The 144,179-nt window shown below is 37.4% G+C and overlaps 1 pseudogene; it reads left to right on the top strand.

Annotated features, from left to right (window-relative positions):
* The first annotated feature begins 24,595 nt into the window (after positions 1 to 24,595).
* Positions 24,596 to 141,435, top strand: LOC139716951 (low-density lipoprotein receptor-related protein 2-like; annotated as a pseudogene).
* Positions 141,436 to 144,179: the final 2,744 nt, after the last annotated feature.

The following is a 144,179-nucleotide window of genomic DNA, read 5'->3' as shown; positions in this document are numbered from 1 at the left end:
TGTTGTCTAGTCTTGTCCTATGTTGTTCACGTCTATGATAGTAAGTGTATTTATCTGTGAATCTAATCCTCAGAGGGCTTCCAGACTTCTTCCTCTTTTTTCTCTCCTTTTGTATTTATGATGCTTCAATTAATCTTTCCATTGATGTTATTATTCCAGAGGGGCCCACTTCTACAAGCTCTGTCTTTTTAGTGGGTCTCTCCATTTTTCACACTTTAAGCAAAGTTATACACCTGTCATGTACTTTATTTCGATCACTTCTGGGGTTTTTTCTTACTACAATGTATAATTACTATAAGGTCCTCCTCAATTGTTCTACATTCTTTTCGATACATAATATTCTGTTTACCTTATTCTCTGTTGTCAAAAGAAGTCTAACTTATGTGTTTTGTCGAAAAATGAAATAAACTTTGAATTGAAATGAATTGAAAACTATATCTTTTTAAATACCAAATAAAAATAAACATTAGATGTTCTTAAAAGGTTTTCTGGACGTTCTAGACAGATATAAAAGGTTCTTTAAATGTTCTGGAACGGGTCATAAGACTTTTTAGGACGTTCTTAAAACGTTTTTTGAACGTTGTAGACGGTTTATCAAAGGTTTTCTGGACGTCCACAGAACGTTTTGCATATTCTTAAAAGGTTTTACTGACGTCCATAACGTCCAAAGGTTTTCAGCAGGTCCTTAAAAATTCCAAAAGCTTTTTTATTGTTTTTTAAACGCTTCAAAAACGTTTTTTATAAGGTCCATTTGAAACGTTTTAAATACGTCAAAAACTTTTAACAAAAAGACGTTCTGAAGACGTTTTGACAACACATCCAAATAACGCACTTGGAACGTTTCAAGAACTTTCAGAAAACGTCCAAATATTAGCTGGGTTCCCTTCCGGTTATAATAGCATTTCAGACAATTCTGAGCTTTCAAAAATTTGTCCTGAGTTGATCGAATGAAGAATGTGTTTTTTCATGCATCAGCTAGAATTGAATCTTTTAAAACTATAGGGTAACTCTGGGATGTTCAACCCATGAGACTTCATTCATTTAGACTAAATTCCGTTGTTACCTGTATAATTACTATATTCCTACTGAAGCACAAAAAGACATATACACATCCTTGTTTTATGGCATGGCATGAATGGGGTACAGTTTTTTTTTTTTCTGCCAGAAATCCACCTTTTTATCATGTAACCGGCTTGATGCATTTCCTTTGGCTTGTCACAGATACAAACACTGCATCCAGTACACATTGTACTTCCAAACCATGCATCCAGAAATTACTAGATTCATGGTAAACTTTAATACTGGATGCATGGTTGGTTAGGTAGCCAATCTATTACTGAATTTACAAATGCTTGCTTAGCGTGCGAACTGTTGCTACAATTTTATAGGGCCTAGTACATGTCTATCATCATGGGGCAACATGCATGTTATTCCTCTCTAATACTTACCATGGGACCCTTCTTCCTGGAGCATCAAACTTCATATTCTTCCTGACAACCAGAATGACAGTTGCATCCTTCGCACTTCACGCTCTTTCGTCTGCATCTGCAGCAAAACTTCTGGAGTGTGTACAAAACAGCAGGGAACGACAGCAGGAACAGCAGGCCAAACAAGTATGTCGATATCATCCATCCAATTGGTTCTTGATAACCTTCAGGAGAAAGTCCCGAAATATGGAAAAATCATCCATTACTACGCAGCTAAAATCAAAAAGTCATCTAAAAATTGCATTTAACAGGGAGCAGTCATTCTTTTTTTTTTTGCAAACCGGCACAATTTTCTGCCAATTCTATATACCTCGAAGATACTACGTGTATGTAGTATACACATTCTGTACATATATGTAATGTATATATATTATCTATTCATTTATTTATACATATCACATAAATATATGGACAGAAAAAAAAGTTATTGATAACAAGTGAGATCAATCTATAAACTTACCCCTGTTGTCAGTGGCAACCATTGTAACTCAATTTGACAATCTCAATATGTTATATATTTCATTGCAAATTAGTGAAAACTGTAGCAAAGCTTTGCCATGCATTCCAATTAATCACGTTAATTGTACTATATTTGTATGTTAGATACTAGTGCAAGGAATTGGATGTTTAAACCGAAGAAAAAGTAGTCAAACTTAACAAATTTTTACAAAGAAAAATGATATTTCTTTCTTTTCTTAAATGTACCTGTTTCAGTTCTGTTCAAGAGTGTACCTTTATCATATCTTGTGTGCATGACATAGATCAAGAGAATACATTCAATTTCAAATTAAGTATGATACAAAATGCAGAGTAATACATGCCTTTGACTACCAGGTGGGACGATTCATGAAATGCCTCCATTGCAAATGTACAGTTTCTCTCAGTCGGAGCGCCAGTACCGTCGATATAGACTACACACCAGGTGTTGAATGTGCCATCACTGTTGATGCTTTGGCCTATGTATTCATCTTGTTCACCCCATGTTGGATATCTTTCTGGATAGACATTTTCTATCCTGCAGGTGAAATGTGCATGGGTTCCAACAAGGATCATCTGTTCGCATTGCTTTCTATCACTTTGACAGCCATCGATGCGAGGAGATGTGGAAGGTAATGCTGTTTCCCGGTGGCAGTGAGGGAGAGGGAAGAAAAAAAGGAATGTAACTGAAGCACTTCTACCTGACTGACCTGGAATTTTGCTCTCACGACCCAAAACTCTAAACAGAATCATTGTCTGGCAATGTATACACTACGTGAGATATCAGGAATCATTTCCAAGATATGGCAGTAAAAGGTGAAATTTTACCAATTTTACTGACCTTTGGCCTAATAGCCAAAAATTCCCCCTAGAGAAACCTGGTCATACATATAATAGATACTTAGTTTCATGGAAACACCTTCAAGCAGTGCACAGACAAGGGAAAAATAGTACAATGCTGATAGTATTTGATCTTAACTGTGAGGACGTGTGTCCCATGCTTGACAAGCACTGCTTACTCTACCCATGATACAAATAGGCTAATTACGTTTCAAAAGGTTCTTAAGTTACGCCCTCCATAAAATCAATTACAAATGGATGGATTGCCAGGTGGACAACTCCAAAACACGATGCCTCTGACAACACTTTGATGTGGAGGCACATAAGAAAGGACTCTTATGCTAATCTGCAGATCACCTTTTTTCCATAAGTATATCTAAATGCAATACTGTATTTGACAGTAAAATCAGTAATACAAAAAAAATTTTAAAAAAAAATCATGCTGATCTTACCAAAGGCCTGGAGGGAGACAGTATATAAGACACCTGCTGTCTCCCGAGTCGGAGGTTGGTAGCATTCATAGATGCCTTCATCATGTATCGATACGTTCTCGATGGTCAGTGAGAAGTCAGAGCTGATTGTGAAACCAGGAGCTGTGATACCACGTCTACTGGAGGCAATTGGCATGCCATGCGATGAGCCATGTGAATATTTCTTCCAATGCAGGTTGGTATGATTCCTGAGTCCACCTGACGAGGGACATGAAATAGTAACATTCTCCCCAACTTGGCCCTTAAGGTTGTCCTTTGTCGACACTGCAAGAACAACAAATACATGGAAATCATTCACTTCATTATGGCACAGTTGAAAGTTTGCATTTTCCTAAGTTCATTAGAATTCAAATCTAAATAATGGTAATGGTTTATTTAAAAATTCATTTGCGGCCATGAAGATGACTGAATTGCAGAATTTTGTACAATATCATATTTCATTTTATAATAACATACATAATCATACAATCAGTCTACGATTAAAATATAAAACTACACAATTATTTTCAATTTCAATTTTTCAATTTATTTTCGTATTTCTCGATGGAAAATACATGGTATATAACAAAATATAATACAGAATGTCCAGCTTGGATATATACATGAAGAAATAGGAATACAAAAGTAATACATAACGGTCGATGTGTCATTTTCAATCAAAGTAAAAAATGCGAAGAGAAATACGATGGAACCTACTAAAAAGCAAAGCTTGTTGAGTGTAGGTCCCTACAAAAGCCTCGTAAGGGAAACAGGATGAGGAGCAAGGGTACAATTAAGACCAAAAGTAAGGATAAACAAAAGAGAATGACTATTACTCGGGGCTCAGAAGATTCTTCTCACATGCACTTATGTGTGTGATAAAATGAGAACAAGTAACCACATGCTGCACACTATAGCAGTTGCTCTAATAGCAATTTAGACATGGGAGTGATAATGACGTGAATACTTAAGTACTATTAGGGTTTAAACATTCCGGCTTCCATAGACACGGGGAAAGATTTGAAAAATGGAGAACATGAATCATGTAAACATATGTAAACATATATAAAAAAAAAACACACCTGATGACCAAAATAGCAAAATTAATCAAATACACTTATACATACACATCGAGAAAGCTGCGAGAAAAATTATACATAATCTTCACGTCACCATCACATAAACATACACAAACTTATAAACTAAAATACATCAAAAATACACAAATCATTATACTTCTCCAACAACTTTCAAATTTTGTTTATGCATGTACTGAAAAAAAAATAAGGCGGGCAGTGATAACATAAGAGATATCAAACACTTGTGTATGTAGACGGAGAGAGAGAAACACAGAAGGGGTAGGAAGGAGATAGCAAGAGAGATAGAAAGAGACAGAAGAGAATACTTGGAATGAGATGTGCAAAGATTTATAGAATAATAAATCTATTTTTTCATCTTATATTTCTATTAAAATCATCATTTCAATCCATACAATCTTTTAACATTACTATCTTTTTAACAATATCATATATCATTAATGATCAAAATTATACAAAAACTGAAATACCTTATACAAAAAGGGGGGCTACCCACGAATATGCAATAAGCATACAAACATAACAACATTCATTTACATTTCACATTTCAGTTATTCTCATATCAATTAAGATTATTTTCTAATAATGATCTGAATACATAAACTCAATCAATATCACACAATAATCTCAATTTAACTCATTATCATTATTATAAAAAAATGTGTGTTATAAAGATTGCACCATCTTAAAAAACATATATAGTTATCAATATAAATCATACAATGAATACAAATATCAATCTTATGAATGCAGATGGGAAATACACACAAAATATATGGATCAGAAAAAAGAAACATTCCAAAAACTATTATTGCACAACAGGAATATTGCAGAAGTGTAACTTGCTAAATTCCAATCACATTATTATTATTATTATTATTATTATTATGACCACTGATGGACGAGGAGGGCGCCTCATGAAACCGTATCAAACAGACATGTTGCTTGGTATACTCTTGATGTAGAGGTATGAATATTGCAAATGAATCTCTAATGATAACCAATAAACTCTGAACAACCCTGAGAACCATATTTGGATGGTGATTTAGAAAACGTTGCGCTATTTCGCGTAAAAGTAGTTTGAAGAGAGGGAGAGAGAGAAAGAGACAGGAAGAAAGAAGCGAGGGCAAGAGAGAGGATGAGAGATAGGGGAGAGCGAGTATAGAAGCCCATTGACATAATGCCTCATAGATAATGCAACCGAACAATAAAGTATAAATTATGTAACCTACAACCAATCTGCAACTTAATTTTTGCAACATACCATACAAATAATAAAACATTATCAACCTGATTAAAAAGAATTCAACAAATCAATGAGATACGGTACTGAACTGTTGCGGAATCAATTCTTAATTGTTCTGTGACATTTGATTTGCGTAAATGTCTAATGTTCTTACATAGGGGTATGAGGCAGGGAATTTTATCATTTGAAACAATTTTCTCAAATCTCAAATGATAACCAATGAACTCTGAACACCACTGGGAACCATATTTGGATGGTGATTACAAAGCATTGCACTATGTCACATAAAAGTAGTTTGACGAGGGGAGAGAGAGAGAGAGGAAGAGAGATGGGAAGAGAGAAGCGAGAACGAGAGGGAGAGGAGAGAGCGAGATAGGCATAAAGGTCTATAGAGATAATGCCTCATAGATAGTGCAACCGAACAATAAAATATTAATTATGTAACATACAACCAATGTGCAATTTAATTTTACAATATGCCATACAAATTATATAATCATCAGCCTGATTAAAGTAAAGTCAACAAATCAATGAAATACGGTACTGAACTGCAGCGAAATCGCTTAGTTTTGCATCTTAATTGTTCTCTGAAATTTGAAATAAATGCAACTTAGACTCTAGTCGTCAACTGGTCGCCACCTAGTCTTCAAGCCAAAGAGATGCTCACTAAATCCAATAACCTTCATATTAACTTTTAAATTCAGATTTTGCTGTCTACTGATGATAGATGACTGGTCAGATGCTGATCCAACCTATTATTGCACAAGATCTTATTTATAAATTCACGAGGCAGCCGAGGAGAAGAGGTCCATTCAGGTAATGGTCCTATCAGTTAAGAAAATTTTCCTGTCAGTGCACTTTGCTTTTTAACTCCTGTCAAAAACTGTAAATTATCCACTATTCATCTTTAAACTCTCATCTGGGTAGCTTAGTGTCCAAATCATGCCTACAAATTTATTTCATTTCTCCGTTTTAGTTTTCTTACTTTCTTATTTTTTTTTGGCGCGAAGTCATGTGTATAAAGGGACTGAGGTTTGAGCAATGCATTATACAATTTTACAATCATTTATCATATTATTTGTATTATTTCCTGAAGTATGCCTTAGTTTTATTCTTTTTTGGCGTTCCAATTGCATGGCCCTAAGAAGGGCCGTTTGTGTGAGATTCAGCTACGCTGAGCCAGGGCCAACGCATTACCGACACCACGACGGGGACGTCTCTCACTTGGTGTCATGCTGGCTCTATGAAGAGCCGTTGTGGTAATGGTTGGCCCTGAAAAGGGCCTTTGGGGTGTGAAACTCAATTTTCCCGAAGAAATCCATAAGCATCACACTATGTTTGCTTTGGTGCCTAGTCTCGCTGTTCTGGTTATCTGCTCAGACTCGCTCAAGTTGTCCACTCTCCTTGATACAGTAGGCCTATCTCAATAGCAACGGTCACATTGGCATACCTTGGCAAGTTTCAGTTCCGTAAGTACAGTGTGACCACAAACTTCCCGAAAACTTCTCGCGAGACTCCATGCAAAACTCTGTACTTGCAGCAACTTTGCCAGTAGACAGAAAGATCGGAGGAGTCTTTTATTTTTATTGACGTTATCACTCTCCTCCGTAGGAGAGGATCCGTGAAGCCAGACGCAGTCTCCGCGGAACATATCCCCGACTTGACCGAAAGATCAGTCTGTATCTGGCCGTCGGGGAATGTTCCGCGGAGACTGCGTCTGGCTTCAAGGATCCCCTCCGTCTACGGAGGAGAGCGATAACGTGAAAAATATAAAAGACTCCTCCGGACAGACGGATCTTTCTGTCTAATCCCCGACGACCAATTTTTTCGGTCAACTTTACCAGACACATTTCGAGCTCCTTTCGACAGACATCCAATCCACTACTAGGTGTCAATCACTGGGGGAGCCATGAAATACCTTTCACTTCAGTATGGGTAGGCATATATACACACACAAACGCACACATATATAGCAAAGGCAAAACTAAATACTATTTTGCCTCGTGAGGGCAAAAGAGAGAACAACTACAGAAATAACAGACTGTACTGGTATAAGATTATCTGTTCAAGCTGGATGAAGGACATTCTCAATCTCAGTCTGGTGAACATTACTCGTGTGACACCTAAAATTGCAAGTACTGATATCAAGAAATTCTAAACCCACATACGCATAAAAAGCTTTTACATTGTACACCAATGTTTATTATACCCAGGAATTCCATGTATGATTGATGACAGTTTCAGAACAGAAGGATTATGGGAATATGGAATATAAGGTTTTCATACAGCAAAACAGAATAGCATCACAGCTAGTAAAAAAACAAAACGAGAGCTAACCCTTCGAACACTAAGCTGATAGCGTAAACTGTCATTATTAAAATAAAGAGACAAAAGACAGGGCAATCAAGAGGTCTTACCAAAAGCATAGAGATGTATTTTGTGCAAAACCCCTGCTGTCTCTTGAGTCGGAGGTTGGCAGCATTCGTAGACTTCATGAAACGGTCGTACTTTTTCAACTACCAGGGAGAAATCAGATCTGACTGTGTAACCCGCAGGTGTGTCGTTACGGGGAAAGTCGGCTATCAGTTTGCCTTGTGGAAAGTCCTCTGAATATCTTTTCCAGTAGGCGGCACCATGGACTTCACTTCCCACTGGACAAGATAATGTTGCACTCTCCCCAATATGTCCCCTTACATCCTCAGTAGTTACAACTGTGAGAAGAAGAAGAAGAAGAAGAGAGAGAGGGGGGGGGGGGGAGTACAGCGTTTGTAAGAAGTTTTCTTTTCAAACCTGTTAAATATCATGACTACCCATTAATTGTTTTATTTTAGTGCCATAAAATTGGGCTCAGAATATGGGAGATGATTTCATTTGCAGAGAATCCAAGTATGGAGAAAGAGAAGCTCCCCATCCCATTTCTTTCTTCTTCTTCTTCTTCTTCTTCTTCTTTATTTTCTTCTTCTTCTTCTTCTTCTTGGCTTAATTAGTAGGATAATTGCCTTTGACTCACGTGTGAAAGCAACCGACCAATAAAAAGTTTCATCAATAAACAATCACAACATAGACATGTTTATGATCTTTCTTCCATTTTATTGACAATGCCTGGGTGTAGTAATGCTGAGTACAATGTTTAACAGCAAGTTCCCTTTTGTTGTGCTTCACATGGCTCAATATACATGTACTTGCAATTCTGGTATCAAACTGTAAAGAGTTATTCAATTACAGACTCGAAAGCGTCCTTCATTACTGCAGGCGACTTGAGCGTTGTAGCATAGGTCGTTGATCAACCTCGTTACCAATTGAGATTTCAACTTGGAATTCATGAGTTAATCCCTATAAAGTGAGTTCAATATTTACCGGTTGTTGTGAGGACAGTCTGGTGGGCGATGTACGTGACACCTGACTCTGAAGTGATGTTGCACTGGTATCGTCCCACATCTCCAACGAAGAAGCTTCTTATGGTCAGAGTCAGATTATGCTCCGTTGACAAAATGTGAGTCTGCTTGGCCCAGGAGATGGAGTATTTAAAGCCGTTAACATTCAGGGATGGATGACTGCACTGAACATGGACATCATCTCCAAGCTGCACTTCTCTTGTATCTTGAGCTGTACAGAAAATAAAGACCTTAAGGTTTATCATACATTAATTTTGTAAACACACACAAATGCATGCAAGTTATTACTGAACCCATGATGATAACACTGACTGAACGTCATGTGATATTGAGTCTAAACTATGAAGAACATCATTGGTATTTTCCATCCCCTACCCCATGTCTTTTTTTTTTGGGGGGGGGGGTTGGGAGGTGGGGGTAGGGTGAGGTGGTTCAATTAAAAATATCTGGAGACAGCTACTGCCTCTGTGAAAATTACTTTGGTTTAAATTTAATATGTTTACATGCACATGCTATGGCACAACTCAACATTAATCATACTGTACGCTGATAGTTCTTGTGGTACATTACAATTTAGGGACATTTGTATCATACTGTAAAACACCATATTTTCGCGGCATGAAATTTTCGCGAACTAGAGCCAACAGCCTTTTTCGTGTTCAATGCGTAAAGTCAACATTTAATGCGTAAAGTGTAGACAAGAACTTTCACATGCATTTTAATGTCGTGAATCTTGGCTTCGTGAAATTCGTGAAATCAAAATGCATGTGAACATTTCTCGTTTTACAGTATGTACTGTAGTAATGACCACTGACTGCAATGAGATTTTCTCGTGGATTTGATCATCTTTTATGAAATCAGTACTGCTAACGACTTCTAGGCTGCATTTCTCATGTGAAAGAGGCGGGGAGAGAGAGAGAGGCAATGCTAAATTCTCCTGAAATCCACTGAAATATGTTTAGTTTTCCTTCTTTTTCTTCTCTCTTGCAAACATAATTGTACTTTTTAAAGCCTGGCAAAAACATATTTAAAAGAGAACATACACATCCTATCAAACTTTAACAATAACACCTTTGACAGCTCAATTCTTACATAATAAGATCAACATGATGAACCTAACTTGACTGAATTTTTTCAATGATCCACTTATCATCTTTCTTCCTCAAAATAGGTGAACACAATTGTTAATTTCATCAACCACTTCAATATTTCTTGTGATGCTTTTTATATTTTGTAAGTCTCTTTTTTAGTTATTTTACTTTAGTTATTCCGTACTCATATAAACCTTGTACACGTGTGTTCCAAGGTACCTTTGGGCATCAGGAAACAGTTAACATCACTGACAATAGCCTTACACATGTAAAATTTGTATTGTATATTTATCAAGCTGAGCATTGTTTTCACGAATTTCGCGAATTGGATCGTAACAACATGCGAAAATGCCCCCATGCACTAGGGTATTTATGACAGCACCGATGTCAATTTGTGAAAACAACATCTCTTGGAAAATGGCGGTGACCCCCACATTCGCGAAAATCATGTATTTGTTTCTCATGTATGACAAAAAAAAACCCAGCTTATGCAGTGAAACGTTCCCATATCCCATTAGCGGGATTACATACAATGTACAAATGTTAATCAGTTACCGTACAGGAAGCATGTAATCTTGCTTGAGTTACATATTATTGCAAAGCTGGGAAACTCCCCTCTAAACTTTAGCTACAATGCACACATAGCTGGTTTGGTAGCACAGTGTCGGAAAGAAAGAATATAAGAAGAATGAATGATATTAATGATAAATAGCAGCGCATGCTAATCAAGAATAAAGATGGCACTGGTAATCACACTTCAATCTTACCATAAGTATTCAGGGCAACATCATTTTCAGTTGATGCAACCATTATGTCCTTGTGTGACACGTGACATTGATATCTGCCTGTGTCCCCGAAGGACACATTTCTGATTAACAAGTCCAGGTTAGAAGATATGTTGTATCGTGGGGATATAGCGCTTATTCTTCCCTGTCCATTCAATTCTGCAAGGTGTTCTGTTTTTCCATTAATTCTCCTCCACTGCAACAAATCCACATCCTCGGGTCCGTGGATGAATGGACAGGGCAGCGTGACATCCTCTCCAACAGGGGCCTGAACCACATCTATTGCAGAACATCCTGCAGAAAGTAAATTGGAAATGTTAGCCAATATTTGGTATAACATGATGCAAAATGAACACACCATGAGATGTTCCAAGCATCCAACATTAGTTGGTGGTTGTAGTAGTAGAAACCACTGAATGAAATAATTTTATCATCATCACCCACCTGGGACACTATGTCCTAGACGTCTCTCACACTTTGCAATCTACAGGTGGTAGTCGTGGTACCCACACCATGCCAGCACATATTCCACTGGTTCATAAACCAATACTTTTCCTAACAAACTCACATAAACATACCATGCACAATGTACGCTGACCATCTTCCAAGTTCCAAGTAGAACTACAGAGTACAACATTTGTAGAGAAACAACATATCCTAACACAATCAACGAATTATGTAACTGTATGCAACAATTCAAAACAACGCGGAGACACTTATTCTCTCAACTATCTTGATGCGTGCACTGTTAAGCTTCTTAGCTACAATATGTGTACATTTTGCCTCATCTGTACATGTACATGTATACATCTTCTCCTTATTCCATTGTTCCTCTATAACGATCATTGAACTGTCATGAAGCACTTCCTGTTCTCTGTCCTCCATAGAAAACACATGTCCATCATTCTCCTCATCTGCTGTCTTCAAATCATACTACAAATCCAGTACGATGGGTTCGAGACACACACTGTGCATACATAATTATGGTGTGTAAAAGGTTTCAGCATCTGCCCTGTGTATATTTTACTAATGTATAATTGTGACACTGTACAGAGTCAGAAATGGCAAGCTTGATATATCACGAACACTAAGCTGGAGTTCCTAATTTTAGGGGCTTAGAAGTAAGATATCTAAACATATTTTCATATAAAATCCACCACCATCTTCTTTCATGGTATGCATGTCAAGTTCTCTCCTCCAAGTTCTCTCCTCCGACAGGTACAAAATATTGGCAGAAATTACAATTACAACATACCAGAGCAAGTATACATTTACATATGTACATTGTACATATGTGTAACTTCTTTTTTAATTCTGCCAAACCTGACATACAGCGTACTTGGGAATGAACGGTGGGCAAATCGTAGTGTTACCAATGCCATAGTGTTACACATTGATTTATTTGATGTATGAGATGGTGGCAAAATCGCAAAGGCGGACATGGGGGTGTAGTCATACGACTGTACATGTAGCTGCAAGAAAGACCCTGTTACAATGTAGCTACCCAACTTTCTAAGTTTGATGCTGATTGCAAATTATTATAGGTTAAGCTGAAGTTTTCCGGCCATAGAGAAACAATGTATGTGTACCTCCAGACTTTTTACAACTCGGATCCCATTATAAAGACCCCCATGGCTTTCCCTGGCTTTATGCTTAAAATGAACAGATTACCTCAGTTTCATACAAGATTCCTGCTGCTGATTTTAATTTGCAAGCCTATATTAGACATTCATTGAAAAACAATTCAGTCAATCCTCATTCTACTTAAGTTTATCATATAAATTTACAAGGTATTGTTGACAAATTTACAAGTACATTTACTACGTACATGTACAGTGCACATGTGTATGCACTCTAAGTATACATTATACATGTACTCCAAAATGGTTATCCCAATGCTACAAAGTACAAAGTACATGCGTCGTTCGTAATGCGTCGTTCGTAATATGGTAAAAGGCTACGGCTAGGCATGTGTGTGTATACCGGCGTTCATTTGTGTTTACGGCTACTTGGTACAGTAACATTGTATACACTACAAAAGCAGATACACCCGGGTAGACGATATACAAATTTATTTCAGGATTTCGAGTATTTCTTTTTATATATTTAATAATTACAACCTCACAACGGACAGTGGAAATACCATGCAATATGATAGTTAGTGATTCCCTGATTTGAGATATAGAAGTGTACAGTGTATTTCTTTCATTTTTTATTTATCATATGAACCACTGTGAATTGAGTCAAGTTTCACTGCAAAGATTCTGGAATGTTTTCCTATATGTAGGCGTAGTGGTATTTTAAAATTCTTCCTAACTTTCATCCTAACCTTCTTCCCAGTTTTCCTGTAATTAGGAAGAAAGTTTGATAAATATATGCCATTAATCAATGAGGATCAATTCTTTAAAATATGCAGATTTCTGACTAAGAAAAATACTATTTAGAATGCATTTGCACTGTAGGACAGAATCTACATGCAGGAATATTCTCAGGAAAGCTCAACCCTGTCTGTTTTTGAAACAAAGTAAGATACAAAACATCATGGCAGCTCTTCTTCTTGCACACACTTTGAAACATAATGTTGTTAACAACAGGACAGACTTAGCATGAAGAAATTGAAAGGAATTATTGCTTCTACTCAGAGACATGGTATAAATGCTCTGTACCTGATTAATATCTAACATGTACAGTGCACTCATTATTTCACAGATTGATGTTCATGTAATTTACTTTTTCCAAAATTACCAAAGAAACATATTGTAGCGCAGTATGCCAAATGAATAGATATGAATGACATGTATAAGTTCAATGGTACTGTTTCTTATTAATTTTAACTTTAGCTTCCCTTTTGTGAGTACGATAGTACTGTATTATATTTTTCCGTCTCCATTTTATATATGGGCAAGTCCAAGATAGTGTGAGCGTTACGTATCGATGGGACATTTCAGAGGCTTATGGCTTGAAAAAAAAAATCAAAAGAATGTATTGAACTTCCTCATGGTGATTAATATCTAGAAGAATAATAATCATGTGAAAAATGACCAAAAAAAAAATGACATTGACAATTATATCCAAGAAGAGAAAACATGCACCATTATGAATGGGACCAGGGGAAAAATATTTTGAGTATTTTTTTTTAACCTGAAAACTCTGAAAGTATTTCATTTTACAACTTGTAATTCAGTGTGATAAAAGACACAATGCTGAAGATTATCAGAGGTACAGTGAATGTCATAAAGTAAAAATTCAATTACAGGTTTTAATTAAAGACAGATATGACGTTTGACGTATGGCACAAATATGTATGGGACATTTCGTCCTTTATTGTTTTGTGTGTAGAGAACCATGTTTATGGGTATTTTTTCGAATTATTAATTTGAAATCAGTTACAGCGATTGAAATACTGATCCAGATTACCAAGAAAACAATTATCCCAAAACATTTACCATCATAATTATGATAATACTTTTCTTATATCCAACTTGAGTACGCATGCCCTTGATTTTTGAAGAGAATGGACACTATTAAAACATTGGATTAAGTGTTTACTTACATTGATGACAGGCAGTTTTTCATTCAGTTGCAACAAAAAAATAACTTGACACAAGAAACATTCATTTTAATAAATATGTAACGTACAGTTCCTGCTTTATGGAATCTCAATATAATCTATATAGGGGATATATAGGTATGATGTCTTTCTAACAATCAGGAGGTAATTTATTGTGAGCCAATGATTTTTATCATGGTTACTACCAAAATGCTGAATATCAAACGTGTATAATTACTAAACATAAGTACAGGAAAAATTGTTTTAATTTTTGGTGCAGCTTTTGCTGAATGAGAAGAGTACAACGTATCAACAGTTCATGACATCATGTATATACACTACATTTATAAAGGAAATTCCACATACAATGTATTTTCCCTGTTAAGTTAGTGAAAGATATTTTTCATTTTTGCCAAACTCAACCATGTAAAACAGAAATATTGAAAAAATATATTCTTGCAATTTGTTGAAGCCCAAAATCATTAAGGCATAAAAAAGTAGCTAGAAAACACATTTTTACAGTGTTTTTTTTTCCTGTAGCAGCACGACCTAACAAAAAAAAATATTCAAAAAATACATTCTTAACATACAGTATTCGATGTTCCAAAACTCTAAAGTGTATGAAAAAAGATTCTAAAAACATATTTTTAAGGTTTTTTCTGATATTTTAAGTCTACTTTAAACTATAAAATATCGTAAAAACATACTTTTTGGTGATTTTTTTAAATATTTTTAAAACATTTTGTGATATTTTTAGATTTTTTTTTGTTTTTGCCAAACTCAACCATGTAATACAGAAATATTATTTTTTTTTCTTGCAGTTTGTTGAAGCCAAAAATCATTAGGGCATAAAAAGTAACTAGAAAACATATTTTTACAGTCCTTTTTTTTCCTGTAGCAGCACGACGTGACAAAAAAAAATATTCAAAAAATATATTCTTAACATACAGTATTCGATGTTCCAAAACTGTAAAGTGTATGCAAAAAAAAAAATCTAAAAACATATTTTTAAGGTTTTTTCTGATATTTTCAGTATATTTTTAACTACAAAAATATCGTAAAAACATACTTTTTGGTGATTTTTTAGATATCTTAAAAACATTTTGTGATTTTTTCTTTTCAGTCGAGCAGGTCATCCTCTTCGGAGGCATCGGACTATAAAGCATTGCTCGATTATGGAAATTTTTATCGATATAAACATGATAAATAAATGTTGTTCAGGAAAGTGCATGATGATTGCCTCGGCTCGGACTAACCTTTTAATTGCAGAAGCATCACTCCCATCAGGAGAAAAATGGTCACGCTCGTATGTTTCTTGTACTCCATTTATTATGTTATCCGGGATCCGTCGGAATAGGCACACTTGGTATTTAGTTTCTGTCCGTAAATAAAGGGCAGGTAGAACGAGAATTTTAATCGTAGCTATTATACTTGTGTTTCACTGTTTGTAATAGTAGATTTGATACACTCTATATGCCTACTAATAGTAGGCCTACTATACTGTCTACAGTTTATACCCACTAGACTTCGAGCTCCCGCACGCGGGCCACCGGAAGTGATTCCAAGGAGGTTAGTGTAAATACGATGTTAATTACGATTGTGATCTTTGATACTAGTGAGAAAATAGTGCATTATCTTATATTCTTTGTTTACTATATACAATAGTACACACTGTAGTACGTTTATCTGTCAAAAATGTCGCGCTGCTGGACTTTGGGGTCCCTGCGTAGGATGGTAATGATCTCCAAGCCGGCCATTGTATCATGGGGAGAGAGAGAGAGAGAGAGAGAGAGAGAAAGGTTTTGAAGGACAAGTTCACCTTCATAGACTTGTGGATTGAGTATTTGCAACAATATTGAGAGAGCACATCAGCAAGTTTGAGAAAAAAACGTACAATCTGTTTAACATTTATGAATTTTTGAAGATTCTGCTTAGTCACTGCTGGATGAGAAGACTACTACAGCTAATTGTGAGGTCACAGTTTGATGCTATTAATGGTGCAACGATGTAAAGAAAACATGAAGAATATTGTTCAAAATTTTTCAACTTTCTCGCATAACAAAAGAACATTTGACTCCCCTCGTTCAGGTTAAGGGAATAAATTTACCCTTTTAGCAGAACATATCAGTGAAAGTTTGGGGAAAATTGGCAAATCCATTCAAAAATTATGAGTTTTTAAAGTACTATAGTATTTGCAAAGTCAACAGGCTGGATGACTACAGTTTATGATGTCACATAATGCGCACAACGATATAAGAAATACAGAGAAATTCACAAAATTTTATTATTTGAAAATAAAGTGCACATTTCCTTGACTTGTCGCTGACGTCGAGCTGCATTCACTCAATCCACGTGTATATGAAAGTTGACCTTTCCTTTGGTGGTGACAGGCCTCTATTTCAGAGGAATAGCCTATTGTTGAAATCCTGAGTATTTCTTCAAAGTCTTTTGCAATCAATATATACCTAATGAAAAGGTAATAAACAAGCAATGTGGGTCTATTATAGTAAATGAACATTGTGCAGTTATGAGGATGGGGGTATATTGGAATTATAGGCCTACCTATAGAACAAGAGGCAAAGAGCACTCCATGCCAAGATTCCCTAAATGTAAAATACCACATGGTATGCATTCTATTTCTTTACAGGAGCGAAGTTTTGGAAATCATTTGCCGCAAAACATTCGAGATGCATGAATAGGGAGAACCATTCTTGACTAGCATGTGTGCTAACTTTGGGTTCTCCTTTAAACAATTTCTACTTTGTTTTGAACTATCAAGGTAAATATACGCATCCAATATTTATTGTGACTATATACATGCATGTATTTTTACCTGCACATTAATTTCTGCTTATTGTTTTCATACCAATACTCACACGCATGTAAACATGCAAATGGGTAGTCATATTATCATGTCAGATCAAACTCAAACTATACTTCGGTATCTGAAATTCCAAAATGTTATATCTTCGCTTAAGTAATTAAAGTATGACATAATATAATATACTTTATTTAACTGTATGCATACTTTACTTTTTTCTTCCACTTGTACCCGTGAACGTCGCGGGGAGACATATTGTCTATTTGCTGCATATAATATACGATAAGAATTTTAAAAAGTTTTTGATTGAAAAGAAATATTGTGATTCCAAAATTTGATTCAACATTTTTTTTTCAACTGGCGTGAGCCTTTCACCGATTAAATTTCGTTGCAGAATCATTCAAAAGACTTATGGATATTGTTGCCTGGCAATTTTCTTAAATTTATCAGAGGCATTCGACACTAGACCACACTTATGCTTTTTGATATGTAACCTTGATCATTGTGACGTGCAATGCATTGGACGGCATTGTCATGGTTTAAAGGGATTAGTATAGTATTGGCTGAGGTGCGGATTCAGCTTTTAAACTTTTTCTTATGCGAGGAACCACTTATGAAATGCTAAAAGCATGCAATTCTACGCGGAATTCAAAATTCATGTGATAAAAAACAGTTTTCAAATGGCCGAGATTTCCATAAACAAAGTAATAGAAAGTAATCCTAGTAAAAGGTAGGTCCCCCACCTTTTATAAGGATCGCCAAATTTGGATATCTCATTCATTTCAAAAGCAATTTTCATCATAAACTTTGAATTCTTCCTTGATTTACATGGTCTTTCACGTTTCATAGTATTGGGGTTTCTCATTATCTAAAAAAAGCATCATCAAAAAACAATTCAAACCTGAAGCCCCATCTCAACCAAAATTGTATCATCCCATTAAAACTTATTTGATCACAATAGGTGGTCGGTGGTGTCAAACAGCAATCTGCATGGATACTTTCAGTACGTGCCTCAAGGGTCAGTCCTTGGTTCTTCGTGATCTTTATAATGCATTCCTTCTGATGATATCAGTTTATTGCTTTCTCTCTCTCATTAAAAAAGAAATAATAATAACGGTTGTAAATGCCGCAAAAGCATGCATGGTTTTGTAATAAGCTATTATTTAACATTCAAAGACTGAATGTATCATATTTTTTATCTAGAGTTGATATCATTCGGAATGATACTGATTGCTACATTAGCTACTGCAATGGGGCAAACAACGCAAGACCTACTAATGTACCAGTAATAGTGAGCATGTTCATTCCTGAGATTTATCGTTGATGAGCAACTGTCTTAAAAACTCTATATATAAGACCTGTTTGCAGTACACGTTTCTCGAAGCGTATAGGTGTCATAATACACTAAGATTACAGGAGAGGATTTTAAGAACTTTCGAACAATCATTGCTTTTCATCATCTGAATTGCTGTAATGTATAGCACACGGGACTATCATTCAATGAATTGAAGGCATACTTACACAAAAAGACGATAAGGCTTATTGCTGATTCAGCCAACGAAGCCATTATTCAGTTGTTGCAGCTAAAGTCACTTAACACTTCATGAATGTTGTATGATTGAACTACAGTATTGCCCTCAATTTTGCCAATTGAAAGACTTATTTGCCCTGAACTCACAGATTCAAAATTGTAAGATGTGTAATCAAAAAACCAAAACTCTTTTATATGTCCCCATTTTTTCATTTTCATATTTTTTAGCAAATCGACTTCGAGAGATATATAAGCCGCCTTGTCAACATTCATACTGTTTTGGTAGTCAGCCGACATGGCGAGATGTCGCCATGTAGCTATTTTGGGAAGTTGACTAGGCGAGATATGAATAAATTGTTAACCTACAGTTTTCAAGAAGTCAACTAGGCGAGATAGTATATGTCACCATGTCGACATACACTTTTCAGGAAGTCGACTTGGCAAGTTAATGTATATTGCTGTGATATACGCTATTTAGAAAGTCGACGAGGTGAAATCTCCAGCTGAAAAGAAAAACAAAATTACATGAAAGGTTTCATTATTATTTTGGAGTATCTTTTTTTTTCTTTGCAAAACAACAAAACGTGAGAGACAATTTCGTGCTTCCCTCTGATTAACATTGTTAATTTTCATGTTTGCCTATTTTCCATAGATAGTAATTTTCATTTTTCCGATTCTTAATCGATGTAACATATGTATATATTCACCTTTTCTGCTTTTACAAAATGTTGCTCAGGCGGTGTAAGCTGAACAGTATATCATAAAAGCCTTCCATATTCTGACTTTTTTCCATCTCATACACAAAATATTTCATTGTAAAATGTCGTCAGGGCGATGATGTAACTGCGTAACATGCAAGGGCTTTTGAAATGTAAATAAATTTGTTAATGTGGAAAAAAAAAGAAACTTGTTGGTGTGAGAGTCAATATTTGGCAAGACTATCAGTTGTCTCGTTTCCTGAATTTCCACAATGGGAAGAAACCCGCCGTTATAACAAATAGATTACTCTCTTTGGTACACATCGTGTGATTTTACGTTAAAGGATTTCAAAGATAAAGATAAAAGATAAACGATTGAGAAGAGTCTCAATGTTCTATTGCCTTTAAGGCTGATAAAGTATCGGTAAATATATGAGGACTGGCGATTCAATGTGGTTTATCTATTTTTTTAATTACGTGTACTATCATTCCAAGACCGTTAAAATTGATTTCTATGAGTTCCGATCTACATGAGGACAGGAAGGATACAGAAAGCCTTTGTACCACTTTAATATGAATTCTGACATATGAAAGGCGGAAGAAGATATGTTTTCTCGTTGTGAAGAACCATCTGAACAAACCAACAAAGAATGAATTCTCTTTCTCATTATCGATATACCCTGAGTCATTTTCCGAAGTTGGTGATAAAGAGTGACGTCTTTTTTATTTGCTATGCTGTCCTATAGATATGGCAAGAAATATGATTTGGGCACAGTCAGATGCCAATATGGGATAGGACTACAACTGTCAAACTTTTAAATGCTCTCATCTGAGATAGTGAATCTCATAGCAACTGGTTGTCTATCAGGTTTCCAGTGGCATATCTCATATTGCCAGAATGGTAGCCATAGTGATTTAATGTGAAATTCAAAATAATTGGTGAGATATGTTTTCGTATTATACGAAACATAGGTCCAGGGGCATATCCCCGTACACACTTTATCTGAGGTGCTTAAATTGAGGTAGATATGGCAGCTTTAGTTATTATCTTCAAATATTCTGAAATGATTGTAATCTATCTTTCAAATATTCGGGGGCTGAATCATAAAATTATACATCCATACTCCAAAATAGATCGAAAAAGTACTTTTCAAAATATAAAAATGTTGCTGTGTCGGCTCCACAATCAGTGCCCATGAACCCCCCCCCCCCCCCCAAAAAAAAAGGGGGATATGAAATATTCTTACTTTTTTCCCTTTCTTAATAATCCAAAACTTCTTTTTTTTTTCAGATTTTACTTATTATGAAACCACGTAGCAAGATATTTACCCCCTTTTTAACTATACTAAGGGCTCATCTAAAAGGTTAATCACCTGTTGAGTGCTAAAAGCTGGACAACAACGCATTTTTTTTTTTAAAGTAGATAAAGACATGCCCAGAGCGTGATACCATTCAGACATAGATCAAATTGTCTCTAATGGCAAACCGATGTTAATACATCATCAGAGTAGCAGGGCACGCTACCTCATCACTCAGATCACTCAACATAAGAATGAGCAATGTTGGGGTATTAACGCTATCTCGCGGTAGACCACGGCCTGATATAATTAATATGCAGGTATATCAAAGTATATGATCTGATTACTAAGAAATTTCTGTATCCATGTAATAATGCTACCACGGAAAGCCATCTAAACGTCTGAATGCTCTATATGCAGTGCCTGATATGTTTTTTTTTTCCAATTGGAAAACACACACACGGACACGCACACACGCACAAGCACACACTCTCGTACACACACAGTGGACCAGCATAAACATTCAACACAGCGAGTACCAATGACATAGAGGGCGCTGCAACACGCTACCGTTTAGAGTCCCTTTAACCTGCATGAAGGGACTATTGTTTATTGTAGGGCTCACACCTGTAAATACAATGGTATATCCCTGACCGCATCACAAAATCGTAACAAAGATACTAAAACAAATGAACAAAAAATAATCAAAAATCAGAAATGCAGTTTGGCAAAAACTGAATAGCTGTAAAAAGATTTAAAAAAAGTAAAAAGAACTTGCAGTCTGTCTTTGCGTACTCTTAGACAGAGTGTGAGTAGAAGAACCCCCGACCCCTCCCCCCCCCCCCTTAGAAATTTGATGGATGAAAGGAATACCTTTTTCTTTTTCTTTTTCTTTTTCAAGTTACCGTAGATTAAACACGTCATTTCTCCCAGCTATCAACGAATTTTTTGGAATTTGGAATTTTAGCACACGTCTCTATGGGGAATTATATAACCGTGTGAGCCCGTCGGAGCGTCTCTTTGGGACTTACACTTCCTTTCTGACGAAAATAGACTACAGTGCACTGCTCTTCTGCCGTTGTACGGAGTGATTGGATATCGCATGACAGTTATTTTTACGTTGAACTCTTTTCCCGGGAAAAATGACATAGATCGCGCTTCTAATAGAAGCGCGATTGACCAACGTGTGGGTATGTTGACGAATGATAACCAACTGGAAAGTCAGCACTGGTGCAAAATGTGTGACCGGATCTATTCATGTTACATTATATAAGTGGTAAAAAAACACACACACAAACACACCCAAAACACCTTCGCATGAAATTCTTGCGGGTCAGCAGGGCCTGTTCTTGTTATTTTCTTGTATGTGCAATGACGTGACAATATTGTACGGCATTGCAAGTAAATGTTTTTATGGGATGAATAAGAGAAGTCAACGACCTTGAATGAATAGAGTTAGGCAGACGACACCTACCCTAAATTAAGCACGTATCAGGTTTACTAATTTGATGCACCCATGGTGAAATTGACACTTGCAAGGTCAATTATTGTTTGACATGAGGGTCAGCATCGCCCCTGATTGAAGAATCACAAGCTTCTCATACCATCAGAGCAGAATTTAGCAAATCACGATGGTACGAAAGGAAGTTTCAAATAACCTGACGAGGATCCAGAAAGATTTACACTGCCGGCAAAAAAGAAAAGAAGAAAAAAAAAAAGGAGGTATATCTTAATCCTCCAAACGTCAAAATGCTATGATATTTTACTGTCATTTATTCATACCACTTTGTATCCACCCATTAGAGGCTGTTCAAGTTACAAGATCATTTTTTATTGACATTAGGATTGCAATCAAGAGTCACCTTAACGAAAAAGAGAAGCAAATAACCTTTTTGATACCTCACACGCTTGATAGCCCCCTCCAAAAATATTATTCATTTTGTTTCGTTTTCTTTTGTTTAATCTGAAGTACGTCAACACTGATTCAGTTGCCCGCATCTATGATAATGCCCGTTGCATCACACCCGTGAAATCTAGTGCTTCATCTTCTGTTACAGTGTTTATGATGCGGGTATAATTATATTGCTGCTTTCCGGTATATCACTTTTCAGTCACGTGTTAAAAAAAGATAGAGCTGTTAGATTCTCTTTATATTAGGCGACGCGTGTAACCTCGTTTTTATTTTGTCAAGACACCTTTTTGATTGGGACATAGTGCTTGCATGCTTTTTTGGAAATAGTTACCGCCACAGCGATTCTCCTCAATATCTTATGTAAGTATGACATGTTTGCTTGTGTGTTTGTTTGTTTGTTTGTTTGTTTGTTTGTTTGTTTGTTTGTTGGTGTTGTTGCTTTACGGCTTTGCCTTGTCCAAATATTCACTGGTCGGTTTCATAGAATCGAGGGTTGTGTTTTGTTGTGTTTGATTTTTTTTTTTCTGGAGATGATGCGTTTGCATGCATTACTATCCGAAAGCTAACATCTTTGATGCCTGGACAGACAGGGTTGTTCATGTCTCAAATATTAAAGGCATTTTTTAAACACAGGGTTCGCCACACATTCTAATAAACGAAAATGGGGGAAAAACTTGCTTTTTTTTTGGCAAAGCTCAAAAAACTCCCTTTCCCACCCACAGAGAAAAAAACAAACTGATGAGATCATTTCCAAGATAATTTTTTTTTCTTCTCAATCAACTTAATTTTTTTTATCATATAATTCCTTAATTCTCCCATATATCAGTTCTTGCAACCATGGCATATGGGCAAATTGTAGCTCTTCCAAAATGAATTTAATCTTTAAATTAGAAAAGAAAGTTATATACTCTTCTCGCATTTTAGCTGGATCACATTTCTTAGCTCATACTGGTTCTTTATTTCACGAGCTTAAAACAATAAAGATTTCTGATTTGAATATCATTCAAATATAGGTGTCATCATGTTAAAGTGTACTCGTGATCAACTGTCATCATCCTGTCACATGTTTAGGTTTAACACTTCTGTCCATTCGTACCCTACTTGAATATGTAGACATTTCCCTCTTTCGAATCCCAATCAATTATTGGTGACTCACAAAGTAATCTATCCGACATTCGGGGCCGGACATTATGGAATATTCTTCTGGACAGTATATAAAGTCTTGTTCAACTGTTTATTCGTTAAAAGCTACACTGAAGCGGTATATGATACAATAAATATGCTCCCCACTCATTAAATTAAGATAACTGAATTTGTAAGCTAACGATTGTTATTTTTTCAATCTGTATTTTCTCTTTATTCAACTGTACTAAGGGGGGGGGGAGGTTCATAAAGCTGTTCTTAGGCTAAACACAGCTTTAAAAATGACTGGTGATCAGATTGTGTGCTGAATTATCGAAATTCTGATAAGTATAGCATATCAGAACATGTTCCAGTTGTTCTTCAAATCGTTCGTAACTTTGAGAACAGCTTTATGAAACACCCCTGATAGTCCTTCCATGAAGTCCCATCCATCTCATGCTTGAAGGAAATCAAAACCCGAAGAGAAATGTGGATTGAGTGTATGAAAGCAGCAATATTAGAAGAAAACATCAGTGAAAGTTTCAGAAAATCGGACAATCGATGCAAAAGTTATTATTATTATTTTTTTTTTTAGGTTTTGGTGTTGGAACCGCGTGATGAGGAGACTTGAGTTTATGGCATCATTTCCTGTACATGGCGTTCTTATCATTATTTGACAGGTATCTCGACGTATCAGTGTGATGACGTCTGGGCGTGTATGACCATGGGTGCACAAAAATATTTGGCATCGATTCTGTTGATGCTTTTAGTCCAAATGAAGAACGGTAAGTGACGTGTTAATCATACTATAGTAGCGGCATATAAGATTTATTGCCATGACTATAATCGAAAGGTTATAATCTCTTTGCTGTTACATGTGAATTGGTCACTGACGTTTGTGTACTCGATGCTACCAACGACACATAGAATATCATTATTATTCTATATCACGTTTGAATTTTCGTTAGGCGACATCAGACAAAGATTACAAATATCCAGTACATGATAGTATAAAATAGGAGAGAACGATGATAAAGATCTTAATATACCATGATGCAAACATAAATAATACAATTTCTGTATCCAGTGGATGATGATGGTGGTCCCTAGACCGTGTATATATCTATTTTGAGTATAATATCAGTGCACTGTATTTTCTTTCAGCCTTGACAGAGCCGGATAGACTGTTCATAGTAGATCGCAGCAACGAAGAAATTTACACTACTACACTGAGCCAGCCCGGAGTTCGATTTACCGAGCTTGCCTTCTCGCCAGTCCCCATTCGCGGTATTGGCGACCCGGGCGTTATGACCTTTGACTCTGTAGATGAAATTGTGGTGTGGAACCAAATCGGGAAAACGCGCCTGTTCGCTGCTGGGGTCAGTGGGTCCCCAGCACGGTATATAATGACTCGCAACATATGTAAGTATAGTTGCATATCTTTATCTCTTTTGGATCAACGAATAAATCAGACACACACGAACACACACACACACACACATAGAATAAGATAGCTGATATATGTGTGTGTTTGTGTGTGTGAACTTGAACTTATTCTATTTCATTTTTAAAAATAACACAACATTTTGTACATAACGAATAATGAAGACAGACATGCAATACATAAACATAATGATAACTATAAACGAAACATGGAAACTTCAAAGGACCAGGGTTCTTGTCACAGGGTAGTTCCCGACAGAAAGAATTAGGCGAAGCGATATTGTTTTACATCAACAACATGAAACAGATGAAAAAATTACAGAAACAGACACAAAAGAATACATTTTGATGATGCAATTTGGTAAGACGGATTAATCATAAATTATTTTCCCTTACGGAGAAAACCGCTTTAAAAATGAGCGTGTATTCCACAATGAGAAATGTGATCATCTAGCAGAATTGATATCTTTAAAGGTTCTTCGCAAAGATAGTAGTAAACGTATTTATGATATATATTCAAAACATTCACTTTTAGGAATGATTAAGGCATTAAGGGCACTTTTAATGATAATTTGTGTATAGTGTCGACATGATATATATATATATATATATATATATATATATATATATATGTATATACGTATGTTATAGAGAGAGAGAGAGAGAGAGCGAAAAAGTGTGTGTGTGTGCGTGTGTGTGTGTGTGTGTGTGCGTGTGTGCGTGTGTGTGTGTTTGTGTGTAATGCATGTATTATCTTTAATAAAAGCTGGGAGCAGGACTAGATATGTATTCAATTGCTCGTCCCGAATGCAGAAAATAAGGGTATAAATTTCACCAGGAGAAATGTTTTGATCTCTTTCACAAACTTTTAAGCAAAAACCATTATATAACTGACAATTGGATGATTAAGACTGGCAATCAAGCTGTTCCCTATTGAATCTGTGAATTTGCAATTTAATATATATAGACAAAGAAAGGGAAAACTGACCAGAAACAAAATATAAATAGTGAAAACACTGAGCAAAGAACATTTTTCCCATTTTCTTTGCTCAAAGTTTTCACTCTGTTAATGTATACATTATACACATTATATGTATCGATATATATCATTGTATTTCATGTCATTTCTTTATTTGTCCAAGTTATATATATATATATACACACACACACACACACACACACACACACACATATATATATATATATATATATATATATATATATAAATTTGGTTTTGTCACAAATCCACTATGGAAACTTCAAAACAGCATAATACATTGAATTAAGGATTTACATTTTTGAATTGCATTACATAATATAACATCAAATAGATATTTGTTAATGAAAAGTTCAATCGAAACACACGCTATCATTGTTATATAGTGATCTTTGAGTAAAATCATACAAACGCCATACACACATAATTTGAATGTGCAAGACTTAGTTCTAGAGGGCCTGAAAATATGCATGTAAGGTCATCTGTGAAAACGTAGGGTTTTTAATAGCCCCTGTTGCCTATTTCAATAAAAGTTTGGCATTCATGGGATAATGTGTGCATGATGGGTATAGTATGATTCAAACCCCTTAACTTGGCAACCAGTCTCCCTAAAATGTAACAATATCATATTGAATTTCCTGGCATTTATTCTGTTGGATATGGAACACACATTCAATTCAATTCAATTCAATTCAATTCAATTCAATTTATTCATTTCATAATATTTAACATGTATTAAATTCCTTGTAAAAATGAATAAATTTCATAAAGTACATGTACTGCATTTTTTCTTTGTCAGGACATATTCTAATGACTTTCTCCAATGGTGCATCTTTGCATGGCGCATACAGAGTTGAATAACACAACCTGGTCCTCATATGTGTGTATATATATATATATACATATATGTATATCATATCGTTTTCATCGCAGCTTATGTTGCTTTGTTCTGCTGTGGGTTTTTTTTTCTGCAGAAAAAGAAGATTAAAATTGCATGCATGTCAAAGAAGTATAGACACATAAGCATAGAAATGTATGTTTCTGTACGTAACATCATAAACATGAGAGTATTTTGTTTGTTGTTTTATTATGTGTTTGTATATATATATATATATATATATATATATATATATATATACAAACACATAATATATGTATATATATATACATATATATATATATATATATATTAATATTCACAATTGTAAATATGTATTTAGATATGTGTGTGTGTGTGTATGTGTAAAAGTGTGCGCTTGTCTTACGTTTTACTTGATTTATCGTTTTTGCTCCAACATATCTCAGCGCCTTCTACAATGACGACAGATCTGTACGCCCGAAAGATCTATTGGATAGGTGTGTCGGCTTTGAGAGTAAATACTATGAACTTTGACGGATCGACAAGGACTAGGAAGTGGACGGTGAAAAGCATTTCTTATGGACTCCACGTGAATGGCTCCACAGGGTAAGTGACAAAATGACGCAATAATGAAAGCATAATAACAGTAAACTAATGATAAGCAACGTAAATGTGAAATAAATCATCGAGAACTAATGGCCTCCACTTTGATGGATATAGTGGGTTCTTTGCTTTTTTTTTTAAAAAGAAGAAGAAGAAGAATGAAACCCCAAGACAGTGCGCACTCATGCCAACAAACAGGGTTAATAAAAATGAAATTTAGTCATAAAGAAGTAAAAATTCAGGTCCCACAATTATGATTTTTAAAGCCTATGGTCCAAAATTCTCTTACAACTGACACTATAACAACGAATACTTTCGTTATATATTATAGGGAAGTCATTACAAACTGTAGTAATCTTCTTATCCACCAATGGCTACACCAATACTTTAAAATCAGTTTTACTTCTTTTTTTTCACGGATTGTCCAATTTTCCACATGCAAACTTCGCCTGTCTTCTACTACGATAGTGATGCATTCGCTCAGCTCTTTAATGATGTAGGGGGACAATATTACCTGAATAAAAATATATGGAACATGCCTCTCTTGATAGTCATTTGATTTCTCAAAAGAATCTAAAATTAAAAAAAAAAATGAATAGTTTACACGTCGATAGTGGAATAGCCTGCATGTTTAGGCAGAGTTATTACACATTGAAAAGAACAACATGTTTATGAGAGTAACAAAACAATTCTTTTTCGAAGAATCATACGTCATTATCATTGTATATTATTAAAAATGCGCTATCAGCCACCGAAAATACGTCTTAATCCAACTATAAAGAACACATGAAGTCAACCACTTCGATCTGCTAGTGAATATACATTTCATTTCTATAACGGCTGACGTTTGTGTTTGTGTCGACATAGTCATTAGTTGTTCATTTGTTTTCTCTTGATCTGTGTCTTTGGGTCTTGTTCTTGTTCTTAACGGACAGGTATGCGTGGTGGTCCGAAACTAACCGAATAATGAGGGGAATGCTGGAAGGTCAACGGAAGGAAGTCATTGTGGGAAATTCTGTCACGAATGTCACTACACTTTACTACGACAGAACAGGTGTGTACAAAATATAAAATCGGCATTACTAGTTTCGTCATTTTCCGGCAATATGATATACACACAGGTTTACTCATTACCATATTAGCACCCGATATATTTGTATAGTCTGTGCGAATTGCACTTTCAAATTCATCGTGACATCCCCCCCCCCCCACAAAAAGATCACCAACAAAACAACAACAACAACAACAACAACAACAACAACAACAACAACAACACTAACACAAACAAATGACGAGATAGTTCTTTCCACTTGTGAATGATCAATGGACTTTTAAGTTTAACCTTATTGGTTTTTAAGTCCATATTATGTATATGTTGATATACTCGCAGTTTTCGTACTCCATGCTTGTTCAATATTTTTCCTAATTTTTACAGTGAAAAGAATAGTGAGTTAGCATAGAGCACGTACACGTACTGGGATGCAATTAAATTTAAAAAAAAGTAAGATAAACGTCCAATAGCAACACCAATAAATTACAGAGGTAAATGTTGCCAAATTGGTTTGATTATTCATGTTAGCACTTCATGTTCAGTTTACATATATTTTAGATGGTTTTTATTCACCTATACATTTTACACCTCCCCTCACCCTTCCCGACTATTGGCTATAAAGGGTAGACTTTGTAGTGTATCTGACGGGGTTACAGTTCGTTATTCCGAAGTCTTCTTTTTATGCGAACGTGTTCATCTACCTGAAAATGACAAAAAGGGGTGTTTTTTCTGAAGATTCGTGAATCCGAAAGCAACATACGGTTCACAGTTTCAAGGGATCGTCAGTGTGCAACGTGATGACATATTCGGAATAGTGTACCTTCGTTACTACAGACCTTATTTCACTGAAAAAACTTTGATATAGAATATTACCTGAGAATGCGTTTCCCATCTTATTACAACAGATGATCGCTTATACTGGGTGAACTTGGGACCAGTCGGGGACAGCCTTGCGCCCCTCCTAGAGACGTGTTTATCAGACGGCACTGACCGGCGTGTCGTCCTTGACGACATGTCTGAATTCATGGTTAGACCGTCAAGCATTGTGGTACATGAGGGCGTCCTTTACTTCTTAGACCCGAGTCTCGGTGGATTGGGCGCGGTGAGCCTGACCGACAAGACTGATTACGCCCTCGTAACGGAGCTCAAGGGTGCCGGAGATACGACGTACCCACTCAGCAACGACATCAATGACTTGAAATTGTTTTCAACAGCTCCAGGTGTGTGTGTGTGTGTGTATGTATGTGTGTATCTGGGTATGAGTTCTTATCGCAACTTCGAAGTATAGGTTCACTATATTATATAGCCGATGATTACTGTGAAGTCGTATATATTTTCTTGCCCTCATGAACAAATATGACATGATTAATATAGCTACGGCTACGCTTTTATATCCTTTGCTGCATGTAGGATATAGCAATGTTGTTATACAGTATTGCAGTATTTACTTTAATTTTGTATTCAAATCAAGTTGCCAGTCACTATTCAAAAGCGGAGACTGTTCAGGCAACCAGTTACTGCATGCAACAGTTTAAATTAATGGAGTTTTTGCTATTGGAGTTGTGGATTTATGAAAAATCGAAAACATGTTAAAGCTATATCGTGACTGTGTTTCTTTTTAGTGGCATATTGCAGTTCGTCTCCCTGCCCCGCCGACTCAATCTGCATTGATGAAAAATACAATTACACCTGTCAGAAAAATGGTAAGATATGTACTACATATGATATTAACGAGTGAACGTCACGAGACCGACTCCCACAAGTCATACAGTCCACGAGTCACACAACTCACGAGTCTTACAGCCCACGAGTCATACAGCTCACGAGTCATACTTCCCATGAACAAGTCCCACGAGACCGACACTAGTTGATCTGTCGAACTCGAGCATGGGCTGTTTTTACCTAGTGTCGAAATCACGGGCTTTTGTCGAACTCGGATCTTGGGCTGTATTACTCATGGACCTGTTTTCAATTTTGAACTCGTGGGCTGTATTTTTTAGGAGTCGGTCTTGTGGGATGACCCCATATTAACTAATAGGCGATACTAAACTGTGTGTAACCAGAAGTGCCACAAGTGAAAAAACAAACAAACAAAAGGAACAAACTTGAAAAGCAATCGATAATTAAAATCAATAATCAAAAAAAAAATAATACCAACCCTGATCATATTGAATAGAAACACATAAGATGTGGATAAATATTGGTAGCATTTTTATAAAAATACGTTGTGACGTCTTCATGATAGCCACTCACGTGTAAACTACATGTATTCTGACCTAAGATTCAATAGTGGTTATTATGCAGCATAGCTAGGGGAATACCCATGTGACGTCATCAAGGAAAGATTTATGCAATGATCGTATGATATATAGGTGCACATTAGAACGTCGTCAACAATGTTGCTTGCGATGGTAAAAGAAAAGAATATAGTCAGTAATTATCTTGCTTTTATCATATTTTTTTTATTTGTTGTGTGTGATTATCTGTACTATTTCAGCAATAATGGCTGTTTTTTTCTAAAGGTTATGATCTCAATCTCATTTAACGATGCATTTGAGAAAAAGATAAATATCTATTCAGTTCAGTTCAAATTTATTTCATATTTCCATTTTCTCAATGATGAGATTACAAAATTATTGACAACAAAACAAGAATACAAAATATATACAATCATGTCTTTTGATTGTAGAAGAAAAAGAAAAAGAAAATATACTTGACACAAATGTACATGGTCATATCGTGTGAAAATGTCACTAGTAAGTATAAGAAATATGATGGGGCCTACATAAAAGCTTTAAAGCTTGTAAAACTGTAGGTTCCCGAGTTCATAGGCATGTAATTTTACACGGAGAACGGATATGTTTGTCTTGACCAACTAAAATTACTCTAGTACAAAAAATCGATGAGTAATAAACTAATGAACCACATAGATATCGCACAAACCAGACTGCATACAAATCTCGCAGTGTTTGAATAACAAAAATGCTATATTATTAAAAGATGTATCGGTACCATGAAATAACTTGAATAACTTGGTGCTGCGGACAAGGACAAAAGACTGGGAGCATAAAAAGGTTGCTAAAAGCTTGGTAGTGTGTATCCACTAAGTAATAACTGTTTTAATTTGCGTTTGAAGGTGAATAAAGATAAGGAAGAAGTGATATCTAGAGGGAGATCATTCCAATATCTGGGTCCAGTGAATATAATTTTCTTCTTTGCAAAAATAGTGCGAGTACGGGGAAGGTGATAAGCGTCACTCTGGCGAGTGGGATAACAGTGGATAGAGCGATTCCTTTTGAACATGTGGATAAAAACAGATGGTAATTTATAAATAAAAAAAATCTAAATATATTTGATCATTTTTGGCATATCTCTTTCTCCAGTCTATTCCTGGGGACTGAATATCGTTCCAAGAAGAATATAATTATATTACCCGCCGTCTTCACGTCTTGAACATTAACCTAGTTAATGAGAAATATGAGAGCAGCAATTCTATTGACCAAGTGCTTCGAGTACGACCTACGGAGTAACAAAAACAAAAACACCAATAGGGTTTTACATACACTTTTTCCCTGGCACAGACAGGGTTAACACGGATTCCAGAGTTGAATGGAGATATACTGAGCGCACAAAAACCCAAACAAACAAATAAATATATCAAAAAAAAAATCGTATTACATTTTGAATAATTGTGTCATGTTGCTGATTTTGAGTCATTGTGAATTAATGATGGTACGGTTAAACTGTCTATTCTTGTTCTTACTCTGCAAGATATTGAAGGTACGACAGCTATCATGCCCAGTCCAACTACGCAAACTACAACCGAGAATCCAGGATGTCATCCAGCAAAGAGAGGTTGTCTTACGACAGGTACAATCAATCGCAAATGCAACAAAGACGGAGAGAATTATAATACTAATCTTAACCATCACACTTAAAGTATATGCATTAATGTCAGTATAGATAAACAATTACCGGTAATGTATTTGCGGATGATGTAATTACAATATATTTTGTTAACAATGTGATACTCCCTTGAAACTCTGTTCAAGTAATGTGGTTCAATATTTTAACTGATACAATGGCATGGGGCTTTTGCTGTAGACCTATTTATTCATTCATTCATCCATTCCTTCATTCATTCCTTCATTCATTCATGTTTTATTTTCATTTCCGAACAATAATACAAACGTCAAAATGATGGTATATTCTTGTAACATAATGTATATGTCACATGATCAGTAGAAATACATCCTGTTTCATTAAGGACTTGTTTCATCTATTGATTGCTTTGACATTTCATTATTAAAAAAAATTTCCGCACTTTTCATGTCAAATGAGGGATAAGCAAGAACAAATCTGTACTGGTACAAACACTACTTTCTTCATTCATTTCTTAATATCTTAAAAATCAATATAAAATTACGTTTCACTATGTGAACCTTCATACAGGGTGATAAATAAACAGCTTTATATTAGAGCAATTACTGAACTCTATGCTTCTCTTCAAACATAGTTCTGCTATTCGAAAGTACGTTTCTTTGATCATTTCTTTTCTATTTTTTTTTTAAGTTACCAGTTCTGGACAAAGTACGCCAATTCAGCTCACTACAACTGAGTACCCATGTGATACAGAGGACGGAGGCTGCAACAGCGTAAACGGCTCTCCTGTTTTTGTATCTAAAGGCGAACCTGACCTGAGTAAGCATGGTACATTTATTACAATTTGTGTGATTGTATCACTAGATTTTTTTTCTTTCGTTACTACTTTTCGACGTAATATCAATTTTATAGTATGACATCTTAATCTAAAGTACCTCTGAGGAAAGTAATGTCCCACATTCAGATTATGAATTGTATTGTTATCAATATTATCATTATTGTTATTATTATTATTGTTATTATTATCATTATTATTACAAATAATTGTATAGTGTTATTATCATTATTATTATTATTATTATTATTTATTAGTAGTATTATCATTATTGTTATTGTTGTCAGTACTAGTAGTTAGTAGTGTGGTTATTAATAGTAATTGTAGTAGTAGTATTGGTAGTAATATGGGCTTAAACGATCGGGCTGCAGTTTTTCAAACTGATGTAATGCATTTGACTTTCAGTCACTGGTAGTTAACGATGTGTGTCTTACTTCTCAGTTTTATTGATATCATATGTTTTTTTCCTACTGTAAAACATTAAAGGTATGAGAAGAAACAGAATGTCCATTTCAACTGTGCAAAGTGCAACCAACAATCCATGTGATCCGGCAAGAGACGGCTGTATTACGCCAGGTGCGATCTATTGGATAGCAAAGAACGACTATACACATCTTTAACATGACACTTAGAATGAATTACACGTATCCATGATTTATGTATGAATATGTACACACAAACGCACAGACAGACAGACAGACAGACGCACACACACACACATACACACTCATACTCATGCAATGTACGGATGCAATGATACTACATTGTGTAAGTGCATTATACAGTATAGGAACAATTAAAATTGATGTTAATTGAACAACAACAACAACAACAACAACAACATCGATAGGAACAAATAATTGATAGTGGTAGTACTAATTTATTTATTATCGCTGACTTCATCAATTTCTTTTTAAAATGTATAAATGGATTATATGATCGCAACGAGAAAATTAAGAGAGATTGATATTGCATAAACCTCATTGATAAGACAGTTAATCATTTTTTTAAAATAAATCCTAACTTTTGATATTCGCAATTGGTAACATTGCTGGAGTGTATTTTTGTGTGTGTGTGTGTGAATGGCTATTCTCTTTTTTTTTTCTTTATGACATTATGAGTTCGGGATCAAAACCGCTAGTTCAGCTCACAGCAAGTAAAACCGAGTACCCATGTGATGCAGGGAATGGGGTATGCCATAGTGTTAAAATCTCTCCTAATTTTGCGTCTAACGGAGGACCCGAACCTAGTAAAAACGACACATCTACATGCTGCACACGTATTATCACAGAAGAATTGTTAAAGTACTTTTCTACTTAATATTGTTTTTCACAGTATCGCATCTTAATTCAAAGGAAGGTATAAGGAAATTATCATTTTCAAATTACTACGTTCATGCTTGCATGCAAAATGTGAATGCATAATGACTATCTATATGTATATAAATGTACCATACATTTATTATGTATATGATTAATAATTATTATTCTATAGGAATTGTGTAATGGATTTGTCTTCAGTCATTGGAAAATAATGACGATGTGACTAAAATATTCAGTTTTATAGTGATATCATTACTTGATTGTTTTTTTTTTCTGCTGTTAAACATTACAGGTACGAAAGCTAGTATGAGGCCAAGTTCAACTACTCAAACTGCGACCGAGTACCCGTGTGATCCGGCAAGAGACGGTTGTATTACGACAGGTACGATGAATAGGGAATAATGATTATTATAATGTAGATCTAAATCATTACAGCGTATGTGCAAACGTATTTCATCGATAGTATACTCGGGTATTGTGATTTATTATTTTGAGTGCTGCGAGCTCATAAAGATTTGTTAAAGCCCTTTTTATTTTGATTGCTTTAACAGTGTATCCTTCCAACTTTTTCTTCAGCCTTTGAAAAATTTATAACAGAAGTTCAGATTCATTCCATATTGCTGACTTCATCAATTTCTTTGACAAACATATATATATGGATTATAATTATATCGCAATGAGAAAATGGAGAGAGATTTGTTGCATTATACACCTCTGAGAAAAAACAGGGAATTAATTTTCATGAATCTTAATTGTTAAAATCCATAAATGGCAACGCTACATTAATGGCGATGTTGTTGTTTTTTTCTTTAAGACGTCACAACGTCGGGATCAACTCTGCCAATTCAGCTTCCAACAAGTAGAACCGAGTACCCATGTGATACTGGAAATGGGGGCTGCAATACTGTAAACGACTCTCCTACTGTAATGACCAACGGAGGACCTCAAGTGACCTCGAATCCTACAACATCTCAAAATGGTAACAGTAGACAACCATAACATTTTTTTTTACTACTTTTCTACTTGTATATAAATTTCTTTATATTTCAGCATTGAATTTAAACTGATCATTATGCTGGTTATGTATGTATTCATTGTATGTATACATAATTATGCGTATTTGACATACACAAGCGAAAACGCCTAATGTTATGCATGAATTCTGTGTAAAAGTCGGGCATACACGTCGGCCTATAATGTACTTCACTAACATGAAAGTGAAAAGACAGAAACAATATGATGTGTGTACATGCGTGTGAGAGAGTATATAAATATATGAAGACCTGAATATAAGAACGACCCGAGTCCAATTTTTGGCCAAATTCAGTTGTGATATTGTAGCTTATGCATGGACTCATCTTGTGTATAAATGATAAATAATAATTACCCCCGGAAGTGCTGGAAATGAATGAGTGAAATCTTCTATGAATGTAAGAATGAAGGACGTGGGTCATTTTAACATTCATATGATAGCGCCCTCTCTCATCCTTCTCTCATCTCATATAGCAGAATATCATGTATATGATTCAAAGAACGACCCAAGTCCATCACACAAAATGGCCTCTCCACAATTAATGTAAATGTTAATTGTCATAATAATATATGTTCTAATTTGTATATACAATGTTGCCTTCCCATCCCAGTTAAATAGAATATTATTGGGCAAGTAAAAAAGAGATGAAGTTTTTTTAAGTTTACTCGAAATGGTCTTGCATGGACTTGGGTCGTTCTTATACCTAATAATAATAATAAAGGACATTTATATTGCGCAGCTACTATAATGATATACTCTACTGCGCATTACAAAATGACATGCATACAGGAAATTCAAAGAGAAAATACATATATTCAGATACTCATAATATAAATAAATAAATATATATATATATATATATATATATATACATATATATATATATATAATATATATATATATATATATATATATATATATGTGTGTGTGTGTGTGTGTGTATTCGTGTATGTGTAAATAAAAAATATCAATTTTAACTATACATAAATGGTCTCCACACATAGACAAGGCATTGAACGACACTGCTTTATTGGTTTATTATATTCCTCTGGCAAATGTCTGTTATTCTTCCAAACTTTTCATGTTTAATACCAGCTTCGCCAATGGCACCAGCACAAAATGCACCACAGTCGCCATGTGAGCCTCAGAACGTAGTCTGCACAACTATTGACGGTTCTATCAACTGTACGTGCGGCAAGCAGTCTGGATTTAACGGTACAACGTTTGAAGGTATGTTAAACCAATAACAAATATGTTTTGAAGATGTTCAGTCTGAAAAAGAAGCACCCATTAGATGGGGTTCATTTTGATCAAAATCATATTTTTATAAGGGACGTTAATCATATTACGTTGCCTATAACATCAAAAAATCGTAACAGTAGACATCTATAACTTTTTAAAACTTTTTTTCCTACTTGTATATAGATATCTTTTTTTACAGCAATGAATTTGAATTCATTAATAGAACAAGAAAAGAACGAAACTCCGATTATCATTTTGATTACTTGTATACGTACGTATACTGAATTCTACAAACTAGGACTCAACGAGGAAATGCCTATCTAAGGTATGTATGAATTCTGTGTCAAAAAAAATGTACAAACCTGTCATACACGTCCCTCTATGTATTTTCTTTTCCATCAAATGAAAGTGAAAAGTCAGTATGATGTGTGTGGATGTGTGTAGATGTGTGTGTCTGTAAATTTGAACGATATGTAAAAGGTGTCCTTACTTTGACAAGGCATCGAACGACACTGCGGCTTTAAAAGGTATACTCGTCTCTGAGAAACTGTTTGTTATTCTTCCAAACTTTTCAGGTTTTATACCAGCTATGCCAATGGCGCCAGCACAAAATGCACCACAGTCACCATGTGACCCACAGAACGTGGGCTGCACTACGATTGATGGTTCTATCAACTGTACGTGTGGCATGCAGTCTTCATCTAACGGCACGCTTTTTGAAGGTATGTTAATCTAACCTATAGAAATTGAAACAAACGCAAACAGAAAAACTGACCAGAAATGAATATCATTTATTAGTGGAAAATTGAGCAAAGAAAATGGGATTCCATCGGGACTCGAACCCGAGACCTCCGGATTGCTAGCCACAGTCTACCGACTGAGCTATAGAAAGCCTTTTAGTTCAGTGTTCGTCCCAGACCCCTTAAATTTTCAATGCTCGAATGGTCAGAAGCTATAGCAGTGTGTTTGTGTGTGATACACACGCACACACTTAACTTGAACCTGGCATAAACCCGAAGGATAATATAGCGTCTGACCATTCGAGCATTGAGAATTTGGGGTTTCTGGGACGAACACTGAACTAGGGCTACTGTAAAGGCCGTGTCACATCAGCCTTGCGTGCGACTTGCAAAGAACAATTCTGACTACCCGGAGGTCCCCGTAGATATCCGCACATGACAGTACCTAGCATGTATCTCAAAAGTAGTCGCCCGGAGGTGCGCACGCATATTTTTTTTTACCCGCAACCGTGTTTAGGCCCTGTCACACCTTTCCGGGCAAGCTACTCGGGCTTGTTACGTGTAGGGATTTTCTAGCTTACCGGACATTCCTGAGGGCGGAAAAGGATTTGTGCGAGTCAGCGCATGTGTCTTACTTGCTGAACGCGTTATACTTGCGAGTATACTGTGTGACCTTTGTACCAGTCGCGTGGGGGCTGACAACTTAGTGAAGGAATTCCTCTAATGGAATGGCTGAAATCTCACAGAATTTCATTATCTTGGCTGCATACGGGACTGCGAAGTACCTGTGTGGGAATTGCCTTGGAAGTACTGCCGCTAAGGGTCTCCTACTGGCGTTCTGCGTGGACCTCTACGGGCATTCCCGCGACTCATCCGGAACAAGTTTTGGTCATGCTCAAAACTTGGCTGCGGTTAAGTCGGACTTGCGTGAGCACCTCCGCGCAACTACGCGCCAGATACAGTCAGGTGCGGACCAACTGCGGAGAGCTCCTTGGAGTAAATTTGTTTCCCCGCAAGTCAAGCCGCAGAAGTTCCCCCGTACGGTATGACAAGGCATGAATGAAAATTGCAAACATTCTTGTTCGCCCGCTGAAAATCTTCTACGTGCTGGAAACTACCTCCTCGCCACAAGCCCGCGTTATGGTGTGACACGGCCTTTACAATGGTGTCTTACAATGAAAATGTCACACTAGGGGACATAATCTACCCCCCCCCCATTTTTACTGTAAACACAATCAGGTGAATAGAGGCCTGATCTAACTGATTTTGATATTTGTCGAACCCACCGGAGAAGTGGGGAGACTAAGGGATCGCCTGCGGCGTCTGTCCGTCCGTCGTCCGTCCGTCCGTCCGTCGTCTGTCCGTAACGCTACAAAAACTTGAATAACTCTCTACTGATGATTTCAATTTCAATCAAACTTTGAGGGAAGAGTGGTTAAACAAAGTTACACATTTTACTTAACATGAAGGGCACCTCAAGGTCATAGGTCACAGGCAGAGGTCAATGAACTTTAGGGCCCAATGTTAAGTTTTTAGGGCGCGTTTCGTTTATGGCTCGTAACTTTTGATGTATCTGTCTGTTTGTGACCAAACTTTGATAGTAGATGTCCCTTGGGAAGTCGAAGGTTACCACGAGGTCAAAGGTCACAGGCAGAGGTCAACGAACTTTTAGGGCCCAATGTTATGTTTTTATGGCGCATTTTGATTACGGCTCATAACTTTTGATCCCTTTGTCCGTTTGTGACCAAACTTGGATGATAGATGTCCCTTGGGGAGATGAAAGTGATCTAAAGGTCAAAGGTCACAGACAGGGGTCAACGAACTTTTATGGCCAAATGATAAGTTTTTAGGGCGCATTTCGATTGTGGCTCATAACTTTTGATCCCTTTGTCCGTTTGTGACCAAACTTGGATGGTAGATGCCCCTTGGGGAGGTGAAGGTCATCACAAGGTCAAAGGTCACAGAATGGGGTCAACAAGCTTTTAGGGCCCAATGTTAATATTTTTATGGCACGTTTCGATTGTGGCTCATAACTTTTGATCCCTTTGTCCGTTTGTGACCAAACTTGGACGGTAGATGTCCCTTGGGGAATTAAAGGTCATCGCAAGGTCAAAAGTCACAGAAAGGGGTCAACAAATTTTTAGGGCCCATTGTTAAGTTTTTATGGCGCGTTTCGATTATGGCTCATAACTTTTGATCCCTTTGTCCGTTTGTGACCAAACTTGGATGGTAAATGTCCCTTGGGGAATTGAAGGTCACCAGAAGGTCAAAGGTCATAGGCGGGTCAATGAACTTCTGGGAGTTAGAAAAATATTAATTTCTTGTACGCAAATGGGCGAGACACAATTTGGCACTTGCCTTGTTGATATTCATAATCAGTTAAGTCGATGGAATGAAAGTTACTGTTATCATTAATAAAATATTGATATGTGCTTTAAAATCAGTACACAAACCCATGTGATACTTGGAATGGGGATTGCAATAGTTTCTAATATAGGAGACCTTATAGATGACCTCGATTGCTACAATATCTAAAACTGACAGTTACTGTAGAAAACTATATTATCCATTTACACGTACGTATAACATTAACTGTAAAATTTGACACATATTGATACTCGTCTCTGGCAAATGTCTGCTATTCTTGCAAACTTTTCAGGTTTATTACCAGCTATGCCAATGGCGCCCGCAGAAAATGCACCACAGTCACCATGTGACCCACAGAACGTAGTCTGCACTACGATTGACGGTTCTATCAACTGTACGTGCGGCAATCAGTCTTCATCTAACGGCACGACAACTGAAGGTATGTAAAACCAGGGAGGTCTCACCTCCCTGGTAAAACCTATAGAAAATAATAGTGATCTATTTAAAGTTTGTTTTTTGTTTTCTTTTTGAAAAACTGCATTCAATCATACAAAATTTAGATCGGAATGGCAAGTTGATGAGTTTCAAATCATTTAAGGGGGAAATAATATCAACTGATATTTGAGTCATTATCTGTCGAACGTATAGTTTACATTTCTTTGTTCTGAATTGTAATTTGATGATTTTTTATGTTTGTAACGGTGATATGTATCGTACTTGGAAGTCGTGTAATATGAGAAATAAATTCATATTCATATTCATATAGTCCACAATGCGTGTGTTCGTGTTTGTGTAATTTGATGTACTATTGGGAACTCTAAAACGCTGTCTCTGTAAAACTTCTTCTTCTCTCTTTCCCCCTCTATTTCTTCTAACTATTTGTAGACAGTTTTGAAACTCCGCAGTTTTTGCTTCGGCCTTTTCCATTCGGTGGATTCTTCGCGATATTTTTCGGCATATTTATCGCCATTCCCTTGTTGACTGTGTGCGCGCGAGTGATCAAACGCTGTATAGCACCGAATGAGGAGGTGATCATAATAAAGGTAACAAAACACACCAACAATCACGTTTAAGCAGATAAACCATTAAGTATTTAAAGAATGTGCATTTCTTGCATTAAGAAAAATGAAAGAATAAAAAAGCGTACAACTGCAGGTTAGATATCGGTACGCTTAATTCTTGAAGCTTGGAAATGCGACTAATGGTATTTTTACACTAATAGTCTGTTGTATAGTTTTCAGGCTTTGAACCAAAGTACATCACCACACTGTATCAGTGTTCTTTAGGACCAACCCCCCCCCCCCCCATTGGGTCTTATTGGGCTAGATAAATTATGAAGAGCTTGCTTCCAAAAGGCGGTAAATCCATTGATAAGCTCTTCATGAAATAATCCCAAGTGCTGTATAAAAGTTTTCGAAGGCAGAAAATAACAAACGTACCAAGTTCCAGCAATCTTTCTGCCCTATCTTGTCGACACTGATGAAGTGATTGAAGATGTCATTTTACTATTGTTATTTTTACGATTACAATCATGCGACTTTGGAATAGCTCCATTGGTTGCCTGACGAAAAACTACATGCTTTTAAGATTCCTGTGGTTTTGTTTCAGTGTTTACATTGCTCTGCTGAAAACTATAACATCGGCCTGATAACCAATACATTCTTTCTCGACTTCTCTTATACGTTCCCAGAACTCCTTGTTATTCCTTAAGTGCACACAAAGTGGGGGACTTAATCACTTTCATTACAAATTGACTATTATTGTGTGACCCAAAGTCTAACATAATTTATAAGCCCATTCGTCGACGATATTGTAGAGACCAACCAAGTCTAAGTTCCATTTAACTTCCATTTAAAACTTTACTCGCAGACAGTGCACTTCTTTAAATTAACTACTTTATTCGATAGATGTATAAAACATAAAATATTCTATCATAAAGTGAAATTCGTGCGTGTTGACGTAAAACAAAATGGAATCAAATGGGGTATTCGAAAACTAGAGCCAATACCGGTGTAAGGATACATTGTATCAGTATATAATGTGTGAGCTTTTCTTTATTCTATTATATGAGCTCGATTTCTTTTTAATGGCAGGGGGGGGGGGTAAGCTTTCAATTCCATATTAACGTTATAAAAAATCTTGTGAATCTCTGATTTCTTTGCTCGCTGGTTTCCTTCAATCAGAACTGTACCACGATGTGTATACACTTATCCACTCACGTTGCGTTTAGTGACTGTTTACTGAAAAAAAAAATACACAAGAAAGAACAGCCAATATTATAGACCTAAAATGACAATATGTTTTAATTTGCTGAATCCTACACCACCTTGTTACATTATGCAGGGTAGTATAAAATCATTAATTCGAAGTGCTTTGAACTAAGGAAACAAAACTCAATAATAAGGTATATAATCATTATGTACGATTAATGTAGATGATTGTGTTCTGCTTTCTGTCCCTCTGTTCGATATCACAGACGCCTCCTCCGCAGCCAATGTACAAGTTGGTACAGATATTATGATCCCAGTCGATTGATGATGGCAAACGTTTCTCCGTGCTCCACAGACTCGATGTGCCTGTGTCCTCATGCTTTGTATACAGAGGATTGATAAGTGAGATCCAGGAGGCTGACACAAAGTAATCATCGATGTTCTTCTTAACACATCCCATACGGAAACCTGGCTGCCTGTGTATTAACTCTATGGGGATTTCAGAATTCGGCATGAAACGGGTTAATAATGTGCACACATTAACGTTAACGGTAGGGCCTACAGTTCGTTATTCCGAAGGTTTGTTATTCCGAGGATTCGTTAATCTGAAAATTTAGCTACATTCGTTATTCCGAAAGCTCGTTAGTCCGAAAACGGGATAAAAAGGTTTCATGATTTCAAAGGTTTGTTGATACCATTTTTTTTTTTCATTTTTGCATTGACAAACTTCAAACTTCATTTCTGGATTATCGAACCAACGGAATAAAGAACCTTGTTTCATTTTCGAATTAACAGACATCTTTAAATATGCAAGATTTGTGTGTTATGGAATAACGAACCTTATTTAATTCATGGATTAACGCACCTCTGGAATAACGGATATCTCCTTAAACAGCTTGCGCATGCAGGTGGATGGGAGTGTAAGGAAATGGATGACTATATTTAGAGGTCGTGAGACAATGCCACTGATTTGATGCTCCCAAAAGTGCCTATGTGTGGATGATGAGTGTAATCATGTCACATACTCGCCTATGGCCTCATCAGTGTTGACTTCAGCAAGACCAAGAGTGGGCTAGTGAATTACATCAACAAAAGCATTATATTGATGTGTGTGTGTGTGTGTGTGTGTGTGTGTGTGTGTATGTTTCGTTGTTTGTGTATGTTTTATCATTCAGCAAGTCACACATATGCACTTGTGAGCTCAAGCCCTTTCTCTAAATTCCTTCGATTTAGATGAGGGATAAATCCAAAATTAGATTGAAAATTGGATTGAAAATCTCAATCTGATAGATTTAGAAGTCAAGCTATAGTTTTTAAGTCTGATTTGGATTTGTCCTCAACCACGATCTCATAGACTGATTTCAAATCTAATGGCTTGCCAACTATAACGGCAATACATGTAATAAACTATGTGAAAACGGAAATTAAGAATGAACTATTATAGTGTCTGACATAGTGACAACGGATTCTTTTTTTTTTTCTCGTTCTCTCGTTTCCCATTGAGGCAATGATAACATTGCTGCTCATGTCCTTCCGTTCCCTCGGTTTTCTATTACAGTAAATGAGTTCGTCTGATCAAGACAATTCCAGACCAGATAAAAGTTAGTCTAAACAGATGAAAGTTATAAACACAACACTGCAAAATTTGAACAAATCGGATAAAAATTCGGCAAGTTATGAAATCGTGATGTTTCGCTACTTTTTCAAATCAGTTTTGGAGCAGCATGTTGATTTGAATATTCAAATGTGTGAGATAATGATGTCATGCCGTCACCAAACAACTCCCATTGGTCGTGAACCACCCCCCCCCCAAAAAAAAGAGAGAGAGAGAGAGAGAGAGAGAGAGAGAGAGAAAATGACAAAAATAGTTTAATTCCCAATAAAAGTAACACGATGTCATTCCTGGCTTAATAAAACAATGATCAATCAGATGTATTATTATAGGGCTTTAGAATGGGGCATGATAATATTGAGTTTCAAGAAGGGAAAGAAGAAGACGAAGAATAGGAAGTATTCAAGAAGAAGAAGAATGACGATAACAACATCAACAACAACAAAATGGAACTTTATGATCTTAGTTTTCACTGATGTATTCATGAAATTGGACTCTTTTTTATAGGACAATTTTCATATAGCTCAAAATCCGTGAAAGTACTTAGTCTTATTAAGAGCATATCGACAAAAGAGGTATTCCCGTATAGGTATAAATGTGTTTTCTGATCATGTTACTTTCTCTCAATATTTTTTTTTTTTATTACAACAACAATAACAATTTATATATATGTTTATACATTATTTCTTATCATGTATATATTTTTTTAAGTTTCGTCACTTTTTCTGTTCTTTTATCATGACAAAATGTTTTGGGTTCTTAAATGACATTTTACCATCAAACAAATGCTGAGGATGGAAAGGTAATGTACAAGAAGAGGAAGAGATAGTGAAATCTTATTTTTGTATTACAAAAAATTGTCATAAGATACTGAATACATTAGTTTTGTCTTGACCGCCTTTAATATATGAACGATATAATCAAAGGGGCCTGTATATAATATACTAAGCATAGGTTATCTTACGTATACAACGAGTGTATGTACTATACCATACAACATACGATGTAATAACATTGTGAATATCGACATATATTTCATTTACTAGTTAGGTGATACGCTATCAGCGTATCACCTATTGTGATTGTCAACATTTCTCTTTTTTAGGTGATACGCTTTTAGCGTATCACCTATTGTGTTTGTCAAAATCTTTCTTTCTTTCTTTTTATTCTTCTTTCTTTCTGGCACATTTTGTGTCGTGAATATCTCAACATTGACATGACGGAATAACATGACATTTTCAGTCAACATGTCTCATGACAATATCTAGCCACAATAAGGTTTTCATGACAGTAACATATCTATGACGTCATCTAGGCGCCATTTTGTGATTTTCGGACCATGTTACATGATCGATCATAACTTCATAACTAAAGGTCATTTCTGTATCATTTTCGTTGGACATAAAGGTCAGGTCACGCTCTATCTTACTTTTTAATACTAATTACCTAGGACATAAGTTTTTAAATGCTTAAAACGACTTCCCAATGGGAAATCTCGAAGTTGTAGACAATTTTAAGCGTTCCGCGCGTTCGCGTCCGTCCGCGCATTTCCGCGCGCAGTGCGCGTAAGCAACATGAAAATGCACATTTTTTGACAGATTTGGATTCCTGATACATTAAGTAACAATATCCATTGATTTCCGATCAATTTCGACCTATAACAAAGGAATGCGCTGGCGTCAAAGTTGAAATTTCGTGTGCGCGTCTATGTGGAAATATAGCGAAAAACATGTCTTTGTTTATTTCGCCATAGCTCTTTAAAACGTCAGGTGACCCTATGTTTTTATTGCATATTACAAAAGCATATGAATTGAAAATAACGTTTCAAGTATCAATATTTCCCTAAATAAATTATGACGTCATCATATCATCATCTGAAATCAAAAAAGTGGAATTAATTTTTTGAGGTACTGTTTCTGAGATTCATTTGCTCGTATTTCTGTTGTTTAAGCTCAATATTATCCCAAATTCAGATATGTTGTACTTTGAACATTTGCCTTTTAAGTCCAAGTCATGGTTTTGAAATTTGATGACGTCATCATACCTTAAATTGTGATTAAAAGTAAAGATGCAAAATCGGACAAGTTTACGTGTTATGTCTATGGGAGGTGATTTTTTTTAAAACCATGCATTGACTTGACAACGTTGAAGCACCTTTATCTCAGCTGATTTTGCTTCATTTCCTTTGAAACTTAAGTATGTTGTAGCTGAGACAATAAGCTTCAGTAATCATGCATTTTATTTTTTGAAATCTCATCATCAGGTTGACAATTTTGCAGTTTAAAACTGAAAATGAGAATGGAATGTGGACAAAACGATTCCCGATTCATCTTTCACATATATAAGTTTACGTTCCCCATATTTTCTCGCCGAGACGTATGGCCGAGTGGTTAAAGGCGACGTCTCAGAGACGTGAGGTTGCAGGTTCGAACCCCACAAGATCACGAAACAAAATATTTAGCTATTTTACTTTTTTTCTTCAATTTTGTATTACATATTCGTCCATGTAGAAATCACGTTCGTATATAAACGCACCTATACACACACACAGACACACAGACACACACCATATCCCTCTTTTTTGTGTTGGAGACCACATTGCTTCGACTGCTGCAAAATTTTGCAGGCTGACTTTGTCAAACCGATCATAGTATGTAATGACGACGACGGAGGTGTTTTACTTTGAACAATTGTCTTTCAAGACCATGTCATTGTTTTGTACTTTGATGACGTCATCACACTGAAAATTGTGATTAAAGGCAAAGTATAAAAACCAGCCGATTATAGGCTTTATGTCTACGGCGCGTATTTTTCCCAAGTTACCAGAAATGGTATAGCGACATCAGTCGTTACAAGCCCGCATTTCCGTCTAGCAATGCAATACATGTTCACGCGGCCACGATTGTTGAGTGGGCATTGACTTTTTCCCCATGTAATATCTGTACATTTCATTTTTGCCTTACCATTTCCGGGGATGTCCCGTGGCCGAGTGGTTAGAGAAACGGTTTTGCATGCACGCTCAATATAACTTCAAGGTGCCTATACCACATTCTTTTCTTTGTCGATCACAGATGACCGACACCTGATGACCCCAAGCGTATCACCTAACTCGTCAGCGTGACGAGTTTCATATCTTTTTTAGGTGATCCGAGAATCCTCTCGGATCACCTTCTGTATCTGTACTGATTCTTTGTTCTTCTTCTTCTTCTTCTTCTTCTTTATTTCTCCGCAAAAGTTGTGTAGAGATAAGCTCAGAAAGTGCATTGCCTATGAATGTCAAACTTATACCATATGTGTATCATGTCCCAAAGACGACATGTCAAGTAAAATCGTAGTGATCAGTCGACCGTGACGTCACTATGACGTCATTATATGAAAACACATTTTCAATCATATCTCATTAATGGAGTGGAATTTCTCAATGAAATTTACGTCACATAAATTTCAATTCAAGGGAATTCTACCCATATTTTCAGAATTCCTCGCATCGTAAAGACGTGCGCGTACGCGCGCGTTGAAATATTTGTATGCTCCAATCAAGCTCAAATTTTTTTTGCATACGTTTCAGACCATTTGGAGCATTTTTTGAAAAATTGAAAAAATTGGACGGACGCGTACGCGCGCGCACATATACGCACGTACAGCTCATATGCAACAGAAATTTCCCGATTTTTTACATTTATCGGATGTCTGAAAAGTCAAGGAATATTTCTAGCAAGTTTCAAGTCAATCCGACTCAATATGACGTCATACGGGACTGTCAAAGTTGAAATTCCGCGCGCGCGTCAATGGCGATATACAGTACAACAATGCCCCAAAACCGCCAATTTTAAATCCGATTTTACTCGTCAGGATGGACGGTGACCCCCCATTTTCTTTACATATTCTGAAAGCTGATGAGTTGTACATGTCAGTTTATGGGTTGGCGATACTGAAAAAGTCATTCAAAGATATCAAATTTCTTAATAAAGTTAAAAAAGTAAATTTTCAAAATGACGTCATCAAATTTCAAGTTCATTCAAGCATATCTCACTTTTTCTTTAATTGATTTACGTCCAAATTTCAATATGTTGTAGCTTATTAAATGGTCTTTCAGATATATAATAACAACAATTTGATTGGATGACGGCATCACCTCGTAAAAATGGATTTAAAGTAATCTTGTCAAATTTGACCAGTTTACGTGTTATCTCTATGGGAGTGCAGTTTTTCTGGAAATGAAAACTGACATGACTATCTTTATCGAGCACTAGCTCACTTATGCTTCGGTGAATTTCTCCCATATTTTAGTATGTTATAGCTGAGACTTTGGGCTATCGTTAATGTGCCCTTCGTTTTTTCATACGGAGTCGGCATCATGCCCAAAAACTTGGTTGAAATTAAAGCTTATCTTCCATGTATTTTCATATTCCTTTCTTTCTGCAACTTTCTTTGCAATAACTCAAGAAAAACAAGCTCTATCAGCCCAATATTTTGCACATGTTTAGTTTATGTCACGTACATTATTTCATAAAATAACAACTACTTGATCGGGCACCTTCTTGGGTATGTAAATTAGGGTCAAAGGTCAAAAATGTTTCATCCTGTATCTTGGTTAATACATGTCTTATCTTTCCCATATTTTGCATACGTAAAGACCATGTTACAAGAATCATTTCACAAAATAACCACTTTTTGCTCAGACGCCATCTTGTCTGTGCAAAGTAGGGTCAAAGGTCATATGTACTTCTTTCTTTATCTTTATTATGACGTGTTATCTCTATGGGAGGGAATTTTTCTAGATGTGAAAATTGACATGATTGTCTTTATCGACGACTAGCTCAATTACCCTTCGGTGAATTTCTTCCAGATGTTAGTATGTTGTAGCCAATGTAATACTCTTTAAGTTTTGTTAATCAAAGTTTTAATCGGATGATGTCTTCACCACGTGAAAATGGATATAATGTAACCTTGTCAAATTTAACCAGTTTACGTGTTATCTCTATGGGAGGGAATTTTTCTGGAAATGAAAATTGACATGACTTTCTTTATCGAGCACTACCTCACTTACTCTTCTGTAAATTTCTCCCAGATTTTAATATGATGTAGCTGAGACTTTGGGCTATCATCAGTGATTCTTCATTTTTTCATACGATGCCGAGATCACGTAAAAACTTGGTTGACATCAAACTTATATTCGATGTATTGAGATATTTCTTTCTCTCTGCAACTTTCTTTGCAATAACTCAAGAAAAACAGCCCCTATCATCCCCATATTTGGCACATGTTTAGTTTATGTCACGTACATTATTTCATAAAATAACAACTACTTGATCAGACACCATCTTGGGTATGTAAATTAGGGTCAAAGGTCATAAATGTTTTAACCTGTATCTTGGTGAATACATGTCCTATCTTTCCCATATTTTACACACGCAAAGGCCATGTTACAAGAATCATTTCACAAAATAACCACTTTTTGGTCAGATGCCATCTTGGCTGTGCAAAGTTGGGTCAATGGTCAAATATACTTCATTCTGTATCTTCTTTATAGTGTATACCGAATTTGGTAACAGAGATAGCAGACCTAACTCTCTTTTCTAAATGAGAATCCAAATATCACACGTCCAATGTCTCTAAACACAGATGAAACCTATATGGTCATGCCTATTGCGATCAGGACTCGAATCATTGATTAAAAAAAATCGGATCACCTAATTTGTCAGTCTTGACAAATTCCAAGTCTAGTTATTCTTCTTTCTTTCTGCCACATTTTGTGTCGTCAATATCTCAACAATGACATTACGGAATAACATGACATTTTCAGTCAACATGTCTCATAACAATATCTAGCCACAATAAGGTTTTCATGACAGTAACCTATCTATGACGTCATCTAGGCGCCATTTTGTGATTTTCGGACCTTGTCACATGAACGATCATAACTTCATAACTAGATATCATTTCTGTATCATTTTCGGTGGACATAAAGTTCAGGTCACGCTCTATCTTACATTTTAACGCTAGTTACCCAGGTCATCATTACGCGCGCGTTTGCGCGCGTCAAAATTTTAAAAGGCTCAAAACGACTTCCCAATGGGAAATCTCGAAGTTTCAGACAATTTTAAGCGTTTCAAACATTTTCTCGCGTGCGCGTCCGTCCGCGCAATTTCGCGCGCAGAGGGAGTAACTAACATGAAAATGCAATTTTTTGACCGATTTGGATTTCTGATACTTTGAGTAACAATATTCATTGATTTCCGATCGATTTTGACCTATAACAAAGGAATGCACTGGCGTCAAAGTTGAAATTCCGCGCGCGCGTCTTTCTGCAAATATAGTGAAAAAACATGTCTTTGTTTATTTCGCCATAGCTCTTTAAATCGTCCATTGACCCTATATTTCTCTTGCATATTACAAAAGCATATGAATTGGAAATAACGTTTCAAGTACCGATATTGCCAGGAAAACTCATGACGTCATCATATCATCTGAAATCAAAAAAGTGGAATTAATTTTTTTGAGGTACTGTTTCTGACATTCATTTGCTCGTATCTCTATTGTTTAAGCTTAATATTACCCCAAATTCAGATATGTTTTGCTTTGAACATTTGCCTTTCAAGTCCATGTCATGGTTTTAAAATTTGATGACGTCATCATACTTTAAATTGTGATTAAAAGTAAAGACACAAAATCGGACAAGTTTACGTGTTATGTCTATGGGAGGTGATTTTTTTAAAAACCATGCATTGACTTGACAACGTTTAAGCACCTTTATCTCAGCTGATTTTGCTCCATTTCCTCTGAAACTTAAGTATGTTGTAGCTCAGACAATAAGCTGCAGTCATCATGTATTTTATATTTTCAAATCTCCTCATTAGGTCGACAATTTTGTAGTTAAAAACTGAAAGTGAGAATTCAATCTGTACGGAACAATTCCAGATTGTTCTTTGCAACTGGATATTGGTCGAATCCACGCGGCCACTTGTGGGAAGTTGAATAGCGCCATCACAAGTCAACGCTATAACGACAGTGTTATTATACATTTAAGTTTCTCATTCGATCTTCAGGACAGCCGTATGGCGTAATCGCTTAGCGCGCTGGGTGTTCATAACGCCATACCGGAAGGAGAGAAGTTCGACTCCCGCAGGACTTTTCCCGTTCTTTCTTTTTCTTTTTTTTTTCGGCAGTTCAGCTTTACTCCGATGTCATTTATCATATTATTTTATCAATTGTACGTAACCCGTGAACACGGCTGCTCTATTTCCCTTGTTTTGTATTGGAGTTTGGAGAATGGGTTTGCTTCATTAATTTTGTCACACTTAATGTTGTAAATTGCCCCTTGTTACAGTGTCCCGCTTGCCACCTTTCGTTTGCTCTTTCCTTTTCTCTTCATTGGTTATTGTTATACTGTAACAGGATAGGTAGGAACATGTACGTTTAAATAACTTGCAGGAATGGGAGCTGAATTGATTAACTCTAGTCCAGGTGTATGGCGTCTCGCTCATCTCTTTGAAATTCCAGATTGTTATTGTTTGACCTAATAACAGAGTTGTAGACAGGTTTTATGTTACTATAGAGGTATCTTGTGCCATATGAGTGGAAGGCATCACTGTTTAGTGGTAGTAATGAACTTTTTCATGTTGTATATGGTATAAAGATATAAATTTCACATCCAATCTTCGGGACAGCCGTGTGGATTTATAGTCACTTGGCGCGCTGCATGGTCATTACACACCACCTTAGGACGAGATGTTTGAGACCCGCAGGACGCTATTATTTTGTTTCTCTCTCTTTCTTTGTTTTTCTTTTGGCAGTTCAGCTTCATTCCGATGTCATTACCCCACGACACACAGTCACTCAAGTTCCCCCTTTTTTTTGTCGGAGGCTGGAGGTTGGATTTGCTTCATTTATCATACGTAATGTTGTAAATTGCCCTTGGTATACAGTGCCCCGCTTGCCACCTTTCGTTTTCTCTTTCCTTTTCTCTACGTTTGTTCCTGTTACACTGCACAAGACAGGTCGGAAAATAATTTACATAACACAACCGGAGCAGGAATGGCAACTGAATAAATTAACTCTAGGCCAGGTGTATGGCGTCTCGCTCGTCTCTTTCAAATTCAAGTTGTTATTGTTTGACCCAATAACGGAATTGTAGACAGGTTTTATGTTGCTATAGAGGTATCTTGTGCCACATGAGTAGAAGGCATCACTGTTTAGTAGTAGTAATGAACTTTTCATGTCCCTCCTTGTCAATTATAGTGTGTTCAAAGGGGTTGTGTGTCTATCTGCCAAAGAAAAGGAAAACCTTATTTTCGTCATGGCTATTTCTCTATACGTAACCGTAGGTGATGAGTATTGTTGGTATCTGAGCAGTGAATAGCACAGCATCAGGCTAAAATCCCCCTTAGTTATACGCGCTAAGCGTTCAATTTGATATATCTTTATTTATGTAGTCAATCACTGCTAATGGAGTTACAGAATTATGTTATGACACCTTTCACCGAAAGTTTGTAAAGCAAAGTTTATAGACAAGGCAAGCAATTGTACATGAATAATACCAATGATTTCAGAGGGAAATTATGGTATACCTAAATGTAAGGGTATCATTGCTTTGGAATTGCTGAGACAATATCTTGGCACGAGGGCTTCCACCTCTAATAACTGATCCCTTTGAAGATGTGTCGGTCACGGGTGATCGTCATGATTCGTCTTTCACGTAGAAGCTTCCGTTCCACACTCTTAGTTCGAGAAGACTTACCATCATACTTCAAATTGTGATTGAAGGTAAAGACTCAAAATCAGACAAATTGACGTGTTATGTCTATGGGAGGTGATTTTTTTTTAAACCATGCATTGACTTGACAACGTTTAAGCACCTTTATTTCAGCTGATTTTGCTCCATTTCCTCTCAAACTTAAGTATGTGGTAGCTCAGACAATAAGCTGCAGTAATCATGCATTTTATTTTTTCAAATCTCCTCATCAGGTTGATAATTTTGCAGCTAAAAACTGAAAATGAGAATGGAATGTGGACCAAACGATTCCTGAATCATCTTTCACATTATAAGCTTACGTTCCTCAAATTTTCTCGTCAAGACGTACATGGCCGAGAGGATAAAGGCGACGTCACAAGAGACGTGATGTTGCACACGTACGGGTTCGAACCCCAAAGGAGCACGAAACAAAATACTTATATCTTTTGCTTTTTTTCTTTTATGGAGTATTCACCTTCGTCCATGTAGAAATCACGTTTTCATGTAAACGTACACACACACACACAGACACACACAATATCCCTTTGTTTTGTGTTGGAGACCACATTGCTTTGACAGGCAACTTGGACTTGAAATTACAAATGTTAAAGTGAAGATGACTCTTAAAATACCGCATGGCCATGTTTGATTTTTTTTCTTTTTACAATATAAAGACCTATTGGTAAATATTCATTCACATATCCTTTCCAATCAACTTACTTGAACACGCCGACACCACACGAAATTTTCAATTAGTTGCATGACAGAAACAATTTCATCTGAATTATGTAGGACTGTATAAAGAATTGGACTTCACGAATATTTCTCAATATTACTTCAAGTCGCTACTTAACATTATTTTCGTTGTCTATCACTGAAAATGAGAATGGAATCTGGTTGAAACGATTCCCGATTTATCTTTGTAACTGTATATTGATCGAATCCACGCGGCCACTCGTGGGAAGTTGAATAGCGCTATCAGTCACTTGACGTATATAGCCCAAAAACTGAATATCAATGTAAATTTGTGTTGTGTATAGCATACATAGATAGATTTAAGTTTCGCACAAGATCATCGGATCTTCCGTGTGGCAGAATCGCTTAGCACGCTGCGTGTTTATAATGCCCGACCGGAAGGAGAGAAGTTAATCGAGTCCCGCAGGACTTTTCCCTTTTATTTCTTTTTTTCTTTTTTTTTTCTGCAGTTCAGCTTCACTCTTATGTCATGAACACAGCTACTCTATTTCCCTTGTTTTGCATTGGAGTTTGGAGGTTGGGTTTGCTTCATTAATTTTGTCACACTTAATGTTGTAAATTGCCCCTTGTTACTGTGTCCCGCTTGCCACCTTTCGTTTGCTCTTTCCTTTTCTCTTCATTGGTTATTGTTATACTGTAGCAGGATAGGTAGGAACATGTACGTTTAAATAACTTGCAGGAATGGGAGCTGAATTGATTAACTCTAGTCCAGGTGTATGGCGTCTCGCTCATCTCTTTGAAATTCCAGATTGTTATTGTTTGACCTAATAACGGAGTTGTAGACAGGTTTTATGTTACTATAGAGGTATCTTGTGCCACATGAGTGGAAGGCATCACTGTTTAGTGGTAGTAATGAACTTTTTCATGTTGTATATGGTATAAAGATATAAATTTCACATCCAATCTTCGGGACAGCCGTGTGGATTTATAGTCACTTGGCGCGCTGCATGGTCATTACACACCACCTTAGGACGAGATGTTTGAGACCCGCAGGACGCTATTATTTTTTTTTCTCTCTCTTTCTTTGTTTTTCTTTTGGCAGTTCAGCTTCATTCCGATGTCATTACCCCACGACACACAGTCACTCAAGTTCCCCCTTTTTTTTGTCGGAGGCTGGAGGTTGGATTTGCTTCATTTATCATACGCAATGTTGTAAATTGCCCTTGGTATACAGTGCCCCGCTTGCCACCTTTCGTTTTCTCTTTCCTTTTCTCTACGTTTGTTCCTGTTACACTGCACAAGACAGGTCGGAAAATAATTTACATAACACAACCGGAGCAGGAATGGCAACTGAATAAATTAACTCTAGGCCAGGTGTATGGCGTCTCGCTCGTCTCTTTCAAATTCAAGTTGTTATTGTTTGACCCAATAACGGAATTGTAGACAGGTTTTATGTTGCTATAGAGGTATCTTGTGCCACATGAGTAGAAGGCATCACTGTTTAGTAGTAGTAATGAACTTTTCATGTCCCTCCTTGTCAATTATAGTGTGTTCAAAGGGGTTGTGTGTCTATCTGCCAAAGAAAAGGAAAACCTTATTTTCGTCATGGCTATTTCTCTATACGTAACCGTAGGTGATGAGTATTGTTGGTATCTGAGCAGTGAATAGCACAGCATCAGGCTAAAATCCCCCTTAGTTATACGCGCTAAGCGTTCAATTTGATATATCTTTATTTATGTAGTCAATCACTGCTAATGGAGTTACAGAATTATGTTATGACACCTTTCACCGAAAGTTTGTAAAGCAAAGTTTATAGACAAGGCAAGCAATTGTACATGAATAATACCAATGATTTCAGAGGGAAATTATGGTATACCTAAATGTAAGGGTATCATTGCTTTGGAATTGCTGAGACAATATCTTGGCACGAGGGCTTCCACCTCTAATAACTGATCCCTTTTAAGATGTGTCGGTCACGGGTGATCGTCATGATTCGTCTTTCACGTAGAAGCTTCCGTTCCACACTCTTAGTTCGAGAAGACTTACCATCATACTTCAAATTGTGATTAAAGGTAAAGACTCAAAATCAGACAAATTGACGTGTTATGTCTATGGGAGGTGATTTTTTTTTAAACCATGCATTGACTTGACAACGTTTAAGCACCTTTATTTCAGCTGATTTTGCTCCATTTCCTCTCAAACTTAAGTATGTGGTAGCTCAGACAATAAGCTGCAGTAATCATGCATTTTATTTTTTCAAATCTCCTCATCAGGTTGATAATTTTGCAGCTAAAAACTGAAAATGAGAATGGAATGTGGACCAAACGATTCCTGAATCATCTTTCACATTATAAGCTTACGTTCCTCAAATTTTCTCGTCAAGACGTACATGGCCGAGAGGATAAAGGCGACGTCACAAGAGACGTGATGTTGCACACGTACGGGTTCGAACCCCAAAGGAGCACGAAACAAAATACTTATATCTTTTGCTTTTTTTCTTTCATGGAGTATTCACCTTCGTCCATGTAGAAATCACGTTTTCATGTAAACGCACACACACACACACAGACACACACAATATCCCTTTGTTTTGTGTTGGAGACCACATTGCTTTGACAGGCAACTTGGACTTGAAATTACAAATGTTAAAGTGAAGATGACTCTTAAAATACCGCATGGCCATGTTTGATTTTTTTTTTACAATATAAAGACCTATTGGTAAATATTCATTCACACATCCTTTCCAATCAACTTACTTGAACACGCCGACACCACACGAAATTTTCAATTAGTTGCATGACAGAAACAATTTCATCTGAATTATGTAGGACTGTATAAAGAATTGGACTTCACGAATATTTCTCAATATTACTTCAAGTCGCTACTTAACATTATTTTCGTCCGGTTGTCGATCACTGAAAATGAGAATGGAATCTGGTTGAAACGATTCCCGATTTATCTTTGTAACTGTATATTGATCGAATCCACGCGGCCACTCGTGGGAAGTTGAATAGAGCTATCAGTCACTTGACGTATATAGCCAAAAAACTGAATATCAATGTAAATTTGTGTTGTGTATAGCATACATAGATAGATTTAAGTTTCGCACAAGATCATCGGATCTTCCGTGTGGCAGAATCGCTTAGCACGCTGCGTGTTTATAATGCCCGACCGGAAGGAGAGAAGTTAATCGAGTCCCGCAGGACTTTTCCCTTTTATTTCTTTTTTTCTTTTTTTTTCTGCAGTTCAGCTTCACTCTTATGTCATGAACACAGCTACTCTATTTCCCTTGTTTTGCATTGGAGTTTGGAGGTTGGGTTTGCTTCATTAATTTTGTCACACGTAATGTTGTAAATTGCCCCTTGACACAGTACCCCGCTTGCCACCATTCGTTTTCTCTTTCCTTTTCTCTTCATTTGTTCTTGTTATACTGTAGCAGGATATTTATGAACGTGTACGTTTACATAACTAACATGAATGGGAACTGAATTAATTAACTCTAGTCCAGGTGCATGGCGTCTCGCTTATCTCTTTGGAATTCCAGGTTGTTATTGTTTGACCAAATAACGAAGTTAAAGACAGGCAGGGAAGGAAGTGACTTGATATTGCTTCATAATGAGGAATTTCGGGCAACACCTTTCCAAGTGTAGTGATTATGACGGGGTTCTCTGTCGTTTATTTTCGTCATGGCTGTTTCACTAGTTAGCCATAGGTGATATATGTTGCTGGCATCTTGGAGAATAGAACAGATCAGTACCAAACTGGAATAGCCCTATAAGCAATGTGGTAAGCGTTCAATTTTTTGCATTATCTTTCTTCTTTAAAGTCAATCACTACTGATCGAAATACACACTATAATATGACACGTTCCACTGGTAGTTTAGGAAAAGGGAGTTAATACACGATGCAATGATAAATGTGCTACCATTGATTTTAGAGACGTCATTGTGGTGTGGTACTGGTGATGGTAAGGGAACCATAGATTGCTTTTAAAGTAATGAGACAATCATTGGACCTTTGCATCAACACCGTATTCCCATCTAGAATATAATGCGGCGTGCGGCGTTTTTTAAAATCCTGACGTGGACATTTTCTTTTTCTTGTTTTTAATTTACGAATGTTATATCTAAATTTGTTTCTTTCCCCTAACATTTTTTTTTTGTTGAATATAAAGTTGGACGTTCCTTGACCGAGTCGAAGAGCAGCGATTTAGTTACAGTTTCAATGCATCTTGTTTACCATCTTCTCTGACATTAAATTGATGGTTTTTATATTTGACATTGTCTGTCTATTTGCCTGTTTATGCTCATAAAACACTGCTAAACAACTAATACCTTTGCTTCACTTGTCACACGCAATGATATGGATTGCAGTTGTGCATGCAGTTTTACTTCTGCCACCTCTCGTTTTTCTCTCCCCTTTTCCCTCACTTTGGTTTTGTTATACTGCAGATGGGAATGATTACACTAACATAACCCAACTTGAAGTAGGAATGAGAACTGAATAAATTAACTCTAGGCCAGGTGAATATAGCGTCTCACTCATCTCTTTGAAATTTCAAGTTGTCATTGTTCGACCAACGGAGTTGAAGACAGGCTTTATGTTGCTATAGAGGTATCTCGCGCCACATGAATGGAATGCATACGCTGTTTAGTATTAGTAATGATTTTTTTCATGTCCATCCCTGCCAATAAAAGTGAAGTGTGTTTGACGGGGTTCTGTGTCATTCTGCCTATGAGAAAGGAAAGTTTTATTTTCGCCATGGTTGTTTCTCTATGCGTGGCCGTGGGTGATGGGTGTTGTTGGCATCTGGGCAGTAAAGAACCGAGTATCATGCTATAATACCCCCCCCCCTTAGGTTCTAAGCGTTCAATACGGTGATATATCTCTCTTCTTTATCATGTCAATCACTGCTGATGGAATTACAGAGTTATGTTATGACACGTTTCACTCAAAGCTTAAAAAACAAAGTTTATGCAAGATACAAGCAATGGTGCATGAGTCCTATAGGCCATTGATTTTAGATGAGAAATTATGATATGCCTATAGTAGGGGTGTCATTGATTAGGAATTATTAATGACACGATTAAGCACTCCTTCCACTTCTAACTCTCCCCTTTGAATGTGTGTCGATCACGTGAGATCGTCATAAATTATCATTCACGTATAAGCTTTCGTTCAAAGTGTACTCTTAGTTGGAGGAGACCTATAGTTACATGGTTAAAGGCGATGTCTCTTTCGCTGGAGCCGTACGTTTGGCCCGTTTTTCTTTTGCCCTTTTCTCTTTAATTGAGGTATCACTTTCGTCCAGGATAAATCACATTCTCATGTAAACAGACTCACTTGCTCTGTATCCCTTGTTTTGTATCGGAGGCTTCATTGGTTTTACTGCTGATAAATCTCACAGGCTTGTATATAGCTGTAAGAGCTCTCTGAACTGATCATTATGATAGCAAGATTAGAGGGAGTCATATTGGTTATGTAAATAATGGTCAAAGGTCATGTTTTAAAAGGCCACTGTTAAAGCCAGGATGGTTATAAACACTTAATTGTCATGTTTTATTTGTACGTGCCGAGGATCCCTTGGACCCCGTTTACAGTGTGAGGCTCGGCCGCGCCGAGCCCACCTTTATTTCGGTGTAAACGCGCAAAAGGCCAAATGCGGGGCCAAATTTGGCCTCGCATTAGGCCACGCTCTGGAGGTGGTCTCGGCCGCGGCCGAGCCGCGGTCGCGCCCGGCCTTTTTCTCAGTGTAAACGCAAACTGGGCTAAATGCGCGGCCAATTCTATTCTGGCTTCCAAACCCTCGCCTGTACTATTTCGCTATTCAGGATATTAACCACTGCAACGTCGAAAACTAGTATAGTTGAAGGTGGTTTTGTCCTGCAAAGGATTTTCTCCTTCGGCAAAAGCCTTTGCCCGAACGGCGACTTCGTCGCCACGGAATTCAGTTGGCAAAGGATCTGAAAACCAGACAATACCAAATTGCGTTTGTTTACAAGTACAGCGCCACTACGACAAAATAATGAAAGGTTTGAATCAAAAGCGCGGTCGAGTCCGGCAGTGTAAACGGACTAAATTGCGGGGCTCGGCCTCGCAATTGAGGTTGGCCGCGGCCGCGGCTCCGCCCAGCCCCGCACCGTTAACGGGGTCTAAGTTTATGCACTGTACGTACTCAAAAAGTCCGTAAATCAACTTAGTCGCACACGCACAGAATTTCCACCTAGTTTGTGTGACAGAAAAACAAATGTGATCTGAATAATGTAGGCCCAAAAAAGTTCAACTAAGTATCTCATTATAACTTCCAGGTGCTATATTGCATTCTTTTCTTTGTCGATCACGGATAACCGATATCTGATGACCCCAAGCGTATCACCTAACTCGTCTTTAAAGTGACGAGTTTCATGTCTCGTTCTTCTTTCTTTCTGGCACATTTTGTGTCGTGAATATCTCAACATTGACATGACGGAATAACATGACATTTTCAGTCAACATGTCTCATGACAATATCTAGCCACAATAAGGTTTTCATGACAGTAACATATCTATGACGTCATCTAGGCGCCATTTTGTTATTTTCGGACCATGTTACATGATCGATCATAACTTCATAACTAAAGGTCATTTCTGTATCATTTTCGTTGGACATAAAGTTCAGGTCACGCTCTATCTTACTTTTTAATGCTAATTACCTAGGGCATCATTACGCGCGCATTAGCGCGCGTCAAAGTTTTTAAATGCTTAAAACGACTTCCCAATGGGAAATCTCGAAGTTTCAGACAATTTTAAGCGTTCCGCGCGTTCGCGTCCGTCCGCGCATTTCCGCGCGCAGTGCGCGTAAGCAACATAAATATGCACATTTTTTGACAGATTTGGATTCTTGATACATTAAGTAACAATATCCATTGATTTCCGATCAATTTCGGTCTATAACAAAGGAATGCGCTGGCGTCAAAGTTGAAATTTCGTGTGGGCGTCTATGTGGAAATATAGCGAAAAACATGTCTTTGTTTATTTCGCCATAGCTCTTTAAAACGTCAGGTGACCCTATGTTTTTATTGCATATTACAAAAGCATATGAATTGAAAATAACGTTTCAAGTACCAATATTTCCCTAAATACATTATGACGTCATCATATCATCATCTGAAATCAAAAGAGTGGAATTAATTTTTTGAGGTACTGTTTCTGACATTCATTTGCTCGTATCTCTGTTGTTTAAGCTCAATATTATCCCAAATTCAGATATGTTGTACTTTGAATATTTGCCTTTTAAGTCCAAGTCATGGTTTTGAAATTTGATGACGTCATCATACCTTAAATTGTGATTAAAGGTAAAGATGCAAAATCGGACAAGTTTACGTGTTATGTCTATGGGAGGTGATTTTTTTTTAAACCATGCATTGACTTGACAACGTTTAAGCACCTTTATCTCAGCTGATTTTGCTTCATTTCCTCTGAAACTTAAGTATGTTGTAGCTGAGACAATAAGCTTCAGTAATCATGCATTTTATTTTTTGAAATCTCATCATCAGGTTGACAATTTTGCAGTTTAAAACTGAAAATGAGAATGGAATGTGGACAAAACGATTCCCGATTCATCTTTCACATACATAAGTTTACGTTCCCCATATTTTCTCGCCGAGACGTATGGCCGAATGGTTAAAGGCGACGTCTCAGAGACGTGAGGTTGCGGGTTCGAACCCCACAAGATCACGAAACAAAATACTTAGCTATTTTACTTTTTTTCTTCAATTTTGTATTACATATTCGTCCATGTAGAAATCACGTTCGTATATAAACGCACCTTTACACACACACAGACACACAACATATCCCTCTTTTTTGTGTTGGAGACCACATTACTTCGACTGCTCCAAAATTTTGCAGGCTCACATTGTCTAACCGATCATAGTATGTAATGACGACGACGGAGGTGTTGTACTTTGAACAATTGTCTTTCAAGACCATGTCATTGTTTTGTACTTTGATGACGTCATCACACTGAAAATTGTGATTAAAGGCAAAGTATAAAAACCAGCCGATTATAGGCTTTATGTCTACGGCGCGTATTTTTCCAAAGTTGCCAGAAATGGCATAGCGACATCAGTCGTTACAAGGTCGCATTTCCGTCTAGCAATGCAATACATGTTCACGCGGCCACGATTGTTGAGTGGGCATTGACTTTTTCCCCATGTAATATCTGTACATTTCTTTTTTGCCTTACCATTTCCGGGGATGTCCCGTGGCCGAGTGGTTAGAGAAACGGTTTTGCATGCACGCTCAATATAACTTCAAGGTGCCTATATCACATTCTTTTCTTTGTCGATCACAGATGACCGACACCTGATGACCCCAAGCGTATCACCTAACTCGTCAGCGTGACGAGTTTCATATCTCGTAATCATTTGCTTTTGGTTTGATACATACTTATATTTCTAACCAGGTGCAACAGTTTGCACAAATTGAGAAGTGAACTTTATTCTACGCAAGATATAAGACGATGTGGTCTCATAGGAAAAACAAAATCAAACAGAAAAAAAAAACACATGGTGGCATCCCATCATACCCTCATTTCAGTGACGATAAAATCAACCCCTTCCACTCCCATCAACACAGATGTTTATTCAAGGTATCCTAATCAAGAAATTCTAACTTGCTTCATGTGCTTCTAATACTTTGATTGATTCATTTTTTTGTCTACATAGCGCTAAATGCACCCTTGTAAATCAGACTGGTTATGCAGATCTCACATCACGAACGAACTCCTTAGTAAAACGCAATTTTGAAAAGATTGCCTATCTTTCTTTTTAGCGTTGCTGGCATTTTCCTGTTTCCTGTTTTGTTCGGCCGACTATCGTACGTTTTCTTATACACACAGAAATAGCATGTGCATGATAAAACTTCTAAATGTATATCACCTTTCACCTACTCGAACAATCCTTGCAAAAAAAAAACCCACAGCAACAACAACAAAACAAACAAACAAACAGATAAACCCTCATGTTTAGAGGTCCAAAATATTGGAACAAACTTACCGATTGACCTTTCACGTTACTTACATCCGTGTTCCACATTTCCCTGCAAACAATATTGTACAGTAAGGCCCACAACTTAAGCTTGCGTTTATGTAGGCCCCAATATTTTCCCACTATGCACTTTGTAAGACTATACAGTAAAATACTAAACATTAAGATATACATTAATGTAAATTGACCAGTATATAAGTTTGTTTTCATAGCGGCACAACATTGTACATAAAATAGAACAGGTGAATGTTCCACTTAAGTTGTGTATTGAATCTTTTGTATTTCTAAAATTGTCCTTTCTGTGTGTTATTTTGACGACTGATATGAAAATAAATGGAAATGCACCTTTTTAATGTCTATTGCAATGTATCCATGATTAGCATGTAAATTTTCAGTGTCAAATGTTACTAAGTCAGATTATATTATAATATATGAATATATATAATAATAAATTAAATATTTCAAATATATTGCGGGGCATATGTTTATTGTAAAATAATGTCCGATGACGGTGCGATGAATTGAATACATGTATATGAATTATATATATATATATATATATATATATATATATATAATATTAATAAGAGATAAGAGGGGAATGAGTTTTGTCATTTCCTTTTAAACTGATGTAATCAACTATTCATTCAATGATTACACACGTATACGAAGACAATCTGAGAAATATGTTCAATATCGAGAGATTAGCGTGACGAATCATTTAATAGTTAACATTCGGCCTCTAAATTCCAAGTAAATCACTCTTGAACAAGATCTTGTTGACAACTGTGCGATGTTGAGGGTCGATTGCCATGTTATGTTAGTTCTTGACAAAAATATATATACAATCGTTCATACCTTGTACATAATATTGTATCCAGGTATAGGTTTACAGAGCCTGCTGTTATACTTTGAGGAATAATAAGATAATAAATTCCCTAGTGTAAATTATAATGAATTCCAAAAGACTGGGCGCTGATGTATCAATGTTGAGGATCGATTACCAGACATGTTTGCGAGCTTACAGGATATAGACTGAAAAAAAGATGCTGTGATGATGATCGAAGAGTTCGCGTTGGAATTTAAGGTGAGATTCCACAGTTAATACCAGTAACGGAAACCACCGACACTATAATGGTTTCAGAGTGAATATAAGTTCACAATAGTTACCTTTGGCTGTATTTTGTTTAGTGCCCTCACGTGTCAGATTGGATGCATTCCAAACCTCGTGAAAAGCTTCAACACGAGAAAAAAAAATAGATAAATGCCCGTCAGTCGCCCAAATTCATTGAAATTGTTGTTTGGCGAACAGCCTGACAGTACCGGGTCACACCCAGTCTTTATTCAGCAAATTCTCTCATTCTTTGAAGTAATCTCTTTTGCAGCTCACACAGGTAGCCATCCTGCGATGATAATTATGATAAAAGGATTGTGAAATAGTTGGATTGAGACCAGATTTAAGTTTGTTTTTTTTTTCATTTTTTTTTTTTGGTGAGAAAATGGGAAACCTCTTATGAAATATGACAAAAGCATGGAATTCCAAGAGTAATTCAACGTTTGTGATGAAAATTAGTTTTGAAATGTTATGGCTGAGATATCCAAAAAAGAGTAATCCTGATAAAAGTTGAACATGACCCACCTTTTTATTACAATTGGTTTGTTTTACTCTCTTTTTGATATCTCAGCGATTTAAAAATTAATTTTCATTAAATAAACTTTGAATTCCTCTTAGAACGGTATGCTCTATACTATTTCATAAGTGGTTTCTTGGTATCTGGCAAAAAGTTAAAAGCCCAATCCTCATCTCCACCAATACCATTGTACCATCCCTTTAAGTAAGCCATCGGAAGGAGTGCCATGACGTACAGAAAATGGAGATTGGTATATAGGCATAGTTCTACCATTAGAGTGCCTACAGTTAAAAAGACCAATCCAACGCATTTTAAAGGGGAAATCAAGTCCAAATATAAGTCATTCTAATAAAAAAAGATTACAATCTCATGAGTGCAACGATAAAATTGTGACTGAAATCGGATGAAAAATGAGGAAGTTATGACATTTTGGAGTTTTGCTAATTTCTACAAAACTGATATGACTATGCAAAATAATGAGTGAGCATGGTTAAAATTTATATGTTTCTGTCATTGAAGTCAAGTTGAATAACTTCAGAAGGGTGATCAGTTAGATTATCAGGAATTGAGCCCCCGACATAATCGCGTCTGAATGCAAATTCAAAATTTTGTTATATTCATATTGACTGTTCAAGAACTGTTTCCTGAAAACTTAGCGAAAATTTGAAATGTCATAACTTCCTTATTTTTCCGTTTTTACCGTTGAACTCGTAATACTTTACTCTTTCTTATCAGACAAACTCATGTTTGGACTGGATTTCCACTGTAAAATCATAACTGAGAGGCTGCAAGTGGGTGCATCACTTTGATAAAGGGGAAAGCAGCCAGATTTAAACTGGACACCCTTTCAGAATTGACACCTGAAGTAGGCGTGTACTTTGTTCCACATTCTGACCATTGTTCTTGGATAATCCAGGCCATAGAAAGAGAACATTGAAAGGTGTGTTACGGCACATTTTGGTAAATTGCACATTTTGGTAAATTACCAAAATGTGCAGTTACAAAAATGTGCCGTAACTATGTTACGGCACATTTTGGTAAAATTTACCAAAATGTACAGGACATTGACGGCACATTTTGGTAACTTTCTGCTCCTCCACAATCATCACAAAAACAAATTATTTCCGGGCAAGCTACGCAGGCTTGTTGCGAGTAAGGTTTTCCCAGCACGCAGGAAAATTTCCCCACAGCCAAATTTTGAGCAGCACATCGCAAGCAACTCCCACGCAGGTACTCCGCAGTCCCCGTATGCGGTCAGCGCGGTCAAGATAATGACATTCTGTCATTTCTGTTGGACTTCTGCCATTCCTTTCAGATGAATTTCTGAGTTGTCAGCCCCCACGCGCCTGGCACGCAGGTCACACAGAATACCCGCAATAAGAACATAAGTAGCACGCATCCAGCAAGTACGACACATAATTATGCACAACTCGCGCAAATCCTTGTCCGCCCTCAAAATCCTCACACGCAACAAGCCCGCGTGGCTTGACCGGAAAGGTGTGACAGGGCCTTAACATGGTTACGGGTAAAAAGGATTTGCGTGCGCACCTCACAACGGGTGAAATACGTGCTAGGTAATGTTACGTGCAGATCATCTGCGGGGACCTCTGGGTAGTAAAAATTGTTTTTCGCAAGTCGCACGCAAGGCTTGCCCGGAAAGATGTGACACGGCCTGTAAGGCCGTGTCACACCCTGTAAGGCCGTGTCACACCCTTCCGGGCAAGCTACGCGGGCTTGTTGCGAGTAGGGATTTTTTCAGCACGCAGGAAAATTTTCTGCGGGCGGACAAGAATGTTTACGAGTTTCGCACTTGTCTCTTATTTGCTAGACACGTGCTACTTACCTTCTACTTGCGTGTATTCCGTATAGGGCCGTTTGACCTGCGTGAGAACTTTGAAACCGATCCGTTTTCTGTTACGAGCGACTTACGGGTACTGCGAAGTACCTGCGTTGTAGTTGTCTGCAAGGTGCTGCCGGTAAGGGTCTCCTACTGGTGTTCAGCGTGTACCCCCGCAACTCACTAGGAGCATATTTTGAACTAACCCCGTCGCGGGGCGCTGTACGGTACGTATTTGTCCGTATGGGGTCGCTGCTGCGGTAAATTTTGAACATGCTCAAGGCCTTGTCATACCGTATCTGGGGAAGTTTGTCTTGCGGGGAAGCAAATTTGCTACGCGGAGCTCTCCGCAGTTGGTCCGCACCTGACAGTACCTAGCGCGTATCTCGCCTGTATTTGCCCGGAGGAGTGCACGCAAGTCCGATTTACCCGCAGCAAAGTTTACAGCATGACCAAAACTTTTTCCGGGTGAGTCGTGGGAATTGCCCGCAGAGGTACTCGCATATGCAGAACGCCAGTAGGAGGCCCTTAGCGGCAACACCTCGCAGGCAACTCCCACGCATGTATTTCGCAGTCCCCGTATGCGGGCAAATTAATGGAATTCTGTGGTACTTCTGCCATTCCATGAATTGCCATGAATGCCATGAATTCTTTCACTGAGTTGTCAACCCCACGCACCTGGCACGCAGGTCACACAGCATACCCGCACGAAAAGCAATCGCAGTAGCTTACTCGAGCCTTCAGCTCGGGTGAGCTAAATATGTGTCTTCCCTGTCTTTACTGCTTCAGCAGGACCATAATCCCATTAACTCCTTGACCGTATTGTAAATCTCAAGCCCATCCATAGGTTTTTAGTTCAGTTACCAAAATATGCAGATTGTCCAAAATGTGCAGGCAAATCCTCTTTAACTGCACATTTTGGTAACAGTTGATCCCGTCAGGTATAGGTGCACTATCGGCACAATTTGGTAGTGCACTATCGGCACATTTTGGTAAATTACCAAAATATGCAGTTACCAAAATGTGCCGACACATAGTGACGGCACATTTTGGTAACTTGCACATTTTGGTAATTTACCAAAATGTGCCGTAACAAGGTGTCAGGGCATGGTTGCTTCAGTTATAGCCTAAAGACATTCTTCAGGTTGTAATCACGTCCTGTGAAGGTTGCTGGGGTGACAGTAATAGGTGCATGGATGTGATGTGTAAACAAAGTGAATATTATAGAGGAGGGAACATTGGGTAAGGATTCTTCCTTGGTATATTCTTCCCAATGAAATTCATCATTATATCATCATTATTTAATTCAAAGAATGGAGGATGTCATCTGTATCAATAATCTGTCGTTTCGCACTTCGAAGCGGTCTATGTAGCCTATGTAGGAGTGTCGTATGTTCCATGGCCATGATAACTTTGATCATTTAATTTGTAGGCCTATCCGTAAAACACGCTGATAAAAAGTTACGCAGTCCTTAATCATTAATTCATCATTAAGTAATTCAAGAATTGAGGATACGAGGATGTCGTATATGGTTTTTCACTCACAGTCACAGAGGTCTGTTATATTCCATGGCCATAAAATGCTATAGGGCCTAATGTGATCATAAATGTATATACCTATAAAACACCCCGACAGACATGAGGGTGAAAGTTACGCAAACATTAATATAATCAGCAGTGAATATATGCCCAAGTTTTCGACTCCTCGTGTAACATAGGCCTATAGACCTATAACACGTATTAAGCTCTATAAGCCGCTGTAGGCCTGTATATTACATGAAGAAAATTGTTAGATAGTAACGCACCATTATTAGTCGAATAACAAAAATATTTCGTGAAAGCCGTTGTAAAACTCGAAGTTTTTAGAATAATTTATGAGGTTCAAATTCATGAAATCCGTCTTGTCAATCAGTTGCAATTTATGAGGTGTCTTTAGAGTCATTGTTTGGCTTGTAGTGTGATGTGCTTTGTAATTAAACAGATCCTAGCTGCATTTATATATATATATATATATATATAGTTGAAACAATGTAGATGACAAAAGATGTCGCATGAAGCCGGCTGTTACGAAGCTTTCGACCTTGGTCTTCCTCAGCTTTATTATCTGTTTATGAAATAAAATATATGTTTTTGAGCATACTTGTAGCAAATCTGGAGTCATGAACACAATATATCAAATGCAAGTTCAGCATGAGTTAATAGCATGAGTTAATAGCATGAGTTAATAGCTTCATAGCATAGGCCTATACTTGGCAACATTTTTGGCAAGCATGCTATATTTTTGGCAAGTATGCTATGAAGCTATTAACCCATGCTGAACTTGCATTTAATATATTGTGTTCATGACTCTATATGCTCAAAAACATATATTTTATTTCATAAACAGATAATAAAACTGAGGAAGACCAAGGTCGAAATCTTCGTAACAGCCGGCTTCACGCAACATCTTTTGCCATCTACATTGTCTCAACTATAATTCTTCCTAAGATGACAGAGGCGTACGGTACGAGTATCAGCATCATCACGCTATACACTAGTAATTAAAACAATTTCAATACATGGCCTGACGGTGGCGTGTTCTAATACTAGACATTAAGAGTTGTTGGATCTATAACTATCAATTGCTGTTATTGGTAAGGTTGCGTCTGATCCACCCCAGACCTAGCTTTTCTTTAAAAGAAAAGAAAAAAAAAAGAGAAGTTGTTAAATGATAGCAACTCTTGCTGAAAAAAAAAAAAGAAGCAAATAGGCCTACTTTGGTAGTGACAAGAATCAAGCTTCCTGATTGGCTGCTGCCATACGAGAAGTTGCTAGTCTAGCGAGGGTGCACTGTCCTAACTTATTTCATGAAATGGGAGCAAGAATTGCCTCCTCAGCTCAGATGCAGAGTTCCGTTTGGTACCGTCGTGTCGTGGCGACGCGAACTACCAGTTTTGGCGCTTCCGGTTTCGACCAAAAATTTAATGGTCTCGTGCAGCACGTGTGGATCAAGTTTAAGTGGGTGTGCCGGCTTACTGTACTCTGTGGTAAAGCTGGAGATAGTATTGAACAGCTAGGCGAGGGATTGATGCTCATCTTGCCCCCAAAATTAAATGGGATGCATGAACCGTAATCCAATCGCAAAGTAACTGTGTGGGCTGGGACTCGTTTAGCTGCGTCATACAGGGTGCATCGGATCTGTATCCTCGCCTCTGGCCCGTTCGTAATTTACATGAGAAAAGGTGACGTCACGCAGTAACTTTCACACAATAGACTTCAAAGTCTTTGCTGAAACCCAGACGGCTGAAGCTTCTAGACTCCCATGGCCGTACACTTTTTAGCTGGCTTTTTAAACCATTTCCAAAGTTCCACAGGGCGAATGTAACTGTACATCAGGCTCAGCAGCCGGTGTTTGTTCGTGTGCACTGATCCGTTTTGCCCCATTTTCGGGCCAAGCACCTCCGTACTTGCCCGTAACTCCCGCGGTGAGATTACGTGTTTTCGCTCCATAACCCTGCGTAAACACAAAGTGAGCGAGACGGGTGAATTTTTATTGGGGTAGTCGTCTTGCTGTAAGATGAAAACAACATAAGGCTTACAGGTCTTGGCACCTCAAACGAATTCATCATGGATTTCTTCAAATCCTTAGACAGGAGTATCCTTCTCGTATTTGCCGTATGCAGTATATGTGGTGAGTTACCGTTCCTTTCCCATGTCTTCTTAACGTGTTTACAACATGATGTTTGTTTACTCTTGAGTCTGGTACCATTGCACTCTCGCTGCTTTGTTCATCCCTGGCGCCGCCCGTAGAGAAACGTGTGGCGGGTCGGAATGCACGTCGCGTCGACGCGTTTTTAGCGAAAATCGCCCATTCATTTTGTTAACTGTGCGTGTTTACGATAGGCCTATACCACTTGTAGTAGATGGAATATTACTACTACTAGTAGTTGACTGGCGTGTTAAACAGAGAGTGATGCTTGCGCAACAAGCTACATAGTACATTGTACTTTCATTGTTAGTGATGATTGTGTTTGGTAACATAATGCCGGTACTTGCTTATTAACTGCATGCGATCCTGCCAGGTTTTCTAATCTTGGACATGAAAGTGGTATCAAAGGAATGGGTATTTGATAGAGGTGTACCGTATGCAGTGTTTTGAAATTCATACTTCTCACATCCTGTCATCATACTGTCTGAGTTTCTGCTCAAGGACCACTTTATAATTGACACTGTCGGTTTATGAAATAAACCCTCTTTAAATTGCAATGATTCTTTCATGGAGGGATTGAGTGAAACCTTTCAAGTCTGGATGTTTACATCAGTACTCTTCATCCCTTTAACTCAGATTCAGCTCATATTGACAGACTAGTCAGAAACTGTCCATGCATGCTGCTTTTACATGTAGGCCTATACCCAACATTAGGCCTATACGAATGAGAGCTTTATAAAAAAAGAATAAAAAAATAAAGAATGTGGCTTTATGTGAAATTGCCTTCATTATGCAGAGCTCTATCCTTAAATGAAACCACTCAAATATCTTGTAAAGTGAAAACAAGACAGTACCAGTGATGGTATCAAGTTTTCAGTCTTTATAGTGCTGGTGGTGGTGATTACTCGCTGTACAAGCTACTGTAGGTATACTGTAGAATGTGGGAAAATAAATGAATGCTTCAAGATAGCGGCAAACTGGATCAAAACTTTGAGAGAAGTTACAGTATGATGTGGGGTTTCATCTTGATTAATGATGTGACAATTTATTCAAACAAGATATCCCAACAGCTAAACTCAACAACTGTTCTACAATTGTATATGTGTTTGGATTGATGGTGTGGAAAATTTTCTTTTGGAAACTAAACATGAATTTTGCATTCTAATACTACTGTAGTACAGCAAATCAATTTTGCCAAAGGTGTGTTGGGATGCTAGGTTTGATGTGATTCCATCTGCTGCCATGTGACAAGACAGTGAAATCTCAAATATTGACAATTGGCAACATTTTGTTGACAAATTATTTATCTTTTTAAGCCAATAGTACAATACATGTACCTGCCTAATGGGTTTCATAATGGACCAGTAAAGATGGTAGACCTTGAAAAGCAAAAAGAAAAGAAAACTGATGTGCTTCATCATTACTGATCAACAATTGAATGGCTCAGAGTATATCTTAATATTTAAACAATAGAGATATTCATGAAAATGGATCATGTCAGACAAACACACACACACACACACACAGTACACAGACACACATGTTGTACTGTACATTTGTACCCTTGCAAAGGATACTACAGGCCTACTATTTGTATGGCAATGTAGCCTTTGCCATTAAAGCCAACAGACCTACAACCAGATATTTTTGATTTTGTATGTTTCTGTTCACAAGATTGTTACTAAAAGATATTCATTACAGATTTAAAAGAAAATATTCGTGTGTGTGTGAGTCTAACTAACTTGATATGTGTGCAATTCCTGTTCTTCTTTAAATAATCTTAAACCAAAAATCTGATTTTTGCCTAAAATTCAGAGTATGAAATGTGAGTTGCTTTTCTTTTCAATCCATATCAATTATGCTTTGTCATCTTGAAATACCTGCTTTCCTGCAGTGTAAATGTACTGTCTGTGGTTAAAAAAAAAAAAAAAATCAAATAAAAGTTGTTGGTTCAATATTTGAGGAGAGCTTTATCCCATTACCCACATTTTTAGTTTCCTGTTGTGTTCCATGTTATCCTTTTAGTTGCTGTAAAGCAGGTAGCAAAGTTTATCTGAGACATGCCTACCCTAAATGACCCCTAAATTTGGGATGTTGTAGGAATAAACAAGCAGGTGACTATAAAAGAAGTACATTGTATCTCATCACTTCTGCTGGAGATAAGGGGTTCAGACACATGCACTTTTTTCTTTTTAAATGGAAAGACATACAATGCATGAAAGTGGTATAGTTTCTCAGCCAGTTGTCAAGACCTGAACGTGGGAACATTGTATGTATACGTAATGTAATGAATATAAGTTTACATATTATATTTCATGTACATAAAAATAGAAAAATACACAAGACTGCACATAGACTTGTCAAAATACAGGAGAGGGAGAGTGACTAGATAAAATAGATTAGATCTGAACTGGGAATCCGATTTTATGGTAGAAAACAGAAATTTAAGAATTGTACCTGTAAATCATCAAGAGGCAGCTGGAAGGCCTGCTCCCCCCTCCCACAAAAATAAGCAAACAAGCAAACACACAAACAAAACCCCAAACAAAACAAAAACAATTAGGGGGAGAGAGAAAGAAGTATTGCAGCAAACATGACCATGGAAACTTTCCTGGAACAGGAGAGTTTCTAGAAAAGTTTTGAAGCAGTGGTTTGGTTTTTAAACCAAATCCCACAAACCACATGTTTGTGGTTTTGTGCTGTATCTTTATTGTACAATTTTTACACATTGTGCATTACTGATTGTTACAATGTACCTAGCATTGTAGATTAAAGGGGCTGGCGAGTAACTGATCAGTGGGAATCAGTGGGAATGCTGTGGGATGATTGTTCCAATCCTTGTGGGATTCATTCTATTTTTCTGTGAAAATCATTTGCTTCAGAATGGTGTCATATTCAAGTAATGTGTGCAGTTTAAATAATGTTTCCAGGTTTCATAGCATGCCTGTACAGTGACGGAATATTAAACTGCACATTACTTGAATATGAGACCGTTCTGAAGCAAATAATTTTCGCACAACAATAGATCAATGTACTCTTAAATGAATCCCACAAGAATTGGAACAATCATCCCCCAGCATTCCCACTGATTCTCACTGATCAGTTAGTAGTCATCCCCTTTAGAAATTAGTTTATATTGAACATTTTTATGCCTCCGCCACGAAGTGGTGCCGGAGGCATTATGTTTTCGGGTTGTCCGTCCGTCCGTCCGTCCGTCCGTCCGTCCGTCCGTCCTTCCTTCCGTCCGTCCGTCCGTCCTTCCGTCCGTCCGTAATGAATTTTGTGGACAGGGTAACTACCAAAACCTTTTGAGGTATCCTAATGAAACTTGGCATGTATGTGTATTAGGGGGTGAAGTTGTGCCTATCAACTTTTGGGTGCACATGCTCAAGGTCAAAGGTCAAAAGGTCAAGGTCAAATGCTTAAAATTTCACTATTTCCCCCATATCTATGCAATGCCTGAAGATATTTTATTGAAACGCAGTGTACACATGTATTACCAAATTAAGATTCTCTGGTGAAAGTTTGGGGTCATGAGGTCAAAAGGTCAAAGGTCAAAAGGTCAAGTAAAATGTTAAAATTTCACTTTTTTCTCTGTATCTTGGAAATTGTTCAAGGTATCTTCATGGAACATAGTATGTATGCATGTACTGACTGGCAGTGGTTATCTAGGGAATTTAGGGTTCATGGGGTCAAAGGTCAGGGGTCAAAGGTCAAGGACAATACTTCAAAATTTTACTATTTTCCTTATATTTATGCAATGCCAGCAGGATTATTTTTTTTAAACTTGATGTATGCATGTGTAACCCAATAGAGATTCTCTGGAATTTTTTTTTACCAAGAAGGTCAAAGGTCAAAAGGTCAAAGATCAAGTGAAAGTGCTGAACTTACTTCTTTCTCCATATCTCGGAAGTGGCTCAAGTTAATTTGAAACTTAGTACATATTTATGTATGTTCTGCCTGACAGTGATTCTCTTATAAATCAAAGGCCAGAAGAAAATGATAACAATTTACTGTTCAATACAGAAATTGCACTTTTTCTCCATACCTTGAAAATTACTCAGTGCATAAACTTATGAAAGGGTCAAAGTCAAGTTAAAGTTCTTAAATTCCCAAATACATGCTCTCCTATTCATCCAATTAAACATAGGTCAAGGAAGGTAAACGTTCAATACATTTGTGACAAACATGTCATTTTAATATTTTGCCAATTTTGTGAAAATGTAATCACACATTGTCCACATGTACTATAGACCTATTAGGAGAATCATGCATTATGGCGGAGGCATACCAGTCGCCATAGCGACATTTCTAGTTTCTTACATGGAATATATTTGAATGAACATTATACTTTGTAAATGATATAGTTAATGGTATGTGATAGAGATCTGTTTCTGATGCATAGTTTCATAAAGTCTCTTTAATGTTTAAACTGGTTAAATTTGAATTTGCACCATATCTGTAAAATGGGAATATACAGTAAGGCTACTGTTTCTCTCCCAAACTGGCAGATTAAAACAAATATGCCTGTTCTATCCAAGCATTTTCCCTCTGAGTATGCAGTAATATTCAGAAACAATGGTATCAATTCAAGGATGATATGTGATGGCTGCTCCTCCCCCATTCATTTGCATAACATATTACAAGTGTAGATGCAAAGAACACAGTGAGAGCTCTTAAAATGGACTGTGGACTGCAAATTATTCATCTATAGTTGACTTGCATTGATTCATGATATCCTGACCATGCTCCTCATGATCTATAGCAAAAGATTTTGCAGTCCAGGGGAAGGTGCATTGCTATTGTACAGTTTACATGTTTAATCATTCAGTCAGTACTTTACCAGTGATTGAGAGATGATGTCATTTGTTTTGGAAGTTTTTTTTTTGTGTGTGGTATATTCAAGTAATCTGAAGAAAAATAGTAGAAAAAAGGTGTTAATGTTCCTTTTTTATGGCATGTTGCTATGTTCTTTATATCTTTAAGAATCAACATCTGTACAAAATTGTATGTCAGAATGCATAAATTACATTGCATCAACCCTTTTATAATTACTAAGCATCTTTTGAGCGGCAGGTGTGTGTGGGGGAGGGATGAGGGGGCAGAAGAGGTGTTCAAACCTCTGGGAGCATCCATCTTACCTTGGGAATTGTGCTGAAGTATTGGCTGATTACCATTCATTGTTCAGGGGGCATTCATATGGAACGGCTTACCCGTTTTTTGTCAATGTGAGTATACAGTATGCCCATGTACAGCCCAGAGATAAAAGACTTTTCTCGAAGTGAATGCCTGTACTGGGCCATTATGCAGTAACACCTGTTGCTATCTTTCTGAGAAGGTGGTGTATCCTTTTGTTTGCACATGGTTCATCTTTGAATGGCAGGAGATCAGCAGGTACAGTTAATTGTGTGCATTACATGTGTGCTGAGCACCAGTTGTGAACATCAATAACATGCAGAGACTTGTTTAATAACATTTGTGTTCATGATGCTGCAAACTCCACACCGATGAAGGCAATAATGATTGTTGAGAGTCAAATGTAATCATAGACAGCATCTCCAAAATGTACACTAAAAAAGTACAACTTTGTATTACAAACTTAAATGGATGTTGCATGTTATGATATTACTCGCAACCACTTAGAATGCAAATTAGATGTGATGATGTCATCACTATAAAAATCACTAATTGATGCTTGGAAAGAATGATTTGTAAATCATACTGTATTTTGTTTACTTGCTTGTTTGTTGTATAGTTTGTTTTTTCTCTAACAAATCTACAATGTACATCATGTACACTATGTGCAAAGTTGTACAACTTACAATTGTACATATCATTCTACAATGTATGTGCACTGCATACAATTGTACATGGCTTCCTTGAAAAGCAAGTCTGCTGGATATCAGCAGAACTGCAAACAGAATGTCCCTGATAAAAGATGAGATATTGTGAATGAACGTTAGATATTTAAAATAATTGCATAAATGAAAATATTTTGGACATCCTATCACTGATCTTTAATTGATAATTTGCAGTTGTAGATGAACGTACATTGTAGGCCAATTACAAGTGTACCTTGTAAACTCCATTTAGATACTAAGCTGAAAAGATTTTGAAATTTCAGATATACTATTGTACATTGTACACTTGTAATTGAAGTGATTACTTCTATTGGCCTGTATTCATGAGATTATCATGTTGGTTGTAAGTTCTCCTTTAATGTGTTAAAAAATATCTGTAAAATTCATATTAAATTTTTGTACCGTACACATTGTTTTGCTGGCACTGTGGCATGACAAATTGTTTTACATGTAAGACTTCCCATAATTACAGGGTTCATGTAATGTACACATATGCCAAAAAAGTACAGTTACTCTTGCCAGTTTTTGAACTTTCCTGTCAATTTGGCAGGTTTGATGTACAACTGTACAGTGTGTACTAATGTTGGGAAATTGTATCTTTGAACCCAGATGAATCTCAAATCAAGGGCAATTATCTCAACTGTTCAACAAGTCACTTTTATACAGTATGGATTGTTCCTGTCCCTTGTGATGCATTGTAGAGATACGTGTAACATCAACAAGATTTGAAAAATTCACACAATTTGCAAAAGTTTCTGTTGACTCTAAAATGCTCTAAATTACTTTGTGGGTCTAGAGTTTAAAAACAGCCTTTCAACTCTTCTTAATGCAACTTTTGTAGTTTGCCATTCCAGATCTGTGTTTTAATCCTCATGCTTGTTTGTACTGGAATATACATTGTACTATATCATCTTTCACAGTAATATTAGTGAGAATTCTCTGTACATGTACAGATGTAGGCTGTAATCTTTACTTTTCAATGAATGATTTTGTTATTTCACCTGTAGAATCTGGTCATTGGAAAGCACAGTATGCAAACATTTTTCTTAAATTGTGTGGGAGTACACAGTGTATGCTTCAATATGCTATTAAATCTTTATTTTCACACTCAAAGACAGACTTGGTTTTAGGAGTTAATTTGTTTGTTTGGTCTAAACTCCTAGGAATGAATAAAAGTCTGTTCTGCTGACAGTACGGTTGGTCAGTCATGTAAAACTGCTGTGTAGTCGTGTACACGTATGGAAGAGTGAAGACACATGCCTGCAGTCCACCTGTGCTGTTAAAGTACAAATTGTACCTGGTACTTGCTAAATTGCTAACCCTGGTCCAGGCATTGCGACTACTGCTACACGTACATGTACCTTTTACCATGAGATTCAATTTGTTTGATTTGACTGTTCCAGCATTGCAATAATGTGTCACAATTTGATCCAGATCTTACACAGGATTTGTCATTTCTATCCGAGTTTCAATCTAATGTACATATATACACACATACTTTTGACACTATAAATTTTTCCCAAATAATCCAATATCCAAAATGTTTGTAGATCTGGCCTTATCCTCAGCACCAAACCCTTTAAATCCAAAATTCTTCTTCTCTACATTGTAATGACTGGGGAAAATTGTCCATCCGATCAAAAAACAAAACTGGAAAAGAAAATATGTGGAAAGAAAAATTAAGATAACACTTTTTTATGGCTATGAAGATAATTCTTTAATAGATAATACTTTCACTTGTGAAGAAATATGAGCTGTGTGTACAAGATAAAGTGTATTACTAATACACAGATCTACTGGTTACTGTTGATTTACAGTCTTTGATAATCATTCTGTTTACTCTCTAAAAAAATCAAGTAAAAATATTCACTCTTGAAGGAGTGAATACAAAAAAGTGTGAAATTGGAGTGAATTTTGAGTGAAAAATGTTTATTTTCACTCTTTTTAGAGTGACCTCAGGGATCACTCTAAAATCTTTGATTGATCCCTGAGGTCACTCCAAAATGAGTGAAAATGAAGATTTTCACTAAAGATTCACTCCAGTTTCACTCTAAATTTTACACAGTTTTGTATTCACTCCTTCATTATGTATTTTGCTCTGTCCTGTGGCATTGTAATGTGTATTTTGACTCTTTAGAACCTTTTTTCAGTCTTTTGATATCACTTGGCACAGCATGTAACCCTGAGCTCTGCTGGAACTCCCTCTGTCTATTTGTTATTCTCAATGCCACATTATGAACAGGAGTATCTAATTCCCTCCCTAATCTTCCAGCAGCATTGTGTAGGAAACCCTACCGTCTGTCTGGAGGCGTAATGCTGTATATTTGCACCACCTAGGAAACAGTATCTCTTGACATTAATTTTTTTTGCAAAGCCTATCTTGTTTTTGCTCTCTTTACCATTTATAGACACACAGTGACATTTGGAACAGATTCTATATGAAAGGGTATTATAGTATTTTGTGCGTGTGTGTGTGTGTTGGGGGGGGGGGGTTCAGAGCAGATTAAATTTCTGAAGACAAAGTTCTGTATCTTGTCCATAGGTCCCAAGTTCATGAAGGTGGTACAATTGAAACCATGGTTTACAAATTGTAAACCATGGACAATTTGTATGGAGTGCCAAGTGTGGCATGGCCTATTTTGTTATGAAATCAGTCATTTCGTCGGATTTGTTGACGAAATTCCATGAATGAAATGATCGTTTCGTCGATGAAATGTTGTCATTACTTTACGAAATGATTATTTCATCAACGAAATGGCTGATTTTGTAATTATATAGGCCATGCGACACTTGGCGCTCTATACAAATTGTCCATGGTTTAAACAATGGTTTCAATAGTTAATGTTGTACCACCTTCATGAATTTGGGCCATGTAGTGTTTCAGTACAAGAAAGAGAGGGACATACATACGTACATTGTATACTTATGAATTCATTCTATCTACCAATTACTCTGAGAGCTTCTGCTTCAGTACACGCACACACACACACACACACACACTCACATTCACATTACTATTATACACTGTATGTACAATGTACAAAGTACAGATTTGATGTACATTATACATACAGTGTGTAATATTAAATGTACTGTACACCTACATGTACCTTTGTATCAAAAAAGACAAAGTGTACTACATGTCGAGACGTGACTAAATGAAATGAATATGATTGCTTATTTTTAAAAAATGCTGTTGAATGTCTGGGTTTTTTTTTCAATACCTAAACTTGCAAAATGTGTACATTTTATTTGTAATTGTGATCAATACCACATATACAGTGGGCATTTCCCATACTTGTATGTAGTAGCATCCGCACATCCCAAAAGGTCATACATACTTGTACATTCATTCTTGCACATGCTGTGTAAAATTGAATGAAAATTTTTGTTATAGTTTTTTCCCACCATGACCTTGGAACTGTTTTCATTTTGTTTTGTGAGATCTATGGAGCCATCAGTCAGTGGCACACAAAGGATTTTTTTTTCCATCAAAGACACATTTTTAGGGGTTTCAAAATGACCTCCACCCAGTTTGTCACATCTTTGTGGGAAATTTTACTGCTGAAAAGCACAAGAATGCTTCCAGAAAGGCAGTGTCAATATTGTCACAAGTTTTGGTCTCTTGGGAGGTGAATTGAGAAGTTTTATTATAGAGTAAGGTCAGTGTGACCAAACATGGAAGTAATTACACCTACAGTTGTATTTGTAGATAAAACATATAATGCTCCGCATTGGTCTTTTCACAGTCCTATTTGGACTGAAAATATTTAGGTATGCATGTAGCTAATTTTCACATAATTACAAATACATACTTATGTTTTAAAAGAAGTATTTATCAAAACAGGAGTATGCATGATCATTGTCTCCTTTTGAGACCCTCAGGTCATTGATAAAGTTGTAGCCATCCACATTTTTTCCTGAAGGAGATTATATAACATGAAGGGTGTGGTAAAGTTGTCATTGATATGACAGAATTTTCCCAGGGTCATTGATATGACAGAGTTTTCCCCGAGTCATTTTGCTGCTTCCAAAACAATGTCTTTTGTTAATCTTACCTTTGAGTACATGTTGTATGTACTGCCTGAACATTGTGACAGTAATACAAGTATGAGTAATTTCTGTCGCTTAAAACTGTTGTAAGATCGCTATTCTATGGCTGTAATTTTATGAAATTATTAAAGAGTGGGAGAGGTGGACATTCATGTGCAGTAAAATTAGATTCATTTCTAATCAAATGAAAAGTTCTACAAATGTCTGATGAACACATTGATCAAAACTGTTATTATAAACATATAATATACAATATTTTTCTCCTTTTGTAAGGATGTTCTCGCTTATGAAAAGGCATATAATTAAAGGCAGGAAGATGATATTTGGCAATATCACAACTAATCATGTTACAGAAAATGTTCATTATGGGGTTGAATATACTTATGATACCCATGCAGATGAAATGAAAAAAAAAATGCTCATATAATTGGGTCATGGATGAGGCAGGATTTATATTGTCGACAAGCCTTGGGGATTGATTGTGTTTGCAAGAAAAAGGGCAAAATATTGATCTAGAGTAGATGACAAGTTAGAGATTATGATGAGTTCCCTTCCATTTTAATCAGGGAATATGATTGGATTTTCTGGATAACTTCCAAGAGATTTGATGAATTCACAGCTCTTTTTTTTTTTTGCTTGAAGGAAATTGGTTGTACAGTATTTGCTGAGAAGTGACTGCATGTGATTTTGATTGTGTGATTTTAATTTTGATCTAGAAGACTGAAAACGGTATTCTTAGGATCATTTGGTCAGGGTTATCGTTGGTTCAGGTTATTGTTTTTTTTCCTCATCTATTTCTTTCTTTTTTCTTTTGAATGATGGTCTGATGGTACAGTCTAGAGGTTTTGAGTACATTGTAGGTACAAAACATTGTACACGTGTACACTTGTATGTGTAGTAACCATAGTACTGTAATTTAGCAATAAGTAATCTTTGCTGGATAAGGTAAACACTTTAACATCATAAAATCTATTTTTCATTTCTGTGTCACTTGAATTTAATTAGCCCCAAATATAAAGTAAAATGAAAAGAATAGATTTGGTATTAAAAGATCAGTATCTTTTTTGTGTCATTTTCCTTTCTTTTTTTTTTTTAGGTTCCCTCAAAAAAGGAAAAAAAAGGAATTAAAAAAAAAGAGGATTAAACATATATACTGACATAATGCCAAACATATCCGTTGAATATATTGAATCATATAACTCATACTTACAAGAGCATACAAAAAAGAAACACACACACACAAACACAAACGCAAACGCATTAAGTGTGCTTCAGTGAGCAACAATCTTAGAGTTCCCCGTGGTTGTATCGTCATGGTACCACTACATTGATTTTATGCATGACAATCCTTGCATGGCTCCCGTAGTTTATATCAAAATGAATCCGCAGATGACAATGAACTGTGCATCTCTTGTCTGCACAAAGAACACAATGCAGCTGCGCGTGATTGTGAACTCAGCCAGAAGAAAACACAATCTCTTTTTTTTTTCAGTTGACTTGGGGTAATACCAGGATGATGTCATTCAAATACTGTCAAATCATTGCTGCTTCCGCCTTGAACAACGATCAACGTATTCTAAATTTCTATATTAAAGATGTAAAGAGTCATGGAGCATCCTTTGTGGATAATCCGATTTCTTGAATTGCATTATACACTGTATTATGTATAAATTGTGCATTCTGGTGCACATCCTCGCATACATTGTAGTTCCAGCATTTACAGGTCAGTTTTGCAAAGAGAAACAGATTGGAAAAGAGCTGGAGAAATCATTCAGGGCAGTGAAGCAGTGAAGCTTGAATTGCAAAATCAGACAAGTACACCATGTGTATGCAGTGATTGCATGGGAAAATGAAATTACACTCTGGAACGTTAGTGTATACTACTGTAAAAGCACTGTGTAAAGATTTTCTTCTTCCATGCAATATTTTATGCTAAGATTTCAAGCTGTGGACCAACTTGCCTGCCGTGGAGGACCTTCTAGTCCATGTGACTTGTGAAGGGATAGTGGTTACAACGTACTGTAGCTGCCTTCAGATTTGCAGTGTGATTTGGGTGTCCTTGAAGACTGCATTTCACAATGGAAATACACATGCCCTCTCCACACTTGATATTTGTCTACGGGATTATACCTGGGTATGACAGAGCACATTTTAGAGCATGTCCAAATTTGGTTTTAATCTCTTCATGAGTGTTGCATTGCACTTTGTCTGGGTATTCCAAGGCCATAATAGGGACAAAGTAATCATTTGCAGGGCTTGATTGTAGTACCCCTCCATTAAGAATATCAAAAATCACCTGCTGTTGGTACACATTGTAGTTAGTACATGTATAGTATCCAAATGACAGGGTACAATTGTATACACTATAAAAGCAGAAACATCTCCAGCATGAAACTTGCACTAATTGGAGCTGATGGTCTTTTATGCAAAATGGAAACTTTTGCAAATTGCCAAACGGAAGTCAGTGCATTGTGTAGTCGAAACGCTTTCACATGCATTTTACTTTACCATCCACACGAACATTTCTGGTTTCGAAGTACAATTTTAATTGTTTATTTGATGAATTACACCAGATATCTCTATTGATGGTCATTATGGTGCATGTACATTGTACATTTACATTTGATGTTTGAAACAAAGCTTGCTGTAGTACAATGGTCATACGAAATGTGCAATCATCCTGTACCTGGGAGAATAAAAAACAACAACAAACAAACAGTGTACACATGTGTGTGTATCAATGTTTGGTGCTCTCCCCAGCTGTGCACAATTTCTGCACTTAATTCACTAGATGTACCGTATCCTACCTACATGTACAGTACTTCAAAAAGCAATTTACTAATCAAAGCTGGAGTGTATAATGTACATGTATGCCTACAGTGTGCCGTTCTCATACAGGTGTATTGTGGATAGTAGTTGTGTGAGAGAATACAAATGCATTGTTATTGCCGTGGTTGTGGAGTCAATACCATTTACTGTACATTGCAATTAGTAGAGAGATATCTCTTTAGAGGGGAAATCTACCCAAAAAGATAATATGATAATGCCAGAAAATGAGAGGAATAGGATAGTGAAAATGTGATTTTCTGCTTTTAAAAAAAGGGGAAAGAACAGAACAAAGAGTATACATGTATGATTCTACAATGTACAACTTGTAGGAGAAATTCAAAGTTTTTTTTTTTAATGAAAATTAGTTTTGAAATGACTGAGGGATTTTGCTACAGTATAGAAACACATTTCCCATAGACCCTTGCCCGAGTATACTCCGGACTTGTCCTCAACGGGTTAAAGTATCATTTTATAAAGCGGTTTCTTTGAATATCTCGCAAAAGGTTTCAAGCTGAATTCTCAACTCAACCAATACTATACCATCCCTTTAAATACCTATAGCGAGAGACACACCACACTACAGAGCACGAGAAATTCAAACTCGAAACTCAAATGGAGAGTGGGAGGTGTTTAGAAAATTATGGCCTCAAATAAAGCAGGTGATCTCCTGCTGTAAGCAAAAGAGTTGGGGTCTGAAGAATCCACCATTTGAACCCCTTTAGAAATAATTAGTAATGTGTAAATACTCTGGCAACTGTAAACCTTATCAGGATTAAAAAGACTTGCATAAAACACTGTAGACAACGATGCACACACACTGGCACTTGTCCAATGGTCCCTGACCAGTAAAAATCACTGTTGGACCAGTAATTCTTTCAGGAATAGACCAGTGAAAAATGGAAAAACTGGGTACCTACCGTACAGGTCCATCAGACAGGTCGGACCAGTGAAAAAAATGGGTTAGTGTGCAGCCCTGCTGTGACTGTGTGTTCATCATGTGTGACTACCGTACGTACATTTGTAATGATTTGTTTGTCCAATCATACATGTAGTATTTGCTCTTATGACCTGTAAATACTGAGAAATTATGTGATTAAACCTATTTGAACAGTCATTGGTACCATGGTTGTGGTTGACCATGCTTTACCATGTTCATTCATGCGTGACCAATGTTTATTGTACATTATTAGGAAGTGGCTATAGGACAAAACAAAAATGAAATGAAAGAGCAATAGATGGCATTTCACAGAATTAGCAGTGTTTCCCGGATGTACAACAGAACATTTCTAGTGTCATTCACCCATACCATACTTTGGTTACCTTGTAGCATGGTGAAGTGGGATGAGCATCTGCCTGTTAATTTTTGTTTTGTTTTCTGAGAATTTTTATCCATACGCAGTAACTATTGTGATGTCGGAGACAAACCTGTTGTTGCTGTTAACCTTTACATGTTGTGTTTTTGATATACATTGTAAATGTACAGTAGAGGACCAGGTGATATGCCAATGCATGCATCACCAGGGTTTTGTTCTTTTTTTTTCCTCTTCTTTTCAAATTTTCCCTCACTGATGTAAGTCTTTGTTATTGTGCAAGAACACATATGGGAGCATCCTGCTTTCAAAATATTGTTTACTGTAACTTGTAGATTTCATGGTACCGGTACTGGCATTTGGTATGCCCTAATATTGCAAGGTCATGTCATGCATGCATCATCATGGATTTGTTGTTGTTGTTGTCTGCTTCTTCCTGTCAAATTTTGTCTCACTGATTTACAATTACAATGTGTATTTGTATGTACATGTAAGTCCTGTTATTGTACAAGAAAAGACTGTTTTTTAGGGTTTTTGTTTTGTTTGTGTCATTTTGTTTCAGCAGGAGGTTACAAATCTTCGTTGCCTTTCTTTGTATGACATTGTAAAGAAATTGTCTGGAAAAAAAAATGTGACGGGGTGTGTGGAGATTCTGAGATAACACAAGACCTAACAGGACACCGAGTTTATTGTTTCGTGCTGCAGACAAAGAATGATAAGAGACTATAAAGGGAGTATACAATGTAGATAGAGTTGAAAAAAAAAAAGAAATGTTTGTGATTATGTGCAGTGACATGATACATTGTAGTTGGGGTCTTCTTATGATTGTGTACACTTTACGTGGGGCTTGGTACAGAATGGTTCTTGTCCCTCAAATCACATAGGGGTTTTCCAGAAAATGACGTAGTACACTGTACATACACACATCATTTGCAAAGGTGGCAACCAGGCAAGAGAGTATTGTGTCCTTTGTGATCAAATAAAATGCCACTGGGGAATCGCGGAATGGCGCACCTCACATTTTGATCTGCCAGTTCCTGTTCTTGTGGTTTCCATTTTCCAGTTCGAAGATTCAAGAGAAACATATTCTACAATTTACTGACCTTGAAATTGAGCATTTAAATCAAACTCGTCACATGCATGTAGGAGCCTACATGTATAAAAAGAATGGCAGTGTAAATTTGCCAACATGTGAAATTTTCTGCTTGGTTCAAAGAAAGAGCAATGTACAATTAAAAGGAAGCAAGCATAAGCCCTTCCTTTGCTTGTTTTCGAACTGGCTCAATCACTGGAGTGCTTCCTTTGATGATTGGCGCAGGTGTCAGGAAAGTTATCCCTTACGAAAAAGTCCGTGGTACTCCTGTGGTAATTACCACAGGACGGTACCACAGGACAGTACCACAGGACAGTACCACAGGACAGTACCACAGGAATTGTCCTGTGGTATTTTGGGACATACCACAGAACGGTACCACAGGAATTCCTGTGGTATTTTGGAATGTACCACAGGGCAGTACCACAGGAAAGTACCACAGGACCGGTACCACAGAACAGTACCACAGGACAGTACCACAGGAATTCCTGTGGTATTTTGGGACGTACCACAGGGCAGTACCACAGGAAAGTACCACAGGACCGGTACCACAGAACAGTACCACAGGAATTCCTGTGGTATTTTGGGACGTACCACAGGGCAGTACCACAGGAATTCCTGTGGTATTTTGGGACGTACCACAGGGCAGTACCACAGGACTAGTACCACAGGAACCGTCCTGTGGTATTTTGGGACAGTACCACAGGTCGATCATTACCACACAGCATTACCACAGGCCAGTACCACACAGCATTTCCATGGTACCACAGGAGAGTACCACACAGGATAGATCAAAAAAAAATCTGGGAGAATTTTAGCCACATATCAAGGAATATTCCTGATAGGTGAGTGATGGATTTCAGGACAAACATGGCCCTACTTAATAACCTGTCCTACTCCTAACATATAACCTCAAACGAGAGTCTAATGGCCAAGTGCCAATCTAGTCCTATAATAGATCCTAGTCATATTCTATTCCTAGGTAGCCATCAACCGTATCAGTACATATATATATGGCCGTCTATCTGTAAAGCATTAAGGCATGGTTACTAACTCGATAACACTTAATCAAGAAATGAAATTACACTTTCATAACAATATCTATGATATTGGGAATAACATAACATAATTAGACAATCTTTCATAAAGTTCAAAGTAAGTTCCATCATTAATACTTTGACTTTTTAAGTCATATATGTATTTTCTAAAATCTAGAGTGCTTTTTATGAATATTCATGAGCTATGTAAAAATTTGTACCACAGGAGTACCACAGGAGTACCACAGGAGTACCACAGAAGTCCTTATGAAATTTCTCATGCTTTACATCAGCACTTTCACTAAATAGGTAATATTGTAGGAGTATAGGACAGGATAAGTAATGGCAAATCAATTGCTATAATTCACAGCATAACTCATCTATCAATTAATTGAGGAATATTAATATGTGCTTTTTTGTTTGTATTTTTGTTATAAATTTCAGCTGATTCTGCCTTACAATTTTCCTGTGTGGTACTCCTGTGTGGTACTGCTGTTTGATAGTCTCCTGATGTGATAGTCCTCTGGTATAAAATGTTAAGAAAAAAAAAGAATATCCTGTAGCATTTTTCTGTGGTACTTACGAATTTAGTTTGCTGTGTGGTACTTCTGTGTGGAATAGCACCATATTTTCCTGTGGGATTTTGGACAGTTCCTGTGGTACTCTCCTGTGGTATACATCGAAAATTACCACAGGAATTCCTGTCGTAGGCTACTGTCCTGTGGCACGTCCCAAAATTCCACAGGACAATTCGTGTGGTACTGTCCTGTGGTACGTCCCAAAATACCACAGGACAAGTCATGTGGTACTGTCCTGTGGTACTATCCTGTGGTACTTTCCTGTGGTACTGTCCAGTGGTACTGTCCTGTAGTACTGTCCTGTGGTACTGTCCTGTGGTACTGTCCTGTGGTACGTCCCCAAATACCACAGGACAAGTTGTGTGGTACTGTCCTGTGGTACTACCCTGTGGTACTGTCCTGTGGTACTGCCCTGTGGTACGTCCCAAAATACCACAGGACAGGTCGCGTGGTACTGTCCTGTGGTACTATCCTGTGGTACTTTCCTGTGGTACTGTCCTGTGGTACTGCCCTGTGGTATTGTCCTGTGGTACTGCCCTGTGGTACGTCCCAAAATACCACAGGACAAGTCGTGAGGTACTGTCCTGTGGTAATATCCTGTGGTGCTGTCCTGTGGTACTGTCATGTGGTACGTCCCAAAATACCACAGGACAAATCGTGTGGTACTGTCCTGTGGTACAATCCTGTGATACTTTCCTGTGGTACTGCCCTGTGGTACTGTCCTGTGGTACGTCCCAAAATACCACAGGACAAGTCGTGTGGTACTTTCCTGTGGTACTATCCTGTGGTACCTTCCTGTGGTACTGTCCTGTGGTACTGCCCTGTGGTACGTCCCAAAATACCACAGGACAAGTCGTGTGGTACTGTCCTGTGGTACTATCCTGTGGTACTTTCCTGTGGTACTGTCCTGTGGTACTGCTCTGTGGTACTGTCCTGTGGTATTGCCCTGTGGTACTGTCCTGTGGTACGTCCCAAAATACCACAGGACAAGTCGTGAGGTACTGTCCTGTGGTACTGTCCTGTGGTACGTCCCAAAATACCACAGGACAAGTCGTGAGGTACTGTCCTGTGGTACTAAGTCCTGTGGTACTGTCCTGTGGTACGTCCCAAAATACCACAGGACAAGTCGTGAGGTACTGTCCTGTGGTACTGTCCTGTGGTACTGTCCATTGGTACATCCCAAAATACCACAGGACAATTCCTGTGGTACTGTCCTGTGGTACTGTCCTGTGGTACGTCCCAAAATACCACAGGACAAGTCGTGAGGTACTGTCCTGTGGTACTATCCTGTGGTACTGTCCTGTGGTACGTCCCAAAATACCACAGGACAATTCCTGTGGTTCTGTCCTGTGGTACTGTCCTGTGGTACGTCCCAAAATACCACAGGACAAGTCGTGAGGTACTGTCCTGTGGTACTATCCTGTGGTACTGTCCTGTGGTACTGTCCATTGGTACGTCCCAAAATACCACAGGACAATTTCTGTGGTACTGTCCTGTGGTACAATCCTGTGGTACTTTCCTGTGGTACTGTCCTATGGAACTGCCATGTGGTACTGTCCTGTGGTACGTCCTAAAATACCACAGAACAAATTGTGTGCTACTGTCCTGTGGTACTATCCTGTGGTACTTTCCTGTCGTACTCTCCTGTGGTACGTCCCAAAATACCACAGGATAATTCATGTGGTACTGTCCTGTGGCACTATCGTGTGGTATACGTCCTAAAATACCACAGGACAATTTGTGTGTATACTGTCTTGTGGTACTGTCCTGTGGTACTTTCCTGTGGTAATGTCCTGTGGTACTGCCCTGTGGTACATCCCCGAGTACCACACGAGCCTGTGACGCAGTACCACACAGTTCCTGTGTTAACATATATTTGTGTGGTACACTGTGTGGTACCAACCAGTACCACAGGGAGTACCACATGAGCCTGTAAAACAGTACCACACAGTTCCTGTGGTAACATTTATTTATGTGGTACATTGTGTGGTACTGACAAGTACTACAGGGAGTACCCTACAAGCCTGTGGTACAGTACCACACAGTTCCTGTGGTAACATTACAAGTGTGTGGTACATTGTGTGGTACCGACAAGTACCACAGGGAGTACCACAGGACTTTTTTGTTAGGGATAATTTGTACAAGTAAAATAAATCGTCAAGGAACAGAGATTATATACCTTTACCCCCCCCCCCCCCCCCCCCCCAAAGAGGTGAGGTAGTACACATCCATAGTGGGCTGTGCTAACTTTACAACTAAACATTGTTAAAGTAAATTAAGTTTGTGGAAATTCTGAATGCTCATAAAATAGCTTGGTGATTAAGTTACAATTGTTGTTGCTGTTGTTTTGGTTTTAATGGTGTGTATCACTCAAGATTGAGTATTTACAAGGTTTGTACTTTACTAGCCTTTTGTCAAGACCCACTTGCTGTATGGTGAAGAGAGCCCCGCTGAGTGGGGTAGTGCCAGGGTCTTTTTTAAAGGTTTTAATAACAGTGAAATTCAAAAGTGCAGATATTATTGATGACAAGATGATTATTTTGCCAATAAAATGTCCTCGAAGTTGATGATGGGGGATATACTGTTTGAAATAGGGAGCTGTGAAGACATGACTTCATGATACATCTGTGATTTCTAAAACTCTGAAATATCGTCTCCATTTCTAGCAAATTGTGCCTTCATCCTCTTGCACTGACATGCAGAGTAGGGTTCTTCCAGCGACCTCTCAGATGTTGTGAAGATAAGGACCTGTGAAATGATTTTACAATTTGTATGCTTATTGACTACAATTTGTATGTGTTGATTAGTGACGACCTTGTCATCATCACTTTGTAACACAGAGAATATATGAATATGTGCTACAAACATTTTTTTTTCTAATATTTGTCTTCCAATTACTTGGATCTGCCTCCCCCCCCCCCCCCCCCCCCAAAAAAAAGATGCTTCTAAACCAAGATTCTATTCTGATATCATAGCTGTTAGTCATTGCTAAACTACCGCACTATGAAAATATGAAAACAAGACACTGGTACAGTTTCTGTATGTATGCTCCTTCCCCTGAGCTTGGGTTATACACAATGTAACTTGTATGCTTCCGTACAATGTTTTTATACCTCCGCCACGAAGTGGTGCCGGAGGCATTATGTTTTCGGGTTGTCCGTCCGTCCGTACGTCCGTACGTCAATCCGTCCGTCCGCTTTCGTTTACGTGATAACTTGAGTAATATTTACTGGAATTTTACCAAACTTGGTCCAAGTATAAAGTATGATGGGGCAATTATTTGATTAGATTTTGAGTGAAATTGGCTAAAGATCAAAGGTCAAAGGTCAAGGTCAAATCATGAAATTGTATCCGTTTACACGATAACTCAAGACTGGATGGAACAAATTTCACCAAACTTTGTTGGAAGATGATGTGTGATAGGACAATTACTTGAGTAGTTTTTCAGTGAAATCAGACTGAGGTCAAAGGTCAAAGATCAAGGTCAAATCCTAAAATTATCTGTTTACATGATAACTCTAAACTGGATGAAGCAGCTTTCACTAAACTTGGTCCAAGGATGATGTATGATGGGACAATTAGTTGATGTGTAGATTTTAGTGACATTGGCAAGAGGTCAAAGGTCAAAAGGTCAAGGTCAAATGCCACAAATGTTGCAATTTCCCCCATATCTATGCAATACCCGAAGGTATTTTCTTGAAACTTGGTGTGGACATGTACTACTGCATAAAGATTCTCCAGAGAGAGTTTCATGTCATAAGGTCAAAGGTCAAAAGGCCAAAGGTTAGGTGAAAATGTTGCAATATCACTTTTCTCGCAAATGGTTCAATGTATCTTCGTGGAACTTGGTACATATGCATGTACTGACTGGCAGGGATTATCTAGGGAATTTAGGGGTCATGAGTCAATATTCAGGGGTCAAAGGTCAAGGTGAACTCCTCAAAATTTTATTATTTCCCTCATATACTAGTATATGCAATGCTTGCATTATTAGTTTCAAAACTTATAAACATGCATTGAATGGAGATTCTCCAGGAAATTTCCAGCCAGAAGTCAAAGGTCAGAGGTTAAGGGTCAAAGGCCAGGTTTCAATGCCCCCCCCCCAAAAAAAAAAAAAAAAATAGTTTTATATATATATATATATATATATGTACCGTCATTACACCCTTTTTTCATACCTTGGAAATTACTCAGTGCATAAACTTATGAAAAGGTCCGTCAGAATTCAAGTAAAAATTCTCAATTTCCCAAATATGTGTACCTGCACTCTTAGAAAATTATAGCAAACCCAGTTCAAGACATTTGTGACAAACCTGTCATTTCAATATTTTGCCAGTTACATTTCTGAAACTGTCATGGATCACACATTGTGAAGACAATGTACTATACGCCTGTTGGGAGAATCATGCATTATGGCGGAGGCATCAGTCGCCATAGCGACATTTCTATTTTTTGGGTTTTTTTTTTTTGCTAATCATATTTGAAATAATGTTTTAGTAATGACATGTTAAAGATGCTTAATGCTTTTAATAGCACATTATCCCCTTTGCTGACACTGTTATTGGTGTCTTTTACAAAGCAGTGCTCATCTGACCACATACTGTGTGTATTACACGTATATATATGACAGAAAATGTATTAAACTCTCATTCTTGATGAGTTCTGTGTATATTGTGACCTGAACTTAGACCCTGGATTTCCTTCATGCATTAATGACTCCTTTCATACAACCCACAAAATTAGCTAGGTATTGAATTCTTATCTATTTTTTATACTCACTCTGTAGCTTAGTGCCCTATGAGTGCCAGCTAGGTACTATAACATGCAATAATGTACACAGTACAATTGTATGCTTCACTACCCACAGTATACACGTACATGTAGATCCTGTTTGACTGATGTGATGGAATATGTGTGAAAGGCAATTATCACTGTGCTTGCATGGTTTTCAAAAGGGGAATTCCCATTTACTTTGTACTGCTCCCATGCAAGAAGACATCAGTCTCTCAATCTTCGACATGCTTTAATAGAGGCTCCAACTTTACATCAAATGCATGCAATCAGTCATGTCGAAGGATATGACCTCCACAATGAACAGACAGATCCTACACACCTATACCCCATTAGAGCCCTGTATATTAAACACATGGCATTACCACAGGAGTTTACTGGACCCTGTTTTATGGAGAGTTAAAATCGATAATATACATGTAGTTGATTTCAACTGTAAGTCTATGGCAGCCTGTGTCTTGTGGAAATTTAAAATCAGTTTCATCTTTTGATGAAACGGGGCCCAGATGGTAATCCCTCCATGCTGCTTGCTATAAATAGGAAATATATTACACTTGAGAAACCTTCCCTTTAAAGGGAAACCTTCTACCTTTAAAGGGAACACAAACCCAAAGAGCAATGTGGATTGAGTAAAAGCAGTAACATTAGTAGAACACATCAGTGAAAGTTTGAGGAAAATCAGACAATCGATGCAAAAGTTATGAATTTTTAAAGTTTTAGTGTTGGAACCGCTGGATGAGGAGACTACTAGAGGTTATTACGTACATGTATGAGAGGGCCACAATATAAAGAAAATATAAAAGGAATTCGACAAAAATTCACTTTTCTAGCAAAATGAAAGAGTTCTTAACTAACCGCTTTCAGAAAGCAGGGGGAATAAGTGCTATCAGTATCAAGTTGATGCAATGTGTAATTTTCATGAAAAATGAATTTTTATTGAATTCCCTTTTTATTTTCTTTATATTGTAGTCCACTCATATGTCATAACCTCTAGTAGTCTCCTTACCCAGCAGTTGCAACACCGAATCTTTAAAAATTCATAACTTTTGCATCGATTGCCCGATTTTCCTCAAACTTTCACTGATGTGTTCTACTAATATTACTGCTTTCACTCAATCCACATTGCTCTTTGGGCTTACTTTCCCTTTAATGAGGAAAGGGGTTAATTTCCAACCTCTTCGTAACAACATGTATGCATAAAGTTTCACCTGTAGGCCCTGCTGATATTAAAGGGAAGATAAACCCCAAGAGCAATGTAGATTGAGTGAAAGCAGCAACATTAGTAGAACACATCAGTGAAAGTTTGAAGAAAATCGGACAATCGATGCAAAAGTTATGAATTTTTAAAGTTTTGGCGTTGGAACCGCTGGATGAGGAGACTACTAGAGGTTATGATGTATGAGTGGACAACAATACAAAGAAAATATAAAGAAAATACTACAAAAATCCATTTTTCATGAAAATTACAAATTCCATCAACTTGATATTGACATATGTTAAGGGTAGCAATTATTCCCCCTGCTTTCTTAAAGTGGTTGGTCCATTGCTCTTTCATAATTCTGGAAAAGTGAATTTTTGTTGAATTTCCTTTATATTTTCTTTGTATTGTTGTCCACTCATACGTCATATCCTCTATTAGTCTCCTCATCCAGCGGTTCCAACACCAAAACTTTAAAAATTCATAACTTTTGCCTCGATTGTCCGATTTTCCTCAAACTTTCACTGATGTGTTCTACTAATTTTGCTGCTTTCACTCAGTCCACATTGCTCTTTGGGTTTACATTCCCTTTAATACCTATTGTATGCTTGTGTGACTGCATGCGGAGGCCTGTTTCATACACTGAGCACTAAAATCAAGACAAAGTTCAATTCAACTGAAGTAGGGAACGGTTTTGCTATTGAAGCTATTTTGGAACAATTATCTCGGCTCACCTACATTGTAGCCATGTTGTAGAATACAATGCACATCTTAAATGTCTATAAATAGATCCTTCCTTTACTAGATCTGATCTGATCAGATCTGAGTCTATCCCAACTTTTGGTTCACTGTTTTGCTTGATAAAATTCCTGTTGTGGTGAATCAGGGCCCAGTACATCTTCCATCACTGAGTTTAGATGTCAACTTTTGTGGGGGAAACTAGATTCTTCATCATACCAGGTTGATGGGGTAATGTAGCAGCACCCCAAAATTTCTGATTGTGGAAACTGCATGGGCCTCAGGTGGGTATATGTTTGCATTGTAACTCAAGGTCAAAACCCAAATGGCTTCAAATGCATGGTTGCTCAATCAGAATGGAGAAGGACAATAGAGGTACAGGGTATAGCAGTTTTTTTTTCTTTTTTGAATTAACTGGAAGAAAGCAAGGAGAAATGGAGTGCGTTTTGATCCAAACAGTGCATTAATAAACACCAGTTCTTGGTTTGGCTGCGATGTGGTTTCCCATTAGGGAAATTAACCCCAAATATAAATACACATACAGTGTACAATGTACATTGTATATATCAGCAAATGCAGAAATACACTGTATTAGTAGAACACATACCGATATGTGATTTATTGCAGTTGATTGACAAATTATCCTATTGTATACATGTACAGCGTACATACGGGTACTTTGACTTATTAAGCACCAACTACTGTAATCAGTGTTATATAGTAATAGCCATGACAGAAAATCATGGGCATATATACATACTTGGACTAGATTTTATTAAATTGAACACGTTAGTGACATCTTACAGTAAGAAAATGTAGACTTTTTTTAACTATTCAAAAGTTATGAATTTTAAAAGTTTTGGTGAAATCCATGTACCATCTTCACTTGATATTAGAAGATTGCAACAATTTGTGATGTTAGTACAGGAGGACTGCAATAATTAATACACATTTTAAAGAAAATGTCTTAAAGAACAAGTTTACCTTAAACTACATCTATGGATTGAGAGAATGCAGCAATATTAGTAGAATACATCAGTGAAAGTTTGAGGAAAATCAGACAATCCATTAAAAAGTTATTAATTTTTGAAGTTTCAGTGCCACCATCACTAGATGAGAAGAGTACTACAGCTTGTGATGTCACATGCATAGAAAGGTTTAAAGAAAGTATAGAAACTCAACATATTAATTTAACTTTTCTTATATCTCAAAAGAGCACTTGACTTGCCTCTTTCAGAAGGCAGGGAGAATAATATTGCCCTTAACATATAAGTGTACATCAGTAACAAGTCAAGGGAATGTGGTTTTTTTTTCAAAAAAAGGAAAGAAATTATGTGGAAATCATTTTATATCTTCTTTATATCTTTGTATTTATGTGATATTGTAACCTTTGTCTTCTCATCTACCAGTGACGGCAGAAACTGTAAATATTCATAACTTTTGAGTGAACAGTCTGATTTTCCACAAACTGATGACAGTGATGTGTTGTGATATTGCTTCATACGCTCAATCTACACTGCACATTTATATTAACAGTGGACTTAAAGGGACTGTAAAGTACTGGTTGAGGTGAGAATTCAGCATGTAACGTTTTGCGAGATATTTAGAAACCACTCTATGAGATGTTAAAGAGCTTACAATTCTAAGGGGAATCAAAAGTTTATGTGATCACAACTTCTGATCTCATGTGGGAAACATGTTTCTCATTATCTCACCAAAAAATGTTAAAAACCTAAATCCTCACCTCAACCAGTACTGCACAGTCCCTTTAAAACTTAAAACTTTCTAGCCTAATGAGAGGACTTGACATACTTTATGTGTATATGTACCTCTTTCAGAAGGACAAGGAATACATACACTGTATGCAATTGTACATTTAATACTTAATTTACTCTATGTCAGTAATGAGTAGAAGAATGTACAAAGTTTATACTTTCATCATAATAAATGAAGTTCAAAGTTTCACGAAATTCTTATTGATGTTTTGTATATCTCTGATGTACTGTATGGACCTGTTGGCTACATTTGTAGAGATCCCATGCAGTGCAGTGAAGGTTCCCTAATCACCTTTTCAATGCATAATTTGCATTGTGGGTGGACCTGCATGCTTCCATTGTCAAACTTTCTTTGCACAATCAGTAGGAGGGCCAAAACATCATAGAAAGTACTGTATTTACATGTTAGATTCTAAAAGCAGAATCTTTCATTGGAGTTGGCTGCTAGAGCTCTAAAATCCTTGAGATTATAAAAGGGAGAATTAAGTTAGCACATGATTATATTTCTATTTTATTATATCTTATACAGTAGATGTAATCTGATACATTTCCATGGATATTAATGCCTCAAACTGTAGCAATACCTGTAGTGATGATTTAGTTCTTTGAGCCTCTTGGTGGCACAGAACTTAACTCTGTTTTTTCTTCTTGTGTGTGTGTGTGTGTGTGTGTGTGTGTGTGTGTGATTTTGATCTGCTGATTGTGATCATTACATTATACACAGCTGACTCCTGTTTGGACAATGTTTTGGTACCGGCAGATTTCTCTACAGAAATTTTGTTGATAGCGGAACAATAAAGTATGCCAAGATATAGCTAATGATTATGGGGCCTAAAATTTTACTTGGTTACGATGAGAGTTTTGTTGATCCATGAACCAATATAACATACAGTAAGTGTACTGTATGTGTATGTATGTGTAGTATACCTTCACATCATACAATTGCAAACAGCACTATGGGGACAAGACAGGAATTATAAACATATGTTACATGAGAATATGTGGTGTATGATTGATTGATGGTATTTTGTGATTATGATTCACACTGAAATCTTACAGGCATCTTTCATGCAAAGTTTGAAATACTACAGCTTGTCTGATTAGTATGTTATAGTTTGTGTAAATGTCATTGTCTAGTTAACTGTTTAATTTTATGTATTTAGGGCCTCCCTGGAAGAACACTACCTGCCTACTGATGGGGCTACCCTGTTGAAATAAAACTGAATAGATACCGGTGCAGTGGCGATATTGATTAGTAAACTGCCAAAAATACCGTACCATGGTACAAATCTTGTAGTTCAGCATAAAATCCTTCTGAATGAAAACTGTATACCATTCTGTCAATTTGCAGTGGTGAGAGTCAACTTGTAGAAATAAGATGGATTTACTTGTACTCTTTATAATTGACCATGACTCTTTTTGTATCTTGGTTCACAGCCCACTCACAGGATGTGTGCACGCAGGACCAGTTTACATGCCCCTCAGGGGGCTGTGTCAGCCTTGACTCCAGGTGCGATGGGGTGCCGGACTGCCCGACCACACCCGACGATGAATTTAACTGTCCAGGTTGGTGTCACAATGTCTTCTTCAACCCTTCGGTAGAGCAAAGACCTTCTCTCCATGAGCATGCAAATTCATCCCACAACAGTGGAGAACATTATTTTATCAAAAAGATGATGTAATATCTGTTTGAGCGTGCCTTACAAATTGTAATTCAAATGATATTAATTTCCATATGTATTCATTTTAATGCTTTAATAGTGATAAGTACTAACTTCCAGAGTGACCTGTCTGTAGTGTTTGTTTGTTTATTGTCTGTTAGAGGAATTTCATGCATGAATATGTTATTGTGCACATAAATGCAAATATATGATTTCCTGTGAACTATACAAGTACATGCTACAGGAATCAATTCCCTGTACAAATTTGTAATGGTCATTGTGGATTTGAATTTTTATAATGAAGATTACGTGTGACACTGCATCACAAATCCTACCCCCCCCCCAAAAAAAAAAAAAAAAAAAAAAAAAAAAATGCATCCCAGGGTTGTTTTCAAGTGGGCCTGAAAACAGTTATATATTTTTGGTCAAAAAGGTTGATTTACAATATTTCTTTTTAAAGTACAGTATATAGAAGCATTGAAGTACTGTTTTGAACAGTGTTTGAAGAACATTCTATGGCCTTGTTTCACTTAACATGGGAACTATACATCTATCAAGCCAAACAATTAACCCAAAGTTGGGACAGATTCAGATCGAGTTGGGAAGGATACATCGTATTCAAGATTTGTATGTATGTAGAACATGGCAAGGTGTGCACAAGATATTATTACAAAATGGCTTATTGGTGAAAGTAGTAAATGTTTCTTATTTCTGCCATTCGAGGACTAATTAATCCTCAAATTGTCTCTATGATCAGCTGAATTGAATTTAGGATTGATTTTGGAGCTTAAGTAGTGTAACAGCTCGCAGGTACTTGTTTTTTGTTTGTTTGTTTTTACTGTTCAACAGTGTGTGCAAGTATGCATGAAAAACATCAACAAATACTATCAATCATTGAGCAGTCCTAAGATTACAACATTAGTTACCGTACACCCCTTTTCACCTATATATTCTCTTCTCTCTTTGCAGATGCACTGTTAACTGATTGTAGAGTAGATTACGTACGCTGCCCAGCATCTGGGAACAATATCTGCATATCACCCTCCATGAGATGTGATGGAAATGACGACTGCTACGATAATTCAGATGAAGATTCAGATTACTGTCGTGAGTACTCAACGCTCTGTTTCAACTTTTCAGTTCCACTGATGTAGGGCCATTCAGACTGCGGCTGAAAATTGTAACATTAGAGCATGGGACGTCGGTTTTAAAGTTGCTAGGCAACAAACCGTGCAAAAAAGCTGCCCGAAGCAATGACTTGGACAAATTGCAAACTGGAGCATGATCTCCTTGCTTCCTCTGTATTTAATGGGGTCATTCAGTAATGAGAAAAATCATGATTTCGGTCACTTGCCGCCACCCCACCCCCCCCCCCCCCCCACTCTTTCACCCCAGAGCCATAGTGCAGCTATGTACAGTGTAGCAGGTCATGCTATAATTGTTACATCAACACATCAACAATACACCATCAAGCCCATTGTGCATGCACACAAATACTCAGTCTTATTCTATTCATAGTGCCAAAACTTCAGAATTGTGGATGCAGTGGGAAACTGAAAGCTTAAACATTTTGCATTGTTTACTGTTGCTATATTTGTCAATTTCTGAATCAGTAAAAATGTACACCGTATATTAGTCTTCAGTTTATTTCAGTTCATTTATGCAATTTACAGGCATCATGATCTTTTTTGTACATTAACCTGTTGAGAACGAGCTGATATTGCTATAACATGCATTTCCCATAGACAACTGCCTGAGTATACTCGGGACTAGTCTTCAACAGGTTAAGATACTGTAAAACATGATATATTCGCGGCACAAAATTTTCGCGAATTGGAGCCGACGGCCTTTTTCGTGGCAAGAAATTTTCGCGAATTGCCTCTTGCGTTCAATGCATATATTGTAGTGTAAATAAGAAATTTCGCGTGCATTTTAATTTCGCGAATCTTGGCGCTCGCGAAATTTGCGAAATTAAAATGCACGCGAACATTTCTCGTTTTACAGTACGTATTGTGTACATGCCCAAGCTTTTGATTCTATTTCCTGTATTACATCTGCATGTACAATTAGTTGTGCCTACTGATGTGTTCCATAAGATGAGTTTAACCATAAGTAGATGTGTTAATTGCAAATTGTGATTTTGTGAAAAAATATGCCTGAAAATTTTAAGGTGAAATACATGTGTGTCTTGCAGGAAAGTGCCAATTTGATTGGTCTTAAAGTATGTACTTTTCTACCTTAATCTGTGTATTTTTAATACATTTATAGAGTACTGGTAATACATGTATTATAGGGCTGAAGAGGAGGTACACATGTATCATCATGCATCAATTGCTTTTAGTAGCATCTCATCTTTCATTTATATTGATTTAGAGTCTGAACATGTCAAAGTTTGTTTTCATGGCATACTAAGTTTATCAGCCATGCCATTTTTCATTGTTTTTGTTTTCCTCCTTTCCACTGCACAGAGAGAACTGATTGCCCAGACTCATTTATCAAGTGCGTTGTCGACGGCAACACAAGATGTTTGTCTGGTGAAAGCCTTTGTGACGGACTCCAGAACTGCGATGACAACTCTGATGAACCCGCCTACTGTACTGGTCAGTTTGATCTTATATTCCTATAAACGCAGTCAGGATAATACATATAGAACATATGATATGCATGTACAGGTTATGTCCTTACATACCAGTACATGTACATTACAAATGTATATCAGGGCTTGTTGTTATCAGTCATTATCAATCCTAATTTTTGTTTAAATACATTATATGAACATAATGCTGTAGTTTGATTTGATATTTTTTCTGTATTATTGCGCTTAGAAGTTAAGTGCTATGTAAGTATTATTTATTATAATCATTGTTGTTATTATCATTGTTATTATTATTATTATTATTATTATTATTATCATCAGAGGCTCGGTAGACTGGGGTCACTAAAATGTGATGTAGGGCCACCAAATTTATTGTCTTTTGGTGCCTAATTGGGCAAAGATACTATAAACTGGATTGTAATGTTTCCTTTTTTTTTCCAGGCCAATACATCTCTTTTTGGAAACCAAAATGTCTTATTTCAAGACTTACAGTAATTTGTAAAGGGGCCACCAGAGAAAAAAATGTATTGTTGAGTTCTGTATACCATACATTAAACATGATTTATTATAGTATGCAATCTGTGTAGTAAGTACTGTAAATTAATATATACATTGTAGGTAGATAGGAAAATAGAGAAAGAGAAAAAGATTATGAATGTTTTCACATTAAGGGTTTTAGATAGGTAGACAGAGAATAGTATTCCTTTTGCCTTTTTTTTTCTTCCATTTTCTGACAAGTCAATATGCTTTTTGATAACATTTTCAAAGCATTCAAAACAAATTCTGTATAATCTTGTGATGTGACTGTTGTTGATGTCTGTGGTTTGTGGAGAATGGTACCAGGTATTTTACACAATCACAAAAATAATGTTGTGAATGAGTGTGCTAAGTTTTATCAAAAATCTGACAATCCCTTTGTAGTGTTTGGCATAAATTTTTAAATCACCCTGTTGTAATATATTCAACAGAGATGACTGAGAGTGCTTTAATCGTCCATAAACTTCAAGGCCAGTTCCTTCAAATGGGTGACTACTTCGTGAGTGGACCTAAAATCTATATTTATGATATGTAGTGATATTCTGAGAATATTTCATTTTTCTTTCAGCTACTGCTCCGTGGCAGTGTCCAGAGTTCCATTTTCAGTGCAATACCAGCCGACGGTGCATATCTGACCTGAAAGTTTGTGATGGGACCAATGACTGCCAAGATGGTTCAGACGAACTGGATGACTGCAGTATGTCATGTCACTCTCTGCTCAAAAGACGTGTCATTGCCACTGGCATATTCTGTAGGATGGCCAATGGCCAGTGAAATTGATGCTGTTTGACTTGAGTTATAACGAGAGGCATATTCCATAGTCATTTATCATTCAATCCTATTTGTTTGACAGTGTGCTTTGAAGACAAACTTTCATGTCTACTTTTTTTATCTTCTTCTTTTACGGTATGTATTTTTAGTCTGTTTGCTTTAATTGGTGTAAAGTGCCTTGAGCATTTAATCAGAATGGAAAATGATATAGAATTTGTATGTATGTACCAGAGACTCCAACTCTCCCGTTTTCGACGGGAGATCTCCCGCCGAAAACCCATTTTTGCAAAATCTCCCGTTCTCCCATTTGAGATTTAATTTCTCCCGCCCTGGCTCTTTGTCTCCCGTTGGAAGGGATTTCTTACTTATTTCTATCGTATGTTGAAAAAATAAGCCTCAGATAGCACAAGAGAGCATCTAGAACCCTAGGAACTTCGCGCTTCGCACACATCAAGTTGGAGTCTCCCGTTTGCTAGGGGTTTCAGGCGGGAGAATCTCCAGATCAGAAGGTGCTTTGGGTTGGAGTCTCTGATGTACATTATATGTATGTATCATTATTATTATTATTATTGTTATTATTATTTTCATTATTATTATTATTATTATTATGATTATTATTATTATTATTATTATTATTATTATTATTATTATTATTATTATTATTATTATTATTATTATCATTATCATTATCATTATAAATTTTTGCCTTGTGTAATACAACTTGTCACTAATAGTTCAAAATGGATTGATTGGTTCAAGGAGTGCTTGCAGTCATATTGCCTAAAGCAGAATGCTGATAAGATACTGCATGCACCATATATTTCACAAGTATGATATTCTGTAAAAGTTGAATTGTAAGTCAATATCACAAGTGGTTGAATTTGTGACCAAGAATCATATGGAAGCAATGAGAAAGTACTGTCAGCATTTGAAGAGAAAGATTGTTGCTTTCTAACCCTGGAGACAGTAGGCCTACATACAAATGTTTGTATTACAGGAGGCAATATATTGTAAGTATTTTTGGAGGGTTTCCATGACCACCTATTAAAGTTAATATTTTTTGAATTGGTGAATATTGATTGACTTGCAAAATAAAGACACTTTAAAAAATGTATACGGGGTGCACAGTGTAATGCAAGAATTGTGATTTTGTTTGAACATGAGATATATCACTGGAATAGTTCGTAAAAAAAAAGAAAAAAAAAAAGATGTGACCAGTCAGGTGCATTGTCCTCTTTGTGGAACATTCAGGTTAATTGTTCTGCATGTGTAACATTCAGGCAAGTATTTTGACGTCTTAACAGTAAAGGTTTCTATCCCCTCCCTGCCGCTTCCTTTACCAGGTGATCACATGTGTCGGGAAGGTTACTACACCTGTCTGGTCAAGCGTTTTGACGGGGCCCGCTGCATTCCGAACACGGAGAAGTGTGATGGGGTGGCACAGTGCGAATACGCAGACGATGAGGAGGACAGCTGTGGTAAGCCAGCAAGGACTCTGGGTCTCCCTCGAGATGAAATACAACTTTATGCTCTTTAAAGGAAAGGAAAAAATACCTGAAGTTTCATCCAAACTAAAATTGCATTTTAAAATTATCACACACACACACAAAAAAAAATGTTAAGGAATTTCTTATTTATTATGAAATCTGATAATTGATATGATGTCGTTATAATATCTGGTTGCTTTCAACCAACCTGTATTGGGGTAGTGGTATATATATGTGTGTGTGTGTGTGTGTGTGTGTATGTGTGTGTATGTGTGTGTGTGTAACTTATAGTGTCTTACACTAGGTTTTCCTGCCAAATATGTCACCAGGTGCACAGGAGGCGTGCGGGGCAAACGAGTTCACTTGTGATAACGGACTCTGCATACTGGCAGCCTATCGATGTGATCATTACAACGACTGCGGCGACGCATCCGATGAGCCAGGGAGTTGTGGTGAGTGGATACAATGCAGCTGATATGTGCACATGTTTAGACCAATTTCATGTGTCTACTTATCCCTTAGCAGACCGGACTTTTTTGGCTCTGCTGAAACGGGGGAATGTACATGTACATGTACATGTATATCATGCGTTACAAGATTTCACTCAACACAGTGTCACTTTTAAACATTTTAATGTGTTTCCATCATCAGATATACATTGTACACTGTACCAAAATACAGGAGTGTGAGAGTTCAATTTTTTTTTTTACTCTGCCCAAAACCCACTTTTCAGACTTTTTCGCTATTCAAATGCATTCGAATCTTCACACTTTAATGCACTTCAGACCTTCCTTTATTAAGTTCAGATTTTTTTTTTTCAGATTTTATCTGCAAGTCCTCTCACACCCCTGAAAATAAAACCTTCTTACAATAACAAATAATAATATTCTTGAAGTATATATGTTAAGTTAATATGATCATAAGTAGCCAATATTTTCTTCTCAATATCTTCGTTTTTGTCAGTTTTAATCACAAGTATCTCATTTTGACAGTAATGGAGTTAAAGGGATTGTATAGTTCTGGTTGAGATGGGGCTTCAGGTTTCCAACTTTTTTGTGCATTTGTGTGAGATAATGAAAAATTTCTCATGAAATAGGAAAGAGCAATTAAATTCGAAGAGAAATTCAAACTTTGATGAAATTGGTTTTGAAATGGCTGAGATATCGAAAGCAAAGTAATCCCAATAAAAGGTGAAACCCACCTTTCATTAGTATTGCTTTGTTTTACTGTGATTTGGGATGTCTCAGCCATTTCAGAACTAATTTTTATCAAATAAACTTTGTATTCTTCTTAGAATTGTATGCTTCTTAGCATTTCGCAGAGTGGGTTCCTAAGTCTTTGGCAAAAGTTGAAAGCTGAATCCTCGCCTCAACCAATACTATATCATCCCTCATTTTGCGATCAAACTGTTCGTATGGCTGCAGCTGAGATTTAATCATTCTGTCAATCTTTCCTATATTCCTTTCCTCCAAACATCATTAGGACTCGTCACCACAACACAAAACACCGACACCAACATCTCACACCTCACAATCTAGTCATTTCCTTCCCGTTCTTCTCATGAATACATGATCTTTTACATGATGTATTCACGAATTTCCTCAGAAACAACCTACTCTATACGCTATTATTTTCACTCACAGATATTTCACGAATGAGGAGGTCATGGACATTTTTGCGAGATGTTGTTTTTCGCTAATTGACACAGAGGCCTTCATAAGCGCACTATTTTTTGATAGTGCATGTTGACATTTTCTGGTGCTGGTAAATTTGCGGTCCAACTGTGATTAAACCCTCGCGAAAATATCAGCTTATACGGTAATCTGTTATATTACTATTACCTGTCTGACATCCAAGCAAGGCAGTCGTGTGTTATTTCTTTTCACGAAGTCACTAATATACAAACACGCAAAAGGCGTCCATCATTAAAGTCGGGTGTCTCCTTTCAGATTACCGAGACTGTGATGCGACAACAGAGTTCCGGTGTGGGAATGGCGCATGCGTGCTGGATGCATTTCGGTGCGATGGGTCAGAAGACTGCCATGACGGTTCTGATGAGAGAAATTGTCGTGAGTTCAAAAAGGAGAATCCTATGATGAAAGAAAATTACTCCTTTGTAATTATCGTCATTATGATTGTAATCATGGTTTTTAAGTATCGTAAATAATAATGATAATATTGTTTTCTTATATTATTGTTATCATTATCATCATGAGTATCATCATCAATGCTTTATAATCAATAATGATATTGTCGTGCATTCACATGGGCAGAATATGGCGATCGAGATTTAAGCACTGTTTTTCCTCTGTGCTCATATCAAATTGAGAAACAATGCACAATCGTATGCTATGAATATCCCAGAGAAAAAAAGTATGAAACTTGTTACATTCATTCATGACCATGAAATCAGAGAGGAAAAAAAGAAAGTAGAAAGGAATAATCACTTAAAACATTTATACATGATTAGCATTTTAAGCAAGGCTTCATATCAGTTCGCATGTGAATTTTTCTTTTAAAAGTAGGTACCCTATCTACAGTAGATATGAAAGTAATAACAGATCATATCATAGGATGAGAACCAGAGGGGCATTTTCATGATTTTGAGGGTTTTGAGTTATTGGTATCACATCTGTAGAGCTACATCTCCTCTACATTATAATATTAATTTTAGATTTTAGATTTTCATTTTCAGTTAAGTGTTCACAATAAGAAACACAAGAACGCTATCATTGTATATCCAATATTTGGGAGAATGCTTATAAATCTACCCACTTTTGATTCATGATCAAGAAAGTGGTGGGGGTCTGGGAGATTCCCTACTTTGATTGGAAAATTTTGCAGGAAGTTTGCTGTTACACTGGGAAAACTTAATCTTAAACAATTTATGTGTTTGTTGATTTACAGATCAGCAGTTGCGATCTTAACAAATTTTCATTTGTAGAGGGAGACAAACTGAAGAAACTCAAACCTGAATTTATGTGATATTTTGCCAGTGTGACCGTGGCTATTGAAGATACCAGTGATGTTACAGTACATATACACATTTTTGGATCCGTTGTGAATAAGATCACACCCAACTCAGATTATAAATTCTTCCCATCAAAAAGAATAGAGATATTGAAAATATATAAAGGTCTGAAGAGGCAATTGTATTTTTGTATGCATTAAACTTATCAAGTCATTGTTTGGAAATATAATGCTTTGTTGTACTAGTATTCTTATTGTCTAAACTTGTAATATAGAGATAATCATTATGATACATTATGATGTTATGTTCTTGGATTCTTGGACTTTGTGCATCATAAATCCCTTGTCTTGTTTAGATCACATGACATACACATATACTCCTTTTTGTTACTACCCTTCATGCAGCTGAATGCGAGAGTGACCAGTTCCTATGCGATGATGTCAGGTGTATTCCAAACTCCAATGTGTGTGACAATGCCATCCACTGTGAGGATGGAAGCGACGAAAGATATTGTGGTAGGTTTGCAGACACAATGGCAGTTTGGATGTCCTGTCTTCAAGTTGCTTGCAATGGACCATAATTCTTTACATTACATGATTTCTCTTGACTTCTGTGCCATGTCTGGAATCATTTGAGGTGTGTAGCTACCTCAGGTCTAGATTTTCAATGCCAAAATGCATTAGTAAATTTGTTTCTTGTTCTGCCATGAAGTTTGTTGTGAAAAATTTTTTGTTAAGAAAAATTGTTTTTGAAATGAAAATGTACATTCTAAATGTCACATGGTCTTTTCGATTAATCCTTTCTCTACCAGGGACTATGGTCAATGGTCAGAAAATGGTCAGAAAAATGAAATCATGGTGTATAAGTGGTTTTAATACAAATACTTTTCTTTTGTAATTTCTTTTGTTGTGGAGTGTTGATATAAGTTTTCTTTTTTCTTTCTTTCTTTCTACATCCCACCCACTGTGGTGACTGCAGGAATTAATGAATGTTTGAACAACCCCTGCTCGGAATCTTGTGTGGACTTGCCGACTGGGTTTGAGTGCCAGTGTACAACCCCAGGATTCCAATTGGGCCCTGATAGCAGGACATGTGTTGGTAAGCGATTTGTTAAAACATGTTGGGAACTTTGTCTTGTCTGATATGAGATGTACTATCAATTCTTTTATTGGTGTAGGTACAGTAATTTCTATGGTGGTTTTTTTTTTGTATTTGCATCTTTTTTTTTTTTTTCTTTCTTTCATCCGTTCATGCATAACTGCGTACAATTGTACTGTGCTGTATGTTCAGGTATTTCTTGGAGTTTTCTTCCAAGCATGAATGCGTGCTCGTGTTTAGATAGGAATTTCTATATGTTTACATCATCTTTTATTCTTTCTTTTCTGTTTGTTCAATTATTTCTTGCAAGCTTTCGTGCAAGCATGGATGCATGCTTGTGTATGTCATTTAGTTCACTTTGTCCATTCATGAATGTATTTGCACTCTCTCTCTTTAGACAGTATTTACGCACATGCATTTGTTAAATTCTTCATCTGTTCGTATATTTTTCTACAAAGGTCCACTCATTCATTCATGCATTTTTAATTGATCCATGCATTTATTCTGCTGTCCATCTGTGATGTTTCTTGATCACTGTGTCCTACAATATAGCTTTCTTCTTTATTTATGTGACACATTGGTTACATTTGGCTGATAATTGAACCTTTAGGTAGAGGTCAGGTCATAAAGCTTTTGTCAATTGTAGTGGTCAAAGTCATGGTGAAAGTGTGGATGGTTATGAGCCCAAGGCAAGCTGAAAATATTATCTTAAAAATCGTTTGGCAAAATGCAATCAGAAATTTTATAGTTGTCCTTTGATAAGTCTTCATTTGTATATACATTGCTTCTATTTTTGTTTTCTTTTCGTGGTGGCATTTGTGTTTGTGTTCGCAGATATTGATGAATGTGCAGAAACTCCGGAGGTTTGCAGTCAGACGTGTACAAACACACAGGGGTCGTACGTCTGTGCCTGTATTACAGGTTACACATTGTCTACAGGTGGCAGCTGTATCCGGTCAACAAGTCAGGGTAGGTATTGATTCATTAGCATATTCCAGGGCTCAACTTGCCATCACATTTTTTGATTAACTAATGAAGTAATGAGATATGAATCGTTACTTGCATCATGTACATCAGTGACTTCTACTGTTAGGAATATTGTTGTAAAGTGACATACTTGTGAAGTCTATAGTTCTGTATTCATGGTTATCTTAAATTTCTAGAAATTGCCTTGTCCAGAATCAAAGCTTTTTGCTTCATTGGAAATAGGGACACAACATATGTATTTTGCTTCGTTCTAGGTTGCATATACTGCACATGTATGTACCATGAACAAGTGTATTTTTGTTAGTTGGGGATTGCATACCATGTACAGAAATATGCAACAAATTTATTTTTTCTTACACTTGAATGGCATACCGTGAACAGAAATATGTGTTTTGACTGTGGTGTGATGTTTTGTTCGTATTGTTTCCCGCAGACGAAGATCCGTTTCTGTTGATATCGAACCGGTACTACGTGAGGCAGTTTGACACCTTGCAGGCTGACAACATGAACAGCATTGTCGCACAGGACTTCGACTTTGCCGTGGCCATTGACTTCGACAGCCGCGAGAATCGAATCTATCTGTCGGATGTCATTGCAGATTCTATAATCCGTGTAGACCGTGATGGTCGGAACAAGGAACCAATCACTGAGAGAGATGCCAGCAGTGTGGAGGGTTTAGCTGTGGACTGGGTTGCTCGGTACGTGCAAAGTTTCTTTGCGCAGAATTTGCATTCTTGCTTTGAATTTCACTGACTTACTACTGCTGAGTATGTGCTTCAGTGCCATTAGATTGAGACAACATGTAATGTGTAAATTGTAATGCTCTGTTAAATCTTTCTTCATGTTATCAACAGCTGCCAACACCTCAGTAGAGAAAGGATGTGTATAAAAACCACCTGTCTCATTCAGCTAAGGGTCACCTAAGCTGTCTCCTAAATGCATATTATTTGAGTACAATGTCCACAAACTTCAGCTGTAGCCATACGTATCAATGTTCTGATGAATGCATATTCTTTGTGAGTTTCCCTCTGTAAGCAACTTGTTTCTATAAAGTAAAATGACCTGACAAAGAAGCAATTTATTTTGTAAATTGAAATGGAAAATGTCATATGACTTGTGACATTCATACATGTATTATGCTATTAAAACTGATACATGCTCAAGCCACTAAAATAATCGAATTTGCAATGTTTGCAGCCAGAAAAGAAATGAAGTGGCACCAAATAATAGCAATCTATTTTGAATCTGTTTGTGTCGTAGTGAACTCACGCGATGCGGCTTGCCATGTAAGTCTGACTTTTGTGAAGAGGGCTTCTGCTTTAATATGTGAAGGTTAAATACATGTACAGTTGTATTTTATCTTTCTCATCTGATTTGGGTCAATGTCGCCTCCGTTTTGGTCCATCCAGGAAGCTGTACTGGTCTGACCGGCCAAGGAGGGTCCTGGAAGTGGCGGAGCTGGACGGATCCAGCCGTCGGGTGCTCAAGCGGGACAACCTGTTCGAGGTCAGGGGCGTGGCAGTGGATCCAAAGCATGGGTGAGTGTTACGGTACACTACCTCCTTTTGTAGATTTACGTCCTTTCGATCCACTTGCATCCATGCAAGCTACAACCATACTAATAAACTGTTGTGTAACATAACATCATCTCACCCCAAAAAAAGGTGTTAGAAACCTGAAGTTAGGTCTCAAACATAAATATACGATTCCTTTAACACTGCAGAGACTAATGTTCTCTCTCTCTCTCCTATGCCCTACAAAGAAACATGTACTGGACAGACTGGGGGCTGAGGGCGTACATTGGCCGCATGGGGATGGATGGGACCAACGCTATGGAGATCCACGACTCCAACATTGCCTGGCCAAATGGAATCTCGGTGGACTACTCAGCAGACCGGATCTACTGGACCGATGCCCATCTAGACCACATCATGTAAGCTGCAGTGGGGTGGAGGGGGGGGGGGGGGGGGGGGGGGAAGGAGAGAAGGGGAGGGGTTAGGGAGGTTACAAATGTAGTTACATGCATGTGAGGTCTGTGGAGTTCATGCCATTGGTTTCCTAGTGATAAGTACGAATCAGTAAGTGGCTGTGTGCAGGGCTGCTAACATCTAGTGGATGAGAGTTTAGAGCGGGGAATACATGGGAACTTTAGACCATGGGGGCAGACATGGTAGGGAGGTGTCCACAGTACCCCCCCCCCCCCACACACACACACACACACACATAGTAGGAATCTTTTGCATTTTTCAGCTTGAATGGGTATGTTCAGCTTTTATGTGTCAAATTTGAATATGGTATTCATCTTTACGCAGAGACTCCAACCCAAAGTACCTTCTGATCTGGAGATTCTCCCGCCTGAAACTCCTAGCAAACGGGAGACTCCAAGTTGATGTGTGCGAAGCGCCAAGTTCCTAGGGTTCTAGATGCTCTCTGGTGCTATCTAAGGCTTATTTTGTCAACATAGAATAGCAATAAGTAAGAAATCCTTTCCAACGGGAGACACAGAGCCAGGGCGGGAGAAATTAAATCTCAAGCGGGAGAACGGGAGATTTTGCAAAAAAGGGTTTTCGGCGGGAGATCTCCCGTCGAAAACGGGAGAGTTGGAGTCTCTGTTTACGGGGTTCTGCAATTTCACATCGCATTCTAATTGTAATATGGCAGAACATGAAGGGTAATGTGCATACATTAATGACTTTGATTAGCCTAATTTTGTAGACATTGAAATTCTTGAATTAAGTTTTAGTGTTTTATTGATAATATATGGTTGATTTCACAGTATATTCATTTTTTTCTTCTATATTTGAAAGTGTCTTTGTTTGTAATTATGGTTATAGTATATACTGTAATTTTTTATATCCTGTGGCATTGTTGACAAGCACCTTTTAGCTGATTGCATATCTATTGACCTGGACTAAAGTAGTATAAGCTAAAACTTGGACGTCTTTGTGTCTTTCCCCTGAAGATTCGCGGACTTGGATGGGAGTAACATCAGGGAACTCGCAAACGACGACTCCTACCATCGCATCGCCCATCCATTCAGCATCTCAGTTTTCGAGGACAGCGTTTACTGGACTGAGTGGAATGTTAAGAAGGTGTACCGGGCCAACAAACTGACCGGTCAGGACGAGATTGAACTCATTGAAACTGTCCACCGTCCGATGGACATCACGGTCTACCACTCCCTACGGCAAGACAGCAGTAAGTTTTGGGGTCTCTTTTGCTCCACTACGTCTGCTTAAGTGTAAAAAATCTAGTTTTCTTTCTTTGTTTAAAGTGCTAAGGTGCAGAAAGAAATATACACATGTAACATTCCAGTCCCTGGATGATTTTCTACATGATTTAACCGTAACTAGGCCGGGCTATTTAGGTAGATCATAGAGCCGGGGGGGGGGGGGGGGGGCCTCCCAGGCCCCCCCTCCAGATCTCGGCCGTCGAACGCGCGATTGTGACGAAAATTGGCGCACACATTGCCTATGACGTAATCTACGGTACCACGAAGTTAAATTTTAAAAAAAATATCATTTATGCTAAATTATGCCAATTTATGCATAATGAAGCATGAAATCAGAAAATTTGGTATAAATCACTAAATAAAACTCAAAATGGGCACATTTTTTGTGTAAATATTCTTTTTAGTGTCCTGAGTAAATATAAGAGAAAAAAAGTGCAGCATCAGAAAAAATTTCTGAAGTATTTTATTCTTTTTTGAATTTCTTATGTATTTCTTTGTTTTTTGGTCTGACATGCACGTACATATTTATGCGCAACTTCAGAACCGCGCGCCTGGGCATCGCAAATTTGGTGTCAAAAGATGCGGGAGACTCAAAAGAAAAAAGTCATGAAACGTCGCGGCGATAGCTTTTCACGTTAGCGATATATCGCGTGGAACGTCGAGGGGGGGGCCTCGGAGGCCCCCCCCCGGCCTAGTTAGGGTTAAACATCATGTTCAGTGTAGGGTATTATTGCCTAATGCATTACACCTTAGGCCAGAAGGTAGTGTATACTGGCTGGGTCTTGAATCTACAGTAACCCTCCATCCCCCCCTCCCCAGGTTTGATCAACCCTTGTGGCAACGACAATGGAGGATGCTCCCACCTGTGCGTGATCGCAGCCGGGGGCGGGGCATCTGCCTGCCTCTGCCCGGACAACTACGAGATGCAGGCGGACGGGAGAACGTGCACGGAGAGTTGCATCGGCCGCCAGTTCCACTGCCCCATTGACGGCAAGTGCATAGCGTGGTACGAACAGTGCAACGGATTCGACGACTGCCTATACGGGGAAGACGAAAGGAATTGTCGTAAGCATCCTTAATGGATTTGTCTTATATGCCCTATCAATGTTGATGTGAACAATTCAAGCAAATTTGAACATATTTGAGCAAACCTGAAGGCCATGTTAAGGGACAGAAACATTGGGAAGCTATAGTGAATTGGCAGGCAGTGGCCCAACTCAGATATATTTGGGAATATCTGTAATGAATTGCATACAGGTCTACATGTATATGCAGCACGCGATGTAGCTTACCAAATTAGTGCACATACACATGTATTTGGTAGCGAGCAATTCTTTTTTAGCAGGCCTATGCCAATCATGGATTTTGGATGTACCCCATGGGAAGGGAATGAAGATCAATTCAATTCAATTCAAATCAATTCAAGTCACATCAACCTTCCCATTGCATAGTCTCCCCACACCTTAATCCCTTTGAAGAATGCTTCGAGTACTCCAAGTGCACAGGCATATGCCAAGGCTGTAGGGTCATACATCGATGTCATAGAGAAGATTCTTGGTTTTTTTTAGTCTACCACATTAATATCAAAATCTGGAAATTCAGAATTGACATTTAAACCCAGGCATCTGACAGGGTACCACTTGGTAATTTTGATTTTTCTCATCCATTCTCTTTTTATTGCTTCTTGTCCATGTGATAAATAATCACTAGTAGACATTAGTGGCAACTCTTCTCAATATCTACCAGAGATAGCTGTTCACCCTGAAAGGAAATTCAAATGTATAAATTACTTTAAATTGACAGTCTTCTGTCGATGCATATTGATATCATATTGATGCATGTTTAATACCCCTAAGGGGATGTTTTGTCAATAAAGGAAGAAAGAAATAGTAGAGTTTCAAGTGTTTTGTGAGCTTCTAATATCACATTAAGTTTTTCCTCATTCAAACTTTTTGAATTTCCTATTACCTATATTCGTACCTGTCGTTCTCTGATATTTTTTTGTCCCATTATTTTCTGTTTTAAAATTGTATGTTATCTAATTTCATTTAGCCTATTTTATATTGATATACAGTAAACAGTTGTATGTTGTATCTGTGTGGTGTTATTGTTGATTTGACTGTTACATAATCATATGAGAAGAGATGAAACCAGAAATTGAGCCATGACTGTTTTTTTTTTTTTAATCTCTTCACCTCTTTACCACAGCAACAAGATTGTGCCCATCCAACCTGTTCCAGTGCAATATTGGAACACCCCAATGCATTCCCGTGTTCTGGTTATGTGACGGAGAATTTGACTGTGCAGATGGCAGTGATGAGCAAACATGCGGTGAGTGTGAAAACCATCAAATTGATCATATAGTTTTGATTGAGACCTAATTTCAAGTTTCAAACTTTTTTTTTTTTTTGGGTGAGATAATGAGAAACTTTTTATGAAATATGAAAGAGCATGTAGGCAATGTTTATTTGATGAAAATTGGTTTTTGAAATGGATGAGATATCCAAAACAGAGTGATTCTAATAAAGTGTGCAACCCACTTTTTATTACGATCGCTTTGTTTTAGTTTGTTTTTGGATGTTTCAGTCATTCCACATCCGATTTTCATCAAATAAACTTTGAATTCCTCTTGAAATGGCATGCTCTGTACTATTTCATAGGTGTTTTCTTGGTATCTCACAAAAAGTTTGAAGCCCAATTCTCATCTCCACCAATACTGTACCATCCCTTTAGCCTCTCATTCTATGCCATCTAGTCACAGAAGCCTTTTTGTTTTTGTTTGTTTTGTTTTTGTTTTTTGCTGTGGTGCTTTTCACATTTCTTTGTTATAATTTCTACTATTCATTGTGAATATTTTATAAAATAGAGTATTTCTGTTTTATGCCTCTGCCATGAAGTGTTGCCGGAGGCATTATGTTTTTGGGTTGTCCGTCTGTCCGTCTGTCCTTTCGTCCATCTGCCCTTAATCAATTTTGTGAACAGCGTAACTTCCAAGCTTGAATTGTGCAAGGTCACCTAGTATTAAGGCAAGATTGACTGAACCCGATTCTTGAATGTGCAATTTAGTTTGATTTCCTGCCTGTTCCGTCCCTACTTTTGTTCTTGTCCTTGTCATACTTGTAGTCCTTTCTTCTTGTTTGTGTGCACCTGACATCATGATATCAAAATTTTCATACATGGAGTCCTTGACGGATCTTGAGATGCCCTCATCTCTTAGAGTAATTCACAAATTTTACAAGCTATGCTTCTCTTGTGAATTCCACTTTTCCATATAGAGTTACAAAATAAAATTGTATTGGTCACTTGTATATTTACCTAAAAAGAAAGTTGATATTATTATAATTGTATCCATGTTTTGTTGAAACTTATGTGATTCAAAGTTTCTTAAAATACTATGTACTCTTGTAAGTGCTATGTTTATTGCTTTGTATTACTTTATGTGGAATTGTGAAATCACTTGAATTGAATTGAATTGAATTGAAAGCAATGCATTGGGTGTTGGAAAATGATGTAGTCTCATTCTCTCCGCTTCCACGGCTTTCTCCCTGCAGTGGAGGAGTGCCAAGATTTTGAGTTCAGGTGCGACAGCGGTCGCTGCATCTCTCGGACCAGGGTTTGCGACCTCACCAGAGACTGCCCAGATGGAGAGGATGAAGATGACGACATGTGTGGTGAGCAAGACTTTGGCAACAGCCTGGAACTTGATTTAGTTTCATTTCACTGGCTGTTTGTTTCTAACCTCTCATCGTGCTCTTATTTTTGCTGCTCAATGTGCAATTACACCGACAGCCAGGCTGACTTATATGAATTTAGATAAACACAATTTTGTGGATGTTTCATCGAAATCAGATGCAAAATAACGAAAGTTAGGGGATTTTTAAAGTTTTCCTTGTTTTCACATTTTCACAACCAGTACTATCTCAAATGAAAAATTTGTTATCTATATAGTCCCTGGATTTTTTTTTTTTTTGCATAAAAATGGCCTCATGAAAGAGCTTCTATGAAAGCATGACAAGAAAAGAATAATGGTCATTGATATTTTAATGAGGAATCATTTCAACAGGAAGGTAAAGAAAACTAGACAAAACTTGCTTTTTTGTTTGTTTTCTCAGGTGCTCGTACCACCAGTTGTGCAGAGGGCTATTTTACCTGCGACAATGGTTTCTGCATTCCGGAGGCCTGGGTCTGCGACGTCGATAACGACTGTGGGGACATGTCTGACGAACCCCACAATCAGTGCTGTGAGCCTCCATGAGCCTCTTTTACTTTTGCCTGTTATAATCAAGGGGAACCAAGCCCCTGAGCATGACATATGACCTGCAATGGAAGGTCAAAGAACATTTTGATTAAGAGAAGTAATTTTGACCTGAGGCTGATACTTTTTTTTTTTTTGGGGGGGGGGGGGAGGAATCTTCTTGTGGTGAACAAAATGAATTTGGTATCGTGTCGTAGTTTCAAAATTATATATTTTCGTTCATACGGAATATACTAAGCAGGATATATTATTTGTAGTTACTTCCTACAGTATATAACCCTTCCAATTTCCTTCTAATACCCCGTTTATACTAAGGAAAAAGGGGGTTCTGAAACCCCCTGTAGCCGCTTCGAGCAGGCTTTCAGCTCAGTATAAACAGACAGAATTCAGAAAAGGCGATCCGATCGGGTCGGGTCGGGTCGGGTCGGGTTCTGAAACCTCCAACTGGGGGAGGTTTCAGAACCCGCTATAGCAGGCTCGAGGAGGTTCGACTGCAGTATAAACGCAAAGGGGGTTCGAGAAGCCGCTTTTTGGCCGACCCGGAGGTAATTGCTGAAGGTCATCACCTGCTTACATAAACAACCCAGCCATTTCGACCAATCCCCGCTACAGAAAGCCTTTCAACTTGCACACTGTCACTCAAAAGCCTGCGCCATAAATCAGAGGGGAGGAGAAGATTGGACCTGCTAGGGCCTGCTAGGGTCTGCTTTTGGCGAGCTGTATAAACAGACAAGAGGCTGCTTTTTCAGAGTGGGCTGTCGAACCTCCTCGAGGAGGCTCTGAAACCTGCTAGCAGTATAAACGGGGTATAAGTTTCCTGCAATATCAGCTTAGGAGGCACAGTGTTTTTTTTTTTTTTTTTTACCTTTCTGTTTGTCAAGAGGAATAGTTGTATGTCTTTCTTTATTCATTTCAAATTCCAGTAAATGTTAGAGCTGCAATCATCTGACATCCCCCCCCCCCTCCTTTTCAAGTTTATTTTGAATTTCTTTTATGATGGCTCTTTTACCAGAATATCCTGTGTCAAATGTTTGTTTCTCCCTCTACTGATGAATGTTGATCATTAAGTAAAAGTGTTTGTTCAATTTCCTTTTGAATTTGTATAATGCTTCCTGTAGCTGGCAATCAGTTCAAATGCTGAACCTTTTGTGATTTTATTACTCATTTTTTTCCCCCTATTTTTACATATCAGATCAAGGAACATGCCCGGCAGGCTGGTTTTCCTGTGAAGAATCATATCGCTGTATCCCTCTCTACATGCGCTGCAATGGCTTTTATGACTGCCGACGGACCGATCGCAGCGACGAGGAGGGATGTCGTAAGTCTGAAACTTAAGAATACCGAAGGAAAAAACTGTTAACCCTTTCAATACTGAAAAGATGAGGGCGCTACATGCAAATGGCTTGATTTTTTTTTATGCCTCCTCCCAAAGGGTGCCTGATGCATTTTTTTTTATTTCTATTCATATTGTTGTTGTTTTTTTAGAGGGATGCAAACAATAATGCAGAAAGGGATGAAATAAAAATCATGTTGGATTTCTATCTTTACAAGAGGCACCAGGGCCCCCATATGGCACAAAATCTATGGTAGCTTTACAACTCATGGCAACTCTGTTGACATATTGACTATTCAGTTGTCACTGCTATAGCAACACTACTCCATAGCCAGTCAAAGCCAAGGTATCACTGATTGATTGAAAAGTTGCCATTAATTGTAAAAATACCATAGTCCTATGCAACGTTGTCCGGGTTTGGTTTTGTTTTTTTTTCAACATTTGCAACAAATGTGGGCAAAGCTTTTTCTTATGAGATTTTTATTTTTATTTATTCATTTTTATAACGAGACCCTGTTACTGTTGTATCATTTCCTGCAGCCGAGGTGACCTGTGACCCTATTGGAGATTTCCGCTGTGCCAACCACAGGTGCATTCCCAAAAGATGGGAATGCGACTTCAACAATGATTGTGGGGACTGGTCAGACGAATACCAGGGTTGTGGTAAGTTTGAATCGCTATTTAAAGGATTAACCCTGCTTTCATTTTGTTTCTCTCCATCCCTATTTTTTTTTTTTTTTTTTTTTTTTTGTGCAGGCTTCGTAATGAATTGATTAATCCAGGTATAATTTTTTCTTTCCTTTTTTTTTTCTTGCTTCCTCATTGCAAATGGACTCTCCTAAGGGAGCCTATCTAAATATTAGAGAGAAAGTACACAATCCGAAAAGTTTGAACTCAGAAAAGATACTCTGAAGTACAGGGTCTAGTCAAGCGCTTAATCTTTACCAAGCCATGCTGTGCGATGAATTGGACAAAAAACAGGGTGTAAGCCACCGGAGCAACAGCAAATGAAGGGATTGTCAGATTAAGCTGAAATTTAGCGTGCTGTATTAACACATTCTGTCCATGATTAATGGCAATTTTTTAAGGCAGTAGCATCATCCTTTCAAAGTTTTATATTAGAGTTGAAAGTGAAGAATGTGTACAGGGTTTTTAAAAAATGGAGAGGGGACTGTATAAGACGCACCTAATCACACTATGCTATAAAAGTGTTTGGAAAAAACTGCTGAAAACACAATTTGCTGTTTATTTTATGACCCCAAACTGTAGCATAATGTAGAAGAAGCCTTGCTCTTTCAGAAAATATTAAAATCTCAAGATTAGCTAGGATGGCACAGTACATCATTCTATTTTCAGTCCTTACCCAAAATCAACGCAAGCAACTTTTTGTTGGTTTTGTGATGCACGGTCAAATTTTATCATTTTTGTTTGTAAATTGTCACACATATCTCTCAATATATACACTCATCAGAGTAGATGGATAGTTGAAAGAAAGAATTACTAAGTAGAATGAAAACAGTGTGATAGTTGATAACATATCTGGTTAAAGCATTCCTTTCATTTGTTCCTTTCTGCATGGATCTACAGTGTATCGGAACTGCAGTGAGAGTGAATTCCGATGTAGCAATCAGCGCTGTATCCAAGGGAAGCTGCTGTGTAATGGAGAGTTCAACTGTCCTGACGGGTCGGATGAGGCTGCTGACATTTGCAGTGAGTCAACTCTTTGTGAACGAATTTAATGAGAAAGTATTGCCATTTTCAAAGGGAGAATTAAAGTCTACAATCTCTGATTAGACCTTTTTTTAAATCGCAGTTGATTAACAAATTGCCCTAATTAATGGCTGATGAAAGGCAATATGTCAATCAGGTAATTCAGCCCTTTTATTCTTGAAGAAGACCGAAAAGAGATGAATTTATATCATCACCTTCTCGCAAATGTATACATGTATGTAGAGCTGTATACATGTATGTACAGTATAGTCATTTGTTGTACACAAAATGAAGTTCAGCTACACTCTGGTATTTCAAATTGAAGTTTGATTTACTGCCTGATTGATAGTTTCTCTATGATTGCAATTTGTGATTATAATGTTGTGGTGTTTTTTTCTCTCTCTCTACTGAATTTGCTCAATGCTTTTAAGAAACAAATAAAAAGAAATTGAATGTAATAAAATGGCTATCAAATTGAACTCTGTAATCATTTTTGAAATGTCATTGGAATCCTTCCATTACAAAATGCAAATAACTCTTATCCAATACTTTCCATTGCTATGCATGCTAGTTCATATGAACAATACCAATTTTGTTTTACTTAGTAAATGATGGGACTGGCTTGTGTCTTGAGCACCAGAATATTATGGAAAAGCTCTGTATGGATTATCAGTATCATTATCATACTTATGTATACAAGTCTTTTATTTCGAGTATGTCAGACCATTGAGTAACTACCAAATCAAATTTACACTCTGTATAAATCAGGGTGACACGACATTTGCTCATGAATCAATTGTTCGGGTCTCATTTTCTCCAAGGACTTACTGTTAGGGTCAGGGTTTAGGTTGTGATAGGATTTTAGGTTTAGTTTGATATAAGGATTAGGATTAGGATTATTGTTTGTGGGCAGAATTTATGTTTGGCTTAATAGCATGCAGATATTCCATGGGAGCAATTGTCAGGGGAGCAAATGTCTTGGAACCATGTAAATGTGTAAACTCTTTTGCAGTTTTTACTGGGTCAGTTTTACCTTTGCAACTCCTTTTGTTGTTTGCTCTTATGTTACTTGAAGCTGATGGCACTAGCTGTGAGCCTGGGTTTCAAAAGTGTGCCTTCGGGGCCTGTATCAACTCCACCCTGTTTTGCAACGGCAGGCAGAATTGCTACGATGGCTCGGACGAAAGAGACTGTGGTAAGTGGTGGTGTATACATCGGATGTTTTTTGAGGTGCATGCATTCAGATGTACTTCAATTTGCAGTACACAGTACATGAACTTGGTGCGAACGCCTAGTACAGATCACTAACTTATAACTGTTCACAGAATTATCAGGAAGTCCCGATTTGTGAAAAATTAGAGTCACTAAGTATAGGATGTACATACAGTAGATTCATGATGCAAATACCATATGGTGCTTAAGTGCAAACCTACAAGATTGTATATGTTGTGTATTAGTTAATTTTCACCTGTTCCATGCTACTTTTGGTTAGCGTGAACCTCACGAAAATATCTTCATGATTTTCTGTGCACATTTTGACATCAATTTTCACACATGGAAATGTCAAATGATTTTTTTTTCTCTTGTGAATTTGATGAATATATAGGAGTAAGCCATTGTGCTGCACAAATCTCAGAACCAGGGAATATGTTTGTTTTTGTTTTTGTTTTTTATTTTATTTTATTTTAAGGAAGAAAATTTTATCACTGGAAACTAAAACATTGACAGTATCACAGAGTTGCTGATTCCCCCAGACAGATTTTGTAGGAGACTCTTTGGAAGAAATTAGAAGAAATCAATCATTTTTGTACGTCTTGAAAAGATAATTTATGAATTTCCTCGTTCTGTGATTTATTTTGCCCTTTGAGATACATTCAACATGTGTGTTTGTGTTTGTTTTGTGAGCAGTCAAGTGTTATACACCATCTAGGCAATAGGTGAACCAGTAGATAGAGATTTGCATGAAAGATTTTGATGCTTGTATTTAGAAATTTGTAAAAAATAATGATAGCTGCAGCCTCCTCAGGAGGTTGTTCAGTTAGATTCATTGCTACAATGTCTTCCAAGAACTTTGTGAGAAAATTTTATATGAGTACAAAATTGAATTGCATGGAATGATAAATGGTTTGTTTTTCTGAATCTGGTGCTGCACACAATATTAACAACTACTAGCTGATGCTAAGATGTACGTATTTGTGAGCTCTAACATGATTCTTTTAAAGCCCTTTTATCAGTTGTCATAACGAGATGACTTCTAATGTGAAAGATATTGTTAATATGTCTGTCCAAACACACATTGTTCTGTTTGTCATGCCCCTGCTACGTGTCGATATTGGTGTGTTCGTTACCTCGTCTGATATTGACAATTCATGGTGAGTCTCCAAACCAGTGTGTGTGTGTGTGTGTGTGTCTCCCGCACATTTTCACTGCCTCCACTCTTTGTGCGTTTGTCTGCCTGTGTGCATCCATTTTTGTTTCTATGGCAGCCAGTCATGCAACTCATCTTATTTTGTTTTGCGTCTGTATTGTTACTGCTAACCAAACAAAACTGAAAATACAAACAAACAAACCCACCCTTCATGCAGTTTGCAGTGGTTGTGACTGCTGTTCACTAACACCAATTCCAATTCTAAAACCAAAAGTCATATTAGAGATAGAGTTGCCTGTGGAATATTTACTCTACATGCACTTAGGATTCTCAAAAAAGAACAACAAAAAAAGAAGTATAATTATGTTGTACATTTGGGAGCTGGCTATACAAAAGTGGCTGTGTAATGGTGAGAGGTTTGATATACCTCACGCCATCATATATAGAGAGGAATATCAAGTACACTGTATAAGACAGTATGTATGCTGTTAAAAGTAGTTCTGCATAAGGATATGAGGCAATGCATGTACTGTAGAAATTCTTGATAATCAGCTCATGGACCATGGCATGTGCTTTGAATGGGTGAGCAACCTTGGGCGGTGACTAAGTGAATGAATAGTTTGAAATCAAACATCCCATTAGTTTCCATATACGTGCAGAAACTGTTGGATTTTTTGCTCTAATGCAGACACATGCATAGAAATGTGATATATATATATATGGTAATGTTGTGATAACAAGATTTCAGTGGAATAAGTAGAAAATGCAAAATAATAGCCCAAAGGTGAACCGATATTATCATAATCTTGTGGTTGCTACTTAATGTTTCATAATTGATGACAAATCCTACCCTAATAGTGTCCGTTGATCTTGTGAGTGAAAATTAATCAGATGAAACACTTGTTGGGATCATATACAATCGTACTGCTCCTCTGGCGTATTCAATTATCATGTAATAGTTTTCTTTCCCACGACTGAGTTTGTGGGGCCATTCAGGAATAAAAGTAGTGTACTAGCGCCAGTTGATTGAAATTATCCTACACATCTGATCCCCAATTACTCTAAAACAACTCCACATCCTGGCAAATTGTATCAGCCAGACAAATTTCTTGGCAGACTTCTTTGACCACATTCAACTCAAGCTGTTACTTTTTGTATCATTGATGGAATAGCTCTGCCCCCACATTTTAGTACTTCTCTGTTTCATGAAAACACTCTCTCAATATCACTCCATTCTTGTAATACTGGTCTCCTCATTGTTCCCAAAACTACATTGTAAGAACCATGTTGGGTGACAGGTTTTTTTGTTCATGTGGGATATCTTCTCTCTGGAAGAAGCTTCCTTTGCACATTATATTTGGTACTTTGGTACTACACATATCTCTTCAGTGGATTTCTTTATGACAGCACTGAAAACACCCATTTCATAAACTGTAAAAGTGGGAATTTTTGCGGTGTTGAAATTTTTGCACACGATGCAGCCACAGAAACTACAAATGTATGTGTGTGTGTGTACATATCTATAAGTGAATATACCCAAACTTGTAGGCCTTCAACCTGTATTTTGATGCTAAAATGTGTGCTATGTTCACATGCAGTGAATTTTTGACTGCTCTATGGTAGCTTACATGTTTGATGTGGAATTTATCATGCTGTTTTGTTTTCACTTTGAGGACGTCATAACTCAGCATTTAGAGGAGAGGGTAATATACAATATGCACTTATTCATTGCCTGCAAAATGGTTTCATAGCCTATGAAGTCTGTTTTATTTTTTTATTTATTTATTTTTTCAAATGGAATGTGTTTTCATTTCCTTGTCCTTTCCAAAGCAAACTAAAATATACATCCACTGTTGCTTGGGTCAATTCTGGTTCCTCGAAATCAGTCATCCCTGCTTGAGTGAAATTCTACATTATAGTCTTTTTTTAGAGCTCATGAATATGCATGAAGGTAATTGGAAGTGGATACATTGGAATATCTTATGGGGAACGTGGTGGTGCATGAATGTATTTTGTACACTATATGCAGGGCTCGACATTACCAATGTCCTGAGTCCACTAAAAAAAAAAAAAAAAAAAAAAAAATGGATATTGGTCCGCCAAATTTTCAATAAGGTTATTATGTAATGGCCCAGTGGGGTACTTATCATTCAAAATGGATTGTTTCCAATTGTTCTGGGCCATTAAAATTTGATTTTGAAAGATTTTAGTGACCCTAGCAAGTCACTAGAGAAGTAAAGTGAGTGTCAAGCCCTGTTGTACATTGTATGCCAGGGTAATCTTGTGTCATAAAAGGAATTACAGATGTATGGGAAATCAGGACTTACATTGTACTTCAGGCTCAGGGGTCTTATCTCTGTGAAATTGGTTACCTTTAAACTTTCCTCTTTGTGATGTAGACATACAAAGTTGTTTGAAGACGGGTTTTGTGGATGCAGTATGAGGTGTATTGATATACATGTATTCTGGATAGTTTCTGCCTGTTAGCATTCTTTCTTTCTCCACTGGGTTAAAAAAAAAGAACAACAACATATATCAAGCAAACTCTTGGTATTTTGTCTCTCTTTCTCTCTCTCTCTCTCTCTTTCTCTGCATGATGCTTGAAAGGTTTTACTTTCAACATTGCTTTTTTTTTCTTTTCATTTGATTTTTTTTTTTCATTTGATTGATACAGTGCTAATTGTCAGTGTTAATTCACTGCATCATTTGAATTTGAAAATACTTGGAAACATTTTGCAATGGACACTATTCAAATCTTTCATATCGTTATTGTCACCCAGATTATGACCTGATGGTCTCTGAAGACAGCTAGATCTGTCATTTTTACTACTTTATAAGTTTTACATTGTATGCTGTGGTTCTTTTGCCTTTTTCAGCTACAGTGTACGCTTGAGCTCAAGTCACTGTGCAGTGTTTCTGTTTCAGTTCTTCTGAAAATTCCCCCTGTTTTCTCCGTATGGCAATTTGCTGTCCTACTTCTGATGCAAATTTTGCTGATTGGTCATTAATGGATCATGTGATTTATAGATGAGATATAAATCCAAATAATACTGATTTATGTTGTATGCCCAGACTTTTGTTTGCTTCTGCTATTACTGAACTACGGTTTACTATTCAGAACATCTTCAGTTGATTGCGCCCTCATGGGTTGTCAATGTGGGCAGGCTTTTCATGCTCATCCAAAGAATCCTCTCTTGGGTAGAGATCAAGGGTAGACGTGGTGGTCAGAAGAATGATTATTTTTATTCCTTTTCCATGTCAGCTGTGGGAGTATTTTATTGATCCACACTCTATCATGATGTAGATATAATGCCGTATGATCCAGTTGCTGTTACAAATGAATGATTTTGTTCACATTTTTGCCAAAAAAAAGAGAGAGTAATTCTATAATGGTGAAATATAATTCTATAGAAATCAAAAAGATTGCAATGATAATAAGAGTAATGATGAGGATAATGGCAATAATAATGAAATGAACAATGATAGTGATACATTGTTATAGTAGTAGTAGTAGTAGTAGTAGTAGTGGCAGTAGTAGTAGTAGTAACAGTAGTAGTAATAGTCAGTAGTAGTAGTAGTAGTAGTAGTAGTAGTAGTAGTAATAATAACAACAACAATAATGCTAACGATAATGATAATAATTACAATGATAATCATGATGATTAGAATTATCTAAGCAGCGTTAATAATATGGTAATGATGATTTTAACAGTAGTCCACATCAAATATTGAAATGTTTACACAGGCCGGTATTGTTTTGATTTGTTGTTGTTGTCTCTTCAGATTCAGTTGAACCGTCGTGTTCGGCAAGTGAGTTCATGTGTCGCAACAGCCGCTGCATCTTCAATGAATACGTCTGTGATGGGAGTAACGACTGTGGTGATGACACCGACGAAAGCACGGAAGCCTGTCGTGAGTTTGAACTCTACACCTTTACTGTCTCTCATTTCTTTTTAACCCATATATAAAAAAAAAGTAGACTTAAAATTCTGCACTTTGTGTTACTGAGCCCGAATCAGTCATCATTCTTAAATATGGTTTGTGGAAAGAACATTTCAACATTTACACTTTTTTACTGGTGTATTATTCAAATTCTAATCTATTTTCCTTGCCTTCTGAAGGAGTAAGGTCAGAATGCATTTAACAATGTTGTCGTAGAAATATGAAGCTTCTGAAATTTCCTGTACAGTTTCTCTGTGTTCTTCTTCTCCTGTGTTATGGCAATTATTGTGAGTTCCCATGTAGAAAGATTGACACATTCATGATATCAACCAAACCTTTTAAGAATTCTTGATTCTGAATACCTGTGTAATTTTATCCAAGTTTTGCTGAGTATTTTCTAATATTTCTACATTTTCTAGAAGTTTGGTGAAAACTTCCCCACCTGGTCCAAAGGGGTGAGTTTGCACCTGCAAGCTCCAGTTAAACCTTTCTGTGCCAGGGACTTTGGATAGTACAGGTACAATGCTATGAGGTTTCCTCTGCCAATCATCACTCAAAGCACACACAGGGTTGATCTCTTATCTCTCGTCACCTTATATTGTCAGGTGCCAGTACGTGTGAGGGTAGTGATCGATTCCTCTGCCCCATCTCCGGGCTGTGCATCTGGAGGGCTCAGCTGTGTGACGGTTTCAACAATTGTGGTAGTGGAGACAGCTCTGATGAACAAGGCTGTGAGTTTGTCATTTCTGTCAACAACAACAACAACAACAACAACAACAACAACAACAAAATTAAATTCTCACACCTCTTCCCTCCCCCCCCCCCCAAAAAAAAGGGGAAATTAAAAAAAAAAATAAAAAAAAAAATAGTGGAAAAAAAATGGAGGGAATATTTTTCCAACTCCAATTTGATGAGCAATTTCAGCTGATGAACAATATTTCAAATGATATCCTGTACACTTCTGTGGAAGAAAACTGCTAGCAATGGTGTAAAAATGTATAGCAAATTGCGATGCGATACCAGGAAAATTATTCCCAGTGCTGTATACCGGTATTGTCGGATTTTAGTGAATTAGAGTAAAATATTGTTGTTCCTTTGAGCCAAACTCTGCCATTCCCATGAAATATTTTGGCCTTTTGATTTGATTGTGGAATTTTGAAAGCCTCCTTTTTATTGCTGAGTTAATGCCTAATTCTGAAATTGACAGCACATTCCAGAAGATTTAGGATCCTCTTTCTCTGTCAAATTGGCAATCTTGTGGTAAATTCCCATCTGCATGCAGATTAATGAATAACCATTTTCACCTATCCCTTATCAAATATGATTTACATGTGCAGTGAAATTCAATGGTGCCAATTTAATATTGACAATTGAGATTTTACTTTCTGCAGCAAAATTCCTTCAGGAATTGATGAAGTATTGAACAATGCCACTGATGTACTTTACATGCCATATATTTTCAAGAGAAGTTTTAATCTCCATGCAATTTATGAAATATTAATCCCACAATATCTGACATTGCATACATGCCAAATGAAAACTGGAGCCAGTCATATGGCAAATAAAAAAAATTTCTGTGGCACACATAGAATTATCTTTTATTTGCTCTAAAACATAGTGATTTATCTTAATATATCTTCTATACTCAGAACCCTGCACATCCAGAAGCCATTGATGTTAATGTGTTTTTGGTTTTTGTTTTCCATCATGCTTTATCAGGTACAACTGTACAATGTGGAACCGACAGTTTCCGATGCAATAATGGGACTTGCATCAGTTTCAATGACGTCTGTAATGATGTCATTGACTGCCCTGATGGATACGATGAGCTAGGATGCAGTAAGAATACATCTGATCTATTCTGCCTCCAGCCGTAGATATCCTCTCGATTATCAAATGTGTATGATTCCTTGGACATTAATTGTGCAGAGATGCCACATTTCCGGAAATTTCCGGAATTCCGGATTTTTCCAAAAAGAGGGAAGCTTTCCAGAATTTCCGGCAAGCTGGCAAAAAATCGTATTTCTTGATTCTCCGGGAATGTGTGAATAACTACTGAGATAATGCGCCTATTTGCTCTCTCCGTCTCTCTCGGCGACCTCCGCACGCAATACATGCAGCATGAAAGCAACAATGTTTTTCTTTCAAAGCATTTGCCAATTTGATGAGTGTCATCATTGCATTGATTACTGTAATAATGCATATTACGAGCGCTAGTGCCGACGATCGGTATTACCCAGTTCAAATATACGGTCTTCAAATTGGCTTGTAGTACCAAAAGTAATCGCTTATTTCAGTTAACTTGAAAGAACAGAGATTTTTTCCCATAGAAAAGCACATGAATCGCGCGCCGCACACCGCGAAGCAGCTAGAGCTAGACAGGCGACCATAGTGCCCCGCGGCCTTCCGCGAGTGGGAGCCACATGCGGCGTACGTTTCCCTGCATTCTTCTAGCCGGCTCCAATCACGCTAAGATCACCGGGAGTCACTGATGGAAGCAAAATGAATTGATCTCGCCGTGACACGCAAGGTTTTCCAAATAAATCGCTTCGACTAGCCCAATGCATGTTCAACAAACTTTGTCTCAAATGAAAGGTTAGAATCTTACTTTTAATGTGATATGTGTTTTATTAATGTTCCATAACAGCAAAATCAAGAATTCTGAGCAAACAATTCTTATGTGAATGCTTGGTAGGCGCCATGCACAACGCTGCATAGTTAAGGCGTATTGCGTTATGCACGCACGTGTCGCAGTTTTTGAATGGGGAAATTGGGCGATGGAAATTCATGAAAAATAGTAATTCATGTTTTTCAATAAAATTACAAAAAAACAACAAAACAACAGTCTTCTATGCTGCATATAACTGATCATCTTCACATAGGTATTTACATATTGCTGTACAGAAATATCAGTAATTCAGTAGATGTCTATGTGAATGAGAAGTGATGACAAGTATGAGAAATATCAGTAATTCAGTATGTGAATTATTATACAGTATACTAATTCACATACTGATAGGTGTCAGCACTGGAATCAATTACATGTAATTAGCTTTACTGTACTATGTTTATTTTAGAAGCACGTGTGTAGTTGATTACAACTGGCTGATTACAACATGGCTAACCTAAAGTACCAATTATTTAAGCACAGAAATAGTGAAAATCCCCTCTTAGATATGCACCAGAACCCATAATTCTACTCCGAAAATAACAAAAAGTCCTTACCGTGGGAGGGGGGACACCCCCCTCCCACATCCACCCCCCCTCGGTCGCTTCGCTCCCTCGCATGTGATTTTCAGGAAATTTGGACAGCTCCCCGTGGCATCTCTGATTGTGCGAAGATATGATGATTTGAACTTTGATAGTGATTGTGGTGATGGTAGGTAATTATGACTACTGATAGATTAATTGTAACATTTGAGCAACCCTATTTTTTATGATGACCAGAATCATCTTTGTAATTATAGTGCTATTTTCATATTCTTGTCATTGATTATTTCATATTGATAATAGAGGTTTTTTTGTTGTTGGTGTGTTGATGATATTCAGATGGCTGTATTGATAATGAAACTACTCATAATGATGTGATGATAAAATGATGACAGTGAAAATGTTTGGATAACTCTTGTCCTTTAAGTTCCTCATTATTAGCTCACCTGAGCCAAAGGCTCAAGTGAGCTATTGCGATCGCCCTTCGTCCGGCGTCCGTCGTGCGTCGTCCGTCGTCCGTCGTCCGTCGTCCGTCGTCCGTCGTCCGTCGTCCGTCGTCCGTCGTCCGTCGTCCGTCGTGCGTCGTGCGTAAACTTTTTACATTTTCATCTTCTTCTTGAAAACCCCAAGACCGATTTTCATCAAACTTGGCAGGTAGCATCCCTAGGGGGTTAGGAACTCAATTTGTTAAAATGGGCACCATGCCCCACCCAGGGGGCCCCCAGGGGGGCCCAAACCCCCAAAAATTAAGGAATCTGTAAAAATCTTCTTCTCTAGAACCAGAAGTGATAGAGCTAAGTTAATAATATGAGTTAGTACATTGATGACTGTAGTTTCAAGTTTGTTCATGGCAGAATCAGGGGTGCCCCCCTTGGGACCCAGGGGAGGGGGGTGGGGAAGGGTTCTAATGGGGCCTAAATTGTACATTTTCATCTTCTTCTTGAGAACTCCATGACCCATTTTCACCAAACTTGGCAGGTAGCATCCCTAGGGGGTTAGGAACTCCATTTGTTAAAATGGGCACCATGACCCACCCAGGGGGCCCCCAGGGGGCCCAAACCCCCCCAAAATTAAGGAATCCGCAAAAATCTTCTTCTCTAGAACCAGAAGTGATAGAGCTAGGTTAATACTATGAGTTAGCACATTGATGACTGTAGTTTCAAGTTTGTTCATGGCAGAATCAGGGGTGCCCCCCTTTGGACCCAGGGGGGGGGGGGGGGGTGGGGGTGAGGAGGGGTCCTAATGGGGCCTAAATTGTACATTTTTATCTTCTTCTTGAGAACCCCATGACCCATTTTCACCAAACTTGGCAGGTAGCATCCCTAGGGGGTTAGGATCTCAATTTGTTAAAATGGGCACCATGCCCCGCCCAGGGGGCCCCCAGGGGGCCCAAACCCCCCAAATGAAGGAATCTTTAAAAATCTTCTCTAGAATCAAAAGTTATAGAGCTGAGATAATACTATGAGTGAGTACAGTAATGACTGTAGTTTCAAGTTTGTTCATAGGAGATCCAGGGGTGCCCCTCTTGGGGGTGGGGGGGGGGGGGGTTGGTTGGAAGGGTCCAAATGGAGGCCTGAATTGTACATTTTCATCTTCTTCCTGAAAACCTCATGATGGATTTTTGTCAAACTTGGCAGGTAGCATCCCTAGGTGGTCAGGATCTCAATTTATCAAACTGGGCACCATGCCCCACCCAGAGGGCCCCAGGGGGCCCCAATTCCCCCAAATTAAGGAATCTTGAAAAAATTGGGCCCTTATTGTACATTTTCATCTTCCACTTGAGAATGCCTCGTCAAATTTTGGTAGAGCTGTGAATAATTTAGATTAGTGACTGCGTGAAAGGTGAACTTGCGATACTCAGGTGAGCGCTAGACCCGCGGGTCTCTTGTCCTTATCACAATGGTCATTATATTCCTCTATTTTAAATGTCTTAAAGTTTGATTGTTTGTGGGACAAGTTTTGTAAATTAAGCCATCAATTTGATTTTCCACACAAAGTTGATCTACATTTCCATATCATGTTCTCAGAGTATGATGCATTCTGGGTATCATAACTTTGTCCACCAATCATCCATCCTCCAGATAAAGATTCTTCATGTGCCGTGGACAATGGGGGCTGCGAGCAAGTGTGCACGTCGGTCACAGATACCACCACCATCTTGTGCCAGTGTAGGGCGGGCTACGCTCTCTCTCGGGATGGCCGCAGCTGCGTGGGTAAGTCGGAGTCATTTGTGAAAATTTATACAAATTTATGCAAGAAATTGGACTTGGGTGATTATCAAGTCATGAAAGCATACATTTAAAATGATCGATTTTGTGATAGATAGTCTGCTCTGATCTTCCCACATTAGACTTGGTGTATACCAGGGTTGAAAATCCTGTAGACTCCCGTAGAAATCCAGTAAGAAGCCCGTATTAGTTTGTAATTTTTTTTTCTATTTCTGTTTCTGTTTCTTATTGAGACCAATAAAAACTCCATCCAAAAGTACATCAGTTAAATGCCTACATACAATGTATGTGCACCAACAGAAATCCGATAGAAACCCATAGAGTTTAAACCAAATGGATATCCAATAGGTCTTGTTGGTCCTGTTGTTTTTGTTTTTTTATTTCAGGGAACCCATGCAGTGTGAGAGCCTATAGGACGTTTTATTGGTCCTGTTGGTTCCAGTTGCTTTTGCTGGTTTCTATTAATTTCCTGTTGAGCCCAATAAAAGTTAATCCATAGATGCAGTCAGCCAAGTAATGCATATTCATGAGGAATAAGGCTGCATGCAATATCATTTTTTAATCCTTTTTGAATGTGACGTTTATCAAATATGAAAATAAGCATTGTGCGTGTAGATTACAGGCCATAATTTTTTTGTTGTAATATTCCTTTTCATTTATGCATCATCATATTTCATTATTTGATATTAAATGTTTCACATTTCTTAAATATTTCAAATTTCTATTTATTACATCCATTCATTTTCAGTGCGAATGTGCAGTCAATTTTTGGGCACAATTAGCAGTAGTACATAAACAAAATTCATTTCTTTTTCTGTTTCCTCCCCCACCAATAAAAAAGGGAATTCCTTATTGTACTTGCGATCTATTTTCTAAGTTGCCCAGTATTTTAGTGTGTTTTACTAACAAAACCTAGTGTTTTGCAGCGAATTTAATGACAAACTTCTAAAATATATTTGGATATGGTATTGGTATTGAGCAGCATACAAATGTAGACTCTTAACCTAACACCACATTTTGACCGATGTTAAATTGGTTATTGTATTTTTTGATGCAGAGGAAGAAATTTAGGATCTTGCTTATGAGGCTGAATCAAATTGCTTTTTTCTATTCTTTTTCCTGCAGATGTGAATGAATGCCTGGATTTTGTATGCATCCAATCCTGCACCAACATAAAGGGGAGTTATCAGTGCTCCTGTGCCGAGGGCTACGATGGCTTGAACAACACGTGTGATGCACAAGGTATAAACACAGATGACTGTAACATTTATTATTTACTATTTGCAGATGAAACAAAAAACCAGCCTTAGTGCTTCAACATAGTTCCAAAATGCAAGTGAGGGATAGAAACACCCAAAATAAAAATGTTAATCCATATAATCAGTGTAAAAAGTGACAGAGTTTCAAAGATTTGTTGCTACCATCTCTGGATATTATGAAGACAACATCATATTATGATGTCATGTATGGAAATGACATAAAGAAAATATTGACAGAATTAAACATAGCTATATAGTTTTTAATTTCTGTTAAAATTATAGAGTGCTTGACTTACCTTTATCAGGAAGCAGGGGAAACAATATTACCCCTAATGTGTCAGTAAGAAGTCAAGAGAAAGTGTACTTTTCATTAAAGAAATGATATCTTGTGGAGTTCTGTTTATGTTTTCTTTATTCTTTTTAACATGTGTGACATCACTAACTGTTGTTATCTTCTCATCCAGTGATGGCTGCACAAAAACTTTTAAATATTCATTACTTTTGATCAGATTGTCTGCTTCTCTTAAAATTTTCACTGATATGTTTTCTAGCAATATTGCTTCCTTCACAATTTACGCAGTCCTATGTATTTGGGTGAACTTGTCATTTAAGGTGCAGAGAAAGACTGGCGTTATGCTTTGCATGGTCTTGAGACAGGATGAATATGTCAGTCTTGTTCATTTTCTTTTCCTTGTATTCAAATGGCTGTAACTGAATTCTTGGACATGTGTTGTTTACAGGAGCTCAAGAGTACCTGATAGTGGCCGATGGTCAGACTATATTCACAAACCGCGACGGGGAGAGGAACAAGGTCGTTGACCATCAAACAAGGGTCAGTGGTCTGGACTACATGCTGGAAACAAGTGAGTTTTTTGCTTTTGTGTTTAGATGCTAACTGTTTATGTTTACCCATATCAAGCATTTTTGTAGATGCATATGTAAGGCTGTACAATTGCTGTTCGACATTATGTTTCATTTGTTTTTCTTCCTCTATGTGGATGACCTTATGTGATACTGTAAAAGTGGAAATTTTCGCAGTGTTGAAATTTTCCTGCATTTTGCGCAACCAGAACCTAGCGCAAAAATAAAAGCACCCAAATATTTTTGCCTGCCATATGTTCCAGTAGTTGATGTCTTGATTCTGCAGAATTCAAATCATGCAAAACTCTTCTTACCCGGAGCGTGAAAAATGAGTCGAGCGAAAATATCATAGCTTTCACAATAGCATTTGCTTATTCTGTCGCCGTTTTCATCCAGCGATGCCAGCGTACGATAAGCGACGTAGCGAGCGGCGCGAGTGCGAGTCGAGTACAAGCGCTCAACTAACCTCTTTGATTTTACTCGATACATGTACTGTAGTACACTGTACTAGTACTGTAGTCGCGGGGATGTAACACACCAATCGGCCTGGGCTCTGTGTGTGCGGTGCGTGCGATGATACTGCTATATGCGTAAACATGTCTGTACTACGTAGCAGTATCATCGACGAAGCACACACAATTCAGGCCGTTCAAAATGTGCATGGAAAATTGCGAAGATATATTCGCGCGTTTTTGAATTCACGCTAGCCGAACGTAGCGCGAAATCCGCGAAAATTAATGTACCGCGAAAATTTCCACGTGTACAGTATTGCTCCAGTTGAAGGCAGGTTGTTCTTTAAAGCATGGCAACACAAAAGGTAAACTTAAAAAAAAAAAATGCGAGATTTTGTTTGTACAGTCGTTAAGGGGGGGGGGAAGCATGATTTTTGGAGAAAGATGCAGAAAACTTATAAATATGTGTGGAAACAAACACTGCAGTATATACAGATGTAATTTATGGGAAATCATGGTGGTGGATATAATTCTGTAGAACTTTTATTGGATACACAATTAAGAGAATTAGTCAATCAGTGTCAGTGTGATCGAAAGTATCTCCCTGTCTCATGACGTCTCTTGATGTCTTTCCTCAGGGTATGTGTATTTTGTGGACAGCGAGGCTCGCAGCATCAAGCGACACTCACTGGATCTCGACAGCAGCTTTGCGCCGGAGAACCTGGCGGTGGATAACGTCTTCCGACCCATCGACATCGCCGTGGATTGGATCGGAAGGTAACTAGATTGAGGGTTCATTCCATAGTCTCATATGACACCAGCAGGGTGAGAGATACCACAAGTGTATAATTTTCCCCTGAAAAAAATATACACTGTACACCATATACATCAGCTGTAGGCTTACACCAAAATATTGTCATCCATAACACAAATGCAATGTTAATTTATCTTACATGTAGGATTTTACTAGATTGCGTCTCCAAAAAAAAAAGAAAAAAAGAAAAAAGAATTACGTATACGCCATTTAATAGCAAGTCAAATTATTCACGAATTGGGACTTTGCGACAATTTTGTGAGTAGTTGAATTCATGATCAAGGAGTACAGTACTGCAAGGATAAAATCTAAACGTGTACGTCTCATTCATGTTGGAATTAGAATAAGATTTTCGCATGTTTTCAAATTCGTGAATATTTGAGAGGAAGAAAGAGAGGGAAGAGAGAGAGACGGTTGGAAGGAGAGACTATATGTAAGATAGGGAGAGATAAATAACACAAAGTGAATTATTTATACTTTTCTCTCTCTCCAGAAACATTTACTTCACAGACCAGGGGTCACCGACCCTCGTCACAACCCGGCGTCGGCGCAGGCGACAGGTGGCATCTGACCCCTACCCAAAAATTGCAGTGGCCAACTTGGAGGGTCACTTCGAGATGACGCTGACCAAGCAGAATGTGGAGTCACCAACAGCACTAGTGGTCAATCCACGCAGGGGGTAGGTTTGGGCTCATTTTGTAGGCATATAAGTTATAGAATTTATATTTACATACAGGGTAACTACAAAAATTATAATTTCTTGTGATTTCAGTGTGATTATTATTTTTAATCATTTGTAGAATCTGCTGACCAAGCAGAATGTGGAGTCAGTGACAGCACTAGTGGTCAATCCATACAGGGGGTAGGGGCACACTTTCTTTTAGCAAAATCAAGATATTAGTGGGGTTTTTTTGTGTGTGTGGACAATATGTTCATTATTTCATCTGTACTTCTGCACAGCACGCTCTAGTGATCGTGATACTTCAAATCTTCTTTTCTCTCTTTTGCACCTCCTGCAACTTGCAACTGCACCTCCTAATTCCCTCTTATTTCAGTCACTTTTTGAATGGGTTTGAATGGTCCAATTTTAACAAGCTATATATCATTTAAAGCTTAGAACTTTTTTCTTTTTAATTGCAGTATGTAGAAAAATATTAAATTCACTTGGCATGCTTTTTGTGAGTTTTGACCTGGGCAGTCACAAATGCACAAATCTTGATTTTTTTTTCTGCAGATATGTCTACTGGGCTGATTCTGGATCGACCGTCGGGAGTGCCTTCATCGGCAGGGCCTACATGAACGGCGAGAATTCCATCCAGATCGTCCGCAGAGGCCTGGTGCAGCCCACAGGGATGACCATCGACTTTGCCAATGACGACCGCATCTTCTTCATCGACCAGAAGCTGAACATCCTTCAAGGGATGGCGTTTGATGGGAGCAATCGCAAGACACTGATGAGTGGAGGTGATTGTACAAATGATTAAAAATGATCGTCACACTGAAATCGCAAAAAATTATCATTTTTGTAGTTACTATGTAGGTATATATATGTTCTATAACTTATATGCATACAAAATGAGCCATAATGTATATCAAAGTGTATCTGAACCCTGAAATTTGAATTTGAGGAGTGTAAAGACATGTCCTTTACCCTAGAGAAAGTTCTTGCTCAACGCAAAAAGTGCCCATAACTGAGAAATATTTTTTTTTTTTGAATATTGTCCCTTGATCATGCATGCTGCTCTAGTAGCTACGCTAGCCCATTGATGTGTGCACGATTCCTTCACTTGCCTCTGTTTGCAAACATTTATATCAAATACTTTCTATAAGCATTGCCTAGTACTGAATAGAATGCCTACACGTACAGCTACATGTATGTGCATGCGTGAGCCTGTCAGTTTGACAAGTGATACCAAAAATCAGAGTTTGCACAGAAAGTTATCAAACTACACAATCGAATACAATCAATAAAGCCAGATGACTAGTTTCAGATCAAGTCGCCTGTAATTTTAGGTGTTTTGAGACTGATCTTTTTCATTCAGTATCACTCTATGGAAACAACCTCGCACTCAGATTTCTCAGAGATATTGCTAATACAATAAATACGATGTCAGAAAATTAATTTTTTTTTGTTCAGATGCACTTTGAGCGTCAACAAATTATTTTCCTTTCTGATGATAAGAATGATGATTACACTCTCTAATAACACAGTGTTAAAATGATAATAAATGATAGTGAAGGCATCACTGTTTTGTCTTCTTCTGCTTGTACCAAAACAACAAATAGCATAAATTCCTTCCTCTCACCTTGGATTCCCATGTGTGTTCCTACCTTACAGCTTTGTTCAATCCATTCCAAGTGGAGGTGTTTGAAGACACGTTTTACTGGACGGCCAGCTCGACGGGAGAAGTCTTGGCGGCGAAGCGTCTAAATACGGCGAAGAACGTCACTGAAATTCCAAACCTCGTCAACCCAGGCGGAATCCGCATGTACCAGTTCCAACGCTACCCACAGCACTGTAAGTCAATGATATACTTTATATGCTAGAGGTACTTCATGGGTTTTTCATTTTCGTAAAATTTTTTTGAGTCAGGTGCTATCCCTGAATTTAACATCATGAAAAAACTTTTATCTCTGATCCAAACATGCGTATGTGCACATTTCTCTCTTCATCACTCTCCTTCAAAATCATGAATGTAACCACTGGCGAATTTGTCAGGAAAACCTGACCTGTAAAAAGGTAAACTTGTTTGATATGTGGAGATATCTCATTATATCACAAAGTATCATACTGTCAGATAGAATAATTCCTCAATAATTAGACACCGGGTTCAAGAGGACCCCAAACTTCTAAGCTCAACAAAGTCTTCCCAGCAAACCCTTAATGCATTATTTCTGCCACATATTTAGGTGCTCAGACTAGCTGGCTTTTGTATTCGTCATATTCTACCTGGATACATCTTCCCTTGTCCCTTTTCTATGTAATTGCAGAGTAAGGATCCTGGCTTGAAAAGTTTGGCATTTCTCTCCATACGGAGAGGAAAGCATGCTGTAGTAGATAAAGGATTGATTATAGTGACCAGGGTAATGATATACGGTATTGTCAAATGCACCAAGCTATTAAATATTGTAAAAAAGGAATATATACCACACAACCACTTTTAATACGAGTATTGTTGTTGGTGGTGTTCCAATGATTATTTTGTATTAATGTCATTATTATCATACAATGTCTTTATCATTTCTTTGTTGTACTGTATTACTTATGCCATTATTTTCATCTGCCAATATCATTAAATCATGATCATCGCACCTTCAAATGACATAAAGTCATCACAGAGTTCTATTTTCCAGACTGAAGTCCAGTGGCGATTTTATATTCCTCTTGGAAAATAATGGAAGCTGACATTCATTGAATGGATACATACTCAAGTTGTATCAAAGCAATGTAACTTCTACATTTGAAACTATTGTCTGAGTGACAATTCGTCTGGAAATAATTCCTAACAGTCCTACAGATGTGCCTTCATTTGATTGGTATATCAACGCATCAGCATTTGTGGCGTTTTCTCTGAATATGTTTTCTACTCTGAAATCTTTTTTTTTGTGGTCATTTATGTTTCCGTCCTAATATCTCACCCAACCCCAGTGGCCAACCCATGCATCAGTCGCATCTGCAGTGGGCTGTGCCTTCTTGCCCCTGATGACGATGGTGGAGTTACGTCAAATTGTGATGGTAAGTTCTCCTGACATCAAGATATTCATCTCCTAATATCCTTAAAGTAGATTGCTGTTCAGGTGTTGTGTTCTTAGGAGGACATTGCTATGGGTGGGTAGCAAAATTCCTACATGTTTCTGTAGCGAACATCATAGATATATCCCTTAGTATTGTGGGAGGTTTTTAATTGTATTCGAAATCACTTTTTTTTTGTCTTCACTGCTTGGAGTCATCCGAATAATAGAGAAGTCCAGGTAAAGAGAGGGCCGGGTAATCTAGGTTGGACTGTACAAGCATTCATTACTTCCTATCAGCAGCCACAAAAAACATATCATAATTAATTTAAGTCATTTGCTTGGGTGACTAATACTTGGAATGAAAACGATGTAGTGAAGAGTGAGAGTCATTGTCATGATACCACAGTTACTCTGTCCTAAGTATACATTTATTGCAAAGGAGGATGGAATATACTCAGAGTGAAGGTATACTATGATGGCAAGATTTGGTATGGGACAATTTTGTCATCTCCTTTCTCATAGTCAGTAAGAATTAATTCCTGGGGGGAAATGTATTTTTTCTTTTCCTGACATTTTTTTTCTTTTCCTCACATTTTTTTTCTTTGCTGTTCACAGACTGCCATTGTGAAAATGGAGGTATATGCCTAAGTGATGGAAGCTGTAGGTGAGTTTATAGAGTCTGTTGTTATCATTCATTCTTTCACTTGTGACCTATTCTTGCCCTGATTCATGTATGCATTTATTTGTTTGTGAGATCCTCTACCTTTTTTGTGCTCAGACATGTGCATGTAGTTATGATTTTGAAATTTGGCCTAAAAAACTGTAAGATTGTCTTCTGGGGCATTACATTGCCTCTGTCAAAGAAAGGAAGAAAATGGTAATTAATTAGTGATTAGGAGGATTTAGTAATCTATCCTCATTGATGGATAGTTCCCAAACGTCTCTGTCAATCCTCACAGAAAGTGCCCCCGGTGTGCCTAATGGTAGATTCAGCACAGTATGGGTTATCTGTACATACAGTGATGTACATGTACATATGTATATACAATGAGTCATTAATATGAAATATATAGCAGCAAGGACATTGAAATAAATACCTGCAGATGTTGAACTTATATTTTACCTTCTCAATTGCTGTTCTGTTCCTATATGTCCTTTAATTATGAGATCTGTGGTGTCAGTAAATGTGTATTTGTGATAGATGCACTGTAACAATTGATCCACTGTTCATTCCTTGCTTTAACAGTGGAGTTCTGATATTTTCTTGACCAGCTCTGCATGTGCGTGTGTGTCTGTCTGTATGTATATTTGTGTGCATCACCGTTGGCCATGTTTAAGTTGGTAGAAGAACTCCATCTCTGTGACCTGATAAAATAACACACTGTATTAGAAAGAGCTCCAAATGTGATTGTAAGAGGAAAATAAGAAATACAACATGAATGATGTGCACAACTAGAACAAGCTAGTACACTCCTACATGTAATTGCAGGGCAGTTATAATCATGACCTTACATCGCTATCTACAAATTTTTGTTTTCTTTTTGAGTGCATGTCATCTGTGAAGACTGGACGAATCACACATTGTCATCACTTTATCACAAAGACTAAATCCATCGTTTGTTGTAAGGCACCCTCTGAAGAAAAAGGACTTATCGATAGTATTCATTGTCATTGCATGTCTGTCAATAATGATTTTCTCTTGTAGGTGTCCCAATGGTTTCTCAGGAGACTCTTGTAGAGAAAGTGACAAACGAGGTAAGTGATGATCTGTTGAAGGTTTTTTTGGGGTGGGGGTTGGGGGGATATCAAGGGGAGGAGCAGGGAAGGGAAGGAGAAAGAGAAGGAGAATCAAAGTTTTTTCTAATGTTGTGGATTTGGCACTTTTAGCACAAAAATCTAAGCACTGTGATAAACAACTTGATTATTTAAGTGAGTATAGATTCTGTGAATTTCTGAATTTTTACTGGATGATTTGATATCCGTACACATTTCTCCTCCCATTTCTTCCATCCTTCTAAAGAATACATAATATGCAAACGAGAAACATTTCAGAGTTAATAATTCAGATGTATAGGTCGTCCGAGAAGCTACATAGGTAGGAGAGCTAGCCAGCTCGATCTTACTCTATCTGGGGTCGAAGTGCAGTATAAAGTATGTACATGGGTTTGTGAGTGGATTCTGCTGGATTTGCATGTGCCTTTTGGAACAAAACAAATAGATTCAGTGCTTCTTGGAACAGACTCATTTTTCATTGTCTGATTTCTCCATTTTCTCGCAAGATTTTCACTACTTTGAAGAGTTTAATGTATTGGAGTTTCAAAAGTGAATACATTTCTGTCAAAAAAATCAAATTTGAAGGAAAAAAATTTAGCATAATATTTTGGAAAAGCTTAGAGCTCTTCATACAATGTACAATGTATGTGTGAAATTTATCATCATTAAATCTGTCTTTTTCTGCTATATTGATACATTGCTTGTTCTTACACCGTGTAATCTTTGTGTTAGGTGTCTGTGTTAACAATGTTTGTGTTTACACCTTGATTATCGTCTCTCCTGTCCACAGGTGCATCCAATGTCCCCATCCTGGCTGGTGTATCATCAACTCTCATCGTCATCATTCTCGTCCTTATGCTTCTCTTGTTGCTCTACGCCTACAAACGACGGTAAGTGGAAGCAGCTACCTGCCTCCCATGGTGTAGCATGGTGTTAGTACAGTGTATGCACCATGTAGCTTCCATTACATGACCCACCATACTCCATTGTGCATGATATGGTGTATGCATCAGTGTATGGTAAATGCAGTGTCAAAATGATATATGAGGTGTTATGTGTTGACATCATACATTATGTTGTATAGCTATGTAATTCCTCTTAAGGTTAACTATGTGGTGTGTAAAAATGTACTTGGAATACCATAAAAGTGAGCATTTGTGTTTAGGGCTTAATTAATTTGTCACATTTGGTCTGTTGCAGTATTATGTTTTCTAAATTTCACTAAGTGATAACATGTTGCTATTAATTATGAATTCATGTAAAACCAAATATGTTGAGGTTATCTGAACATTTCCACTTTCGCACTGTTGTCAACTTGTGGGTAGTGTGTAAGAACCCTCAGCACCACAAAAACATATTCCAGATTTTTGCAGGGTGTAAATGAAGGAGCCATAGATTACTTTAAGTTCCACTCCACACAGAGCCAAGTCAAAGAGAGAGACGGCAGGCAACGTCTCGTACAACAACGGAACCACCAATGTTGAACTGGACAGAAACAGGTTTCCTCCCACAAACCAATCCAATCCGGTGTATGAGGTAAGCTGATCTCACCCACATTCTTGAAGTCCACTTTTAATCCCTTCCTATCGATACCCCTCCCCCTGCCTCTTCCTTCCCCCCTCCTGGCCCGACTTGGATGTGCTTTGGAATTCCGGTAACAAATTGTATACAGCTTTGAACACAGTCCATACACGGCCGAAGAATCTTGACTGGAGTCGAACATTATCAATGAGGGTGTACTTTCATGCACACGTTTGATGACGCACAATTCCATTCTAGCAGGCCTGCACTAGTCATTTTCAAGTGTACCCAGGTGGGCAGCAAATGACGATCAATTTTAATCAGGCCAACAACCTTCCCTACCAAAGCTACCTGTTCTCCAAAGGGGTGGCATTCTGTATCTAGGGTGGCATTCTGTATCTAGGGAAACTCCAAACCATGATTCGTTTGATGGTGATGAATAAAGTCAAAACAAACAGAATAATAAAGCTTCCTTTACAAAAAAAAAAGAAAAACAATGAAAAAGTCATGGAATTAGTATGCCATAAGGACTTGTAAAATACACATATAACTGTTACTCACAATGACATGTGAATTGAGTAAAAACGAAGATGATGCCAAGCCACACAAGTTTCCCTTGGCTATGTGCATTGAAAAGCAAATTGGTCATGTGAATGAGGGGCTCAATCTCAAACTTCTGCGATCACTTTTTGTGAGCTACGTAGTTCATAGTCCATTGTGCTTCTTGCATTGTCTGTATATGTTTTATGCTTTTCTTCAGTGCCCATAATCCATTATTACCCTCCTGTAAAGGAATATCATTCTTAAAGGGGTAGGGAGTAGAAAGTTGTTTGAATACTGTGGCAATTAAGCAACGTGCATGGGGTACATGCAGAAGGCATCAAAACTGAGTGAATTTCAAGAGATTTTCTTTTTTAGGTCCAAACGAAATACACCGTTTAGATATTAGAAATGTAAGTTGTTCAAGACAGTGCCATTGGTGGCTATACAATGTGTTTGGCAGGTAGCCAGGTAACTGATATACTGTACCCTTGTAGGTAAGGAATGTGATGTTGCAATTATTTGTAAGGCCCCACAAAAGGTATAGTTCATAACATACCTGTACTGTCAAGGGGTACCACAGGGAAGTTATATCAGAGTTACATTTGTCCAAGAGCTCAGGTGAGGGTGAAATAGTCCCGTAGTCTTCTGGTCTTAATTTTCAGATACATTTGCCACCTTAGCAACTGCCACTTGCGGAAAGGACAAAACAATTATACATTTATGCCAACACCTGGCACTGAATTATGAGTTAAACACATACAGGTTGTCAAACTAGAAAAGATCAGAGTATAGGAGCAGAAGTGTGATGTTCTTGTCCCCCTCTCTCTACAGAATGCTTATCCTGCCACATATGAGAATCCGGGCTTCGTGCCACCAATGGGCGCAGTCGGGGGAGGGCAGCCCAGCTACCCTGCTGAGAAGACGGGCCTTCCGGACGAGGTGGCGGGACCCCTCCCAGACAAAGAGTTCAGCGACGCGGAGAAACTCGCAATGTACACCAGCACCATGTACCCGGACGCACCACCCCCACACGCCTTCATGCCGCCGCCCCCTCACAGCCATATGCCGGAACCGCCCCCCGCCTACTCGGCCGAGGCGCAGCAGGGGCAGCGGGTGGATGACATGCACCTCGAAGTGGGTGCCCCGCCTGTCGGAGGGGATAACCGGGGACTGGTCGACAACGAAGGTCAGGAGTAGAGGCACCTAACTCCTTCTTAAGGTGTTCCTTGCTGGAATGCAAATCGCTCCCTGTTAAGTTCTATCACTTGAGGAGCATAACAGGCACAATGTTAAAAAAATCAACAGTTTACAATTTAGTACTTGAACTTGATATGATCCAGGTAATGTCGAATATTGATGTGAAATCTCTGTATTCTGACCCTGACGTATAATATACATTTTAGTACTTTCAAAATTGTATATCGTGATATATATATGTGACAAAAACTTATCTATTTTTCCATAGTAAGCAATTTAAGATACCTCTTGGATGCTATATCATGATATATTTTCTGTGTGGAAAAAATATGTATTCTGTAGCAATGAACATCAATCCAAGTTTGAATGTGATGGCTGAAAGTATTCATTAGAATGAATGATGATCATGATGAAATATGGCTATAGCAGTGAAATATGAAAATGATTATGTGGGCATCATTTTTGTTTTCTTATAGAAACAGAATAGAAATATCTGCCAGAATCAGCTGTATTAGAGCAGAGAGTTTTGTTCCACTCAAGAGTCAAGTTTGCATATTGTGATTATTTCTTTTCACCAGGAAATCAATAAAGTAATCTTGTGCTCTCCGCTGGCAGACATACATGTATGTGACAGCCTAGCTTAAAACTCACAAAAAGTAGGCCAAAATGAATTTCCACTTTCCTACGTACCGGTAGTTTAAAAGACCTGGCAGGTATTCTTTGCTTAGCGTTAACATTACCTACTCACCATAGGTCTCCGACAAAGCCTAGCACCGCAGGATTAGCACCAATTCATGCTCAATCTGCCTGAAAACTGAACGGGTGCAGGCAATGATTAATCAATGACATCAAATTACATTACAACTGGGTGCTGTTAATCTATTGATTTATTTCCCTTAACTGAATAACTAGAACAGGAGTAAAGAGGAATCTACAATCAGGGGGAAAAAAAAAATTCTCATACATGTGCACTCGCAAATATATCAGAGTATCAAATATGAAAACATTGACTGTGTGTGTATACACTGACCTTTTGCATTGTTTTTGAATGTGAATTTGGGTAAAACTAGTGCCTTCTTTTTCACACGTGCGATGAACTTTAGAAGACGATATTTTTCTACCTGTATTTGTACGGATTTGATCTGAGGAAAAGGACAATTTTTAGATTTACATAACTATGTAGAGTTCTCAACAGGTTTGTGAATGTTTGAATCTTTCTTTTAAATTAATTCATATACAATGTATATATATACACAGGGTATATCTAAGATGCTAGTTTCTGTTTGAGAAAATGATGCAAACTTAAAGAGGACACAGATTGCAGGTATCATTTTGCAGAAATAAAAATGGAAAAAAAAAAGATGACACTGATAAGGCACACTTCTGCAGCACAGCTAATACATACAAGGTATGTACAGCTGTATACTCTTCTGCACTGTAATAGGGTACTTCCCACTGCATATTTTGTTAGGGTTTTTTTTATCATATTTACCAAATACAGAAATGTTTGATTCAAATGCATTTCTGGGAACAGTGTTTGATTTTTCCTGAAGCTGTTGTTCTTATATCTTCTGATATCTTCTGTGATACTCTGTTGTAACGTGATACATAATGCACTCTGTTCTGCCGTGCCATGAGTATCTTTTTAGGCAGAATGAGCACTTCATAAGAGTCTTTCTATTATTATTATTATTATTATTATTATTATTATTATTATTATTATTATTATTATTATTATTATTATTATTATTATTATTATTATCATCATTATCATAATTATCAGTTCTATTTCACACTGCTGCAATAGAGAGAAGCACAATTTCTGCAATTCTCTGAGAAGAAATTCCATTATAGTACTGACCACAATGAGATGCTGAGAAGTCCAGTAACAGCTGGTATTCTTAATTTACATGTTTCAAAGTAGATGGGTATATTGTAGTTAGTAGTAGTAACTAGATTTTATTGACTACAACTGTATATAGGATGATGTGATGATAGAGAAGAGAAATATTAAATTGGCTGGACTAATTTTACAATTTGACAATTTGAAGACATAGAATTTTTCAAGTACTATATGTATGTAATCCACTGCACTCCCGAAGTGGATATGTGTATTTCTATTTCTGGTTTGTGCAGGGAGTACATGTATCTCTTTAAGTATCTTTTTTACATTCATTCACTTCTGTCTTTCGTGAAATTGTCTTTCACTTCCATTCTTCATGGTACTAGCAGACGTTTCACTGCAACTTTTGTAAATTCCTATCACTGCTGATCACTGTGTGTTGTTTTGTATGATGTATTTCTTGATTCATTAGAAAAAAATCAGTACTTTTGCTTGATCTGTGAAATTTGTGCAAAATATTTGGAACAAAATTTCTTTTCCTTTTCTGTCACTTGTGTTAGGTCATTCAGGTGAGCCATGATACAAAATGTGGTGAAGTGATCAGCACATCGGTTTAAAAAAAAAAAGAAAGATTGTTGAATGTATTTTTTTTCTCCTGCCTCGTACATGGTGGTGAGATTTTGAAATTGGTCTTTTCTCTCTCAAGATCTCCATGTAAGGTTGGAATTTGAATTTGAGGCCCCTAACAGCTACAATATAGTCCATTGCTTACTCAGCAATTCATTGACTACTACATGTACCTACCCAAATACATATCGAGAGTTGAAATCCATGTAGTGCCTTCTTTTAATAGACCTTTTATTTTTTCACACATGGAATTGAAATATACACTGGTAATAGA

Source organism: Diadema antillarum, unplaced genomic scaffold (genome assembly GCF_040938485.1).
Source record: "Diadema antillarum isolate AM-2024a unplaced genomic scaffold, OU_Dant_1.0 scf00000071, whole genome shotgun sequence".
In the NCBI taxonomy this organism is placed as follows: domain Eukaryota; kingdom Metazoa; phylum Echinodermata; class Echinoidea; order Diadematoida; family Diadematidae; genus Diadema; species Diadema antillarum.
This window is presented reverse-complemented; position numbering and strand designations above follow the sequence as displayed.